Genomic DNA, 144,179 nt, shown 5'->3' on the forward strand with positions numbered 1-144,179 from the left:
GCCAACCCATGCTGCATGTTCAATGTGAGTGCGAAATGATCCTTCTTGGTTTTAAGTCACTGTGATGTGGGGCAGTCTGTTACCATAACATCAACAAGTCCATCCTGACTGATACGTATTCCCAGCATCTGGTATGATGCTGGCACCTATAGGTGCTTAATAAATATTTACTGAAAAAACTAAACTAGTCTAGGAGAATATTAAATAAAATAGTGTTTTTGAAAGTGTCAGGCATCTAGGAAGCACTCAGTAAATATTAATTGGATCAAAGGAAGACATCTATATTATGTTTCTTTTTATTTTTTATTTTTATTTTTAGAGACAGGAGCTTGCTCTGTTCCCCAGGCTGGAGTGCAGTGGCACTGATTAATCATAGCTCACTGTAATCACTAACTCCCAGGCTCAAGTGATCCTCCAACCTCAGCCTCCTGAGCAGCTAGGACTACAGGTGTGCACCACTGTTATGCCCAGGTAATTTTTAAATATTTTTGTAGAGACAGGGGTCTCACTATGTTTCCCAGGTTGGTCTTGAAATCCAGGCTTTAAGCGATCCTCTTGCCTTGGCCTCCCAAAGTTCTGGAATTACAGGTATGAGTCAACCTGCTCAGCCTTAGGTTTCTTTTTAAATGCATACTTCAATTGTGTGTGGGAACGCATGTCTGGTGGAATGAAAATTAAATTACTAAATTAGATATCATTTTCAAGAAGAACAGGAATATCATTTATAGTCAAAGATAAAAAGTGATTACAGAACACATTTCTCAAGCAGAATGTTTAATATCTCAAATTAAACAAGCATCCAATTAAAAAAGAGTCAGCATTTAAAATCCTGTGGTAGGTCTCTTGTACTCCAGGTAGGCTGTGTAATTTGTTTCAGAATTACTCATTTAGCTCTTCACTGCCCTCTCCAGGTTCCATAGGTTTTCCTGAGATGGGGAAAGACTCATTCGTTACCAGCAGTGGGGGGTTGCGAGGAGGAGGGACAATGGCTGCTAAAGCATAGGAAATATTTATTTTGAATAGCTTCCTTGGCTTCTGTAATTGTTGCTACTGCCTGCAATGGGCATGACAGCTGAAATAGGGCTTTTTAATAGCTAAACTCCAAGCAAACCTAATTAGTAAGTAAGCAGCCACTAATGTTTATTGAGTATGTAACAATGTCCTAAGAATTTATGAAGGGTGTAAAACATAAATAAAATTCCTCCCCACAAGGAACTTATAAAGTACCTGGATGAACTTTGCGTAAGAGGCAACTTGCAAATGTACAAGGAATGATCACTGATCTGTGTTGGGCAAAGCCCAGGTTGCATGTGTTGGCATGTGTTAACATGTATTTCCTTTCTGTATAGAGAATGAATTGCCTCTTGTGTAACTGTGCTAAATGAAGTGCTTGTGTATGTTAACTGCTTTTCTCCTCCAGCAATAAGAGTTGCCAGGTCCAAGGAGAACAAGAACAGTGCTTTCTCCAAATCTTAACAGGAGTACACGGTGGGGGGTGAGAGCTAGTATTCCTGTAGTAGAAGCTGAAGACAGAGTAAAAATGATTAATTCATGGGAAAAATAAATAAACAAACAATTGGACTTAGTCAGAGAAAAAAGATAGTTAAAACCCAAACATGTAATGCAACCTAGAACAGTCTGTGTAATCCAGCCTCTGCTGTCAACTTCATCTACCATCATGTGCCCCATCACTGAGCAAGTATTTCCCTTGCTCAGAAATCTCTTCCATAGATCTTCACAATGGCCGGCTTGTCTTAGGTCTTAGTTCAAATATTGCCCTCTCAGAGAGACTTTGCCTGACTTCCACTATATATGTGGAGGGTTTCCAGTACAAATGAAGGTATTGAACAAATTAGCTCAACAAAAATGGAAACAGGGTGCTCTGCTTGATTTTTTAGAGAAATGGAAATGGAGGCATCACCCATGGTGACATACCTGAGATTGATTATCCAGTAGATCTGGACTCTGGAGCTCTGAGTGTAAATGTGCTGCTCTCCAGACAGAGTCTGCAGGTAGACCTCCTGTCATTTACTACTGTGCACCTGTGCTTTGTTATCAATGAAATGTGTGTAGCTTTTATTTCATGGCCTTGGGAAGCATCCTTAAATCTTTTGTCCTTTAGTTTCTTCATCTGAGATTAACAATATATGTATTTTGAAAGCCTACAGAAACAGGGAAGAAACATTTTATAGCACGAAGAGTTGATAACCATAACATGTAAAGAGCTTCAAAGAACACAGAAGAAAAAGGCCAACACATCTATGAAAAATGGGTTGGAGATATGAGCAGAGAGTTCATAGAAAAAGAAAGGAAAATGGCTCCTACATATATGAAAAGACTCTCAACCATATTTTTAATGAATACACTTTAAAACTTCATTAAGATACAATATTCTCACACCAGTTAGAATGGTAATCATTAAAAAGTCAGGAAACAACAGGTGCTGGAGAGGATGTGGAGAAATAGGAACACTTTTACACTGTTGATGGGACTGTAAACTAGTTCAACCATTATGGAAAACAGTATGGCGATTCCTCAAGGATCTAGAACTAGATGTACCATATGACCCAGCCATCCCATTACTGGGTATATACCCAAAGGATTATAAATCATGCTGCTATAAAGACACATGCACATGTATGTTTATTGCGGCACTATTCACAATAGCAAAGACTTGGAATCAACCCAAATGTCCACCAGTGACAGACTGGATTAAGAAAATGTGGCACATATACACCATGGAATACTATGCAGCCATAAAAAAGGATGAGTTCGTGTCCTTTGTAGGGACATGGATGCAGCTGGAAACCACCATTCTTAGCAAACTATCACAAGAACAGAAAACCAAACACCGCATGTTCTCACTCATAGGTGGGAACTGAACAATGAGATCACTTGGACTCAGGAAGGGGAACATCACACACCGGGGCCTATCATGGGGAGAGGGGAGGGGGGAGGGGGGAGGGATTGCATTGGGAGTTATACTTGATGTAAATGACCAGTTGATGGGTGCAGCACACCAACATGGCACAAGTATACATATGTAACAAACCTGCACGTTATGCACATGTACCCTAGAACTTAAAGTATAATAATAATAAAAAATAAAAAAAATTAAAAAAATCTAAAAGATTGGCAACATATTTTGTTGGTGATGCTGCAGTGAAATAGATGCTTCCATACATTGCTAGTGTGAATGTAAAATCGTGTAAGCCTCATGAATGGGAATTTGATATATCTAGTAAAGTTACATATGCATTTTCCCTTTGATCCAGTAATCCAACTTCTAGGAATCTATCCTAAAATATGTTGTAAAAGTATGCAAATACTTTTATATGTGACTATACATTGTAGCATTGTTTATAATAGCAGAAGCTTGGAAACTGGTTGAATAAAGCAATGGAAGTTTCACTCAGTGGAATACTACACAGCTATAAACAACAAGAGGAAGACCTCTGTGTTAGTCTGTTTTCATGCTGCTGATAAAGACGTATTCGAGACTGGGCAATTTATAAAAGAGGTATATAATGGACTTCCAGGTCCACGTGGCCGGGGGAGCCTCACAATCATGGCGGAAGGTGAAAGGCACATCTCACATGGCAGCAGACAAGAGAAGAGAGCTTGTGCAGGGAAACTCCCTTTTTAAAACCATCAGATCTCATGAGACTCATTTGCTATCATGAGAACAGCACAGGAAACACCCGCCTCCATAATTCAATCACCTCCCATGACATGTGGGAATTATGGGAGTTTCAATTCAAGATGAGATTTGAGTGGGGACACAGCCAAACCATATCAGCCTCTATACATTGCCATGAAGTGGTGACCCAGATAACATGTTTAGTGAGGAGAATTCCTGGCCCTTGTGTATTTTTTTTTCTTTAAGTTATCTGCACTGAACAAGCCTTAAATTTACAATTAGAAAAATCAATAGTATATTTAGTTTTATTTTGAATTACCCAGAAACCCATGAACTTTCTGACTGAAATCCTTTCCCAGAAAGTTTCTCAGTTGAGAACCTGTGAAGTCCAATTCATTTATATGTTAAGATTTGTGCTATGGGATGTTGATAGCCTGGTGAAAATGACCCAGACTGGCATGATGCTTGCCTCTATTTGAAAGGTGTAGGTTCAGAAAGGAGAGTGCTTCAGAGGCTGCCACATTCCTCTGAAGATAATCTGCAGGTTGGACCTGCTGCCATTAGGCTGTTAGGCTGCCTAGGGGATGGTTGCTGGCTGGATTAACCAGATTTGCCATTGGCAGGTAGGAGATTTGCACCCCCAGAATTAGGCTTGCTAGTCCATTAAGCTTTTGACCTCCTAATTTAAACCATATTATTATTTTCTCAACAGGTAACACATTTACATTTTAAAATGCAAAGAGTACAAAAAGATGGGCCATGAAATGTCTCTTTCTGACCTGGTTCCCCAGGCATGAAGTTTCCCTCCCAAAGGCAACTAATCTGATAGTAGGATGAGGAAAGAAAGAGGAAGAAAGTCAGTAAGGCCAATATTCGGAGGGTTACACTTGAGGAGACCTGGGGCTCAAACCTTCTAGGGCACTGGGAGACAGTATAAAATTCATCCTGTCTTGTGGATTTTAGCTAACCTGTGTGTATAGGGGAGATATTTTTTACAGTAGCAGCAGGCTATCCACATTGTGCCATACCTCGCTTTTGTGTGACTTAATATCTCTTAGTAATTGTTCCATATCAGTACCCAAAAAGCTTCCTCATTCTTTTTTTTTTTTTTTTGCAACTGTTCAGTTGTCTATTTATGGTTACATCATATTATATTTAACCCATTCTTTGCTGGTATCTGTTCCCATTTGTTGTTCCATTTTGAGCACCAGATTTTAAAACTCATTCCTACAGGACACACAAAGGATTTTGTTTCCTATGAAGAGCTCCGTGGCTCCCTGACTTGCTCAACTGTTTTAAACCCTCACCCCACATGGAACAAGCACACTTCACCATTCTCTCACAACAACAATTAAGTCAACTTATCTTTGAATAAGTAGCTGGGGGTGGGGGGGGACACACCCCTGAAGTGTGGGTTTAGGTTTGTTTGATTGGGGCGTGTGCCGGGGTGGGTGGAGCAGGATGAAGAACTCTTCATTCGTGTTTCTCATGTTTGAAGTCAGATCTTCTTCCCTAGCTGAGGCCAGAGTCTTCAGTCTTCAGGCTTCTAACAGGAGTTTCTAGAGCCACTGAATCTTTGAGAGAACAGGTACAAAAGCTCTCAGTTGGTGTACGAGCAGAGGAAGCGCCTTTACAAGGGGCTGCTTGGAAACGGGGGCAAACTGCTAAATAAGCGTGCAAAAGCAGAAAAGGGCCCAGGGTATTTTTAAACCTCTTACAAATAGGAGCAAGCCCAAATTTAACACTGGCTGGCTTTTTAATGTGGCTTTCTTTTTCACCCACCTTCCCTTCAAAGGGATGCTTTTTTCTTCTTTCTGCTGAAATACAAGGGCTTAGGGAGCAACTACTCAGTTCCAACAAACAGGGCAAGTTAACACTTGTAAGAGCAACACCCAAGTAGCAAAGGAAGCAGAGTTAAAATAAAACCACATCTCCTTCCCCTCTGGGTGACAAAGATAACCAAACCCAGTCTGGCCTCTACACTCCAGCAACACGCAGGCTGAAGCGAAGGGCAACTGGGCAGGAAAGAGAAGGCGGAACTCGAGGTCATCCATACCTGCCCAATTCCCTTGCTCCCCTCTCTTCCTGCCTCTCCAATTCCCATCTTCACCCAGAGCTGGTCTAGTGCAGAAAAGTGAGGGGAACTCACTGTACCCATTTCTCTTTCTAAGATATCTCCTCAGGCACTTTAAACCTCTGTTCTTTCTTCCCCCAAAATAGTTCTCAGAAGGAGTTTGACACTATAGGATCATCTATATTAGAGGTAATTAATAAGCTTTAATGAACCGTTCCTTCTAGAAATATTCTTACCCTTAAGCCAAATGATTGTAAAGGTCTCAGGGCACTTCAGGCATCAGTGATTTCATGAATGGGAGGTAGTGTGGGTAGAACCCTAGCATGCGCTGGACCTTAAAATCATATCCTATGATTGGTTACCTCATATGCAAAACCTCAGCAGTCTATACCTCTAAACACACTTAAAACACTCTTTCACTGTTAAACAACCTGCATTCCTATACTCCTTTGCAGAACAGCTTGAGTGAAACCTGTGTTTCTACGCAATGATCGAGGCCAGTGGTATAGAGCATACGCTCACTCCATTCTGGGACAGCTCCGGTCTCCAAGCCCAGAGGGTTAGGCAGTAGGTGGTCAGGCCGTTGAGCTGAGAGCAAAAGCTTGGTGATACCTATCAACATAAACAAAAAGTCATCCATTACTTTCATTTATTTATTTATATTCACAATTTTATTTGGCTTGAAGCTTGGTGCTATTTGGGTTCGAATCTGTATCCAGATTCAGAGCCTGATCTGTGTCAGCCTCTATTCTGGAAGCCCCCAGTTTGGGAAAGAGACCATGCAAGGTGCACTCAGGTCCTGCCCTGGTGATTAGTTCATGAAAGAGAAACCTCCCTGACTTTAATCCCGGGGGCTAATTCACTTCAAGTGTTGGGATGAGAAGGCACTCAAACTATAAACGTATGCAAAGCAGCAGAAAGCAGATTAGAAGAACCCAGCAGATTAAAAGTAAGTAAGCCTGCAGAACCTCTCGTGCAGCCTCCTCTGCCTTTGTCTGGAAGCCACCTTTCTGCAGCCTGGCTTTCCGTAGCTGTCAAAACCCCAAACTTAAAGCTATTGGTTCAGTGATCAGATTCTGGGTTTTGGGGTCAGGAAGTTAGCATGGGGAGGTGGGGGGTAGATTTTCTGCGGCTGTCGGAGCAACCGTAGAAGAATTGTTTGATCTTTGCAGGATTTGAAAGTATCTTGCTGCACCGTCAGTGGCCTTTGGTAGGCTATAGGCCACGGTTGGGGAACGTTTTACTTGCCTTTTAAGAAGATGACACTGGGTCAGCTACTTAACATTCGGAGGGGCAGCACCAAAGGCCAGATAAATATCTGATGCAAAGAAGGGTAATGAAAGAAGTCTAGGCCTTCATCACGCTAGCTCCTCCCCGGGCTCTGGAAGATCCTGAAAGCTTCTTCTAGTGTTCAGGCTTTGAATCATCCAAGATCTTTTAAACTCTGACTGTGAAGAACTCCAGGGGAAATCCATGGACAGACGCTAGGGCGATGCCACTCAATCCCATGGTTGTCCAGTAGAAATATTTTACTGACCAGACATTCTAACAGGGGAAACTGTGGCCAGGAGAAACATCTTCCCAGAGATCACCCAAGAGAAGCAATAGATGAAGCCAAGTCTCTTCTGAAGAAATGAGAAAAAGTGCATCCTTTAACTAAAACCCAGTGGTGAGCTGATAGGCACTCTCCCCAATGCATCATCCTTCTTATGGCCCCTACAATAAATACAGAGATCTTTAGTAATTTCCTTGTTAAATGAAAACATAATGGAGATGTCTCAGAGTAATGGGTCAGCATGCAAATGCAAATGATGTAGAAGGAAGTTGGAGAAGGCCTGTCAGCAGGGCTGAGAAAGCTGGCTTCAGAGAGAACAGTGGCACAGTAGGATTCCCTAGGGGAGAGCTCCTCAGGACTTAGGGAAGCAGGGGAAACACTTCTTTCAACCTTCAATGAATTAGGGATTTCTAGGGCTAGAAAGGGAAAACTCAGGCTGGGCCTGGTGGCTCACACTTGTAATCCCAGCACTTTGGGAGGCTGAGGCTGGTGGATCACTTGAGGTCAGGAGTTTGAGACCAGCCTGGCCAACATGGCAAAACCCCGGCTCTACTAAAAATACAAAAATTAGGTGGGCATGGCAGTGTGTGCCTATAATCCCAGCTACTTGAGAGGCTGAGGCAGGAAAATCACTTGAACCCGGGAGGTGGAGGTTGCAGTGAGCTGAGATCACCCCATTGCACTCCAGCCTGGGTGACCGAATGAGATTCCACCTCAAGAAAAGAAAAAAAAAAGCAGGGGGAAAACTCACTCCTGTAAAAACTAAAGGGAGTTGACAGCATAGTTTTACATAGGACTGGAAAATAGAAAAGCAGGACTTGAATGAAGATTTACAACCCTAAGGATTAGGGTTCTAGACTGGTATCATTCAATAGAAATATTAAGGCCAGGTGTGGTGGCTCATGCCTGTAATCTCAGCACTCTGGGAGGTCGAGGCAGGTGGATCACCTGAGGACAGGAGTTCAAGACTAGCCTGGCCAACATGGTAATGCCCTGTCTCTACTAAAAATACAAAAATTAGCTGGGCGTGGTGGTGCATGCCTATAGTCCCAGCACTCAGGAGGCTGAGGCAGGAGAATTGCTTGAACTCGAGAGGCAGAGTTTGCAGTGAGCCGAGATCATGCCATTGCACTCCAGCCTGGGAAATGAGCGAAAGTCCATCTCAAAATATAAATTAATTAATTAATTAATTAAAAATTAAAAATTAGAAATATTAAGAGAACGGCAGGCACACATATGCCAGTTTACATTTTCTAGTAGCCACATTAAAAGGAGAAAGAAGAAATAGGTACAATTAATTTTATGAATATATTTCATTTAGCTCAACATAGCCAAAATATTTCCATCTCAACATGTAATCAAGTATTATTAATAGAATCTTTTACATTAATTTTAACCTTAAACTAATTAAAATTAGGTAGAATTAAACATTTGTTTCCTCGGTTGTACTAGCTACATTTCAAGTACTTCATAGCACATGTGACTGGTGACTACCATGTTGAACAGCACGGGTCTAGTACAAGGCCCTGAAATTACGGAATCTCAAATGATGGAACACTTCAGATTTGAATCCAGACAACTGAGCTGTGAGAATATATGTGTTTTAGCTGAACTTGAGAATCTATTTTCTCTTGAAAAATTTAGTTGTGTACACTCGAACAACCACGCGTGTGGGACTGCGCTGTCCAAGGTGGAGGGGCTGTATCTTTCAGATTACCAGAATGTAGGAAAGGGTCAGAGTCCATAGTAGTCATCTTCATCAGTTGGATAGACTAAGTTTTGCCTCAGTTACAATCTCCAAACGTTGGTAATTTTACCTTCAAAAAAGTTTGTTTTTCTCTCATGGTGTATGTGCACCCTGTGTTGGGGAAGGAGGGTCTTGGGGAGATGGGGAGACTCTGCTCTTTGTCCTCACTCCATGACCCGATCTATCAGAGTCGTCACTAGCTGATCTTTGTTGATCAGCAAGGGCAGAGGAGAAGGGTGCACCAGGATGGCCCTACAATTCAATACTAGACCCAGAGGTGACACCAGTCACTTCTCCTCATTGGCTACAACTAGTCTCATGGCCACATCCAATCCCAGAGTGACCAGGATGTGCAGTCCTACAATTTGCCCAAAAGGTAGGCAGAGAGAAAATTTGGTGAACAGGACTACTGACTGTATCCTCACCTTTCTGACTTTGGTTGGCTGTTGTGAAGTTAACTCAAAATATATCCAGGGACCGGAATGGAATGCCACATTGAGCTTCACTGAAGAACGCAGTCCGCATCTGTTTTGTTAAGGAAATGCTGCCTGAGAATTATACTTTTCTGGTGAAGGGAAGGTCCAGAAAGGTAAAATTTCAGGTAGAGGAGGTTCAAGCAGGAGAAAGACGTCTGGGAGCAGTACACTACAATATTTTATTTCTCACTCTGGCAAGAAATCAGAAATGTACCTTCTCAACTGGTCAGGGACAAAAGTAATAATTTCTACTCAAGTACTGGGAATTGTAAAGAAGAGAAAGTAAACACAAAGGGATTGTGTTTAGGGTGTGAATTCACATCAAGCATTAAACAATGTAAAAATAACCAAGATTAAATATGTTTTCAAAGACATCATGAAAACATTAATAAGGGGAAAGCACATTATTTAAGATGGAAAATATTACCTTATTTTTAAATCACAGAATCATTTTTGTAGCAGGAAATCTTAACCTCATTTTATAGAATAGAAAATGAAGAGAGGCTAGATGTGTTGCCTGAGATTAGTGCATAGTAAGTAAATGGCCTTGTTGGCATTAAACTCTAGACTCCTAATTCCCTGATCAGTAGTTTTTCTTCCCTAATGAAACAGTTTGCATGAGGGGGCTCCTCATTATTTCCTGCCTCTTTCTTCATTTCTAACCTTGTCTTCAAGTCTTGATAGATGAAGATAGATGTGAGTTTTACGAGATCAGGGACAACAAATCTCTCTCTCCCTTTAATTAACATTTCTTTTTGCAGATGAAAATAAAGGTAAGGACCTATTATGGACTGAACTGTCTCTCCCGAAATCATATGTTGAAGCCCTAACTCCCAGTGCTGCTGTATTAGAAGATAGGGCCTTTTAAAGAAGTAATTGAGGTTGGCCAGGCACGGAGGCTTACGTCTGTAATCCCAGCACTTTGGGAGGCTGAGGAGGACGGATCACCTGAGTTCAGGAGTTCGAGACCAGACTGATCAACATGGTAAAACCCCGTCTCTACTAAAAATACAAAAATTAGCCAGACGTGATGCACTTCTGTAATCCCAGCTACTCAGGAGGCTGAGGCAAGAGAATTGCTTGAACCCAGGAGGCAGAGGTTGCAGTGAGTCAAGATCACGCCATTGCACTCCAGCCTGGGCAACAAGAGCAAAACTCTGTCTGAAAAAAAGGAAAAGTAATTAGGGTTAAATGAGGTCATAAGAATGGGGCCCTACTCCAATAGAACTGAGATCCTTGTAAGAAATGGATGAGACACCAGAGAGCCTTCCCTCTCTCCTGTTTCCACGGAAAAAAGGTCATGGGAGGATACAGCAAGAAGGGGGCCATCTGCAAGCCAGGAAGACAGGCCTCACTAGAAACCACCTCTGACAGCACCCTGGTTTTGGGCTTCCCAGCCTCCAGAAATGAGAGAAAATAAAGTTCTGTTGTTTAAGCCACCTGGTCTGTGGCATTTTGTAATGGAGGCCCAAGGCGACTAATACAGGACCTATGCCATGATTCTTTCATCTAGTTGTATAAAATGTCTTGCTAGGACATGATTAGCTACCTGAATTCCACAAGGCTAATATTTGTGGTTGGTACAGTATTGGGTGCTGAAGGAGACATGAAACGTAAGACACTGCCTTCAAGAGTTGTAGCAATGAAGATATAGACATCACCGCAGTAAAAATCACTGTGGTCTAGAAATAATTCGTGGGTCCAGGAAAGGTGAATTCTGATCGGGAAGTTGAGAAGCTTCCATAGAGGAGGCAGCAGTGCTTGGGTAGGACCTCGTCCTTCAGCTCCCACATGGCACGTTATCTCTTCAACTTGATTTATTTGTATGTCACAAACACCACACACACACACACACGCACGCACCATTTCTCAGTGAAACCAACATGAGCATATTTATTAAAGGAAAACTAACACTCAGCACCAACTATGTGTGAACCACTTACATGTATTATTTCATACAAACCTACAACACCCCAATTTTGTATTTTTAGGCCTATTTTGCAGATGAGGAAGCAGGCTGCAGGTAACTTGCCTAAGAGGCTAAACTTAGTGACTGAGCTGGGATTTGAACCCAGATCTGTTTGACTCCAAAAATCAGGATATTACTCCTATAAAATAATAGATGTTGCCGAGTGTCTCAGATAAACCTTTCTTGTAGCTCAGTTAATTGGTGGACTTGGCATTTCATTTTACCTGTAGGTTTATTATTTCAAGCTTAGATGTTCTTGTTTTTCTTTATCGGGGATCATTGTGTGTTTTCCCCACTGATGTAGTCAGGATATCTTTATCAGTGCCTGGCACGTGGTAGATATTCAATAAATATTTGTTAAATAATAATAGCTTTTACCTCATGAAAAATGTATAAAAAGTAGCTTTAGGAACAAATAAACAGGCACTAGTCCAACAGATCCCTTTACATGGTTGTAATGCAAAGGGACAGGATGTCAGAGGATGGAGATTGTGAAGGGTGGTTCAGGCTGATGAAAGGTTTTGAACTTGTGGAATGTGAGGAGTCAGGGACATGTGAGGAGCTATCCAGCTGGCACCTGGAAAAGGCAACCTTGATATAAAGATATGTCTGGGCTCATCTCAGAGGGGATAGCGGAGGCTAGGGACAGACAGAATTGAGGGTGAGACCAGGAGATGATGAAAGCCTAGGAGACTTCTGGTTTTTAGGAGGCAAATGTGTCCCACAGTGAACTATTACGCCTTTGTTCCTCCCAGTGCCAGGTCCAGATTAGTCAGATCTGTCTCTAACCTTCTTTTCTTTGTGCCTTTGTTGACACTTTTTCTTTCATTTGAACTCACCATCTCTATGCATCTCAAATCCAAATTCTATGAAACGCTAGCACCGACTTCTACTGACTGATTGCCTTCTGAATTTCTGCTGCTTCACTATGAAACCAATAATCTCTGCTTTTCTGATGCCTTATCTCTGTCAGAGATATATGTGTTTCCAGCACATCTCCTAATATATGTGTTTATTCATTTTTTAAAATATATACCTACACCTGCTTTAAAACATCGTGTAGAAGTGAGATAAATTTTATTTTTATTTATTACTTTTATTTATTCTTCTTTTTTTTTTTTTTTTGATTTAGAGAAAGAGTCTCCCTCTGTTGCCCAGGCTAGAATGCAGTGGTGCGATCATAGCTCACTGCAGACTCAAACTCCTGGGCTCAAGCAATCCTCCTGCTTCAGCCTCCAGAGTAGCTGGGACTACAGGCATGTACCACCACACCTGGTTAACTTATTTTTTATCTCTATGTTTTGAGAGATGGAGTCTTGCTATGTTGCCCAGGCCTGTCTCAAACTCCTGACCTCAGGCAATCCTCATGCCTCAGCCTCCCAAAGTGCTGGGATTATATAGGTGCCTGGCTAAGAGAAATTGTAAAAGGTGAGATAAAAAATAAAATAAACAGTCTTTTAAAATATGCTAATTGTGATGTCTTAGTATTTTTACTAGCTCAGGTCTCGAGGAAAAGTATTCACTTAAGGACATGGTTCATTGTTAATAATATACATTTATATCTCAAATATTATTTCATTTTCAATAATTTCAAAAATGTGTTGACACCCTGTCATATTTGAAACGGTCATCCTTCTGCTTACCTCCTATTGAAGCTCATGAAGAGCTTGTACTACGAAAGAAGAAACGTCAGCCCTGCCATTTTTTTTTTTTTTTGAGACAGTGTCTTACTCTGCTGCCAAGGCTAGAATGCAGTGGTATGATCTTGGCTCACTGCAGGTGCAGTGGGGTTATTTCGGCTCACTGCAGCCTCAAACTCCTGGGCTCAAGTGATCCTCCCGTCTCAGTCTCTCTAATAGCTGGCAACATGCAACATGCATGGCACAGGCACGTGCAATGAGGATTGACTAATTTTTGTAATTTTTGTGGAGATGGGGTTTCACTGTGTTGCCCAGGCTGGTCTTGAACTGGGCTCAAGCGATCCTCTTTCCTTGACCTCCCAATGTGCTGGTATTACAGGTGTGAGCCACTGTGCCCAGCCCCTGCCATTTTCTTAATGCTGATGTGTACTTAAGTTGCTGATATTATTTTCAATCACTGGATAATTTATAAAAAATTTTTTGTGTCATTTGTCCATTTTGGGGGAGGTATATTATTTAGTTTTTACTAATCGATAAATCTGTTTGGGTAAAAACGAGCCAGTTTGTCACGATTACTGGGAAGTTAGTGCAGCCATTATCAACTTTTCCTCTGTGAAAATTCCACTCTTCTTTCAGGACACATGACTGTGTGACATGATCTAGGTGAAAATCCCAGTGTCACCCCTCCCTTTAGGGCATATCGAGAACTTTGGTCCTGTCTATAGCCCAAAGTACTTGCTTATGCATTGGTTTGAATTGTTCTGTTTCGTATGTGCTCCTCTTTGTTTTCCCAAATCTGTTAATAAACCTTTGAAAGTTGAGATGGCTATGACATTTGTCTCTGCTGATAAGTTGGTAACATACATTAGCTCTTCCCTCCTCTATTCATGTCACATTTTCCTTGAAGTTCAAGTAAAGGGGAATCTAGGGTCCAGAGTTTATTTGAGTGGCCAGCATTCCTACATGTGGTCAGTGTGAACAAGCCACATGGGTTGAGTAGAGTCCCTACACCAACATCTATTGTTGTTTCTCTCGAAATTTTCCAATTTGCATCTCTTTTCAAGAAAGTTTACTCCCCTCTAGCAGCTCCGCACCGTTCTCACTTTGTAGCTTTTAATTAGAATGGTCTGTTCTCATGCTGCCAGCCTCCCTTCCTCCTCCCTGCTCTTTCCATGGTACAGAACATCTCTCCTGCCCGAGTGGACAAAAACAAAACAAAACCCAGAACCTCGGAAATTACATTTCATTTGACATCCCCTACCTAAGATAGCAATTCAGAAATAGCACTTTCTGTTCAGTCTACTTGAAAGTAACATTTCTCAGCCAGAGTCTCACCATCAGCCCCAGCTAAGCCTGTCAGGTCAGTTTTGCTGACTGTGGGCAACTCACTTGAGCCTTTAGGGGTAGAGGAAAGTCACACAGGATGACTGACAGGAGTTCAGAATCTTCACCGTGGTGACAGGAAGCCCATCTTGTCCTGGTTCTTTCTATTCATAACGATGTGTAAGTGTGGACGAGTCACTTCACCCCTCCCCTCCCCTCCTTCCCTCTCTCCCTCCCTTTCCTTCCTTCCTTCCTTCCTTCCTTCCTTCCTTCCTTCCTTCCTTCCTTCCTTCCTTCCTTCCTTCCTTCCTTCCTTTTCTTTTCTTTTCCCTTTTCTTTTTCTTTTTTCTTTTCTTTCTTTTACAGTGTCTCACTCTGTCACCTGGACTGGAGTGATCTTGGCTCACTGCAACCTCCACCTCCTGGGTTCAGGTGATTCTTGTGCCTCAGCCTCCCAAGTAACTGGGACTACAGGTGCATGCCACCAGACCTGGCTAATTTTTGTATTTTTAGTAGAGACAGAGTTTCACCATGTTAGCCAGGCTGGTCTTGAACCCCTGACTTCAAGTGATCTGCCTGCCTCAGCTTCCCAAAGTGTTGGGATTACAGGCGTGAGCTGCCACACCTGGCTGGTTTGTATATTTCAATGTAGATTGAAAAATCATATTCACTTCATCAGCTTGTTTTGAGGACTGTTGGGAAATGGTACAGTGAACATACTTTGAAAAAGTAAAAGATAAAATACAAATGCAGGATGTCATACTGAAGTACCTGTCTTCTGAAAATCTTTCATTCTTTTGCTCTATAACCCTCACAATAGGTAGTAGTTAAGTTTTTCACCAGGAAGAGGTGTGATGCATAGGGAAATTATTTCTTTTCAAACCAGTGATCAGAGGGTGATTTGACACATAGGAGTATCAGTGGTAACCCAGAGGGGCATTTTAAATAGTTTGAGGATGGAATTCTCTTAATCTTTGTTTTCTTATTTATCCTCCATCTCTTAGCTCACTTTTCAATAGTTTCTGTGTGCCTACTCATGCTGCATATTGGCAGTTCTGGTTAAGGAAATGATTCTATATCAGACCATATATATCCATATATTTGTTTATTCATGTTAATTCAGGAATACTTATTAAAAACTTATATGTTAGGACTTATTTAAAGTGCTGGAAGAGAAAAATACTCACATATAAGAAATATTCCCGGCTGGGTGCAGTGGCCTATGCCTGTAATCCCAGCCCTCTGGGAGGCCAAGGCGGGTGAATGCCTTGAGGCCAGGAGTTAGAGACCAGCTCGACTTGGGCAACATTGTGAAACTCAGTCTCTACAAAAAAGATACAAAAATTAGCTGGGTGTGGTGGTACATGTCTGTAGTCCCAGCTACTTTGGAGGCTGAGGTGGGAGGATCGCTTGAGCCTGGAGGTCAAGGTTGCAGTGAACTGAGATTGCACCACTGCACTCCAGCTTGGGTGACAGAGCGAGACCCTGGCTAAAAAAGGAAAGAAAAGAAAAGAAAAATATTCCCTGTCCTCAAAAAGCTTATGACTTTTGTAGCCCTTTAATATTGAATACATATACCAAATTGTTTACCTCTAATTGCTGACCGCCTGTAAAAGTCAAGGGTTTGGGCTGGATGTCTCGGTTCAGCTCTGAGTTGTAGGATGTATGAAGGAGTTAACTGTGTTCAGACACCCTGAGAAATAAAACCTCTTGCATGTAAATTGCCCAGTTCTTACTCTTCTCCTTTCATTGTACTCATACCAGTCTAGCTGAGAACTTCCTTAAGAAATCCCCATTGCAACACTAAGATAGGAAGCAACCAGCCTGTAGACTACCTATGACAGGGAGTCTCTCTCCAAGTTGGGACTCTGACGTTCGTTCCAGTGTTGGGGGTGGGGTTGCTTTAGGGTCTCTGATTGGTATCTCTTACTAGGAGTTTATTTAAAACTCTTAGAGCTCTATTCTATAAAATATTTCACTTCCGTTTTCAAAGTACTTATTCTGGTCTTGAAACAGCCAACCCTATGACAGGGACAGGGCAGTTCTCATGCTTATTTTACCATAGAAAAATTGAAGCCTGGATGAAGGAAATGGTTACCCATTGTCTGAAACTCCTAAGTTGTTAGGTCTAAAATTTTCAGCACAGAAATTACTCTGTGATAATGTTTTGCTTCTCATTATTTGTTGTCTGCATTTCATGCTGTCACTCCGTGTCCTATCATATCATGCCAATTCATTTCTTTTTCCTTGGTTTATTCACCAATATTTACAGAACACCATTTGAGGCAAGGCAGTGTTGTAATGGTGGAGAGATGGACACGGCCTGTTCCTTGAGCTCAAGGAACTTATAATCTACTGCTTGTGTTTTCACGGATGGTCCCAATTCTAACTTGCACTTAGCAAACACATTACTTTTGATGGCACTGTGGGGGTTATTCACAGTGATGATGGAATTCAGAGTCCAGGGGCAGTAGTAATGGTGAGTGTCCAGTGGCATTGGGGCCAGCAGTGGTGACAGCAACTATCTAGAAGTGGTGATGTCAGCAAGGCATCATACATAACATGCCTTGCTTGTGTTTTCTGAGCCTGGCTTTTACCTGTCTGTCAATTCTCTAATGTACTGATGGGCTTTCCAAAAGTTTCTTTTTCTTTTTTTTTTGCAATGGAGTTTCACTCTTGTTGCCCAGGCTGGAGTGCAATGGCATGATCTCAGCTCACTGCAGCCTCCTCCTCCAGGATTCAAGCGGTTCTCTTGCCTCAGTCTCCTGAGTAGCCATGCTTGGCTAATTTTTTGTGTTTTTAGTAGGGACGGAGTTTTACCATGTTGGCCAGGCTGGTCTTGAACTCCTGTCCTCAGGTGATCCACCCACATCAGCCTCCCAAAGTGCTGGGATTACAGGCGTGAGCCACCACACCTGGCCTTTACTTTTCAAGCTAGACAGCATTAGTTTCTGTTGAGTGTTTTTCCTGGCATATATTCTCAACAAATTATATATATGTATATATAGAAAAAATATATGTCAAGAAATTAAATTCCAAAGAAAGATTCTAATACACACATTTAAAGTCCAGGTGTTCATGGTCACTCACACATAGAATGCCACCATGAGTTATCATTTCATGCTGCTGACCTTGATCCTCCACGCTGTCCTCCTGACCCTCTGCCCTCATCTAATCTTGGCGTTACCCATCCTGCACTCAGTGTAGACTCAGTTTTCAGAGTCAAGGTAGGGAAAGAAATGTCACTGAAGGCAGTGACTGACAGGACACGAGCTTATGCCCCTCTTCTTGATAGCAAACACTGCCAATCTAGTTCTCAATCTTAGACTCTGGTCAAGTATGCATTATATCTGTTACCAAATAGACCCAGCTAGAGCATACCTATTTTGTTGCAAAAGGAGTTCCAGGGCCATTGTGAGTGGGTGGAAGTTTTGGTCAGTCTCTGGGAAAAGATTTTGATGAGAGAAACTCTTGGAAAACTACATTGTGAGGCACAAATGTAATGCTTACCACAGACAATCCAGAATGCATTGTCTGTTTCAAAAAAAAAAAAAAAAAAAGGGTCCCATACTTGAAGTGACTAAATTCTGGAATTTTCTATAAACTCTCTAAAGTCATCCACTGGCATCTACAGGTCTTGAAATAGGTACAGTTGGTTTTATGTCCCACATGGGGCCTGTTCACACACTCAGAACTTTTGACTAAATAGGCAAAACTGATTTTCACTAAAGTTTCTACAGAATGATCTTGTTATACTGTCGATAGCAGGAGTTCTCACTCATGAGTGCCGTTTGGAAACATCTAGGGAGCTTTTCGAAATGCTGATGCTCAGACCGAAAGATTCTTGTATAATTAGTCTTGGGGGAAGGCATTAGTCTTTTTCCAGATCCCCAGGGGATTCTAATGTGAAACCATGTTGGGAACCATTTATGTACAAGAACAAAAACATTACCATTAAAAAAATAGCCAATTCAGTTAACGTTTAAGGTAAGGAAGAGAAAAATGAGAGATCTTAAAGTAGGAATTTAAAACTCAGAACAAATCTTAAAAATAGTATCTTTGTAAATCATGACTCTCTTATTATAGGCATGCCAAGAGCCAGTAGCTAAAACCATTGGTTTCCTCAATTCTATAAATAAGAAAAGTCTTTGATTTCTTGTGCTTTCAAAAACGCCCAGCATAGTGCTGTTCTGAGAGACAGCTACTTTGAAAACATCAATGCTTTACACCTTCTCCTACTTTGATCCCTTTGTTTCTAGCATTCTCTCCTATTCACTTTTGGAACACACTCAACTGCTTGTTCTGCACAGTGAGCTTCATCTGCAGGAGGACTGACAGCTTTTGGCAAATACATTCAAAACCAAACAGCTCCCGGCAGCCCTGGACATCTTCAGATGTGCTGAATTTAGAGCCACAGTTCTTCTTTCTCAAGAATTTCACCATAAAGGCAATACCTACATGTACATATGGAGCTATTGTTGTTGCTTTTGCCTTTTCTCAATTTATTTTAATTGTGGGGGAAAGGATAGCAAAATTCTGGGTGCTTTTAGCTCCATCGTTTGCCTAAATGTGCATGCACACACATGAACATCTCAAATGATCAAGAATTCCCATGAAGAACAGAACTATTTAAAAATTGTAATGCTCTCCATTGACACCCTGGCTGAAGAGCAATTTTATAGCATAATTATAACGCATTGCATAATTTGGATAAGCTTTTGTTCTCATTGTGATTATCCTCGGAGAGTTCCTTTTTCACCTCCCCCTTCCCACATTGACTGAATTAAGACTATCCAACTCTTAAAGACTGTTTTTCCTTCAAAGAATAAAAATGATGCTTTAAGACTAAGTGCCTAAGAAGTGATGGGTGGGAGAGAAATTTTGGTACATGACTCACGTCTTTATTGTGATAAAGTAATTTTTTCCTATTCTTAAGAAGTTTCTACCTAAGATTTCACTGGGAACAGGGAAAGTCAGTGGAAGAGAAGTACAGGAATCAAAAGTCCTGGCCAAGGTTGTTATTAAAACATATATCATAACATTTTAAAACAAGGGCCAGAGAGAGGACAGCTGGTAGGTTTATTAATTTGTTCATGCCCATGGGCAAGTCACCAAGCCCTAAAAGTCCTAGTTTGCTCAACTTTACAATGAGGAAACTGAACTAGATGAGCCCTAAAATAGACTCTTACATCCTAGGATTTTGTCATCTGGGAATGTAATACTATTGGAAGGTAAGAAAATGATGAGAAACCAAATATTAGATCAACTTTTTGTAGACCTTGGGACAATGAAAAACTCTGATTCACTTTAGACTTAGTGTTTTAACAATGAGAATAAAGGATTTTAGAACGACAATATTTCCAAGTCCCCTATAAGTGCTGATAATTTTTCTGTAACTGGAAGTGCCCAGTTTTAGTATCTGGCTACAACCAGTAGCCCTTGAAAATGAAATAAGAAGAGTGAAGGTATCAAAATATATTATCAGTCATTAGGCAACCTTATTGAGACTTGGTTAGCATGAAAAATTTACAAAGAACCCCTGAAGCTTCTTTTTTCTTACGAACCAGATGAAGATTTTGGAGGAGTTATATATTTTTTTCCAGCCATACCTAGCATATTTTGGAGGTTATCATAAATATGATAAAATATGCACTGATATTTTAAAAGCATTTGGAAGATCAGAGACTGCCACCATCCATTAAAAATTATCAAGGTAATGCATAAACATGGTAAAACGTCAGTCAGTACAGGAAAATTCAAAATGACAATTTTGAGTCTTCCCTTCCCCTACTTCCTTTCTTTAGTGATTGATAATTTTAGCCATTTCGATGGTCACCTCAATAAATAATTTGCTGATGGTTTTGTCTCTTGATTTCTTCACTTTCGATAACATTCATTGTCTACTTGCTGTGAAAGGTGAAAATTCAGATCATGCTATCTTCTTATACCCCCTGCCCTTTCCAATTTCTGATAGTAATGCTATTGATTTTTGTTTTCCTCTTCATTACTTTTGTAACTGCAAATCTCTATCTCTTTTTCTGTGAAGCCTTAGACCTCTTAACTGTCTGATTCCATCAGATTTTCTGGCCATCCCTGGACAGGATTTCCTTGCTCCACACCCTCTGCTGTTAATCTGACTCTACCACTTCCTCCAATACACTGTTTCAAAATGTCCTCATCCTTGAAGATGTTAGCTGACATTTAAAAGATGTCCATACTTCTGATCATTCTTATACCAGATGCATACAACACTAGCGTAATGTTAATTTTTACATGTTTATCAGTATCTTTTACAGAGTAATCTGTGTTGGTCTTAACATCTTACTTAACCTGATCAACTTCTTCAGGGCTGACGTGGTAGTTATTTCTTTATCTTCCCACAAACAAGATGTGCACCAAAGTGTGCTCAGTACATGCTGCTGATTAAAATAACTAAAGAGACACATTCTCATCCCTTAAGTTACTGTTGACAATTTTGAAGTGTCAGTCCGAAGTCACAGTTTTAGAAGAAAATGAGATTCTTTCCAGCCTAGGAGAGCACTTCTGTTCACCTGCTGGGAGTGTTAATTAACTGATATCTAGTGTGTCTCCATCCTCCCTGGAGAGTTTACACCTTTCTTGGCAGTAAACCAAGTGGGTTGGCATTAAGCCTTGCAAAGATTAGATAAAGGCCAGATGTTTTTTATACACTTTTTTATTTGTGGGGGAGGCAGTGTATTAATTTTGTTTTTGTGCTATGTACTCTAAGGTTTGATGGTTCTTGATATCTGATTCATTTTTGGGTACTAGTAGAAGAAAGCAAGGAGCACAGATTGGAGGGTATATTCTTGGGAGAGAGGGAAAATGATTTAACCTTGCTATGGTTCTGTCCTTGCTCAGTCAGATGGTAAAGAGGCAACTAAAGCCATTGGAAGATTAGGAACCTTCCAGGGTGCAGGGTAGGCATGGTGCACACAGGCTGGTAAAGTTTCTGATCTTTTGACCTCCTGATCTTTTGAGCTGTTAATTAGCTCCTATTCACTTTTTTCAAAAGATTTGTTATGAAGAATTGAGAACACCTAGAGTCTCAAATGTCTTTTTAAAATCATCAAATAAAGATTAGATTAAATTCAACATAGGTCTAAGTTTTTGAACTTAAGTGGCAATCTAGTTGGTTAACATTCCATTTCCTGGCAATGGCAGATCATAAATTTTAATTATAAGCTCAGAAAGGAAGTTGTTCTTCCTCCACCCTCACCATTTAATCTGCTGTTTTGGAGCCAGCTGTTTGATAAAGACCCACAACTGCTCTGTGGTGACCCCAAATCAGCACCCCTATAATGTGGCCCTGCTCTGGCTTAACCTTAGAACCTAGTCTCAGTTACAAAGTGGGGTAGGAGTGGGCTGGCTACTCTAAGGAGGAACTTAAATTTCATAGTAATCTGGGGTCCTCCCCTGTCTCTTCCCCATGATGACTGAAAGCAGTTCCTTTGCACTGAATGGAATTCTATTGGCCAAATAAATATTGGCTCTGTGTAGTATTTTAAAGTTTCTTGGGGCAGGGTACGGGGGCAGACAAAAAAAGCAGGGGCCTGCCGAGGGCTTAGCCAGTGAGGCTGCAACTAAAAGCTACATGAAAGGGATGGAGCTATCTCCAGCAGGCAGGGGCCTCTGAAAATACATGCAGCATTTTTCCAGAGTCCACAACTGCCCATTCAAAAACACTTTCCGGTAAGTGCCAGAGAAAGTGTTATGTGGGAGGTGGCATGGTACCAGCTTGCAATTGCCTCAGGGAAGCTGAGCACAATCTCTTTTAATATTGAAGAACTAGTCTCCAGCCTCTGACTGAGGGAGAAGAGGAGGGCTTCTAACACTTCTAACACTTCTAACGCTTCTAACATTCTAAAATGGAATGGCGGAGATGGAGAGTGATATTTATTGACTTCTAATTTGCCATCTGTCTGCCTTAATATTTGTCTGAAATACAAACTTGAGAAAGGAAGAGCAAGTCTTTATGAAGGCTATTTGACTTTCCACCCCAACCCTATAGGCCTCATGACAATGGAGAGGCCAGCTCTCTCACCACTGGCTGTCTGGTCCTCTGTCGGCCACTGTGAAAGGGGTCACAGGGAGGGCGTTAACAGATCAATGCCTTTGGCTGTGCGCTCCCTGTTCCCACAGCGATCGCCCAGGATGCCTTAAAAATAATCTGTCCTTTTCACGTGGAGTAGATTTGCAGGTCTGGAGTCCGTAAAGCCAATTTTCATTTTTAATCTGGTTTGAGCCCATCTCATTAATCAGTCAAGTCTTCCTTTTCACACTTGCCTTGGGAGACAAAAGGAGCCCATTTATGAGCTGTTAATTAGCTATTAGGGGACTGGGAAACTTCCAAGGGGTCATTATTCACACTGAGGCTAATACTTATTTAATTAGAACTATTCCTTTCCTGTCATAAATCCCTAGTTAAAATAAATTTAGCTCAAAATGTCAGCTCAGCTTAAACTAGTGGTTAATTCAAATTCTCCTGATTTTTTATGGGACAAATGTTTAAACAATAGCTGCAATCCTGCCAAGCCAAGCATAGTGAGACCCAAGTCTAATCAGAACTGGCACTTAAGGGTTGTATATGTGTGTGTGTTGACCGAGAATGTTCATGAGACCAAGAAAGTGGGCTCCCTCTGATCATCAATCACTCTCTCACATACATTTGTTTTTCCTTTTCTTTTCTTTTTTTTTTTTTTTTGAGACGGAGTCTCATTCTATTGTCTAGGTTGCAGTGCAGTGGTGTGATCTTGGCTCAGTGCAACCTCCACCTCCTGGGCTCAAACCATCTTCCCACCTCAGCCTCCTAAGTAGCTGGGACTATAGGCGTGCACCACCACACTGGCTAATTTTTTTTTTTTTTTTTTTTTTTTTTGTAGTGATGGGTTTCACCACATTGCCCAGGGTGGTCTTGACCTCCTGAGCTCAAGCGATATGCCTGTCTTGGCCTCCCAAAGTGCTGGGATTATAGGCATGAGCCAATGTGTTTGGCCTTTTAAAAACTTTGATAAGAACCTGAGATCTAATTGTGGTAAGGAAAAACAGAAAGGAATGGGATAAAGCAGCATCATCTTTATAGACACTCGAGTGCAGTGCATATGCAGCTTATAACACGGCCACACATCCTTAAAACTGGGATTAACTGAGGCACTTGAAGGAGAGTGTGCTGGATAATGAAGTTTGTATTTAGACAAACGTTCACAGAAAGCTTTTCCTTTTCTACTGCTATTGAAGCTTTTGAAAAAGAGGTTTCTATGTTTTCTTCCTTTCTTCCGGTTCCAGTTATCTATTGTTAGATAACAAACTACCACACAATTTAGTGGCTTAAAACAACCACCCTTTTATTTGCGCATCATGAATTTGGGGAGGGCTCTACTAAGCAGTCATTTAGTTCTACGTTGTTTCTGCTGGTTTCACTTGGCTACATTTCAAAAGGTGTTATCACATCTGGTACCTCAGTGCTATTCCGCAGGCCCCCCACCGCCACCCTCTTTCTGTCTCTCTCATCATGGCTAGCGTGGGCTCTTCACAGAATGGTGGCCATGGGGTAGGTAGATGTCTTACATGGTGGCTGTGTTTCAAGAAAGAGTGTTGCCAGTCACATAGGAAAGCTGAACGATCTCTTAAGGGTCAGCCTTGGAGATTACTAAGTGTCACTTCAACTGCATTCTACTGGTCAAAATAACCACAAGGCCAGCCCAGATTCAAGAGAAGGGGAAACTGATGTCAACTCTCAATGGCCTCCCAATGACAAAGAATGTGTGACCATCTTTATGGCACCACATGGAACTCACTGCATGCAAAGCCTGTATTTTGTTTGTTGATTAAGGAGTGTGTGCTACCTCCAGACCATGATTTAAGATGTGAATGATGATTGCATAGTTCTGCAGATGCAGGAAATGTGGTGAATCCCAGCATCAGTTAAAGATGCTTTCAGCTGTGAAAAACAGAAAACCTAGTTCAAATCAGTTAACGTCATATGACATTTATTTGCTTATAAGGCAGGAAGTCCAGAGGTGGGGGGTGGCCTTCAGGGTTGGTTGAGCCAATGTCTTAGTGATGTCATTAAGTGATGTCTCATTATTCTCATTAGACATTCCCAGGGTTGGCTGGTTGGCTTCATCCTGAGTCTGGTTCTTCTTACGGTGGGATGGCTATCTGTAGTCATTGTGGCTTCTTGCTTTCTTACTCACATTCAGTGAGAGAGAGACTACCATTTGTGGTCCTTTCTTAAAACTGAGAAAGAAGCTTCAGAAGACATTATCAAATCTATTCTCTAGGCTTATTGACCAGAATTGGCTCACATGCCCATTTCTGAACCAATCACTGCCAAGAGAAAAGTGATATTCATATGCCAGTCTCTCCCATTCTGGATCCAAAGGTGGGATCAGCATCTCTGAGACATGGGCTGTGTGGAACAAAAATCAAAGTGGGGATTATGTTGGTAAAAAAAAAAAAAAAAAAAAAAAGGCAATCGATTTTGTATATGCAACCAAGAATATCATTGTGTTGCTTTAAAAATAATTTTGGGGCATCGATTCATTTTCCTAAGAGAAAAAATAAAAATTCCTTTTGAGAATTCAATTTAGGGAGAAATTAATTGTAGAATGAGCAACACTATAGAGACACACCTGGTTAGAATTCTGTTTTTGTACTGAGAGAGTCATCTCCCTAAAGTCTCCGTCTTCCCTCCCTTGAACCAGGATAACAGTACATGCTTCTTAGGGTCAGGATTAAAAAGTGATAATGCGTGCAGGATACCATGACAAAGTAAATAGTCCTAATTTGGGAGTACATGAGCACACAAATGGGAGGTTCCTCTGATCAGACAGTGGGGTATTTCTGAAGGTCTATGGGTGGAGGGGATGTGGAACACAGTCGTATCTGAAAGCTCAGAATGCAAACTTTTGCAACTAGAACCATCTGGAGTGAGAGGGGTGGTGATACAGAGCTGGGACAGATTTCTCGGGGTGTTTCCTCCCCTACAGCATGTTTTTTAGAAGTGAAATCAGGTTACGAAGAGCACTAAGGCAGCTTTGAAGGGGAAGTCCTGAGAGAACAGGCTGCAGCTTCGGGGTGTGAGTATGTGTTGTGTGCTTGTTGGGGAGCGGGGGTGTGGAGAACAGCGGGCCCACTTACGTGGCTTTGCCTGATGGCAGATTAGGTCAATAGTGGATGGCCTCACCTCCTCCACAACTCCTGCCTCTCTAAGTCACCTCTCAGCCAGGGAACATATGGGGATGTCGTGAAGCCCAGGCTATGCTCTGGGCCCATTTCCCCAACCCAAAGCATGATTACTCTATGTCTCGCTGAGTCTCACTGTTCCCCACCTCCTACAAAGGAAGATTGCTCTCTCCCTCCCTGTCTGTTGTTCCCTCCCAGTGCTGGCAGGGCCTTTATCCTCTAGGAGTATGTTTGGAAACTAAAGTAAGAGATTCTCGGGGAGGTTTCCATCCAGGCATCATTCACTCAACTTTCTTTTTTTTTGCATGTGTGTTACCTTAGCCAATGTGCCAGTGTATTTGATGCTCTACAAGAGGTAAAAGTAAGAGGCACTGTCTTCTTCAAAGGTGAAAAATAAGCCCCAGATGTTTCAAACAGCAGCTGAGTCACAAAACACTTTCAAAAATGTCCTCTGACTTTGACTCTAGCCCAGACAATGCAGAAAGATAATGTGAAAAATATTCACTTTAAAGAGGAGGATTTTAATGTTGCCCATAAAGTTAATTATATTTCAAATGTTTGAGACAATGTTTGGTATGTTTTAGGGAGACACCAGACCTGAAATGAATGCTAGAGGCTGGCTGAGTTGCAATAAAAGAGCAGGGAATCTTTTAATGTCAATAGGCCGCAGGCCATCTCCATGCCCTTTGCCCTTTTCGTCTTTACAAACACCATAAGGTAGGTGTGACTATCCCACTTCACAGAATAGAAAACTGGGGTTTAGGGAGTCAATGTCACACAGTAGTGATTGACCAAGTCAATCCCAGTTTGTGTGTTACACGAGTTCCCACCGATACAATGACCTTTGTTCATCCATGTTAGCTCATCGTATAAGATGAGTTAATCACAAATAGGGAAATGTGAGTTCCTGCCCCAGCTCTGCCCCCTTACTAACAGGGAGGCATTGGGTGAATGCCATTTCCTCTCTCTGGGTGAATGGGCTGACTAGATGGTCTCTGAAAGCAGAATCAGCTCTGAAAAGTCAAGGTTGTGTTAGCTCTTTTGCATGCTCATCCGTGTGCTCTTTTAGCTCTGTCATACCCATCTGGTCTCCTGAAGTGGTGTGGCTGGGCAGAGCCTCATGTAAATATCTGGGTGGAAGAAAAGCCTCATGAGATCTTTCTTGAACGGGAGAGCCGCCTTGACCAAGCCTCCCAGGGGGCAGCTATTGGGAGTGGTTTCTCTCCATGAATCACTTGGGGCTGCAATGTGGGAGGCCTTTCTGCTTTCACCGTAAATATCACGTTGTTGAATGTATATAGATTAAAAAATAAATGAGATTTCTGTTGAGTTGAGGTGTTATGAAACATAACATTTATTCCTACAAACAACTTTGCTATGTGTATAAGGCAATGTGTAAATGAGGTCACACTGGCATGCCCTGGCTGTTTACAGACTGTGAGAGGTGGAGTCAGAGAGTGAAGCAAGCGGGTGAGGTTCATGGACCGGCTTTTCAGAGATGGTGGCTTTGAGAAAGGGAAGGGAAGTTCTAGGCATGATATAGGTGTTTGAAACATTTTTGTGATAGATTAAAGCTAAAAAGTAGGTGGAGGAGGAAAAATGCAAAGGACAAACTATGAAGACAATGAAGATACTTGTTAAAATTGGGATTAGGGCATGGCATGGTGGCTCATGCCTGTTATCCCAGCACTTTGAGAGGCCAGGGCGGGCAGATCACCTAGGTCAGAAGTTCGAGACCAGCCTGACCAACAGGGCAAAACCCTGTCTCTACTAAAAATACAAAAATTAGCTGGACATGGTGGCAGGTGCCTGTAATCTCAGCTACTTGGGAGGCTGAGGCAGGAGAATTGCCTGAACCTGGGAGACACAGATTGTGGTTAGCTGAGATCATACCGCTGCACTCCAGCCTGAGTGACAGAGTGAGACCCTGTTTCAAAAAATAATAACAATAATAATAATAATTGGGATTTGTAGGTGAAAGAAGTCAACTTGGGATCTGCTGAATAACCAACTTATTTCCTCTGCTTTCTTTTCTCCTGAGGACAGCTGCTTTGGGTGGGGTTTATACTGAGATATCTAATCCAGGCTCCATGACCATGGGCTGGAAATTGGAGAAGGAAAGGTGGGTGCAGATGTTGTAGATAGATTAGGGAGACCTTTCGGCTACCTGCAGGACAGCCGCTTCTCTTATAAACATTTCCTCTCTTCTCATTACTTTCTCTTCTGCATTTATCCAACTCACTGAGGATGACTTGCAAAAGATTTGGCGACCTCTGTATTTTAATTTCAATGGCAAACTGGATCTTGAAGGAGGGCAGAGCAAACCCTTCAGTAGCACCTGCCCTTGTGGGTGCCATGTTCATGTTTGTGGGGGATGATGACTTCCCGCTGCCTGTGGCTATCCAGCAGGATCACTGGGGAGCAAGACAGAGGAAGGACTCTTTCTTATAGTGAATGCTCTGAAAATGAGAACACAGGCTGGGCATGGTGGCTCACACCTGTAATCCTAGCACTTGGTGAGGGCGAGGCAAGCAGATCACGAGGTCAGGAGTTCGAGGCCAGACTGACCAACATGGTGAAACTTTGTCTCTACTAAAAATACAAAAATTAGCCAGGCGTGGTGGTGTGTGCCTGTAATCCCAGCTACTCAGGAGGCTGAGGCAGGAGAATCACTTGAACCCGGGAGGCAGAGGTTGCAGTGAGCTGAGATTGTGCCACTGCACTCCAGCTTGGGCAACAGAGCAAGACTCCATCTCAAAAAGAAAATGAAAACACAGAATTCATCCTGAGTTCTGAATACTTAGGCTTAATAAGTTTTCATGGCAGCAGCTGGTTCTAAGGTACATGGTGGGGGAAAATCATATGACCTTCTTGCCAATGTAAAATATACAAGATAAAAAACTCAGCACTGACCAACTAGTACAAAGTGGAGGTAAAGCCTACCTTTGTCTAAACGGAAAGCCACAAGACATAGGAAGATGTTCTCGCCTACCTAATGGGGGATTTCCTTTAACAGCATCTATGACAAATGGCTATTAGCCTCTTTGTGTACAATTCCTGTGTTGAGAAACTTAACTACCATTCAAGGGACCCCAGTGACCTGTTGTTGAAAGATGTTCCTCTTTATACAGAGCTGAAAACTGCCTCCCAGTAATTTCCAGCCACAAGTTCTAATTCTGGAACTAGACACAAAGTCTGTTTCCCCTTTCAGATGACAGACCTAATATTGTATGACCATTACTTGTCCCCCTTTTTCTTCTCCTAAACCTGTTTGCAGGCCTGAATTTTCTCAACTGTTTCTCAGTCTTAAATGTCTCCCAGACCCTTCTTCTGGAGATGCCCTAGATTTCAGTATCCCAGCTAAAGAAAGTCATCTGGGATGAACAGAAGATTACAGATGGGTTGGGTCTAGTGGCTCATGCCTGTAATCCCAGCATTTTGGGAGGCTGAGGCAGGAAGATTTCTTGAGCCCAGGAATTCAAGACTAGCCCCAGTAAAACAGTGAGAGCTGTCTCTACAGAAAAAAAAAAAAAAAAAAAATAGCCAGGTGTGGTGGCACGTGCCTATAGTCCCAGCTACTTGGGAGGCTGAGGTGGAAGGATCACTTGAGCCTGGGAGGTGGGGGCTGCAGTGAGCCATGATTGTGCCTCTGCACTCCAGCCTGGCTGGCAGAGAGAGACTCTGTCTCAAAACTAAAGTAAAATAAAAGTAAAAAAATATTACAGATGGGTCTGCTGGGCATAGAGGCCAGTGGAGCTGTGTCTCTTGAGCTGCGCATTGATGCTATTATGGCTAGTTAATCTCAATATCTTATATTAATTGAAAGAAACTAGACACAAAAGCTTACAGTCTGATTCAATTTCTATGAAATCAAGAATAAGCAAAACAAACCCTTGGTGATGAAAATCAGAAAGTTATTTCTCTGGGGAGGAGGAAGGGTAAATTCACTGGAAAGGGGAATAAGGGAATTTTCTGCAATGATAGAAATGTTCCTTATTTAGTTTGGGATAGAAGACACATGGGTTTACCGTTTGCAAAATTCATGAAATTGATATCTAATTTGTATATTTTACTGTATGTAAGTTGTACTTTAAAGAAAACTCATGTTTTTCATACAGCAAACTGTTTCCTCAAAATTTCTTTTCATTTATTTAGCTTGAGATATTTACAAGATAAAAAAGTGCCACAAATGTATATATCAAGAAGAGCAGCTGCCTGCTTTTCTATTGAAAGCCAATTAAGCGTGCACTGATTTTTCTTCTCTACCATGCACTTCCACTTTTGTGCTGAAAGAAAAATAAAACAAAATCTCAACCACAAGTGATGTTTGAATGCCAATTACCTTCATAAAAACTAATTGCTCCTCAGAATTTCATTAAAGCACAACGATTATGAAGTGATTAGAAAAATCTCTTTACTGAACTGAAATATGACCTGTATGCCCACGGAATACAGGGAAACAGTACTTTTTAAACAAATGTTAATTAAATAAAAGCACATGGTCATAGAGGTTTCTTTATAGGCTCTGCAGCACAAAGAGGAGGTCTTTTTAAAAAGCAAATTTTCGAAGACTTTCTTTTCTATTATTTTTGACTTGGAATTTGAATGTTAGTTCAGCCCACTAAAGTGGCAAGAGACAGGTTTTCCAGAGATCAGAAAGAACTCTCTCTTCAGTCAGGAATTGGGACCATTTTCAAAGTTTAGCCCCCAAGTGATCCAAATCCTTGATTAAAGAAAAAAGACAGCAGAGCCCCATAACCCCAGTCTTACCACAAGAAAACAATGGACAAATTCCATCATAGTCACATCCTTTGATACACCTGACCAGTAGTCAAAATGGTCAAGGTCGTCAAAAACAAGGTAAGTCTAAGAAACTGCCACAGTTAAGAGGAGCCTGAGCAGACATGAGGACTAAATGTCATATGTACCCTGGGTGGAATTCTGAAACACAAAAAGGACATTAGGGAAAAACTGAGGCAATTGGAATGAAAAACAAACAAACAAACAAACATGATCTTTCATGAATAATAATGTATTAACATTACTTCATTAATTATAACAAATATATTTAATATTCTAATGTAAGATGTTAATAACAGGTGAAACTGGGTGAGGGGGCATGAGAACCCTCTGTGCCACCTTCTCAATTTTTGTAGTCTAAAATTAGCTCTAAAAAATAGGCTACTAAACAATTTGTGTAGTATTAAAAAAAGTCCAGAAGGTTACCCACCAAAATTTTTTCGGAGGTTACATATTTCCAGAAAGAGATGCAAGTCTTTTTTTTTTTTAATATATGAAAAAAAGGCCACAGCAGCAGGTGCTTCTACCCTGAACCCTTTCTATACTTCTTCAGGTCTTGGGAAGGGCAGTGTTAGTTTCTGATGTATACTTTGACTCTGCAAGGACTCACACCTGATGAATATGAGTTTGAGTTTTGATCCGAAGTCAAGTGTTCCCCATTTTGGCTAACATTTGGTAATACTAGTCTTTTTGATATTAGCAACTTTAGTGGGAATGCTGTCTCATCTCAGGTTTAATTTGTATTTTCCTGATGACAACTGATGTTGACAGCTTTCTATGTTTTTATTGGCCATTGGTAGATTCTCTTTTGGAAAGTCCTTCCTTCTGGGAACTTGGCTTCACCTTCCCTCATTGGGTTCCAAGTCTAAAACCTGGGTTAGCTCCAGTAACTGGGCAAGAAATCATGGATTTTTTTGGATTTTTTATTGGGGCAACTGCCCTCTGGTGTCCTTCCTTCCTTCCTTCCTTCCTTCCTTCCTTCCTTCCTTCCTTCCTTCCTTCCTTCCTCCCTCCCTCCCTCCCTCCCTCCCTCCCTCCCTCCCTCCCTCCCTCCCTTCCTTCCTTCCTTCCTTCCTTCCTTCCTTCCTTCCTTCCTTCCTTCCTTCCTTCCTTCCTTCGTCTCTCTCTCTCTCTCTCCGCCCCCCGCCTCCACAGGGTCTCATTATTTCACCCAGGCTGCTCACACAGCTTACTGCAGCCTCAACCTACTGGGCTTAAGCAATCCTTCTGCCTCAGCCACCCGAGTAGCTGGGGCTACAGGTGTGCACCTCCATGCACAGCTAATGTTTGTATTTTTTTTTTTTTTTTGTAGAGACAGGGTCTTACTATGTTACCCATGCTCATCCTGAACTCCTGGCCTCAAGTCATCCACCCACCTCTGCCTCCCAAAATGTTGGGATTACTGGCATGGGTCACTGTGCCCAGCCCCTTCAGTGTCTTGATTATTCATTTTTGGTTTATTTTGATGGTAAATTGAAGAGTTCTTTGTTAACAGTCCATCTATTTTGCCCCTAGGAATGCTGTGTTTTCTTAACTGTTTCTATAACTGTCTTGGCCTGGCCCTGTGGACTGCTCCAACTTTGCTGCTCATCATGACGATTAGATCTATCTGATTTTTGACAGCTACACATCATCATCTGTCCTCTACTCCCCCTACCCTCACTGGGTAGCAGGGTGGTTGTGATCATCTCTATTGCTATCAGTTAGCTTAGTTCTGTGTTCTGCGATCCCCTTTTCTACAGTTACCAATGACCCGCGAAGAAGAGGCATCACTCTGCTTTTTAGTGATGCTGGTGTGCCTCTCACCAGCGTACTGCTTATGGCTTTCCTGTGCACTGTAATCATTTGGTGAGTATCCTGGCTTCATGTGGTAGATCTACTCCAGCATGCCCACTTCTGTGAATCTTTCAATCCCTTCTTCCGGCAGCTGCTAGAGTAATTCTGGCATTTCACCCTCCCTTAGTGGGAGCCATTGCTTTTTCCATGCATCTAAGAAATAGCCTAGAGACTAGAACATACCATTGCTTAGGGTCCTTGCTAGAAAGTTAAAATCTGCATTTCAGAAACATACTCCTAAACCAATAAACTTTTTACAAACCAAAAATAAAATTATAAGTCCCTCAATTGATTGAATGGATACCTTCTCTCTGCCAAGTGAATTCCCAAGTAAACCTGAAAAACTAGTTCAAACCATTATGGAAAGGGGGAGTTGGGCATGCCTCATTAGACACTCCTGTCCCTTTGGAGTTCAGGCACAACTGACCAGCATTAAGACTGAAACAGAGATCTTAAGACTGACAAAACAGACTCTTTGTAGCAATAAGATACTAAATTCCAACTTGACTCTAGGATAACATCACATGACAGATAGCAGGCCTTGGAAGCAGTCAAAATATTTTACTCCAAAATATATTTTCTTTGACATATTTTGAAATGGCCATGCAAAGCTGTCTCTTATGGGGAAAATCTACATTTTGTAGAGAATCCCTTTCCCTTCAAGGTCTTTTCCTGATCCAGGAGAGATTAAGAATCTAGCACCTTTTTAGGTCTGACAAGAGACATGTACCCTCTATTCTCTCTGAAACCTGTTTCCTAGAGGCTTCATCTACATAATAAGAACCTCGGTCTCCACAATGCTTTATCTTAACCCAGACACTCCTTTCTATTGATTCCAAGTCTTTAGATTAATAACTCTTGCAACCAACTGCCACTCAGAAAATCTTTGAATCCACCTATGACCCGAAAGCACCCCGCCTCCACTTTGAGTTGTCTCATCTTTCCAGACTGAGCCAATGTACACCTTACATGTATCGATGAACGTCTGCCTGTAACGTCTGTCCCCCTAAAATGTATAAAATCAAGCTGTAACCCAACCACCTTGGGCATATGTTCTCAGGACCTCGTGAGACTATGCCTTGAACCTTTGTCACTTGTATTTGGCTCAGAATGAATCCCTTCAAATATTTTACAAGGTTCGACTTATTTTTGTCAACTTTTTCCTTATTCAGTATTATGTTCTAGCCTCTTTGATCAAGTAACTCAGAATCCAGTCCCATGTGTGGATATGATAGGTGGGTCTCCTTGGGGTGCAGTCCCTTTTCTCCTTTGCCGGGCCCAGCACACCTGCAGCTGGGTTAAGCTGCAACTTATTCCTAGTTAGAAGACACAGTTAGAGGCCCAGTGGCCCAGAGGGGAGATAGAGGACTCTACATTGTCTTCAAGTAAGGGAGTGGTCCTAGCTCTTAACAGAGAGAGGTGGTTCACTTTCTTCTTCAGATGGAAAAGATCTAGAGGAATCTGAGAACTCAAGAGTGTGAGGAAAATCAACCTATGTATTCCATTCCACCTCACAGGTCGGGATTCATTTTTCCCCAACCACATTCCTAACTTTGACATAACAGATCTGCCTTGATTAAGAGTTTTAACCCTCCCTGGAGTTCTGGCAAAAATCACCATTAAGACATGGGACTGTACCTGGGCCTCAACTTTTCCTGCCCTCTCTCTTCAGGTGAGGAAAGCCTCTTTACCTTCCTAAAGACCCTCTGACTTTAACGCTGGCTTTCAGTAGCCCATTAATTGCTCTGAGCCTTTTCTTGAGCTAAATTATTTCTGTAAAACTTCAATGGAGTATAGCAACAGCATCCTATCTCACTTCCCGAAGATTACTTTTTCCCTATATTATTCTAACACTAAGTACATAGCACCAGCTATCGTATTCCCTTTTCACTATGCACCATTCTAATTTGCCATGAAGGAAGTTTTAGTGATTGGAACAGGAGCTGTCTGTGCTCCGCTGCCTCCGGTGATGGGGTTTTCGTTGCCAGCCAGATGGTGAGTGAGCCAGTTCCTAAGCATCATTTCATTGCCTGCTTTCTTGGACCACTCTTGGCACTGTTGGGATGCCTCAGAGGCTGAATTCTCCGGGAAGCAGAGTCTGAGATAAAGGTCGGTCTGCAGGATATTTATTAGGGAGTGTCCCTGAGACCATTTGTGGAATTACAGAGGAGGATTGGGTAGTAGAATTATTCATTTAAAATTTTATATTACAAGAATTGTATGATCATTGTGGAAAAGTTAGCAAATGAAGAGATGTAAAAGAAGCAAAATTCTCCTACAATCCCAACACTGTTAATCTTTTGAGGAAATTATGCATTCTTTTTTTTTTTTTTTTTTTTTTTTTTTTTTTTTTTTTTTTTTTTTGAGGTGGAGTCTCGCTCTGTCACCCAGGCTGGAGTGCAGAGGCATGATCTTGGCTCACTGCAACCTCTGCCTCCTGGGTTCAAGTGATTCTCCTGCCTCAGCCTCCTGAGTAGCTGGGATTACAGGCATGCACCACCATGCCTGACTACTTTTTGTATTTTTAGTAGAGATGGGGTTTTACCATGTTGGTCAGGCTGGTCTCGAACTCCTGAGCTCGTGATCCACCCACCTCAACCTCACAAAGTGCTGGGATGTCAGGCATGAGTCACCGTGCCTGGCCATTTTTTATATATTCTTATATGCATGTATATATAATTCCTTTTAAAATGATGGTTTCATACTGTACTTAATGTTTCATAATCGACTTTTCTCATGCATATCTTGTGAACATTTTTCATGACAGTGAATACAATCTATTTTGTCATTTTAGTAGCTGCAGAGAGAGGCCTACACATCCAATGAAAGGTTGTGTAATGTATGTCTAAGAGAGCTGACTCAGACCAGACCGCCTAGATGCAGATATTAGCTCTGCATTGACTAGCTTTATGACCTGGTTAGCGAACCTCTCTTTTCCTCAGTTTCATCATCTGTGAAATGCTGACAGTAATTGTCGTACCTATCTATTGGGAGGCCTAGATACGTTAATATATGCAAAGAATTAAGAACAGAGCCTGGCATTCTATAAGTGCTACGTAGGTGGTGTTAGTGCTTTGTACAAAACACCATCATTTAATTGACCAAAGTTTCTTCATTCTGTTTTTTTTTTTGTTTTTGTGTTTTTGTTTTTGTTTTTTTTGATAATGTTGTGATGGAGTCACGTCTTTTTTTTTTTTTTTTTTTTTTTTTTTTGAGACAGAGTCTCGCTCTGTCGTCCAGGCTGGAGTGCAGCAGTGCGATCTCGGCTCACTGCAAGCTCCACCTCCCAGGTTCACGCCATTCTCCTGCCTCAGCCTCCCAAGTAGCTGGGACTGCAGGCACCCACCACCATGCCTGGCTAATTTTTTGTATTTTTAGTGGAGAGAGGGTTTCACCGTGTTACCCAGGATGCTCTCGATTTCCTGACCTCGTGATCTGCCCACCTCGGCCTCGCAAAGTGCTGGGATTACAGGTGTGAGCCACCGCGCCTGGCCAATAGATACACTTCTTCTTGGGGTGGGTCAGGGACATTTGTTTGCCTGTTCCCTCAGATACCTTCCTAGAATTAAGATTGCTGTGCTAAAAGGCAAATGCATTAAAAAAAATTTTTTTTTGATATTTGTTGCCAGACAAGCCAATTACATCATTCGTTGCACCAGTTTCCAGAAACAGCACATATGTATGCAAGTGCCATTTTCTTATACTATCGCCAACACAAGTACAATCATACATATAAACCCTTGTTAGTCTGCTAGGTGGAAAATGAGGTTTTAATTTATATTTATTACTAGAGGGGTTGAATTTTTCATAATTTTGTCCATTCTGTTTCTTTTTTCAAATGGCTACTTATGGCCTTTGCCTATTTTTCTAATGAGGGTTACTTTTTTAAAAAAATATAAAATAACTATACATTAAGGGTACTTGTATTGGTCCTTTTTCACACTGCTAATAAAGACATATCTGATACTGGGAAGAAAAAGAGGTTTAATTGGACTTACAGTTCCTCATGGCTGGGGAGGCCTCAGAATCACGGCAGGAGGCGAAAGGTACTTCTTACATGGCGGTGGCAAGAGAAAATGAGGAAGAAGCAAGAGTGGAACCCCCTGATAAGTCCATCAGATCTCGTGAGACTTATTCACTGTCATGAGAGTATCACGGGAAAGATTCAATTACCCCATGATTCAATTACCTCCCCTAGGTCCCTCCCACAACATGTGGAAACTCTGGGAGATACAACTGAAGTTGAGATTTGGGTTGGGACACACCCAAACCATATCAGTTACTCTATCATATTTTGCAAATCTTATATATAAAGCTGACTCATGAAATTTTAATATTGAAGTTTGGGTTAGGCATTATAGCTAGGTTGGGTATGAAAGAGATTACTTGGTTTTTAATAACTTTTAAAGTGGACTAGTAAACCTTGATGAAGGGTATTGTATGTGGAAGTTCTTTCTACGATTCTTCCATTTTTTTCTCTTGTTTGAAATTATATCAAAATAAGAAGCTCCAGCAACCCCACTCCACACACACACACACAAGCAAATTGATTTATGGGGTAATTGGTGCCCCACTAACCCCACGGCTACCTACCTATTTTTTTTTCATTATGTTTGTGGCTGTTATAAGTAGAGAGGCCCCACGGCCATGTCTGCGGGCAGCCTGGGACAAGTCTACAAGCTACCCCTACTGAGATCAGCTACGTCAAGCTCTGCTCTCCCCTGGCCAGAACCTGGGTCTGCTGGAATAATCATACCCTTTTGGTCTGTTATCACGTGCTCAGTATGCGGCTTGAAATGCTTAATACCCTGTTGGCTTTCCTAGCTTCTTTGGTTAGGAAGTCCCCTCCTTCTCACTGGTCTCAGGAGGATAGGTGGTGGCAATGCAGCTTGCTTCTGTTTCCTCCATCCCTCATCTGTCTGTGCTGCTTATGCAAAGGCCCACTCACTTAGAGGAGAAAGACTCCACTCTTAGTCCCATCGCTGCAGCTAGAAAGTTAGTCCTTAGGCAGACTGACATACCTGCAGAAAGAACCGCCAACTCTTTATGGCTTAATTCAACAAAATTTATGCTATCTATCCAACATGAGCTGTGGAGGATTGGGGTCAAGTAGCATGGGGTTAGTGATGGCTCTGTGATGGCTGTCCTCCACATATTACTCAGGGATTCAGGCTAACAGAGGCTCTGCCCCCATCATGTTACCAGCCACCACAGCAAAGGAAGAGACAAGCGTAGAGAAATTATACTCACTTTTCTCTACCTTGGCTCTAAGGGATCACATATGATTTTCACTCACATCTCATTGGCCTCAGTGGTCACGAGGCCTCGCCTAACTGCAAGGTGGCTGGAGAATGTGAGGAGGGCCATAGAACATGTGTGACCTTTGCTGTCTCTGCTCGCTCCCAGGATTAGCCTCTGGGCACTTCCTCTCAGCATTGCCATTCAAATATTTATAATATTTTGTTTAATGTCTTCCTTCCTGCTTGACTCAGAGAGAGAGGTTGGGTTCCTGTCTTTTTGGTTCACTGCTGGATTCTTAATGCCTAGCAAGGTGCCTGGCACGTAGTATACCAATAGAGTTGTGACTTTTGGTGCCATCTGGTGGCAGCACACACATATTACAGGAGCAGACACTTTTAAATGATGTAGAGACTAAGGACCAGGATTTCAATTATTTCCGGAAGATGCAAGCGGGAGTGTGGGGAAGTGAAACAGAGTGTTACAAAATAAAAGATTTTCCAACATTTTGGTAGACAAGTGCTCCAGAGTGAGACTCTCTTGGGGTCATAGCATAGCTTTCCTATCAGTTCTGGCCCACCTCAGTTTCTCTCCTCTCGGGTGTGGCTGGTGAAAGAGCTACTGGAGTAGTCCGGGTTTTCAGAGTTGTCAGGACACAAAATGAGTTAAAATGACACACCAAAGAAAATTCAAGAATCTACCCATAGCTGCGAAATCAGTTGCAAAACAAATCAATTCACTGGTCTCCCTCCACTCTGGCCTGCGCACCTCCAGGGAACAGAACACAAATAAAGCCAGGGACTTTTTTGTTCTTTTTCTTCAAGTATATCACTTTTTTCAGACCCGTGTTCACGTGGCTTTTGTTAAAGCTGAAAACATTCAACGTAAAGAACCATGTTAAGGAGGCATCTAAAAATTTATCCGGCGCCAAACCTTGAGGTTTCCGAGAAGTGTCAGGGCCATCTCTGGCTGCCGACTGCTGGGCCAGATGAAAGATAATGACCCCGGGCAGACGAACGGTTTTAAAGAGAAAAGCTTAATCGAAGGTAATAGTGGGAGACAGGAAAAATTGCAGAATGGTAATGGAAAGAGTGCATTAGTGAGGTTTCCGCACTGTCACCCTTTACCCAGAGACTCCGGGCTCTTCCATGTAAGTGGCCCCTTGCTCTCTGGAATCCATTATCTCCACAGGATGTCCATGATGTGCTTAGCGAGATGGAAACAGTGGTGCCTGGCTGCTGGCTCTGGGGAAGAGGAACCTGAGGACAACAACATTTCCCAGAAAATAAGAAACAGAACACGACTGAGTTAAACAATGAAGAAAGCAAGCTTTGATGACAAACTTTTGGCTGAGAAGTTGTGCTTTGTTTATGAGGAACTGATGAACTGGATGAGGAAATGGTTTTGGTTTGTTTGGTGGTGAACAAAGATTTACAAATACACACATCTTGCAAATACCATTTCTAGGAATAAGAAAGAAAAAAGAAAAAACCTGTGAAAGTTCACTGAGACGACAGACTTTCTGGGATCAGGGAGGACAATCTTGAATTTTTAATTAATAATAACTAACACGTATTGGGCACTTGCTAGGTGGCAGACACCAGGTTAAGTGTTTCTATGAGGTTTCTCCTTCAATTCTTGTGGGTACTCTGTGTAGGGTCTTAGAAAACAGTGCCCCAAAATGAAGGCCTCAGAAGCAACCGTTTCTCTCTGACTTTCTCCTGCCCTCTTATCTCTGGCCTCTCATTCTCTCCCAAGGCTAACCATATAAACTAGAATCCCTTTTCCTCAAAGTGGGTAATAGAAGCCAGAATCCTTTTCCCCCAAGTCAGCCATAACCTAAAAATATTACTTTAACTTTCCTCCTGTCTTTCTGTGTAAAAACTGGCCATGAAGAAATGATCTGACCTACCTTGTTTGACTGTAGGTCAAAGGACCCCCTTGCCAGAGAGGGTCCTGTCCCACACCCGGTAGGAAGAAACGCTGCACAAGAGACCAAGAAGAATTGAGATGGACAGCGCTGGGCGTTCCCAGTGTCAGTGTTAGACCCTTTCTGTCCATACTTTGTTGAACATAAGTGTAAAATAGACAGTTCCCCCTGTATCTTTGGGTCTTCATGCTGAAAGTTCCTGTGTCATGTAAAACTATGATCAAATACATGTGTCTACCTTGTCTCCTATTAATCAGCTTTTGTCAGCAATTTCCAGTGAAACATCAGAAGGTGATGGGGAAGTTTCCCCTTGGCCCCAATATCTGTTGGGTAGATGTTCCTATGACCCCCATTTTACAGAGGAGAAACGGGCTTAGGGAAGTTCTATAACTTGCCCCAGGTCATGTAGCTGGGGGGCTGGGACCAGGACTCCTCCCTAGGCCACTGTCTCCAGGGTCCTGGCTGAGTCGCCTCTTCCTATTTTCTTCATTGCTAAGTCAGCAATATATTTGAACTATATTAAATTTTATTTATTGTGCCGTGCTGGGGGCTGGGGACATAGCCGTCTATGAAGAAGGGGCCCTGTGTCCTCAGAAGTCATATACTTGGCTAGCCAAGGTTTTATGTGACTGATTCTTCTGGCCCATGGTTGCCACTCCTCCCATCTTCCTCCCTCCCTGCAAACAACTTTTCTTGGCCCCACCTAACATCAATACTCTGAGCTCAAAGGAGCCCAGAGAACAGCTAGAGGCCCCTAAGCCACCCTTTCCTGTGATGAGGTTCTTAGAATTCTTCAAAAGATTTACCCAACATGATAGGGTAACAAAGTCTGCCGAGGATCTCAAACCAGACTGAGGTGTATTTTCTTCAATGAGATGCTTTAAACTTGTTGAAACGCAGTCACTCAGTTTGCTGAAGATTAATTATTTTTTGCTCTGACCTGGAGAGGGAAAGTACAACAGGCAGTGCAGAGGCTCATAGGATGGCAAAGTCAGCTGGGCTTTGAATTTTCTTTCTTGCTTTGTGAATAAATATTTGCACCTACAAACACAAAAGACGCTGAGAGTGGCGAGTATTTCTCTGCTAACCTGTGGAAGAGACAGCACATAAGTAATGCAGCTCAAGTAGGCCCTGAATGTGGCAAGCGTGGGGGTAACTGGGGCTTGGAGCTCTTCCTGTGTTTTAGCACAGGACTAAGTGTGCGCCGACTGGCAGCTTTCTTGGAGCCAAACGTTGTGTCGTTGTTAGGGACAGAGTTCAGGACCAGGATTTGGAAGACCCGGGCACAAGGTTTTTGCTTTGTGACTAATAATCCACAATCCTTCGCACATCATTTAACTGCTCTGCCTTGGTTTCCTTATTCACATAAGTGAGATGATAGTGCTGTTATCCTTCCTTATCGGTTTTGCTAATTAACTAAATCCATTAAATTATTTTGAAATATCCTGGTCAAAGGTCTTAGGGATATGTAGAACTAATCATATGAAAGCACTGCTTTAAAAAGCTCTGGCTGAAGGATAAAGAGCCATGCTTTGCCATGGCATGGTGGGGAACCACTCAAAATCCCTACAATTCGTATGGAGATTATTAGGTTGGTGCAAAAGTCATTGCGGTTTTTGCCATTACTTTTAATGCCAGAGCTTCTTTAGCTAAAGAAGAGGCAGAAGGAAATTATTATCAGAACTTCTCTAAAGGCTGTAAAGCAGAACCTCTCAGAAAATACAGCTGTCAGTAGCCCTCCCTTGAGGTCTTCCCTGTGAATTCAGCTGCCAGGGAGATAGACTGCCCATTCTATTCACATGAAAAAGCCTGATAGAACCTTCTATACCTTCTCATTGAAGCCCTGACACTCCTCCCCAGCCCCCTAGCTAAGTTTGGTATATAAACCCTTTATCTCTGTCTATTGGGGTGAGTTACTCCTCACTGAATCTCTCCGTTGCAGGTGTAAATAAACTCTTTTTTTCGTCTTGCTCATCTGTCTTTTGTCAGTTTAATTTGGAGACCCCACAGAGACTGAATAGGAGAGAGGAGAGGAAAAGATTTTTCCTCCCCTACAACATAAAAGTTCCTTTACTACCCAACTGCTACCCACCAAGTGCCCTGTACTCCACTGTACACATTCCTCTGGAGTTCTTAATCAAACACATTTGTTCATACTTCTGTCCGAGCTGTTTCCTTTGCCTGAGATGCCCTAATCTTCCTTGTTTGTTCTGGAGCCAGGCATTGGGTTTATATCTCCCTTTCCCCATCATGACTTGTTCCCTTGAAAGCTGAATGAACTCGTGCAAGTTACTTAGCTTATCTGAGTTTTCTTCCCTTGTTTCTAAGTTGGGGATAATAATTCCCAGTGGCACAGCTGGAGGCTCTGGGAGGGGAAGAACGGGGAGCACACCTGTTATCCCAGACCCATGGTTGTGAAGAATGAGAGGACATTCGAGGAAGCAGTGGGAAAACTGGTTCTGTTCAACCTGTGTTTGAAACATTAGCAGTCAGAGCAAGAGATAATAGAGCAGAAGGTCAAAAGATAGTGTCTTTTTAAGTGTGGTCACTCTCCTTGATAGCAGAGCCTGCCCGTGCTTCTGATGTAATCTCCACACCAGCCGACACGAGGATATAAGGAAACGGAGTTCACGCAGCACTTGGCACAGGGCTTGATACACAGAACTCAGTAAACGTGAGTTATGACTATTTTTTTTAAATTGACTTACTCTTTTACCAGTGTTCCATGTGCTTTACACATAACTTACCATGGCATTTATTTGCTTGGGAAGTTGTGTAGCCTCTTTGCACTGCAGTGTCCTCATCTGTGAGATGGGAATGCTAGCAGCACTGTCATCTGGGGGTATTGTGAAGATGACTTGAGACGATGCTTAAAGCCCTCTGAACAGAAAGAACCCAGAAGGCATCAACCATTATAGTTGCTTGGTGGGAGGGAGCTGAGCAACACCATAAGCATGGCTGGGCCTAACGCATGTTAGGTAACTCCAAGTACATTTGGGAAGGACAAATAGGTCAAGACCTACTCTAGTGAGGATCAGGAGAACTGCAGCTAGTGCTGTGGGCTGTCCAGTGTGGGGAGGTGGGCATAGCTGCGTGGGTGTTCTAAGCCGTAGGTCTTCTGTGCCTTACTTACCTTCTGGGTTTGACTGGAAGACTTTTGGAGAAAACAGTGAAACCACCTTTGCAAAAATGATAACAGAAAGAAAATGAAGACAGTGAAAGGGATCTGACCTACCTGACTCCACCTTGCATCTAACCTCCAAGCTGTCCTTGTTCCTTCCTGGACATAGGCTGAACTAACTTTGGGAGGAACCTAGTTTTAGTTTAACTTTGAAACAAAAATGATAGCAGCCTTTTGCTGAAATGAACCCTCTTCTTGCTGGGGGACCAGAATATCTTTGTAGGACTAACAAATTAGCCACAAGATTAGAAATGATGGCATAGGAGTCACGCAGCTAGCTAGAGGCCACAAGACTCTAAACCTTACCAATTGCTCCTATGGATAACATCACTATTATAAAACCTCAGATTGGTGCTTAAGATAGTTTTCAGACCCTGCACTCGATAGATCAGCTGGCACTACTCAGATCAATACACTGGCTCATCTGGTCTTGTGGCCCCCACCCAGGAAATGACTCAGCACAAGAGGACGGCATTGACTCCCTATGATTTCATCTCAGACCCAACCAGTCAGCTCTCCCTACTACATGGCCCCCTACCCACCAAATCATCCTTAAAAAAAACCCAGGCTCCAAATTTTGGGGGTGACTGTTTTGAGTAATAATAAAACTCTGGTCTCCCATTCAGCCGGCTCTACATGAATTAAACTGTTTCTCTATTGCAGAAACAATTTGTTGTCTTGATAATCGGCCTGTCTGGGCAGTGGGCAAAATGAACCCCATTGGGTGATTACAACAGCAGGATTCCAAATGCAAAGGTAAGGAAAACTATTACACGTCCCTGTGTTCTGGCAGCAGGTATGAGGCTATGCCAGCCCTCCCTCTTGCTGTGAAGTTGCCTGTGGATGGGGCACTGTGAGCCATTCCAAAGAAGAATAAAGATGTGATCATTGCATTCAATTGAACCCTTTCAATGACCTGTGGTTAGTCTGGGTAACATGTACTGGTCAGAAAGAAAGAGATATTGGAGGTTGTGTTTCCATCTGTCTAACTGAAAACATGCATGTGGATGAAGGGAACAAGCTCTGCCCTGAGGAGGGACAACACACTCCTCTACCAAAGTAATTTTGTTTTCTCAGGCCCCGTTGGTGGCTCATACCCTCAAGTCTGACTTTGGATTTTCCCCTTTTTGGCCTACTTCCTTCTGGAGGCAGTTCTGGGGGAAAGAAACCTCAAGAGGCAGGTGGTAGGAAGTCAGGCCAGGCTATTAGACTGGGGAAGGGAGAGTATATGGAGGCTAGGTCTTCCTGCTAATAGGAGATGAGGCTTTAGAAGCCACAAAAAACATGAGACTAACCAAGGCTACCTGGCAATCCATTTCTATCAGCTCCTATCCTGACTGCCTTTCAGCGTTCACAGTCCAGCCCGGAGGAGGGTCTTTGAAGGTATAGGGATCAGAAAGAATTTTCTCCTTAGGTAAGATAACCTTTAATTTCTTTCTCTCTTCTCAGTAGGATTTAACCTGATCTTCAAGGGAGCAAGCCAAGAACCGGGGCAACCTTAGGTCAGGGGCTGGGGCCTTCTAAATGCAAGGGGATGTGCCAGGGAGATGTTCATGCTGGTCCTAGCCCAAGGTGGGAAAGTACTGGAGCTCGGGGGGTGGTGGCGATATGGAATTGGGAGGTAGGAGGTCTGCTACTGCCAAGGCAATAAAAGAGAAAGTGTTAGCAGTTCCTATTCTAGGAGCAGCTTACTCTACGGGGAAGCAAGAGTGCATACTTTTATAGGACTTCAAAGCAAAGAATAGTCGGAGATGCGGGCTCAGGAAGTAGGACAGAAAATCCAAAGTCGGTGGCCTTACGGTATTGTCTAGATGAGCATGTTTTGCACTTTGCAGCTTCACAGACCCAGTGTTAGGGGAAGCCACTTCAAGGTGAGGATCTAAGCCTCTCCATCAGACAGCAACTTCAATACCCAGGAAAGTGTAAAAAGCAATATTTTACTCATGTGAATGTACATGTGAAACAAGAGGGGGGAAGTGTGCCTGAAAAAAATAGCAACCATCAAGTAGATGTGTTCCAAAGTAAAGAATAGGAGACCAGTAATTGCAGACCAAAAAGCTTTTTCCTCTCCAGAGCCCGCGCACTAATGCAGGCATTGTTCCTCCTTCACAAACCCCTCTTCACAGAGCATTAGTACTTCAGAACATTTATACCTATTAGGATATGCTCATCACAGCTCTTGACAAAGCCTCCAAATTATACCTTTTATAATTCCGTTATTCTTTTTGTGCTGCGAAGTCTTATGCTGTGCGTTAATGCAAGGCAATTAGCTTTATCAGGAGAAAAAGAAAAACTGGCTTGACTTCTTGCAAATGCTGAAATTGCCAGATCCGGAGCTCTGTTACTATCACCCTTGAGCGCCACCTTCAGGCAGTTCATTGGTACTGCTGTGGAAATTTCTAGCCTTCTCAAGGTTGCTTGTGAACTGAAAAGCACAGACAGACCCCTTTCCTTAAGCTGCCTGTTGGAATACGGTGGTACAGATAAGTATAAGAACCTTCCAAGAGGCAGTTTTATTTCTGGTGGCTGATTTTTCACTGACTTGATTATATTATAATGAGTAAATGTTAGAAAGCAGCCTTTCTAACATTTAATTTGGAGGCCCTGAATGAAAAATTACTGGACTGAAAAACTGGTTTGACTCATTAGTCACTGAGGTTATTGACTAAATGAATACATTTACTAGATGTTTTACTGAAACCCAAGACAATCCTGCTTCGTAAGTTTAGCTGTTAATTTCAACCACCTTCCAAATTTCAAACCTGGTCTTCTTCCCCAGTTTTGTATTTTTAAACCTGGCAATTAATTACTAGATGATGTTCTTCTTTTTCATGTAGGGATTCTGATGAATAGGAAAAAAAGAAGAAGAAAAAGTCAAGATACCGTTTCATAACCTTAACAAACTACCTTTAATAGTTGGAAACAATCTAGAAACTTGCTGATCTGATTCAAATAACTCCCACTTATCTGTTGGTCTCTCCTCACTCTTAGCTTCTATTGGCTGCCTCAGAGTTGAACTTGGTTTGACTTTCAGCTCCGCTGCTTTCTGTATGATTATATCACATAGAATGCTCTCAGCTTCAAGTACTAAAAAAATCCAACAAAAACGGGCCACATCAAACTATTAACTCACTTAACACAGGAAGTCCAGGGGAGAGCAGTTTCAGGGTTGGATAATTCATCTGTTCAATAATATCTTCTTTTTTTTTTTTTTTTTTTTCAGACAGTCTTGCTCTGTCCCCCAGGCTGGAGTGCAGTGGCACGATCTCAGCTCACTGCAACCTCTGCCTCCCGGGTTCAAGCGATTCTCCTGCCTCAGTCTCCTGGGTAGCTGGGATTACAGGCCCCCGCCACCACACACGGCTAATTTTTGTATCTTTTTAGTAGAGATGGGGTTTCACCATGTTGGCTAGGCTGGTCTTGAATTCCTGACCTCAGGTGATCTGCCCACCTCGGCCTTGGAAAGTGCTGGGATTACAGGCGTGAGGCACCGAGCGAGCTCAGTCCAATAATATCTTAAGTAGCTGGGCTTTCCCCTTCTTTTCCCCTGCCGACTTTAGTGTGCTGGCTTTTGTTCTCCAGATGGTGACCACAGTTCTAGGCATCACCTGGGGGTGCAGCACAGCCTGTTTCATCAACACTGTATGTTTGTGTTTCAAAGAAAGGAATTTTGCTTTCCCAGAACCCTGCAGAACCCTCTCCCTCCATGCTAATGAGAATGGAAATTGTCGTGAGTAGTTTAGGTTGGGCCATCTCAGTCCTGGCTGCACTTTTGAATCACTGGGGAGCTTTATAAAACTACTGAGGCCTAGACTCACTCCGGATAAGCTGATTTAACTAGACTGGGATGGTTCTAATGGGCAGCCAGCGCTGAGACCACTGGCGTAGTTTAATCTCGATTCCCTCACCTTGGCGGCGAGCGGCTCAGCCTTCCCTGAGCACGGCCCACCTGGTGCCTTTAAAAATTAGGGCTCTAATACTGGCAGGAGGTCCAGAGGGATGGTAATCCAGCAGTCAGACAAGCACGTTTCTATAACCAGTCAACTGTACTTTGAGTCTTTACTTTTTTGCCTGGAAAATAGGAATTATAATATGTGACTTGCAAGGTATGCCTGCGGGGGTTGCAGCTCAGAAAACTCTGGAATGGGTCAGGGAGAATTCAATCTTAGCTGTTTCTCAGATCTCCAAAGTTCATAGAGATACCATTTTGTCTTTCCCCCACCCTTTTTTTTTTTTCTCTTCCGGGGCTTCCCTCTTCCTGACTCAAGACACGGCCTTGGGGTTGGGTGGTGGCAGGGAGAAGGCTCCAGGTGACTTCTCACTGTGCTTCTAAAGCAGCATTATTCACAGTAGTTACGATATGAAAACAATGTAAGTGTCTATTGACAGATGACTGGATAAAGAAAATGTGGCGTGTGTGTGTGTGTGTGTGTGTGTGTGTGTGTGTGTGAAACACACAATGGAATATTATTTAGCCTTAAAAAGGAAGAAATCCTGCCATTTGTGATAACATGGATTAACCTGGAGGATATTACATTAAGTGAAATGTACCAGACATGGAACAACAAATATCATATGATCTCTCTTATATGAGGAATCCAAAAATAATCAAAACAGAGAGTAGGTTGGCAGTCACCAAAGGGACCAGGGGGAGATGTAGGTCAAAGGGTACAAAGTTGCAGTTACGTAGGATGAATAAGTGTTGAAATCTAATGCACGGCACAAGGACTATATAACATTTTATTATATACAGATGCTTCTCTGACATAACCTTTTTGAAGCATGCTGAATGTGTATCACTTTCACATTGTCATAATGCTGAAACATCTTAAGTCAAACCATCAAAAAGTCAAGGACCATCTGTACTGGAAATTTGCTTAGAGAGTAGATTTTAGGTGTTCTTACCACACACCCTAAAAAAGGTAACTCTGTGAGATGATGATATGTTAATTGGCTTGACTGTAGTAATTATTTCACTATGTGTATCAAAATATCATGTTGTACACTTTAAATATATACAATACAGCAAACATACCCTGACATGGCCAAATAACTAAGTAAATATATGTTTTATCCCCTTCATCTCCAACTGGCTTTATATCTCACTATCCAGCAAGCGGAGGAAAACCAGACAGCTTTTCTGGCCCTCTTGTCCTGGACTCCCTAATAGTTACTCTTGGGGCCGGAACCCAGTGTCTTGGTTGTCAGAGGTTTTCATGGAAGCTCTCTGAAAATAAGATTTCTCCAAAGGGTTTCTATCACAGGCTTGCAGGGCCCTAGTTATTTTACACATCAGTGCTCTTTTTCCCTAGGTGGGGAGGAAATGACATAACACAGTCATGTACATCGGAGACTCGAGCCTGGCTGCCTGGTCCTGCCCTCTCCATCAGAGCCCTTGACCCCTTGGGATTTTCCCCCAGAGTCCAGTTTTTTGTCTTTCTCCCTCCAATTTGACCTCCTCTGGGGATTCCCAGCCCATCAAACATGTATGTCTGAATATGTGTTTCCACACTCCATTTGCTGCCCACCGTGTGCCAGATACCACCTGAACCTTGAGAACACAGCAGTGAACAAGATTGGCAAGGGCCCTGCTCCCATGGAGCTCACACTTGTGTAGGGTGATACCAGACAGTAAACAATAAGCAAACCAGACCTAACATCAGGTCAGACAATGATAAGAAAATAAGAGGGGAAGGTGGGATAGTGAACCCTTGGGGTGGGTAGGCTACTTCAGAGGGGGCCTCAGGCATCATCACCTCTAAGGGGAGACATTTGAACTGAGGCCTGAACAGTGAGAGGGGCCTGGCCACAAAGAAGTTGGAGGAGGAATGTTTCAGACAGAGGCAACAGTGGGTAAGGCCTTCAAGGTAGAAACAAACTTGGGGTGTTGGAAGAACAACGAGAAGGTTGATGGGCTGGAGTAGAGTAGGGTCCAAATTCATTTTAAGAGCACACATGGAACTTAGGCCAATTCCAGGACGTGACTGGACACTTATGTTAAGGCTTCCTAAAAGATAGTGTAACAGTTGGAAAGTTACCAGATGTTCTATGCTGGAAGCCTTGTCTTCCTGGAACACATGAGACTCTCCCAGTGACGGCATTACCTGCTTGCCTGAAACCATCTCACCTTCAACTTTAAGGACAGAGACATCCAGTTTAATGTCACCCTGGTCTGATTCATTGTGATTCCATTATTTAAAAACTATGAATCTTTATTTCCATTACAGCCGTAGAAGTTTTTCCCTACATTCCAAGAGTTGTCTTCCACTCTAAATCAAGAAGAGCTAACAGAGCTACGTGTTCTCTGCATTCCTGGGCAGTGCATGATACTACAAACACTCTCAACCATTGAGCTCTCTCCTCAGTTGAGGATGTTCTACATTGTGGGACATTGTTTTTACTACTGATTTTGTGTGCTCAAAATTATCAGCCTAGGTCCCCAGTAAAGAGATTGGGTCTATGACCTGGGCTAGTCTCCATGAAAAGGAAGAGAGAATTCACTGCTATTTCCCAAAAGTTGGGTGGTTGAGATGATGTAGGCAGTTTTGAGGTGGAGCAGAATTGCGGGGGAGGGGTGCAGGCAGTCAAGGATTCTTCTACTCTGGGTTGGGAATCTGCAATTTAATGTAATAGCTTGCCAGATGTTTGAACTATTAAATTGTTTCTGGGGTTCAGACTGTAGAACCCACTGCGGCAGAAATGTGGGAACTTGGTAGGAAAACATAAAGATGACTGTGTGTTGGATACTTCAAGAAGGTACAAGGTCCTTTCCAGGGAACTTTTGCTAAAGCGGATCAGGAACAAGAGGCGAATTACATAACTTTGGTTCAGAAGCCACATCTACCTGTAATCAGCCATCGGAGGCTGAGGAAGGTCAAATTATCTCGTGTCTTCCTTATCATCATCATCACTATTAGCAGCAGCAGTAGCAATAGCAGCAGCAGCAGAGTTCTCTGTCACACTCTATTACTAAAGCTAAAGATTGCATGTGATTATAGATATTTATTATTCTGGTAATTGTCATGGTGATCTTTGCAGAAAGACCTGAGAGGAAAACTCCCTCCTAGTCATATCTGGAGGCCAATGTCCTTAAACAGAAAACTGGGGTCATACCCTGTAAAACCTACCAGACCAAGTAATCCAGAGCTGGGATGGGGGCAGGATCTCTTTAGAGTAAGACTGGTCTTCCAAGCCACCTAACTGTCATCTGGAGCTTGTCACTGCTAACAAGTTTCTTCCTTGCTGCCAGCTTGTTCCGTATCACTCAGGGCTATCATCAGTAACTTAGCCCTAAGAGAGGTACAGGAAAGATTTAAAAAAGGAATGCTATGTTGGTGGGGGAATCGTTCTCTAAAAGTCTGCCTTGCCAGGAAATTTTAAGCGGTAGGAGCAGAAGTGACAACCACAGCTGGCACTTTGGGTTTCGTGGTGTGAAGCAAAGGCTTTTTAACAGAGAGTGGACTGGTGCCCATTCCTAGTGGCAGCTTCTGCCACTGGAAGCCTGGTTGGCCAGAATGTGATGCTGTGATGGGGACTGTGTCTGGATCCCAGCTGTCACAACCTGGCTTCCAGATCTGAATTCTAGAGCAGAGGGAGGGAAGGCAGAACACCCCACCAGCACACTCATGTTTGGAGTCTGGCCCAGAGCAAAGAGCCTGAGTTGCTGTTGGCCAAACGTTGGTCTGTGCTTGTCAGACTGGGCTGAAGACTTCCTCCCTGGTCTATCCTTCACCTCTTATGCCATGGTTTTGGGAAGCACTGTGCTCAGCGGGCTGAACTGCTTCCTGGGTGTGCGACTAGGGTGCCAGCCAGGTCAGGAATGTCCAGGACTGGAAGAAACGCAGGGGCAGAACAACAGCACAGGCCGATGAGGAGGCTGCCCCACTGGGAGCTCTGCTGAAGGCTGCAGCCTCTCTGCTGAGAGTCAACCACTGTGCTGACTCACCATCTTGTGGTTGAGAACCCATCAGCAAATTGGCAGCTCTGCTGAACCCTGGAGCTACAAAATATAGGCCAGGGAACCTCAGCCGGAAGGGATTTCAGTTAGTGACAGGTTTTCTATTCTTATATGGAACTACAAGGGGCCCAAGAGGACCTGGGCATTTCCTTCTCTAGTCCCCGGAAGAACCATGAAACCAGGCCAGGAAGCAAGGCTAAGAGCAGGAGCAGTGTCTGTCTCCAGGGGTTTGTTTGGACTGCTGTTTGTTTTTTTCTGCTATAGCTGAACCTGGATCTAGCAGGGTCACCATCTGAGTCCCCTGGTGAACTTAGCTCCTGCCTCCCAGAGATCTGGAATGACCTTATTAGACACCTCCAGCAATTTCAGACTGGGGCTTCAGCCTGTATGAGTCAGGGGCAAGGACTGGGGAGGCAAGAGAGTTAAGGGAGTGAGAGGTGAGAGTTACAATCCACACTGTATTTTATGTCAACAGCATCCCCTGGAGTACTGCAAAGCTCTAAGTCAGATGTCCCAGTGGGGGGCACCACCCATCCTAGACTTTCTCCCCTGCCTGATGATCCTTCTAGCAACATCAAATCAGCACATAGCACTGTACTTGGCCATTAAGGTAGTAAATAAATGCCTGGTGAGTGTATAATAGTTTGGTAGATAGAAAGATGCCCCCCCGCAAAGATGTTCACATTCTCATTCCCAGAACCTGTGAATATGCTATCTTAATAGCAAACAGGATTTTGCAAGTGTGGTTAACATTAAGGATCTTGAGATAAAGAGATTATCCTGGATTATCCAAATGGGCCCAATCTAATCCTAAAAAGCAGACAGCCTTCCCTGGGTGCAGTCAGAGACAGAAATGCATCTAGGGGAAATGGGGTCAAAGAGAGGGCCATGAGAGAAGGATTCCATGCCCTGTGGCTGGTTCTGAGAGGTAGGGACTCTACATAAGGACAGAGCAAATGTCTTCTAGGAGTTCAGGGTGACCCCAGTTAGCAACCAGAAAGGACCTCAGTCTTACAATCCCACGGAACTGTCAAGACCAGAATGAGCCAAGATAAAGACTCACCCCGAGAGCTGCCTCTAAGGAATGCTGTCCTGCCGAGACATTGATTTCAGTCCTACGAGACCCACAGGACTTGTGGCCCATAGAACTAAATGATAGTAAGTGTGTGTTTTAAGCTGTTAAAGTTTTGGTAATTTATTAAAGTAGCAACTGATAATTAATACAAATGGCTGTAAAATGGAATGTATTTTGTAATCGAACATAATTTTCTTGGCTCTGGTGTCCCTAGTTTCTTTGGTGGTTGCCATTGGTAGAGAAGTCCTTCTCCATGGTTAGCTGTGTGCTAGTGATGGGGAGGGCGTCCTTTCTCTGGTCCCAAGTGCTTCTTGGCACGCTGGGTTTACTTTTCTGCTGACGTCCCCTGGTATAGGTGTTGCTAGAGCCTGGCGTTTTTAGGAAGCACATAGAACTCTCTGCTGCTTCAAAGTCAGTCAGTGGCTCCATCCCAGGCAGGTGCTCCAGACCCATCCCATTTATTAATCATCTATTCTGTACAAGAAACTTGATGAATTTTATTTCCTTTAATTCTAACAACTATATGAATTAGGTAATGTTATCCCCATTTTACAGGGAGGAAAGCTGACGCTCAGAGTAAGTGAACATCTCACCCAGGGTCACTAACAAGAGCTCAGGGATTGGAACCCAGGAGAAGATGCTTCCCTTCTCTTCTCCAAGAGTCCTTTTAGGGCTGGCAAGTTGATGCAAGCTGCAGCTCATGCCTTCAGACCATGCTGGGTCCAAGGAAATGCATGGATCTCCTCCATTACAAAGTTTGACTCCAAGAGAAGCCCAGATGTGGCTTCCAGCCCGTCCTACCTGACTGTGCCCCGCCCTTCACCACTTCCTGTCTTCCTGAGACCCAGTGGTAGAGGTGTCTGTGGGGGCTGCTACCTGGGAAAGTCCACCAGGGGGAGTGCATGGCAATCTCTCCTCTCAGATCCTCTGGGGGTTCCTTTCCCCACCCAAACTAGGCCTGGAGGTTGATGTCGGTGTGGTGTGGAAGATGTTGGGGAGAAGCTGCAGGTGCCTTCTTACTAGCTCTTCCTTAAAATTTGTCTCTCCCTCTCCTTGTTAGTCTGTTTTATAACTCACACTCCAGCAGGGGGGAAGTAAAGGAGCTTATCCCGTTCACGGATCCTATAACCCGTGGTGTTTATTACCTTGTAGCTGGTGCAGTGTCCTTTGAGCCTGGCAGTTTGGTTTAGATTCAAGTGTCTATTCTTTGCAGTCTTTCTGGGTTTGGTAGCAGAGAAAGAGAAAACAGGTAATTCGATTACTTAAGTTCTTCGTGTGGAAAAGTTAAAGCCCTACCACAAACGTGTGAGTGGGTGTTATATTGTAATAACCTGGACACCGCCAAGACAGCTTCCTTGGGGCTTTTGTGTCCTCAGGCCCACCCGAAGGTTCTCTTCTCAGTCATGTAGGATGGATTTACTTCATCCCTGGCTTGCTCTGGGCCTCAGTTTTCCTATTCTAGGGCAGAAGAAATCTGGGTCATTAAAAAAAAACAAAAAAACAAAAAAACCAAAACCAAAAACAAAAAAACACTGCTGATAGAAGTCGGTTGATGCTTTCGACCTGCAGCCTCCTTGAGGTTAATAGTCCAAGTAATTTCCTCAGGGGCCCTGGCTGGCCTGTTGAGAGTAGACCCATAAAGTGTCTGGATTTGCTGTGATAGGAGCCACGTTGGCTGTCTGTAGAGATAAGCCCTGCCCCTTGTTCCTACTTTGAGCTTGAAAAGTCCCTTATCCAACTGTGGAATGGGAACTATAAAGGAGTTCCTTCTGGGATTACTCAGAAGAGGAGAACCATGCAGTCTTGGCTGACAGACATCTGAGGATGGTCATCCCGCACATTACCAGAGACTCAGCAATGACCAGCCTGCAACCATCCTGCCTTTCCCCAGGGGGCTGGGCTCCAGCCGTGGAGGGCAGACTGGAGACTCCTTTGCCTTTCAATACTGTCTGGCCTGTCTTGGGTCCTGCACATCTTTTCTCTACTGATTTTGTGGCTGTGGTTAACTTGGCTAACCTTTCAGTGAAATAATGTCTAGTGGCATTCCTTTACATTTTCCATGTGCTGTTTTTTCCATAATTCAATTTTCTTCAGGGCTGAGTTTGGGTCTTCGTTTTTCCACCCACAGGCCTAGTTAAGCTTCACTTTGTGCTCCAACTTGCCTGCCCCAGACTTCTTGGATGGACATTGTCAATCTGGTCATATTGAGAGTGAAACTGCCACCTAGTGGTCACTGGAGATGTGCCTGCCTTTTCATGAGTTCTCTTGCTACTCGTTACTGGAAACATCAGTTGATGGTTTTCTTCTAAACTAACTCAGAAGCTGTGAAGTGAATCAGACCAAACAATTTATCTGCTTCAAATCCACATTGTAAAGAGGTTTAATATAAAGAAATATTTTCAAATCAAAATAAATAATGAAGCAACAATCAGATAGACATGTACTCCTTTGCCAAACTGGAACACATTTTTTTTCTTTGACTAAATTTCAATTCAAATGAAGTCCTAGAAAGACAAAACAAATCAACTAACAAACAGCCCAACAAAAACATCTGAACCAAACAGCCTAGCAAAATGTGGAATAGTCATTTTCATTTATGCAACACAAATGTACTTAGTGCTGGGCTGGTTCTGGTAGGCCAAGTGTTCAGTGGGTACCCGAGCAGCTCATTATGATACAACATGGCAAGTTAAAAGCAGGTGAAGGAATGCAGTGGGAGAAAACAAAGAGGACTTGCTAACTCTGCAGAGCAGTGACATTTGAACAGACTTGTCAAGGAAGACTAGATTTAGTCAGGCGGGAGGGATAGAGGGCAGGGAGGGAATTCTACCCCACTAAGGAAGAGCGTGTGCAAGGCCTAGGGGAATGGAAGAGAAGAATGAGTTTAGGTGTCTGGAAGAGGTTGTCTTAATAGGTTTCCTGTTGCTGTAACAGAATACTACAGAATGGGTCATTTATAATGAAGAGAAATTCATTTAGCGTATAGTTTTGGAGGCTGGGAAGTCCAAGAGCATGGTGCTGTCCTCCGGGGAGGGCCATCCTATGGCAGGGAGGCAGAAGGGCAAGAGAGGGAGTGTGAGAAAGAGAGACAGAGACAGAGAGGGAGGAAGGGAGGAAAAGGGGGCCAGGCTCCCAAGATCGCTCACTCACTTCTGTGATGACAGCATGCGTCTATTCACAAAGGCAGAGCCCTCAGGACCTCATCACCTCTTACAGGTCCCATCTCCCAAAACTGTAACAACAGCAATTAAATTTCAACAAGAGTTTTAGTGAGGACATTGGAACCATAGCAGATGTGTAGTATGACTAAAAAAAATCATTAAGTCTAAAGCCTTGTAATGCATTAATTAACCACCTATTTTATATATTTATTGGGTACCTATCTTATTCAAAGTAGATATAACGAAGGTATGAGACATGGAGAAAAATTTAAGATGACATGGAGGTATGTTGAAAAGATGTCAGTTCTTCCCAAATTAGTCTACAGATTCAAAACAAGCCCAATAAAAATCCCAGCAGGTTTTTTCTTTTGCGGAAATTGACAAGCTATTTCTAAAATGTATTTAGAAATGTGGAGCCAAAAATAGCCAAACTATCTTAAAAAAGATCAAAACTGGAAGATTCATATGACTACATACCAAGAACTTTAATAAAACTGAACGAATTAATTGTTGGGAAACTGGCAACAATTAAAACTGAATGTACATACACCCTCGGACCCAGCAATTCCATTCCTATGTACATGTACAACAAAAATGCATATATATATTTAATAGAGATTTATACTAGATTGTTCAACACAGTGGTATTAATAGCTGTAAATGGTGACTATCCAAATGCCCTTCAACCCTGTGGTGTCTTTGTACAACGGGATACTGTATAGCAATGAAAATGAATGATTTACAATTACACACAACACTCTGGATGCATTTCACAAATATAACGTTAAGAAAAAAGATGCCAGACTCAAGAGAACACACATTGTCCAATTCCATTTATATAAAATACAAAAATGGCTCCAAACCAGGTCTTACTCTGTCACCCAGGGTGGAGTACAGTGGCGTAATCACAGCTCACTGCACCCTCAAATTCCCAGGCTAAAGGATCTTCCTACCTCAGCCTTCTGAGTAGCTGGAACTATAGGAGCAGGCCACCACACCCACCTAATATTTTTAAAAAAACTTTTTGTACAGATGGGATCTCCCTATGTTGCCCAGGCTGGTCTCAAACTCCTGCACTCAAGTGATCCTCCTGCCTCAACCTCCCAAAGTGCTGGGATTACAGGCATCAGTCACTGCACCCAGCCTAAAAAATGGTGAAAATTAATTGTAGTAGATTGATTGTACTAGCAGCTCTAACTCTTTATCTCTTACAATCCATGCCCTTTGCCATATGACTGCAGCTCCTTTCACCAAAGATGTGGAGTGTATTTCCCCAGCAGGGTCAGGACTACGGTGAGACAATGAAGGCAATTTTCCCAGCCTTAAAATTAAGGAGGCACCAAAATCCTCAGTAATCAAGAAAAATAATATTTAATGCAATGTTTTTGAAAAATCAAAATTAATTCAAGAAAAATCTATTATGGACAAAATGTCAAAACTTCAATAAAGACAGGAGCTGACCCTGCACTTGCATGACTCAATTTACTAGCCTCACTCTACTAGCCTCACTCACTCTGCTAGCCTCACTCTAATCCTGGCTCTGTCAAAGTCTGTCTTGAATAAAGAGGATGTCTGCATATTTCTGTTTGTTCTCTTATTCTCTGCTATCACCATGGCCATGCCCTGGCTAGCCTGCTGGGGGCGAGCTGTTCCCAACCCCCTAGATGCAAGAGAAAGCCTGTGGGGGATCTGTCACGGTGGTGGGATAAACTATAGGGAAAGGACGTAAACCTTCTGAAAGGTTGGAAGATCCTGCAGAGCCCAGGGGTAGAATAGCTGAAAGCAGCTGTTCTATAACCCTGAGGCAGAAGGCAAGGAGTAGGTACAAGGGAGTGTAGGGGAATTTGTCTTAAACAGGCTTGTTTACTTATGTTGACCAGCAACTGACCTTTGATCATCCCCGCACCTGTCATTCCCTGGAAGGTGAACAATAAATGTTAATTGCCTACAGATTGTGTTGGCTCCAGGTTTTCGGCATTGTGCCTGCACTGAATAAAAGCAAGCAGCTCCAGCTTCACCAGGCTGCTGTCTGGCCACGAGAGCCAGGCAGTCACCTAGCTGCTCTTACACTGCATGCTTGTGTCTGAGTACTCATTTCATCCATCGGCCGGGGTATGCAGGTCAGACCCAACAAGAGCCCAGCTAAGATGAACTGACTTGCCTACACAACCACCCCAGGTGAGTGAGTGATAAAATACTGAAGTTTTGTGATTGTTATGCAGCAAGAGCTGAATGATGCACTGAACTATGTAGTTAAGGGTCAGGATAGAGGTTGCTTTTGGGAGAAGAGGCATGAAGTGGGCTTCTGAGGTGCTGCTGAGTTCTGTTTCTTAACCTGGGTGCTAATTACACAGTTGTGTTCAGTTTGTGAAAATTTTATGTTTATGACCTGTACACTTTTCCATATTTTTATTTGAAAAAAAAATTTTAAAGGGTGGGTGACGTGGCTCCTACTATTTTTTTCAGGGACAACTTACCGAGCTAAGATAAATAAAAGCAACAAGCACCAGAGACTGAAATCAAAATCCAGAATAAATTGAATTTGAACCAATATTCAGAAAATCTTTTAAAATATTTATTTTGGACTCTATCTGCAACTATTTATATGAAACCACTTAGAATTATTTAGGCCATTATTTTTAAATCCTGTTAGGCTTGACACAATCACAGCATAAGAATATTCTCTGAACCAGTATTTCATTTGGTTTGGGATTTTGTTGAATTCATCTTTACATGTGGCTTTACATTGGCATCATTTCAATACAAATGAGACTAATGTAAATTATTATGATGGTTATTTTTCAACCACATGATACTGCTAATGTCAGTAGGCTTGGCTTTTCTTTTCTTCTTCTTTTTTTTTTTTTAATGGAGTCTCCCTCTGTTGCCCAGGCTGGAGTGCAATGGCACAATCTTGGCTCACTGCAATCTCTGCCTCTTGGGTTCAAGTGATTCTCGTGCCTCAGCCTTCCAAGTAGTTGAGATTACAGGCGCCACCACCATGCCTGGCTAATTTTTGTGTTTTTAGTAGAGAGAGGATTTTACCATGTTGGCCAGGCTGGTTTCGCACTCCTGACCTCAGGTGATCCACCCGCCTTGGCCTCCCAAAGTGCTAGAATTACAGGTGTGAGCCACTATGCCTGGCTGGCTTGGCTTTTCTATGCACAGAGATATAACTATCATTCAGCATCAATCCAGGAGCAAGTTATTATCCATCCAGTCAGTCAATGACTATCTGATGCCTGATGGGAAGAAGCTGGCATCTAATCAGAACGGTGATTTTCTTGCTGTGGATTCCTTCTTTTTCCAGCTGTCTGGAATTGACTCTGAAGTGGGTGGGAAGAGCCTGTCATCAATTTGATGTCAGAGAAAGTTCTGTTTTAAGAATTGAGATAAAAGGGGGAAAATACATAGCTAAATTATAGCATTTGTGCTGTCTTCCTCCATCTCCCAAAGGAATAACTTCTAGTTGCTTTTCAGAAAGACATGCAAACATGTACGAGTTCTCTGGGGGAAAAAGACTTCTATCTAGTACCAGATTGGCTCCCTGCCTAGGTGTTTCCTATGCACCTGGGCCTGGCAGTGCCATGCCCCACTTTCCGTGGCAGGTGAGGGCCAGGAATGGTGCCAAGGACTTTAATTACAGGAACTCATCTAATCTTTGTAACCCCTCTATGGGGGAGGCACTGTCATTATCTCCTCTTTACAAACGAGGACCCTGAAACACAGAGATGTTGAATCACCTGTCTAAAGTCGCACAGCTAGAACCTAGCAGAGCTCATATTGAGCCTGGCTGTGTGGCTCGGGGGCTGTGCTCTTATCACCAAAACTTGCTTTCAATTCAAGTTGCCAATTCCAAGGGAGCTGTGAGAAATCCGCTTGTAGAAGAAAAAAATTATTTTTACAAGCAGAGCTACCTCTCCCTAATTTATAGCTGATATAAATCAAATTTTTAGATCCATCAGGCTTGTGGGATAGGGCATTCCTAAGTATGAACTTAGGAGATTATTTTGAAATGAATGACTTAAAATTATCTTTTAATGTAAGTACTTTAAACGTCTGCTTATACTGTCCTGTTTTGACTGCTTCACATAGTAAGTTAGTGGTGTTTTTTACTCACTGTTAATTTCATAAGTCTATGTCTCAGTTACAGGTAAAGGCCCTTTAGAATCGAATCGGTTTACTTGTTCTCTTTTTTAAGCTGTGGTACCCAGCATGAATGGTAATCAGTAGGTGCTCAGAGTAGGTGCGTATTGATTGATTCACAGGACTGAAGTAAAATGCTTCCAGTTTAGCAGAGATTCTGGAGTAAACGGAATAAAATGAAAATGATGTTTCGTTAAATTGACTGGCAGGACACATGTAAATTACAATGAAAACAATTTTATTGACAGGCAAACAAAAAAATCATGTATTTGGTTATAAAAATTCTCGTAACGAAAATTATTTGTTTTGCTCCCTTCTGTATTCCCTCTACGTAATGGTCCTCCTCCTCCTCTTGTCCTCCCCTAACAGCATGAGTAAAACTCACAGAAAGTTTCAATAGATCACCTATCACATGAGCTGCCTGGACTGTCAGGACATCTAACTTTCACGAGGCCATGGTTTCCATTTTCTTAGAATCGGTTTATTTACTTCTGGGACCGTCACAGAACTGCCGCCAATGCACATCGCTGCCTTTTGTTGCTGTCAGAAGGGGAAGTGGTGAAGATTTCAGGCAGATGGTGGGAAATCTAGAGGCAATTGTACGTCCTGTAATCCTTGATCAGGTGAGAAGTATTTCTGGGGAGACCAACCCTGGCTCACAGTCCTCCCTCAGTCATGGCTGAGGAATCACAGCCAAAAGGATTCTTGAAGGTACTGGCGACAACAGTTTTTTTCTAGCTCTGGATAATCTGTCATTAGGGACTGTACTTTCTATTAAAGTGCTGGTTTTAATCAAAGTGGCAACACATTCTTACTCCTTAACCAAACGTGTCAGCAGCTTCTTTCAAGAATTCAGCTAACATATATGAGCTTCCATTGTGGACAAAAAATCCAATTCTAGGTGTTTCAGGGCTTGGGAAATTGAGGGTGCAGACTTGTTCCCCGGTGCATGGAGGACACTAGGAGTCAGGATACGCATCACAGTCAGCTTTAACATTGTCATATATGGACTCTGGTGAGGGATGTGAGAGCAAGAAAAAGACAAAGGTTGGAGATGGACTAATTGTGACTAAGGGACTATATAGGGATCCTTCTCCTGGAAATGAGATTGAGTCACCCTCAAGAAAACATGCTTTCAAGTCCCGTCTTAGCTTTGGCATTGTTAATTCACATCCAAATTTGCTGCAAATGCATTTAATTAAGCTTCCAGCCTCCAGTCTTTCTCCACTAGAAACTTGCTAGCCCACTGCCACAATTTATGTTCCCAAGTCATCCAGACGGTTCTTGAGCCTGCAAGGGGCTCCTCCTTTGTGTAATGGTATGCACTCCCTTCCCCATTATCCAAGACAATTTTCTTCCTGGGTTCAGAGTTTAACATTAAAATGATGCTTTCATAGTTCATATAGAAAGGTTTTGGAAAGAAAGTAATCATGGATTATACAGTAATCTCTTTGTATTCTAGAGGGTGGGTTTCAGCATACCCACCCCAAGGTTACAAAAATTTGAGGATGTACAAGTCCCTGATAGAACGTATTTTCACATAAGCTATACAATCCTCCCATATATTTTAAATAATCTCTAGATTACTTACAATACCTAATACAATGTAAATACTGTGCGAACAGTTGTTGACACTATGTTGATTTTTTTGTTTTAATATTGGTATTCCCAATCTTTTTTTCGGAATATTTTTGATTTGCTGATGGCTGAATCCTCAGATGTGAAACCTGTGGATATGGAGGACTGACTATATAAATTGGTCTATTTCTTCATTTGGCAATGATGTACCCAGAAGAGAACATCTTAACTGTAACCAAACTTTTGTAGTAAAAAATGCTGACCTTTGATGACCTGGAACTGACGCCACACTTCTTGTAAGCAGTGCGAGACTGGCAAGGATTTAATTGTTTTCCTCTTTCAATAAGATACAGCTGTGATCTTCCAGCGGCTTCCAATTGTGAGTCCACAGACAGATTGCGATTAGAATCACCTGGGGGAGAATGTTGACCCTGAAGTTTTTTGGTTTCCAGGTGTAGTGATTCTGTGGCAGAACTAGAAGGGCCTGGAAACCTATTTTCAAAAAGCTCCCCCAAGGGATTCTGTGTGAACCAACTTGGGAAACAATTGTTGCTGGTACTATATGATTGACAGGTAAAGATCTGGTCATTAGTGGTACTGGATTAAGCTCTGACATGACCTCAGTTTCCAGGCTGTGCCCACTCAAGTGACTCACTGCTCATGTAGGGGAGAAAAAGGATAGATTGATGGGCAGAACAGAGTAGTGATCCCAAAGGCGATTGGGAACACTTGGTGTGTTCTACATGGGAGAATATTTTCTGTGCTTATGACCCATTGTTAAAGTGAGATTTGGGGAACTGGCATAAATCCTTTTTGCATATCCAGTACAACTTCCTGCAACAACAACTTATTGATTGCCTGCCTGTCCCCATTTATTGTTACCCAAAATATGTAATATTAAGTGATATTAGAGAAAAACCATCTTGGTTGCCATCTTTCTACATCCCTCTTTTCACTTTTCCATGTTCCCTTTTTGTTTTTTAAAATTGTTTTTCAACTTTTAGCGACAGGGGTCGCACGTGCAGATTTGTTACATGAGTATGTTGCACCCACGTTGTGAGTAGAGTACCCAGCAGGTAGTTTCAGCCCACGTGTCGTCTCTCCCTCCCCTCTCTAGTAATCCAGTGTTCACTGTTCTAATGTTTATGTCCATCTTCTTTTTATAGTCTATAACCATAATTTATACTTTTAGTATTCTACTAGAAGTATTTTGCATTTTTACAAAGGATTTTTTTCAATTTCCCTTTGAAACCTGCATGTTCTTGCTAGCTTTCAGCGTATCTGGGTTTATGCCACGCTGATGAAATCTAATACTTGGTACAAATCAACATCCTAGGGGTTGCTGGGAAGGCCAAATGCACACTTTGATGTTTTAGGTATAGTTGATTGACAATCGATGGCTTGGTGTACTTTAATGGCCTGAAAGTCACTCTTCAGAAGTGCTCCGCTTTTCTTTGACGCTCAGTGCAATACCCAAGAATGACCAGGAGATGGTGCTGTGGATCAACTTTTCTCCCACATTGAGCAGTGCAGGTGGTTTTCAGATAACCCAAGATGATGAGATAAAGCTTTCCTTCCTTTATTTTCCTAGGGAGGCTAATAAACTGCTCAAATTTGCAAACTAAGTAAAATATTTAAAACAAAAAATTTAACTTTAGGGATAAAGGTTGACGAACTGACTTTGAACATTGCTCTAAGGCCATCAGATCTGAACTTGACACAGAGCTTGAGCTTGGAGGAGGTGTAGTTTGTTGAATGTTTACTGGCAACTTTCTGCTCTTAATAAAGAGGTCAGAGAAAGCCCTTGAAGAAGATTGAAGACCAGTCTGAGACTTCCTGCTGCCCTCAGAGCAGCACAGAGAAGTGATTACAATATAAATGGAATTCTAAGAAATGCATATATTTTATGCTGTCCTTGGCTTAATCATGAAAATGTTAGGCAAAAGACGCTATCTGCAAAATTAGCATAAGGAGAATATCTGATGCCAGGGGTCACAGGATTTTGCCCAAGTCCTTTGTGATGGCTAAGCAGTTGGCTCCCTTTCCTAGGCCTTTGGAGATAATGCTAACAGACTGTTTGGTTTTCCTCTTGTGTATTTATAACCTCTTGTGTTTGTAGTTAGAATGTGGCCTGCTGGAATGGATTTTCTTTCCTATTTGCATGTAAATAACATGACCATGACCCTGTAAATTTCCCACAAGCAGTTTTAGAAATACGGTGGGTGTTATCCCAGAGGTGGGGGCCCCTGCGTCACTCCTAAGAGTGTCTAAGCCAATTAACTCAGTTGGTATGATTATGGGCCTAAGACATCCAAGGTCACAGTAACCATCTGTGGCAAGATCAGTAAAGTTAGAAAAGAGAGAGCCTGTGTATTCCAGGCACCAAGAGGAATGTGCTGTAACACAGGCAAAGTGTGGTACTGGTAACATGGAAAGTTATTGGTAACGTGGAAAAACATAATTTGTGTGGCTCAGCAGTATCTGTTTAACAGAGAAGGCACTCAATGATGTCATCCTCAGCAGTAGAACCATTTATGTTTATAGAGAGCTTCCTAAGAATAAAGTTGTGTGAACTCATGGTTCCTGACTCAGTTTTATTTATGTGACTCTTTACAACTTGTGTCTCTTAAGATTTTTCTCTTTTGTTTTGCTTTTTTCTTTTTCCCACAACAGACAATTATGAAGAAATGGAAAGATACCTTTGCTTATTGATGTAATCAGGGAAAGGTGTAAAATTCAGTGGTGATTCTCCCACTGCAGAGCCTCTACCAGCTGCAAAATTTTAGGAAGACTGGAAAACAGGTTTTTCACCATCCCTGCATGCTTTCCATTGGTATTCCCTGTTAGCCGCTGAAATCCAGATGTGTACTTGAGATTTATAGTTGTTTACTTGGAATGCAAAATCTCCCATGAAACAGGAAAAGGATCTTTCATATAAAGAATAAATATTTGTGTTATAGATGGAGAAACAAATGCCTTTCTGAGCCCAGTTTCTAGGGCTGGCTGGCTGAATCTCTGGTATATAATAATAAATCACATTCATTGACTCAGGGACAGGCTCTGTGCTAAGCATGTTGCAAGTATCACTACTTCTGATTCTCACAAAACCTTGTGAAATAGCTACTGTGATTATCTGCTGTGTGTGTGTGTGTGTGTGTGTGTTGGCAAAATCTCGCTCTGTTACCCAGGCCGGAGTCCAGTGGCATAATCTCAGCTCACTGTAACCTCCACCTCCTGGGTTCAAGCAATTCTCCTCCCTCAGCCTCTCGAGTAGCTGGGACTACAGGTATACGCCATGACACCTGGCTAATTTTTGTGTTTTCATTAGAGACAGTTTCACCATGTTGGCCAGGCTGGTCTCAAACTCCCAACCTTAGGTAATCCACACTCCTCAGCCTCCCAAAGTGTTGGGATTACAGGTGTGAGCCACTGTGCCTGGCCATTATCTGCATTTTTAAGGATGAGGAAACACTCACAAAGATGGAGTAACTTTGCTGAGATTCCCTGGCTGGCAAATGGCAGAGGCATGACTTTAAATCCAGTTCCAGCAACATGTTCTTAAATAGTGTGCTATTCTATTTGGCCTATAGCTTTTTGGAGACAACCTAATTTCAGTCTAATTCTTTTGTGTTTCAAACAAGATTACACATGTGTGATTCTGTAAGTGGGAAGTCGGTCCAAATTTCTGTGTTCACATGTGCCCCTGAGCTCTTCAATAGGCTGCAGGTACAAGGCAGGCTAAGAATCAAGGGGCTAGTGTTGTAGTTTTTTAGTCAGTCATGTGCATGTGTATTTAACATCTCCTGGGAATGTAAGGCTACCTTTCCTTGATTGCTCTCAGCTTAGCACAATGTCAAAAATTCTAGGCAGCAGCAAAGTCTCATTCAATATCCTATTACAGTAGAATACTTCATCTGAGTGGACAAATGAAAGTTCTATGGTTAATAGGAAGTACCCTCCTTAAAGGGCACTGATGGATCCATCTACTGTTGACCATATTCTCTGGGGTTTCATCCATTCAAAGTATCCTCTTTATTTTCTGTAGCAACACACTATTCTTGCAACGGAAACTTCTTCCATGTTAATTACCAAGAGGATAAATTTTTCTTCATATGATTTGTATATGTAAACTTAAAACATAGATAAGTAAAAATTGGTTTTATTAATGTTTAACTTGGGCAGGCAAATGATTTTTCTTTTTTTTTTTAAACGGGGTCTGGCTCTGTTGCCCAGGGTGATATGTGGTTGTGTGATCATGGCTCACTGCAACTTCTGCCTCCTGGGCTCAAATGATCCTCCCACCTTAGCCTTCTGAGTAGCTGGGACCACAGGTGCACACTACCACATCTGGTTAATTTTTTACGTCTTTGTTAGGGGGTTTCACCATGTTGCCCAGGCTCATCTCGAACTGCTGAGCTCAAGCGATCTGCCTGCCTTGGCCTCCCAAAGTGCTAGGAGGCATGAGCCACCGTGCCCAGCTCAGGCACACGATTTTAAAGATTGAGAACTGAGTACTACTCCCTTCCTTTGGAGGTTGATTGTTTCTTTCCCTGCAGAGACCTTCCTTTCTAAAAGTGTCTCTTTTGGGGGAGACCATGTAACACTTTGCTACAATGTCTCGGGTAAAGTAGATGCCATTATAGACAGGTGAATTAGGGACGAGTCATAGAAGCCAAAATTGAGTTAGATCTTGAAGGAAACACGGAATTTGGATGCATAAAGGGGCAGAGCTTGGTATATCACGTGGAGAAAAAAGTAGGATGAGCCAAGATTAATTGCAAAATTGAGCCTATTGAGTATAGAATAAGAGGCGTGACTGGAGTAGAAGGTAACTTGCCTGTATGGCATGGGAGTGAGTGCACGGTTTTGATGGATGAGGAATGGTGGAGCTGGCTGGTAGGATACTAATAGGGGTATCTTAGTATGGATGTACCTTTGGAAACCAAGTGTCCCAAGCCTCACATTGTACAGATGAGACAGCAGAGATTCAGGGTGGGGAGGCAACTTTCTCAGTATCAGTGGCAGGAGGGTTAGTCATCACTTGCTCCTTTGTACCCTGCAGTCTGTGCTTATCTGAGCACAAACATGAAATCTTTGTAGTCTAGGAAGTAAAGAGGCTCTGCTAGAACTCAGTAGAGTAGGTATAGTACCAGTTTGCTGGACGTATTAAATAAGGAGAGAAATAGAGAAACTATTAAAAGCTTGGGGTATGTACTGTGGCCTCGGCTATTGGCAGGGAGACAAAGGAGATAATCACTGAAGATACATTGAGGAAGAAGTTGGTAGGACCCAATATAGAGCCCAGAGAAGAGGAACATAGTTCAATGTAAGTTTCAAATTTTGTGTTCTTGCAGAATATTATTGGTGGGGATGGGGGGTGTGGGGGCAGGGAAGGAGGTCAAATTCTAAGCTTGAATTGAGAAATGTTTGAAAACTGACTTGGTGATAGACAACTGGAAATAGCCATTCATTTATTCAGTGAATATTTGTTGAATGCAAACTATGAACTACTATACGAGGTGCTGCAGATATACTGGTAAACAAGCCAGATGTGCTTGGACCATAACCTCCTAGAGCTTTCATTCTGGTGTGTACTGACGGGGAAATAAGGCCTTCCATGGGAGGCATACCTGGAGCGATGACTGTGCCATGCTTGGCAGTAACCTCTCATAGACAGCAAGTAGACAGTGCCCTGCAGAGGGCTGAAGGAAGAGGTCGTGGACCCCCAATCGTTACAGAAACCTGCTATCATTTATGAACAGGTGATATGTTTTAGACAAACTGTCCTGAGAATTTTTAAACCATTCTTCCATTTATTTATATTTAAATCCATTATTTGAGCTCATCCCTGCCAGAGAATTCTTACATTCAAGTGAATAGAGTAGATGATTAAACAGGCTATCAGTGGTACAAATACATCCACCGACCCAAGGTAAAAGATGACAGGCTCTAATGATATTTAAAAATTCCCCCTGGCTCACTGAGCTGGCACTGGTACCTTTTGTTTAATTTACTGGGATTCTTCAAGCTTGCCCCTAGCTCCACTGTGTGATATTAAGTGCCTAAATCCTTTCTCTCTTTTATTCACCTGAGCTTTAACCCAAACTTGGACTGGGCTTTGGGAAGATTAGGAAATTCTGATGAATGAGATGCCTAAAAGACATAAGACAAAGTCTCCTGATGATGATTGACTATTTATTTAGAGACAGGGTCTCACTTTGTGGATATGCAGTGGCCTAATCAAGTTTAATACAGCTTTGACCTCCTGGACTCAAGTGATCCTCCTACCTCAGCCTCCCTAGTAGCTGGGACTGTTGGCATGTGCCACCAAGCCCTGCTAATTTTTTAGTTTTTTTGTAGTGAGAGGGTCCCACTATTTTGCTCAGGTTGGTCGTGAACTCCTGGGCTCAAGTGATTCTCGCACCTCGGCCTCCCAACGTATGCCACCACACTTGGCCTATTCTCCTGATTAAATAGCACAAATAGTTGTCCAGGTTAAGGAAAAATCTTACTAAACGGCAATAATGCTAAAACTTTTTTTTAGCATTGATTTACATTTTCAAGCCTTGTTAAGCACTTCTTTATGATAATGATTTGCTAAATTGAAAAATTTTAAAACACAGAAACAATCACAATATAGATCTTCATAGATATGAGATAAATTACCAAAAGTGAATCTATATCAAAACAAAGAGAAATTGTATTAAAGACCAAAGTTCTAAAGTCTTTTCCAGAAATGTCTTCTAGGGTGGGATTGCATTGAAGACCCAAAGATGTTCACCCTTCAAAAGACTGACTCCACTTGTGAAGAAATTTTAACATTCCTTTGGGTCAGGAAGGAGCTATTTGTGATGCCTTGATTTGCTCTGCTAACTTTCCATTCTCCTTCCCTGTGATTGGATGTGTGTGCTATCTTTCCCTTGTCTGGGGCTATGCTTGGTTCCCTGGCATTTCCTCCTCCCTTTATTACCTGGACATTTGTCTATCCTGCCTCTCATTTTTCTTTCCGGGAACACAAGAGGTCCCAGAATTTTTATATTTGCTGTGATCCATTATGATTATATTTTAAAGCTTAACTCTCAGGATGGCATTACTTTATGGACGTTGTAGTTCATGTTGGAATAGGGGAAAGCGTCCTATGTCTTCCATGTCTAGACAACAATATTTTTGCCGGGAAGGTCTGATAAGGTCATCTCCAGGTTCAGCAGATCGTAAGTGGTGGCAGTGTGTGCTGATGTTTTCTGAGGTGCACTGCAAATAATTTCCTGTGATTAACATTATCTTAGTACCAACATGTGTGAATGTTAATTCTTGAAAAATCAGGGTTGCAAGTTATTCCCATCACCAATAATACTCATTCGTTAATATTCCAATGCTTTCTGAAGTAGAAGAGAAAGCTGTGATGTTGCATCATTAAATCAGAATGGACATGTACCACAGTCAATCTCCGTACCTGCGAGGCAGTGTATTTACATGTCTTTATTGTTTTTCAGAGGTGGGAGGTAGCAACTGCATCATGAAAAATATGGAAAAACTCAGATATTTTTGGAATAATAAAACCAGAAGCCAGGAGGTCCCTCAGCCCTTCTCCCTCATGAATATTGAGCTTACTTTGAATGACATAAAATTGGAAGGAAATTTCTTTCACAGTGTAGTTAAGGCAACTTGTATTGGCTCAACATGATTCATGATTACATGTACGGATCTAACTCCATCCAACACAGAGACCTGCCCAGCCATTTTGGCCCTGCCCACGAACAGGCAGCGCCTTCTCCTCTCTCTGCCATCTTTGCTTCTCTCTCCTTGCTTTCCTGCTTGCTCTCCTTTCCTCCCTGCCTGCTTCACTGACTTACTCACCACACTCCATCGCTCCTCTCTCAACAGAGAGTCTGTCTTCCTACAGTGTGGCTGCATGCCAGCAATAATGGAAATGGTGGAAAATTTTCTTGTGGTTGGAGATGAAGCCAACAGCAAAGGAAGCTTGTCCCTCGCTCTGCTCTCCTCCCCGGCAGACCCCCTCCTCAGCTCTGCATTCAGGCTGGGAACGGGGAGTACAGGACTTGTGGCCAGAAGATCTAAGAGATTTTTACTGGCTTTTGCTGCCTGAAGTGGCTCCGAAACAGCAATCAAAAAGGCTTTCTGGAGGCCTCAAAGGATGGGAGAGCACCAAGCAAACACAGTTCTCCTTCAGAGAAAGCTGCTGGACACCAAAGAAGGGCCCCCAAACTTCATGAGGTTACCGTGCCGACCCCCTACAAACACAGGAGCCCAGTGAAATAAATACCTCCGTGCCCTGGGGGCCTATCTGGCCCTGTTAAAACTGTGCCCCTGCATGTTTGGGTTAGTTCATTAGAGAATTTCCAAGACTCTTGAAATGCTTGTGGGTAACCTGGAATTTCCTCAGAGACCTGGCTGCTGAGATCACTAACCAGCATCAGGGACCCACGCTTTCTGTGAGTGACAAAGACAGCTGTGTAGAAGTGGGTCACAGGAAATTTTTGGAAGTTCTTCAGCCATAAATTCCTTTATAAAGCACAAATACACCAACTATAAAAGTTCTAGGATGTGGCAGAGAAGACCTGAATCTCAATCAAGGCTGAGAGATGTATGCAGCCATCCTTGTCTCTGCTAAAGGCCAGCTTTGTAATATTTATTGGTACCGGCTCACATGACTAATGGGATCGACATTGACTGCTGTTTTTAGTTCTCTTTTTTTTTTGACCAAATTTCTCTGTCACCCAGGCTGGAGTGTGGTGTCAGGATCTCGGCTCACTGCAGCCTCAACTTCCCGGACTCAGATTCTCCTGCCTGTTTCCTGAGTAGCTGGGACCACAGGCATGCACCACCACTCCTGGTTGTTACTGGTTTTGTGTGTGTGTGTGTAGTTTTTTTTTTTTTAAGAGCTTCACTCTTGTTGCCCAGGCTGGAGTGCAATGGTGCGATCTCAGCTCATCACAACCTCCGCCTCCCAGGTTCAAGTGATTGTCCTGCCTCAGCCTCCCGGGTAGCTGGGATTACAGGCATACACCACCATGCCCGGCTAACTCTGTAGTTTTAGTAGGGATGAGGTTTCTCCACGTTGGTCAGGCTGGTCTCGAATTCCTGACCTCAGGTGATTGGCCCATCTTGGTCTCCCAAAGTGCTGGGATTATAGGCATGAGCCACCAAGCCAGGCCTTTGGTTTCCTTTGATGATGAAAGGCAAAGACCTGATGGGATTCATGAAGATCCTCAAGATCTCATGGCACAGAACAATGGTTGAACAGTTGATTTTCTGAATACAGCTTTGACCTCCTGGGCTCAAGTGATCCTCCTACCTCAGCCTCCCTAGTAGCTGGGACTGTTGGCATGCACCACCAAGCCCTGCTAATTTTTTAGGTTTTTTGGAGTGAGAGGGTCCCACTATTTTGCTCAGGTTGGTCTTGAGCAACCTAGCAGATGTTAGATTTCCTAACATGATTACATGTACTTTCCTAGCAGATGTTAGATGTAAGTTCCACCAGAGGAACTCTCAGGAATGGAAACGTGTGATCTTTTTTGGGGATGAATCAAAGGTCACTCTCAGCCTCATCTCAAGCACACCCTTGAGACCTTGGAAATACTTCTGGGGGCTACCCCCATTCCTTAATTTTCTATAGTATCAATGAGAGATGAACCCAGCTGGACTTCCTGTGTTGCATGGGGGCTTGGAGAGCTTTTCTGTCTTACAAGAGGATTGTAAAATGCACCAATCAGCACTCTAGCTAGTAAGAGGATTGTAAAATGCACCAATTGGTGTGAGTCTAAAAATAGCCAATTACGGGGAGGATAGTAAAAGGGGCCCTCTGATAGGACAGAAATGGAATATGGGAGGGGACAAATAAGGGAGTAAAAGCTGGCCCTGCACATCCGGCAGCAGCAACCCACTGGGGGTCTCCTTCCATCGTGTAGAAGAAGCCTTGTTCTTTCGCCCTGGCTCTTACCAATAAATCTTGCTGCTGCTCACTCTTAGGGTCCATGCCACCTTAAAGAACTAACACTGTGAAGGTCTGTGGCTTCATTCTTGAAGTTAGCAAGACCACGAACTCGCTGGAAGGAACCAACTCTGGACACATCAGCAGGTTCCTTTCTTGTATAGAACATTACTTTGTCATTTTTGATCCACTTGACACATATTTACTACGCTTGTGCCTGATCCTTTATTAAGTAGTGAGGAAATACGGTGAGCAAGACAGACCCAGGTCCCTGCCCTTCACAATTATAAAGCCACCCTTAAGAGGGACAGGTGGTTCGTTTGATGCTGCATCTGCAGGCGTAGGCTCTGGAGCCTGGGCCATGTTGCTTTTCTTGCCCCTCCCTCTGCCATTGTGACTTCCGCAGTAGCTGAATGAAAGGTAGTGAACTAATAAAATATTGTTTCCATTTTTCTAATTGTTTTCCAAAAATGAGGAAGTACTCCAAGAATAAAGTGAGTTTGGTGTAGTGTGTGATGGTTGAGGCTTGGGAACCAAATAACCTAGGTTTCAATTCTCTTCCACCACTTTATTAGCTGTGTGACCCTGGGAAATGTTTTTAAGTCTCTCTCTGCTTGTAATTTCTTGTCTTTAAAATGACAATTCTCTACCTCATAGGGGTTTTGTGGGGATTACATGAGTTAATAATCAAAAAGTATATAGAACATTGTCTATCGAGCATTCAATAAAATTAGCTATTAATTATGCTAAAACCCAGTCTTCAATTCAGATAATACATACTTGATAAATGAAACCATGGCTAACATAGATAGGGAGAAGATGACAGAAATAAATGGGAAAGCTCACTCTCTTCAGATTCTGCCAGGGAATTATCTGCATCAGGGCATCTAGAGGTTGCCCCAGGGGATCAGGATGCATGAGACCTTAAGAGGCATTGGGTGGTATTGACCTGTTAGGGTCCTGCAGAAGGATAAGGAGGGGATCTTCTGCCAACCAGGTCATAAGCAGGGCTCTGGTCAACAATTCCTTGGGATATCTCTTTTTCTTTCATGGTGTTTGCCCATAATTGACAACTGGAAGAAGTTATTCTGGGTTTGGGGTATGAAGCTGTGGTGTAAGTTAGCTGCTATATAGTTTTCTCAGACAGTTTATACATATTATTTTTACATTGAGAGAACCTTCCGGGAATGAATCTCGATTGAGGACAGTCCTAACTCTTGGTTCTCTATACCACTTCTAATGTGTACAATTCTTTGCATCTATTTCTAATGAAGGTGGTGATGACATATACCCGAGGCGTGGTAGAAGAGTCCTGACTGCAGGTTATGAGTTCTGGGTTCCAGTTCTGGCTATTTGTGTGAAGTCACTTCATATCTTGGTGTCTTAGTTTCCTCATGTCAAATGTAGTGTAAGATTTGATACTTGCTAATGGTGTTTGAAGCTGCAATGTGTTCTGTTGTTTGTGCAACATGCCTTTGTATTCAGGGTGCTCAATCATGTATTGATTTACTCACCTATAGAATTATCTGTTTAGTTAATATTTGATAGTTTTTTTCAGAAATAAGTTTTGCTTAAGCTACAAAAATGTTAATTGCACACAAAAACAAAAATTATAAGTATTTATGCATCTACTATCCAAGTTTAACAGATATTAATATTTCATTATATTTGATCTTTCTTTAAAAAATATTATAGATAATTCATTTCCTCCCTCCCTAGCAATAACCACTATGTTTAAATTAGTATTCTTTTTACATGGATTTTTATACTTAGACATGGATGTGTTCTCTCTATAGCATTGAGTTTTTTAGTTTTTTTTATTTTTAGACAGAGTCTTGCTCTGTCACCCAGGCTAGAGTGCAGTGGTGTGATCTCTGCTCACTGCAACCTCTGCCTCCCGGGTTCCAGCAGTTTTCTTGCCTCAGCCTCCGAGTAGCTGGGATTATAGGTGTGCGTCACCACTCCCAGCTAATTTTTGTATTTAGTAGAGATGGGGTTTCACCAGGTTGGCCAGGCTGGTCTCAGACTCCCGACCTCAAGTGATCTGCCCGCTTCAGCCTCCCAAAGTGCTGGGGTTACAGGTGTGAGCCACCGTGCCTGGCCAGTATTGAGTTTTAAAAAGGAACATGCTAGAAGTTTTCTTATTTTGCTCAACTTTATATTTTTCAGTTTCATCCACATTACTGCCTATGTAATTATTCATTTATTCACTTTAACAGTGACCTAGTATTCCGTTACATGAACTTATGCCAGTTTATCCATTCTCTATTGATGGCATTTGGATAACGTACAATTTACTATTGTAAATAACATTGCCACAACCAACTGTGCCGAAGTCTACTTGGGCACGTGTGTGAGTGTTTCTCTAGGGTAATTTACCTGGAAGCAAAACTACTTAGTGGAAGGATATATTTATTTTCAACTTTTCCAGATAATGTGAAATTGCTTTCCAAACTGCTGGTAGGTATTTATACTGTCATCATTACCATATGACATCTTGTTTTCCTACATCCTTGCCAGCTTGTATGTTGGAAGACTTTTAATTTTTTTCCGATTTGATGTGTATGAAATAATTTTCTTGATGTTTTCATGTATTTATTGGCTTTTTAAGTTTGAATCTTACCAGTTATTCACGGTGGAGGATGCGTTCTAATTAGGCATTTATTTGATTAAGTTGTGGGGTTATTTGCTAGCTAAGCACTATGTTGATGTGGTTCTTATGTTTGTGGTGTGCGATACCGAAGAGCCACGATGAGGCCCACACTGTGAATTTCCTGGATGATGTAACTGTGGAGGGACATAGGTCACGGGCCACAGTGCTCTGTTTTGTTCTGCAGGTCTGGCTAATCCTCTAGATGGAAGATTGAAGCTGGCCCTTGTGTGGAGAGCTCTGCCGGTAGATGACTTGGCCTACTTGGGCCCACCCAAGTCTCTAGGCTGCAGTTATTTTGGGGAGAAATTTTCAGGGAGTGCTAGAGGATACTAATTTTTATAATAGAATGTTGAGTGATAAGGCAAAGGAATAAACTCCAGTGAGAGATTCAGCATCTTGAGCAATAGAGTGTGGGGAGCACCCTGATTACAAATATATATTTAGCCAATAGGTTTTCTTTTTTTCTTAAATTCCTGAACCTGACTTCAGAAAAGCCTTGGACTGGGGCTAATGGTGCAGAAAAACATTTTTTTTTTTTTCACTGAAAATTTATACAATTACGAGAGGGTATTGAATTCAGTGTAATGTTGGAGCTACCGTGGAAGATCTAGAAAAAGGGATAATTAACACCCATAATCCAGGCTCCTGGGATTAACTCCATGGGCAGTGTTTCACAGTGAAGTGCACTGAAGATAACAGAAGAGAGCCCAAACCAACAGATCCCTAGGAGCAGAAGCCTCATAAGGGACCAAGCAAGTTATTGCCTCATAGAATAGACACCTGGAAATCTGGTGCTTTTGTTATGTTAGGACTCTACTGATGACTACCTCTACTGGGGAGCTATTTGTAAAGAAAGAGAGAAAGAAACAGATAAGTAGCATGGCTTATCAAAAAATCATCACCAGTCATTTGAAAAAGGAATGCAAACTGCTGCTACTTCTGTGTCAGGCATCCCTTCATTCTCTGGTATTAGGTCTTCCCTGAGTAATGTGTGGCTTAGTCTCAATGGGGACGTAAGGAGGCCTAATAAATTTTCTCTTTAGCAAGGATGACCATATATGCTGGTTTGCCTATGATGGACTTGGCTTACGCATTTTTTATGGGCACATTGGTTAATATTGTACCTGTTGACTCTAAAAATGTCCTGCTTTGTACTATATAAATCATGTGGTCATCCCATTTTGAACTTGTACAAGCCACTCTTGTAAATATGTTGACTTGTCTGTTCACTTGTCTGACTCCCCCTGTGAAACTGCAAACTCTTTGAGGGTAGAAACTATGTCCCTTTGACTTTGTTTACCCTGTTTTTATCAATGTGCATTTAGTAGGTGCTCAGTATTTTAAGAAGGAATGGATAACGTTTTACCTTAGAGGAGTCCTTCTCTGAGTCATCGGATTAATGAAAGTACCTTTGGGAATGACATTTTGTGTCACTTACTAGCACCTGAATTGAAGTGTTTAAAACAGGTGATAGGATAGAACCCCGAGGAGGAGAAGTGTTGGAACAAGGTGAGCAAGCCCTTTTAAAAGCTGGTGTACAAAGAACAGAGACAGACTGTAGACTTCACAGTTTTTTGGGGGGGCTGATTTTTGAGCCTATCTTCACAATGCTATTTAAAAAGCCATGGCCGGGTATGGTGGCTCATGCCTGTAATCCCAGCGCTTTGGGAGGCCGAGGTGGGCGGATCATGAGGTCAAGAGATGGAGCCCATCCTGGCTAACATGGTGAAACCCCGTCTCTACTAAAAATACAAGTTAGCCAGGCATGGTGGCGGGCACCTGTAGTCCCAGCTACTCGGGAGGCTGAGGCAGGAGAATGATGTGAACCCGGGAGGTGTAGCTTGCAGTGAGCCGAGCTTGCACCACTGCACTCCAGCCTGGGCGACAGAGCGAGACTCTGTACTAAAAAAAAAAGCTGTAGTAAAAATGAATCAAACAGCTCTTGGAGATGTTAAAGAGAGCTCTTCAATTCTGACAGGGCCCCAGGTCTCAGCCCTATGGTCATTTCCTCTGCAGTGAGAATATCTGTTGGGAGGGAAACACTCTTTTCCGTACTCTGTGTCATTCTTCAGATAGAATCATACATCTATAGCTGGAAGTGGCCTTAGATACTGTCTAGTTCAAATCTTTCTCATGACTGAGAAAATTGGCTCAGGGACGTTAAACAATTGGCCAAACCCACAGAGATAGTGTCAGAAGCCAGAGGAACCCTTCTAGTATTTCCCTTAGACTCAAATAGAATTTAAAAATCTAATTTGCCACTGAGACCCTGAATTCTCATTGCAGACCCATTTCCAATCATGTTGGAAGGATTTGGCTTTGGTTCCCTGGGGAGTATCTTGAAGGGAAGATTGTTTGTCCTGTACTACAGTGGAAAGGATAGAGCTTTCTGAATAATTTGGGGGCATAGAAGGGAATGCAGTAGCTCACACAATGGGGAGAGGAGGATTGTATGTCCATGTTACACATATTAAGTTGACAAAAATATCCTGTACAGCCCTTGACACAAAAGCAAACCGTTTTGTTTGTAATGCCAACGTAAAAACAGACGGGAACAAATGTTCCATCCATGAATTCTGAAGTTTGGCAGTTAACAAAGTGTCCTGAAACATGGCATAAATGAAGGCAGATCATCTTGGCTGCCCGTTTCATCATGTGGATGGAAAAATGTTCTGGGTGAAAGTAAACAGACTTCAGGACACTGGGCTGGTTCAGGAGGGTGGTCTCAGGGTGGGTAGGGAAGCTGGCCTGTTGTAGCAACTCAGACCTGTCTTAATTAAAGACCTTAGAAAGTGAGAAAGGGCTTGAAGATGAAATTCACAGATGATTCTGAATGGGGAAATGTGGCAAACACCAGCAGAAGCAAAAAGAGTAACCTAAAGGAATTAGAAAAATGGGAAAGGCAGGGACAAAATGCGAATCATCATGGAAAAATGCAAATGGATATGTCTGGGGCAAAATAATCCACAAACCAGATATTCATTGGGCAGAAAAAATTTGAAGTGCGTTAAGAATAGAAAAGTGCTGTAAAATGGTTGCTGCATTCTGACAGTTTAGGTGGGTGGGCGGGCAGGGAGGGAGTGGGCGTGGAAGATGGGTGGTCCTTATGGAGGCTTACTCGTAGGTGTGAAGTGACCTCATTATGGGGCCTGCTCCATCTTTCTCTGCACCTAATGCTTGCATGGCCCATTCTGATATCCCAGGGGGTTGGCTGGGATGAGGTGCATGTCTTGCTGGCACTGTGAGATGCCTGTTGGGATAAACAGGTAACAATCCAACCACCAGGCATCTGCTTTGGAGTGTGCCTTCCAGACCGTATTCTTTTCTTTTCTTTAAAAAACAAAATAAATTTATCAAAGAGCATCCAGACTTTTCTTTGGAAGAAGAGCATGAAAAAGAATTTCTGTCAAAGAACAAACATTTCCTATTTGTCATACACAGTAACAAATTTGGAATAATTTTGTCATTGTTTTGATTTGTGAAATTTGTTACCAAAAACCTTCCTTTAAACCTCACTCGTAAAATTTTAACAATTACAAACTGATGATGACCAGAGATCCTCATTTTCCAAAACAACTCACATGTTTCTCACTCTGGAAATTGCTCTGTTTTGGAAAGTTCTGCATGAGACCCCATGAAGCACTTTGTGTTGATGAGGCCTTCAACTTAAGGAATTGTGAAGAAAAACAGAGCCCTCTACTCCTTTCCTTATTATAGTTGAGTCAAAGGTCCCTGTCACAGGCCTAGTTTCCCTAAACATTCACCATCTTGTTTTGAGTAGCTTTTCAAATTGAAAAGGCCTGAAATCAAGGTCTTATAACTCTGACCAAAATCACTTAAGGTACAAGCATAGCAGTGTGGATTCCCGGGAACTTCTTTTATCCTCAAAATGGATTATTGAGAGGAATCATTCAAAAAATATAAGCTGAAACAGGATATGTAAGCCTATATAAGTGATGGACAGCTTCTCATTGTAACAGAAAACCATGTAATTTTTGGGGGTTGCTTTCAGATCTTTCTATATTCCTTTAATCACAGTAGTTCTCTACAGGGTAGTAGATCACGACCACCTGAGGAGCTTGTTCACGACTCAGGACTTGACATGCAGAATGGGGTTGTGGGGAATGGGCTGGGGCCTGGGTGGTCTGCGATATGGCCATGGAGAGCAAGAGGAAGCAGAGCTGCTGTGCAGAGTTTGGAGTTTACCTAGGCTATTTGATTTCCCCATGGGTGACCTCACTTGGACCAATGGGGCAAAAGAGCTCCTAGATCTAATTACTGATGAGGATCTTGAGGATGCAGCTGGAGATGCTATTTCTGGGAAGCCTGGCTTTACGGCCCACACCTTGAAGTCACAATCTAGGTAGGCCTGGCCCTTGACTTGAGTGTCAGAGGAAGACAACTGGAGTAGAATCTCTCAGCTTCCTGCCTCCCATCCCCACTCTCTTGTGATAACCTGGAAAGCCCATCCTGGATCATGGCTGGGGGCTAGGCCATCCTAGAATGAGCTCCCCAGGGCTGGAGCTGTGTTGTGTTGAGTCTGAAGGAGGAAGAGAAAGAGACAAAGTTAATCTCCGGGATGCCAAAACCTTATGTCAATTTCAAAGGCCCGGAAATAAGAAGTAATCCAATGGGGTCTGAATAAGGGTAGACAATACAGTTACATGTGAAAGTGAAGTAAGAGGTAAAGAGAATTGTGCTGAATAGTGAAAGAAAGCCTCAAGCTCAGTTTTGTGCTTGCTAGTGAGTGTGTGCATAACCAACTCTTGGCTCTGGTTATTTGGGTGGGCATGTCTGAAGTTCAAGGTCAAGGCAACCCCTGCTGATGGTTGAAAGCCCAGTTCTGCTCCTATAGGTCCCAATTAGTATAGTCTACCTGGTAGAAACCTTTGGGTCTCCATGGGGCAAAAAGTGAGCTATCCAACTGGGTTAGTCCCATGTGGCCCATCGCCCATGAAATCACCCCTGTACCGTCAGAGTCCACACCCAGGAACGGTCCAAAGAGGAATGAGTAGAGCTAAGCTATCTGGGCTCCTGGATGGGTGGTTGGCTGGGAAGAGTATGGGAGCCAAGAAGCCTCCATGGTTTCACTCTGGGGACTGGCAGCAATTTGAACTAAGGTATGGTCAGGAGCAAGATGAGAATGGGTGGAAGCTGGGATTGTGAGGGGCAGAAAGGTGCACAAGGGCCTGGTTGAATTCAGCTCCACCTGCAAGCTGTTCCACCTGCCATTTAATTTTTCCTTAATTTACTTCTCAGTTTTTCTACTCCCATGATTAAAGGCTCTATGGCCCTTGACAGAGTTACATGTGTTTATTTTTTCTTCAACAAAGATGTAACTTTGGTTGCCAGTCTTCACCGCCTTGACTAACTCTTGACATAATACCTGTGATGTTTGAGACAGACACCCAGAGTTCCCTGTGATATTTATCTTTGTTTCTGCATTGTCTTCCCTCACTGAAATGTTACCGACATTGTGATGCTTTTTACCACTACATAGCACAGAGCCTGACACATAATTGGCGTTTAATAATATAGCAGAGGAATGGTTTGATGCCTTGTGTACTAGTATGTTCAGAACAGGAGCTGCTTTGGTGCAGTTTGAGTCTTGGGACTCTCTGACAAAAGGCAGCTTATGATATGGATATGTAAGATGTTAGTGTTTTAAACTGCTTTATTCTCTTTGGTTATGTATTTTTTTTTAACTTTAAGTTCAGGGGTACATGTGCAGGTTTGTTACTAGGTAAACTTGTGTCACGGGGGTTTGTTGTACAGATTATTTCATCACCTAGGTGTTAAGCCTGGTAACCCTACTTATTTTCCCTGATCATCTTTTCCCTCCTCCCACCCTCCATTCTCCAGTAGGCCCCAGTGTGTCTTGTTCCCCTTTATGTGTCCATGTCTTCTTGTCATTTAGCTCCCACTTATAAATGAGAACATACAGTGTTAGTTTTCTGTTCCTTTGTTAGTGTCCCAAAGATAACAGCCTCCAGCTCCATCCATGTTCCTGCGAAGGACATGATCTTGTGCTTTTTTATGGTTCCATAGTATTCCATGGTATTATACGTACTACATTTTCTTTATCTGGTCTACCATTGAAGGGCATTTAGGTTCATTCCATATCTTTGCTATTGTGAATAGTGCTGCAGTGAACATATGCATGCATGAATGGTTAACATATTTATTAATGATCAGTCTTTGTAATGACCTGAGATACCCTCTGCTGATGACCTGTTTTCATAGATGTTTTTGTGCTAGTGAAATATCCTTGCCTGAGGTTCTGCGTGAAAGAAGAAGTTCAGATTCTCCCTCCAGAGCGGTGGGCAGGGGTGCAGTCTTCCTGGTTTTGCTGACTAGTTTCTATATGACCCAGCAATTCCATTTCTAATGTATACCCAAGAGAATTTAGAACATATGTACCCCAAAACTTATACCTGAATTTTCATAGGACCATTATTCATAATAGCCAAAAAGTGACACAATCTGAATGTCCAAATGGCAAATGGATAAACAAAAGGTGGTCTATTCATACAATGGAATATTATTCATCCACAAAAGGAAATGTCACTAGGTAGATGCACCTTAGAACATGATGCTAGGTGAAAAGCAGACACAAAAGGTCACATATTATATGATTTCATTTAAATGGAATTTCCAGATCAGGCAAATCAGCAGAGACAAAGTAGATTAGTGATTTTCAGGAATTGGGGGAAGGGGATGATAGGTTATGGCTACTTAGGGATCTGGCATTTCTTTTTGGGGTGATGAAAATGTTCTGGAAATGGTGGTAATGGTCCCACAACTTCATGGATACACTAAAAGCTACCAACTTCTACCTTTTGAAAAGGATGAATTTCATGCTGTGTGAATTATATCTCAATATAAAAAGTAATTTCAAGTTGCTACCATGTAAAGACCAAACAAGGAAGGGATCAGATTGATTGTAGATATCATGAGTGAACAGCAAGAGTTACCTAGAGGAGGTTTAGCAGAGGCTGCAAGAAAAGAAGTTGAGATTGAAGCAGATGACAGCGCCTCTCTTCCTCACGATGACCAAAGACTTTGCAGTGGTGTGAGGCTAGACCTGGACAGAAGCTGGATCAACGTCCAGACCGGCCACTCCCACAGTCGCCTGTGATGTCCTCATCCCTCACCCCAACTGGGAATATGCTTCCTTCTCCTCTTTCCCAGCGTGCATCTACTACCACGTCAGCCATGGGCAGAATCCTTCTAGGCTTCAGGGGTTCTGTGCACTGGCTCTGAATCACAAACTAAACATACCTTGTAAGAAATAGAAAAATATTGCATGCATAAAGTTTAGTTTTCTTGCTGTCTGGGGCAGTCTTATTGTCATTATACCTTATTTCATTAACAAATCAAACACCAAATAACTTGCCCCTTAAATTGTATCTACATTGACTGGGAGACCCAATAGGTATGTATCTAAAGATGAAACACAAATTTGGATTTTAGGGTTTAAAAAGTGAATTAAAAATGATCCATGCTCTCTAGAAGCTTTGGGTTAATTAGGGAGTTGACTCAGATTCATGACCGCACAAGGCGACATGTCACACACGGTGTGAAAAGGTACAACTTAATGCTGCTCAATGAAGCTATGGCAGCTAAGGGACGGGAACCTTTCGATTAGACTGCAGTGATTGGGCAGGCTTCTCTGGAAGAGCTATTTTGAGATAAATTTGATTTAGATTACCAAAGGGAATAGGAAAGGAAACTCCAGGGCAGAGAGAATGCTAGGAATAAAGGTACAGAAGCCAGAATGCTCTAGCACATCTTGGGAAGTGTGATTTGACTAGTTTGCCGAGGAGGATGTGCTTTGGGAAGTAGTGTCATAGAGGTTTAGAGAGAGATAAAAGGGAATGTTTGTATTTTTGAGACAGAGGAACAGTGAGAGGCATATACTGTTCCTTCTTTTGTAGGGTGGGGCTAGATTGGAAGAGCCCCTGGAGATTTGCCCCTTTTGTTTGCTCGTCTTTCTTTCTTCATGAAGGAAAAATGAATCTAAGAAAAAAAAAATTCGAGAACCTTGGAAGTCACTATATTTAACCATAGAAGACTTCTCTGTACCTATGGGGAAGAGAAAACTTCAGGCTGCACAAATAGAGACTGCCTCATGCTCATGATAATGTATGTTGAGAACTTTCTTTGGAACAGTCTTGGACGGAGGTGGTATTGGAGCTCAGTCTTCTATATGCAGTTGTCCTCGCACAGGATGCTCTTGATTACCAGCTTTGTCCACAATGATGCCATGCATACATGTTGGCATGAACATATATATAGAATGGGTTTTCAGCATTGCTGGCTTATAATTAGCTGCCAGTCAAATTCACAATCCAACTCGTGCACAAGCAGCTTCACAAATCTCAGACAGAACGGCTTTGTACATACTGCATCACCTTGAAAGAGAAATGCACCATTTATGGTCTTTCTTGGCTTAAGTTCTTGGCAGTTTAGGGCCGTTTTCACTGGAGACAGGTAACATGCGGCTGTGGCCGTTAGAAGAACTCTGCTTTTCCATTCTGATCCATGAAGGATGCCACAGAACACTGTGGAATTGGATATGACCTCTTTAAGTGCATGACTGTGATTATTTCCTTCAACTTAGAGGCCTTTTGTTTATTAACAAAACTTGCCTACCCCTTAACGCAGGAAAATTCTTAATTTACAAAATTGCCCTTGGAAAACTCGTGCTTTCTGCAAAGGATAAGGAAATGAGCTGTTTTCTCCTAGTTTCTGTCTTTGATTGCTGTATGATGATGGCAGTGATGGGCAGAGGGCCACATGAGTTATTTTCTCCACAAGGAAAGTTCTCTGTGAGGCACAGAGATCCTTGAGTGGGGTTTCCAGACATACTACCTGGGTTTCCATCAAAGCAAAACTCAGGGATCTAGGGAGGTCAGTCTCCTTACCCCCGCACATGCCACGAATACTTCCCTACCTGTATGTGTAAGATTTTTTTTCTGATGAAAATAACCTCATTCAGCCATATTTTACCTTTCATGCTCTAAATCCCATATTATCCCCACTATGAAGCACCCACTGGTTATTTCAGTCCACATGGATGACCTTCACATTGGGCTCCTATGGCCTTACACGCACTCCCCTAAAATGGTTTTATTCCTATTGGGTTATCTCCTTGACCAGATAGCAAACTTTTAGGCACAGGGTTCTTGACGGATTGAATTGACAACAATTGAGAAGGAAAGTGAAAAATTGTAGCTTTGTAAGAGCACAGCAATAGCATTTACACACTTGTTTTATTCCTAGGAAGAAACATCAGTAGAGAAGGCTTTGCAAAAACTCTTGCCATTAGGTGAACATGATCAAATGGTTTATTAGAAGAGGGTGACCTACAGCACTGTATTCTGGCTTTGGAAGTGGGTAATTTGCCTTTCCCAAACACCTCTTAGAAAAACCAAACATGGAGTGGCTGGAGCCACAGTTGGCTGAGGCCAAGTTTCTGAGGGATTGGACTGGTGTGGAGATGGGGCCAGGCTTGCACATGGTGGGTCTTAGAACTGGGCCAGAGCCAGGGTAGGAGTGGAGGAGGTTGCTGTCATGTAATTTTCTTTGCCTGTAAGTCTGGAATTCTGCAAATTTTCATAGCCAGTTTTGAGGTCTTTTTACTTTAAGTCAGATCAAAGCATAAAGGAACTTAGGTTAGAGTCAACTTACTGATGAACTAATGTAAGTTGCAGAGGCACAGATACTGTGTATCTCTGTCTTTCTTCCCCACCATCCCTATAAAGTCCCCTTAGTCACATATGTACAAGGAAATCCAGTTAAGGAGGGAAAACATCTGGAGATGCACGTCTAATCAAGCTTCCCATATTCCCCTCTTCCTTTTATCTCTCATATACATAGTCTACTTTTTTTCTGCCCATTTTTTTCTTTAAACCCAAAACGTAGGGCTACCAGGGCATTAGAGGTTAACATTTCCTTCAAGAACTCAAAATTACCACCTTATTAAAGGGGTCTTCCTGGCCATAAAAAATTGCATTACCCACTTTGCAACCCATACCTCAATCATTCCCTCCCCCACTTACCCTGCTACCTCTTTTCTACAAATATCTTATGCTGCCTGCCATATCATATATTTGTCTGTCCCCCGCTGCTCTGGAATGTGGGCACTATAAAAATGGGCCTTTGTTCTGTTTGCTGATGTATCTTTAGTGTCTACAATAAGGTCAGAAAGTAAATGTGGCTCTGTATTTAAGTGATATTTCAAAACTTAAATACCAGAACATAGAGTTTCCCTTTTTTTTCTTTTAAGCCTTGTGGTCCTCACTGTTTTACAGCTCTTTGGTGCTGTATTAGAGTACTCCAAAGAAACAGAACCAATAAGAAGTGTGTGTGTATATATGTATCTTCACACATGGAAATATTTTATATACATATATATTTATATAGTTATATTTTACAGATGTATTATATATAAAATATTTTATACATGTTACACACTATTGTATATATTATATATTTATTTATATATATTTTTAATACATGTATATAAGATACATATATGTGTATATTCTGTCTCTAGAAAAAAATATACATACATAAAGAGAGATTTATTATGGAAATGGACTCACCCAATTATGGAGGCCCCAAGAAGTCCTATGATGTGTCAACTTCAAGCTGGAAAAGCAGAGGCGCTGACTGTGTAATTCCCAGTCTGAGTCTGAAGGCCTGAGATCAAAGGGGAGAGGAGAGAGCAGGGTGGTGGCCACTGGTGTAGGTCCCAGAGTGAGTCCGAAGACCTGAGACCCAGGTCTGAGAGCAGGAGAAAATGGATATCTTAGATCAAGAAGAGAGAGTTAATTCATCCTTCCTTTGCCTTTTTGTTCTGTTAGGTCCCTCAACAGATTGGATGACTCCTGCCCACATTGGTGAGGGGGAATCCTTTCCACTCAATCTACTGATTCAAATGCTAATCTCTTCTAGAAACACTTTTATAGACACACTCAGAAATAACATTTTGCTAGCTATCTGGGCATCCTTTAGCACAGTCAAATTGCACATAAAATTAACCATCACAGGTGCCTTGTAATATAAGATTTTTTTGTAGTAAATCAAATTTTTCTGGTTATTATCAATGGAAATTTTGGTTTTATGCAAACCATTTCATTTTACCTGAAGGCAAGTCTCTGTGCTTCTCCCTGTACCCACCCAGGGCCAGTTCCTTAGGTTTGATGCAGTCCTCATGTTTTTTTCCCAGTCTCAGCGGGTCACAGAGGATCAGGGCGGCATTCTCCGCTGTTTGATCTGCTGCTATGATGCTCCCAGGGCCTGGAAATAACATTTTGCTCCTGTCTTTGTCCATTCTCCATGGCCAATTGAGCTCATTGGCTGAAGGTTCCTAACCTTTTATTTCTTTAAGGGACACCTGATTGGGATGTTATGTTTAGATGTAATATGTTCCTGTGTAAATTGCAGGTTTGTTTATTCATTCCTCTTCAATAATAAATGGAGGATATCGCTTATTTTCTAATACATGAACTCACCTGCTGCATGGGTACAATATGGCAGTGACTGGTAAGTTCATGATTTGGATGCTAGCTGAAGCAAAGCACCATAAGTTAACTTTCTTATCTATAAATTACGGATATGCTACATAACCGTGTTTGTGTTGTATATTGGAGTTAAACATTTTTCAAGATTCCAACAAGCTATGGTGATGGACTGAAACTGTAGAATAAAATAGAGTAGAGATACATATGAAATCCTATATTTAGGAAAAAAAAACTTGGCTGTGAACAAGGTAGAAAAATGTAGCTTAAGAGCAGGCTTTGGTGTTTATTTACCACAAACCATAAATAAACTCCCAGTGTGATGAGGCTGCTAAAAATAACGTAATAACATTTTGGGCTCTGCTAACACTGGTGTGGTATCCAGGTTAGTTCTACTTTTACTTGGTCATACCACATCTAAATTATTCCAGTTTGGGCTTTACTTTTTAAAAAGAACATAGATAAATAAGAATTCATATAAGCACAGTGAAGACTTTGATGAAAATGTTAGACTGGCGAAGAAACTTACTCTTTAGTGGCTGAATTTAAATATTGAGAGCATGGCCATGTACTTTGTGCATGTCTGGAAGACAAATGACCCAACTCACATCCCTCTATAACTGCAGGCATTTTAGTTATTAAATGCCTGAATGAGGTGGGCTGCTCTCGAGAGAGAGAGAGAGAACTCCTTGTTCTTGTTGGTGTTCAGAGGATGATTGTCCTTCTCTCAGGAATATAGTAACAAAATGGAAAGTTGCAGGAGATGATGACCAGCGTTGCTTCAACATTAAGATGCTCAGCTTCAGAGTAACTTTTCAGCTTCATAACAATGTTCTGAGAGCCCTAAAATAGGAAGAAAAAGAATAATAAGATCATTCTCAGTCCTTAGGAATCTGCAATCCGTAAGGAGGCTGACTGCATCAAAGGGAAGAGGAAAGAGCAGTGGTTTTCATTTCTTTCTTTTTTTAAAAAAAGTAATGCCTTCTTACCTTTAAAAAATGAATTGCAATGTAGAACCCAACTTGGAAAATGAATAAAGGGCTAACTTGAGTGGACAGCCCCACCTGCTCAGCCTTCCCCTCACCCACAAAGAGGCCCCTGTGCTTCTGTGGAACCCAGGGCACCCTGGAGTTCAGCATGAAAGCCACTGCAGGTTTGAGAGATGACACTTGGATTAGTAAGAGGGAAGAAATGGGAAAATACTGGGAAAACATCATCCAGCCTCTTTGGTCCCATTAAACACACTATGTCCACATAAACCCAGAAACAGTTTAAAAAAAAATGCTGCGGAACTTTTCCAGCCCACTTCCCCTCTACCTATTCTGAAGTGCTGCTTTTCTTGAGTTCCCTTAATTCTGTGTTTCAGGTCTGTGTCTCTTCACTCTGCTTCTTCAGAATTAGTGACCTTGTTTTTTGTTTGCCTCGTTGAGATGGGCCTAGTCTTCATTCAGTCCTCAAACATCAGGGGAGAGAAATGGTAACATCTGTAGAGTCCACATGGGCAGAAGGCCTAAACACTGGGGTCTGTTACCTAAGATGGGAGGTCTGGCTGCCCCAGGGTAAGCTGCCCATGTAATCTCCAAGAAGGGCATGCTGGAAGACTCATGCCTGAAACTGTGGTAGGAAATGGCGCCTATCTCCCCGTCCTGTCCCTTCTCACCACACATTTAGAAAATATATCTGGCATGGGGACGTGGGTGGTAGGGACGGAATGGCACTGCAGCATAAACCATCTGTAGCAGAGTCCAGCACACTCAGAATGGGTTATTTGAAGAGTTTAATGACGACATAGGCAAGATTTAGTGGGGAGTAACAAGGGATGGAGGTAGGTCCCTACCTAATAGGGATCTAAATAGGAAGAAAAAGAATAATAAGATCATTCTCAGTCCTCAGGAATCTGCAATCCATAAGGAGGCTAACTGGATCAAAGGGAAGAGGGAAGTCCCTAGGTCTAAAGGGACAAGGGAAGGACTGGTTTCTAAAGCCTACACACAACAAAGAGTATATGGATAGGGTTGCCCAACAGGAGCTGTGCTCTTCAGTGGAGAAAGGCAGCCAAATGGTAGCAACCAACAAGAGTGGAGCTAGAGTAACAATACCCTGATTCTGCTGTCCTCCTGCCTTCTGACCTCCCGTTAGAGACTTCCATTGTCTGAACACAATGGGAAGTCAGATATCAAAGGAACCCCTTGATTGTGCTCATATGTGTCAGTCTGTGCATTCCAGGTAGGGTGGAAAGTGGATCTGACTGAGAAAATAAAATATATTCAGCACACCCAATCCCCAAATCCAGGCCAGCCTTTGTGTTTCAGTTATGTGGGGAACATCACATTCATACCACCTCACTTTCGTTCAAAGCTCAGTGAAAATCATGTGTTTTACTGACGTGGCATAAGTGGATAAAAGACTCCTCTCTAAACCATTTGCCTTTTTTGGGTGGACAAGGTCATTCTTACTAAAGGTAATACTGAGCATTTTCCCAATTCTTAGGAAAGTGAGAAGCTGAATAAACAGTCATTTAAGAATATCTGATTTTACTTCCAATCTGACATTCCCCTTCTGTGGACTTCTCAGCAGACACTTGGCCTGAGATATATCTGGCTGATCAGAACTCCAACATGAAACATCATTTCTGCTTTAGATTGACCCCCAAAGAGTGAAGGTAAATAAAAACTGGCCTCAACTTTACAACGTCATTCTCTTCAAATCTCTTTGGGTGGTCAAGTCCATCTAATTCTCCAACTTGGAAAGCATATATATATGATTTTTATGTGGTTTCTAGAATAACATCCTCAAGGAGTGTGATGCAGGTAGCAAGTAATTGAAAAATAAATTGTTCATTTATCTAGCAAACATGCTTAGCTGGGTGTTTTATTCAGATGGTATCTTAGTCCATTCAGGCTGCTATAATAAAGACTGGGTGGCTTATACACAACATAAACTTATTTCTCATGGTTCTGGAGGCTGGGAAGTCCAAGACTAAGGCACTGGCAGATTTGGTGTCTGGTGAGGACCCACTTCCTGGTCATTGATAGCCATCTTCTCACGGTGTCTTCATGTGGTAGACGGAGCGAGGGAGCTCTCTGGGGTCTTTATAAGGGCATTAATCCCACTTGTGAGAGTTCTATCTGTATGATCTAATCATGTTGTAATTGTCCCACTTCCAAATATTATCACATTGGTGATTAAGGTTCAACATATGAATTTTGAGGGGACATAAACATTCAATCTACAGCACATGGACTTTGTGAATGAATTTTCCTAGAGGTACACTGTATTTCTAATCTACAGGAAACTCGAATATAAGCTACCCCCACGGAAACTTATGAAGTGTCAGTTTCCTTTTTAGTTGTACAACTAATTATTGAGTATTCATTATACGATAGTATTTTGGTTATCAACTCCTGCATAAGAAACTACCTTAGTCCATTTGGCTGCTATAACAGTATCTTAGACTGGGTAATTTATAAATAACTGAAGTTTATTGCTAATACTTGTGGAGGCTGGGAAGGCCAAGATCAAGGCACCAGCCGATCTGATTTGGTGAGGTGAGGACCCGTTTCTCATACATGACACCTTCTTTCCGTGTCCTCACATGGCAGAAGGGGCAAACAAGCTCCCTTGGGCATCTTTATAAGGATACCAATATTATTCATGAGGGGTCTCCCTCATGACTCAATTATCTCCCAAAGTCCTCATCTTTTTAATACCATCACTATGGAGATTAGGTTTCAATGTAAGAATTTTGGAGGGGACACAAGCATTTAGACCATAGTGCCACCCTAAAACTCACTGGCTTAATACGACAATTCATCGTTACCTTTTATGGCTCAATGTGTTGACTGGGGTACCTTGAGACAGGAAAGCCTGCTAAGAGAATCCTACATTCCAGGTAAGAGAGGCTGAGGGTCTAAACAAAGACAGTGGTTGAGAGGATGGACTGCAGGGAATAGAATTAGAAATCTCTAAGGGCAAAATTGGAAGCACTGGGCAACTGTTTGAAAGCTGAGTACAAGGAAACTGTATGTTTAATTCTTAGATTTTTGTCTAGAGCCTTTAGTGCCTCAATTTCTCAATGTAGTTGGTAAGACTATCAGATATCTAACAATTTTTATAAATTTATGAAAGGCTTAATCTTCAGATAGTAGAATCACATAGAGTACTGAGCAGGAGAAAGAATGAGTGTGTGTGTATGTGTATGTCTGCAATTCCCAAAAGTAATCAAGATGAAAAAACAAAACTTGATTAGTCTGATGTAAGTTGGGAAAAGAATATAAAGAAGTTAAAAAAAGATGGTAATACAAACATAAAATACAATGAAAGAAAAACTAAACAAGAAACAAATAAAAATATCAGTTCTTACCAATGTAAACAGCTTGAAGACATCTATTAAAATACAGATTTTCAGAGTCGGTGAAAATATATTCCAACTGTATTAATATATGTGAATATGCATGTACATATGTGTATATGTTTATAATGAAAAAATGTTGCATAAAAATTAAAATGCAGGTAACCATATTAATCAGCATATTAATGTTACAGAATATATTTAAGATAAAAATTACTAGTGATACAGTATCATTGTATAATGATACAAAAAAACTTATTAGGAAGATTTTATATTGCATCTTTTTTTTTTTTTTTTTTTTTTTTTTGAGACGGAGTCTGGCTCTGTCGCCCAGGCTACAGTGTAGTGGCCGGATCTCAGCTCACTGCAAGCTCTGCGTCCTGGGTTTACGCCATTCTCCTGCCTCAGCCTCCCGAGTCGCTGGGATTACAGGCGCCCGCCACCTCGCCCGGCTAGTTTTTTGTATTTTTTAGTAGAGACCGGGTTTCACCGTGTTAGCCAGGATGGTCTCGATCTCCTGACCTCGTGATCCGCCCGTTTCGGCCTCCCAAAGTGCTGGGATTACAGGCTTGAGCCACCGCGCCCGGCCTATATTGCATCTTATATGCATCAAACATACGTCACTCCTAGAATGACAAAAATTAGGGTACAGAGAGAAATTGATAAATACAGTCATGTGCTATATAACAATGTTTCTGTCAATGACTGTCATGTGGTGGTCCTATACCACCATAGTGGGTCCTATAAGATTAAAGCTGATAAACGTCTTTTACCTAGTGACATTGTAGTTGTCATAATGTTGCAGCACAACACATTACTCATGTCTTTGTGGTGATGCTGGTATAAACAAAACTATTGCACTGACAGTCATAAAAGTCTAGGACACAAAATTATGTATAGTACATAGTACTTGATAATGATAAATGACTATATTTACTATACCTTCTATCATTATTTTAGAGTATATTCCTTTTACTTACATAAAAGAGTTAACTATAAAACATCCTCAGGAATACCTCCCGAAGGGAGGTATTTTTATCATAGACGACAGCTCTATGCCTTCTTCTGAAAGGTCTTTAGGGGAACAAGACATGGAAGTAGAAGACAATTATACTGATGATTCTGACCCCATGTAGACCTAGGCTAATATATGTAATTGTTTGTGTTTTAGTTTTTAACAAAAAGTTTAAAAAGTTAAAAAATTTAAAAAAACAAAACTTAAAAGGACATAAAATACTTTATACAGTGTGTTTTAAGCTAAAGGTTATAAGAGTCAAGTTAAAAAATTCAGAGGTTTATAAAGTAAAAGTTACAGTAAGCTAAAGCTAATTTATTATTAAAGTGTACAGTGTTGATAAAGTCTACATTGGCAGACAGTAATGTCCTAGGCCTTCACATTCACTCACTCACTCACTGGCCCAGAGCACCTTCCAGTCCTACAAGCTTCATTAATGGTAAGTGCTCTACACAGAAGTACATTTTAATCTTTTATACCATATTTTTATGGTACCTTTTCTATGTTTAGATATGGTTTAGATACACAAATACTTACTGTTACTATTGCCTACAGCATTCTATAGAATAATGTGCTATACAGTTTTGTAGCCTAGGATCTATAGGTTGTACCATATAGCCTAGGTGTGTAGTAGACAGCACCATCTAGGATTGTATAAGTCTACTCTGTGATGTCTGCACAATGGCAAAATTGCCAAATGATGCGTTTCCCAGAGCATAACCCTGTTGTTAATCAATGCATGACTGTATAATAATTCTAACATGCCTTTCTCCAAAAATAGTATATGAAGTGGTAAATTGGTAAGAAAAAGGAAAACTTGAATAACATAGTTAATAAGCCATATTTATGAGGTTAGGAGAGGTGATGGTGCAGACACATCTTAACTCTAAAATGTCAATGACTTAATAGTCATGATTTTATTTCTCACTCATAGTTTGTCCAAAAGGGTCTGGGGCTATGGCTTTACAGAGGCTAATGGAGGTTTCTTACCTTTGCTCCATCATCTGGGACAAGTGGCCGCCTTCATTCACGGCAGAAGAGGAAAAGGGAGTGGAGACTTAAGCATGGCTTTTCAACTGCTTTAGCCTGGGAGGGACATGACCCTTCCACTCACATTACGTTGACTAGAAATAGTCAGAAAGCCCTGACTGACAGAAAGGACCTGGGGAGAGGGGATGCTGCGTTCTTAAGAACAGATGTCTGCCACAAAAGGATCTAATGGAAACAAAGAGAATCCTGCACCCATAGTGCATATGTTGGAATTTTGTTTTTCAAAACTGACCACATACTAGACCACGAAAAAGATAAATATTGTAGAATCAATATCCTTCTCAATGATATTCCTCTGATTGTCAAATTTGAAAGTTAAATAGCACACAAATGTTTCATGTGTCATAGAAGAAGCCATAATGGAAATCATAAAATATTTAGAACAAATTATAAAAAATTACAATTTATAACAATATTTGTGTCATTCAGCTAAAGTGGTACATTGGAGAACATTGAAAGCTTTAAATACATATACTAGGAAGAATAATTGAAAAATAATGAGTTCACTGTTTCATTCAAAAACTTTAGGAGAAAACAGCTAAAAGTAACCTCCCTGAAGTGGTAGGAGCAGAAACTGATGAAAAGTAATCTAAGAAACAGCAAAGAAGATAAACAAGTACCAAAGCAGGTTCTTAAAAAGAATGACAAAATAGACAACCTTCTGGAAACATTGAGAAAAACAACATAAAATGAAAAAATGAATATACTGTAGATAGCATGTAGATGAAAAACAAAATTGCCCTTTATGTCAATTTGAAAATGTAGACAGTATGTACAATGTCATAGTAAAATATAACATTAATCTTGACTCAAGGCATAGACAAGCTATATCTTAACCTATATCTTTTAAAAAATTTGAATCAGTAACCAAAATCCTCCAGCAAAGATCATATTTAATGACTGAACCATAGACACATTCTCTTTAAAGTTAGGAGTGTAACAATTTCTTGTTACCAGTGCTTGTATTTAAAACTTCACTAGCCGGGTGCAGTGGCTCATGCTTGTAGTCCCAGCAATTTGGGAGGCCAAGGTGGGTGGATTACCTGAGGTTAGGAATTCGAGACCAGCCTGGTCAACATGGTGAAACCCCGTCTCTACCAAAAATATAAAAATTAGCCTGGTGTGGTGGTACGTGCCGGTGGTCCCAGCTACTCGGGAGGCTGAGACAGGAGAATCGCTTGAAACCGTGAGTGCAGTGAGCCGAGTTGTGCCACTGCATTCCAGCCTGGGCACCAGAGCGAGCTTCCGTCTCAAAACAAAAAAACTTTACTAAAGGTTCAAGACAGTGCAGTAAAATGAGAAAAATAATAGGTATAAAGATTGGTTATGGAAGAACCAATTTCATTGTTTGAAGACATCATTTATATACAAAATCCAAGGGAGCTTTTAAGGTAAAAGCACGGAGAAGTTAATGTCATTCCTACACATTTATGGCTGTCAATAAACTATAATAGTACATACATATACACATATATATTCAAATTGCTATATATATAGAGAGAGATTCCATTCAAAATAGCAATTTGCAAATCTACAAAGTTTCAAAATGGCTATAGCAAGCCTACAAAATTGGTAATAGAGAAATTAGGGAAGACAATTAAGGATCAACAATAGACCAATGATTAAATATTTGTATTATCATACTCAAATATAGCGAAACAGTTAACGTGAAATAATCAACTCTACTTCTATTAATCTTGAAAAAGCAATTACTAGGAAAGAATTGAGTAAAAAATATCAAGCCGAAGAGTATCTGTAGCATGATACTACTTATGTAAATTGAAAAATGTGCAAGACGCTACTTCCTGCAAGTGGATATATACATATGCTGTGAAAGTATAAAACATGGACAGGAAAGATACCATACCAGCCTCAGGATGGAAGTTATTTCTGGGAAGAGAGGGAGAAGAATAGATTGGGAATTCAAGGATTCAACAGTAATGTCTTATTTCTTTAAAAATTATCTGAAGCAAATGATACAAAATAGTAAAATTTGCTCACTCTGGATGATAGGTAGCTAGATATTTTATTAAGTTTATCTCACAGTTAAATAAGTTGTAAACAATTTAAAAAGTAAATAGAAGGTAAAGAAACGTACACAAAGTTCATTGCTGGTAGTTTGAAGAAGTTTGATCATGAATAAGAGAGAAATGCTACACTTTCTTAATGGAGAGGCACTGGAAGATGAAGCCAGTGCATGGCTCCCCACTTAGCGGGAATTTACCAGCCTTCTTGTGACTGCTTTATTCTAGGTACAGTGACGACCTGTCTGCAGCATCACCCAGCTGCTTTTAATCATTGGGGGGATAGATTCTGTTCGTTTACCCAAAATACACACAATAAGGAAATACAAGCAGCTCGATTTTCCTTTGAGGAATTGTAAAAATTATCCTCTGAATCATTGAAGAAATATTAAAGATTGGTAGCACTGAAGTGCTGATTATTATACTCTAATTTTTCAAAAGTTATCACCGAAGAGTGTAGTCATTCCTAGAACCAATCTGTTTTCTCAGTCCTTGAGTTCTGTTTCAAGAAACTTGACATCAATGGTAATGGTCGGGTAATAATGTCAGATAATGCATTTGATGGTTTCTGAGTTTGCTTTGGTTTTGTCATCTTGATGATCTCCAGATCAGACTAATCAGGAGGACATGGGGAGAAAGTCTTCATTTTAAATCTGGCAAGAACATTTTTTGTAAGATAATGTGCTTATGGTATTAATTGGAAAGTTAATCTTTTTGGTAGGACAATTCAGTAGCGCCAATCTAAAATTAAAATGTATGTGATATTTAAGGCTTTTTATTTCTGAAACCTTCAGAAATACTTTCATATGTACACGAAGCTATAAAAGGTTCGCTATAAAAGACATTAATAGTGATATAGTGAACATCCATGAACACAATTTGTATGCTCACGAATGCAGCGGTAGAAACTCGGAACTCTTAGTGACTTGCACTGGTAAGGGAACGTATAAACGCATAATGGCACATCTAAGCTATGCAATAATATGGCGGCTAAAAGTAAATGAGGCACATCTCTATAGAGAGACAAGTTCAATTTCTAAGATATGTTAAGTGATGTTGAAAAGAAAGTTACACAAGAATACATATGAATATAATCCCATTAAAGTTTTAAAAATCAAAAACTCATTTGTGTACCCACATGTAAATTTGTGAAAAAAGGTCACAACCCAAACTGTTAATAGTTTGGGAGGGTTTCAGGTGGCAAAAGAATGTTTTCCTTAAAAAAAAACCCTGAATTTATTATGATTTTTTTCTTGTATTTTTTAAAGATGGTTTAAATACTCACTACTCAAGGTATATTAGAGTCAAATTCTTTGACTCCTTGTTGTCATACTCCCTTAAAAAATTAATGATAAAAAGTAATGCTTGTATTTTTCTATTTTTATATATATATATATATATATATTTTTTTTTTTTTGGTGACTGAGTCTTGCTCTGTCACCCGGGCTGGAGTGCAGTGGCGCGATCTCGGCTCACTGCAAGCTCCGCCTCCCGGGTTCGCGCCATTCTCCTGCTTCAGCCTGAGTAGCTGGGACTACAGGCGCCCGCCTCCACGCCCAGCTAATTTTTTTGTATTTTTAGTAGAGACGGGGTTTCACCATGTTAGCCAGGATGGTGTCGATCTTCTGACCTTGTAGTTAACCCACCTCAGCCTCCCAAAGTGCTGGGATTATAGGCGTGAGCCACTGTGCCAGGCCTGTATAATCCATTTTTAAAATAGTCATGCATGCTCACTATGGAAAATTTAAAAATGCAAAACAGTGCACAGAAGAGAATGAATCATAATCTCATAATGTATTAATGCTTTCCTTTCTTTTACAAGTATCGTTAAGGTTATACCATATGTACAGGTTTTATCCTGATTTGTTTTTACTTCCCACATAAATATTTGTTATTAAAAACTCTACGAACCAGAAGATTCTGCATCATTTACTTAATCAGACTTCTCTAGCCTTAGATTTGGCTAAAATAACCATCATAAAATCCAACTCTCAGAGCACATTTGTAAAATTAGAAGCCACCACGTGTCTAACACAGACAAAGCGGAAAGAAAGGAGTCTAGAACTTCAAGGCTTATCAATGTGAACCAAAGCGCTTGTTGGGAAGCAATGGCCAGGAGCTCAGATTAAAATGCTTCCTCGTTCCTACCTCATGTGATGATGTTGGCAAAAGTTATCCGTGATTGACATGAATGAAGTGTACTTTTGGAAAAAACCTTCTATTTCCCATGTACTGGGGAGAGCAATGATCCAGCAAAGAGGTCCCATCCTTAGTTCTATCAGAAAAGCAGAACTTTTCTGATGGAACAGTCCCTTAGTCCCTAAGATCCACACAAGGGAGTCCCCAGTGGAGTTTATTTGCTATTAGAAGGAATGTGGGGAGTCCTGAGGCATAAGAAGAACCCCAAAGGACCACTTGCAGGTGTGAGAAGTGATTACCTTTCCAAGAGTTCATTAAATCACACCACTTCCCTTGGAGAGGGTCTGCATGGCAAACCTCACTTCCCTTTTTCCAGGCTAATAAGCAGAGGCAGGAGCAGTGAAGGCCCCGGCCGAGGCCACCCAGGCTGCAATGGAAGCATGAAGTTTACAGCAGAGGCTCCTGTCCCCCAAGCCCATGGGCTCAGGCACAGGAATTCCTTTCTCAGTTTCAGCTGGTGAGGGTTTGAGGTTTCTCTTTTTGTTGGACTCACTAGATATTGAAACAACTAAGGCAATGGAAGCCGGCAATCCTTTACGAACAGTCTGAGTGGAAACCACAAGGGATGGAAGTCCAAGGGCTTTAGCAAGAATGCTGGTTTGTTTTTCATGTCCCCACATTGAGCTGGCCAATGCCTGGGGCAGAAAACAAGGAACAGCACTGGGTATGGTGTGTGCTGTAAGGAGGTTGGTGGGATGGATTGGGGCTTTTGTGGAACTAAATCCACCCCATCTGCTATTCTTGCAGTTATTTTGTGGCTTCATCTCACAAGCTGGGGGCTCCCCAGATGCCCTGGCTAGGCTGATTTTTATTAAAAAAACAAAAATTTCTTCTCTACTTCTCAGTAGCACATGTTTGGGCATTTTCTGATCAACTACATTTGCCAAGCCACACATTCTGTGATAAACAGAGCCTACCGAAGTCTCTGCTGGCTAGAGTTTTCCTGGATCAGCCCTCATACATCTGTAACTAAAATGCCAGGGGGAAGCTTGTTTGACCAATCACTCATTCTTTTGTTCATTTTTTTCATTGATTCAATGCATATTAAACACCTGTTATGAGTATGCTCTTCCTGCTGCACTGTGCTTAGGAAGACCACGGAGAAGCAGATCTGGCTCTCCTCTGGTAGAACTGTTTAAAAAGTAGGATAGATGAGGCTCTGATGGAAGCAAGTCATCACACGAGAACATGTGGCATGATGGCTGGCATCCTAACAGCTCCCTGGCAGATCAGACACATGGGCATCACGGAGCTTACCTGCAGATAGACAGACCTGGAGTAGTGGGGACTACTACTGTGTAGTGGGGACTCACTTCCAGTAGTCCTCAGAGGTGGGTGGTGATAGTTTTGTCAGTTTATAGTCCCAGTTGATCAGGTAAGGTATACATATTATATGGATGTCACCTTTAGTTAATGTTATGGAGGTAGCAACTATCAGCATCGTGATTATAAGCATTACCAAATACAAACTGCTTATCTGTGCCAGAAGGTGGTGGCTCAGATTTTCTTTGTTAAACTAGATTGCGATATCTATTGAAAAATATTCCCTGGGGAACCAAAGGACAGGACAAGGGATGGAATTCTGGGTCTTTATATATATTACAACTGAGCCTTTGAGCTACCGGGATGCTGCATGCTCATATTGTTAATAGTAAGAAGGCTGAAGTTGGCCGGGCACGGTGGCTCATGCCTGTCATCCCAGCACTTTAGGAGGCTGAGACCATCCTGGCTAACAAGGTGAAACCCTGTCTCTACTAAAAATACAAAAATTTAGCTGGGCGTGGTGGCGGATGCCTGTAGTCCCAGCTACTCGGGAGGCTGAGGCAGGAGAATGGAATGAACCCAGGAAGTGGAGCTTGCAGTGAGCCAAGATCATGCCACCACACTCCAGCCTGGACGACAGAGCAAGACTCCACCTCAAAAAAAAAAAAAAAAAGAAAAAAAAAGAAGGCTGAGCTTTACAGCAGCTTCGAAGCCCTTGGTGGGATGGAGGGCTAGAGAGGGTCTAGAGCTGACCATACTGTCTGTCCCTTGGGTACCCTCTTTTCTCAACTTCACTTTTCCTCCAGCCTAGTAAGTTGTAAGGTCTTATAGCCTTGGACCAGAGAAGCCCTGGGTCAGAGGATTTGATGGCTAATGCCATGAAAAGCAGGAATTGTCTTTCCACCTCCACATCCCTACCACAGCATAGGGCCTGGCAGACGTGTACACACACAGTGTGGAGCAAATGAGGGAGGCACATGTCTGTGGGTTGTGTGTGAAGTAAAATGGCCTTATTTCAATTAGCCTATGTGAGGAAGGACTGGCAAACAGGTTTTTCTTCCAGAAAACCTTCTTTTCTGGGTCAGGGGCAGGATACCAGAGAACCCTAGCCTCTTCTTAGTTATAAATGTTTAAAAGTGAGCTTGGGAAAAGTAGCCTGCAAGCTGAAAGATCTGACAGAGCCATGGATATTCAGAACCGCAGTATTTCCTACTTTGGATCAAGTTTCCCGGGAGCCCACGGAGCCAGGCAGTCTGTGTCTGAGGTGGGTCCGATTCGTTATTTTTGTCCTGTGGTGTTTGACATTACCACCTTCAGAGTGAATCTATGTGACTGCTCATCTTGTCATCACTCTCAAATTCTTTCTGTGAGGATTTCTTGATTTTCCGCAGTGTTAGACAGAAAACTCCTGAAGAGAGGGATATACATTGTTCAATTCTTTGAGTTCTAATTTCTGATTTTCTCAGTTCAGTTCATAGTACAAGGTTCTGTGACTTTAATAACAAGGAAGCTCTAAACAATGTTTAATTCATGTATTGAGTACAGCCTGCCCTCGCAGGGAAGCCCCTCTCCCATTCCTGACCAGCCATGGACTCTCTGCTTCCTCTTCCCCAGAAGCCCTCTAGAAGTTTCTAGGCCTTGTGCACACATGTTTTTGCTGGGCCCTGAGTGCTAGAAGCTGCCACCTTCTCCTGGAAGTGAATTCCAGAGGTAGAAAACCTCTGCTTAACCTCTGTGGAAGTACACTGTGCCCTCTGCAGCATAATTTTCTTGAAAATATGGATAAAGGGAGGATAATGTGCCAGTAGAAAATTGAGGCAAAATTGTTGATGGGCCAACACATGGTTCTGAGGAAAACCATCCAAGCAGCTCACTCCTCCACACAGCTTGACTGGTGTGGTCTGCGGCTTGGACCCCAGTGTGGTGTCCCATGGGGAAGCCATCTCTGGCTTGCAGGGATGAAGGAACACTAGATTCTGGCTCTGCGGCTCTGGTGTATCCAGGGTTTGGACTCAAGGTGGGTGCGGAAGAGGATAAACTTGCGCATGGCACCAAGGTGGGCATCTATCTACCAGGTGGTCCTTTTCCAGAGGCCTCTGCTCCTGTAACACCACCCACAGCTGGAAGGCCTCAGGCTGAGGACAGGAGGTGGCCAGCTGGTATAGTGTGTCAATGTATGACTTCAAACTCGAGCGAGAACCTGTTTTAGGTACACAGGATGGGGTACATGTGCTTCTCTCATTGTCAACCTCCTCTCATTGACCAACTTTTTAGATTTGCACAGGACTATGGTGATTCTGGAAAGCGGGACTTTCAGCGGTAAAACCAGGACAGTCCTGGGCAAATCACAAAGGTTGGTTATCCTACTAGTAACCCAGGAGAAATAAGGCAGAGAGCAGAATGCTCTTACTTCTGCTACCAAATCTCAGCTTACTCAAGGAGCTGTGTTTTGGGAGCTAAAGAAAGGAAGATATATAAGCTAAACTTTTGATTCTCCATTTCTCAACTCCAATTTGAGTAGAAATTTCCCTGTCCATTCGCTTTCCAGTAAATTAGCTTCATGGAGATATGATTAGGGTTCTTTATGAAAGACCTTCATCACTCACTGGGACTTGCATGCCCTGAACAGAATTAAACACCCTTTTTTTCTTATTCTTTTTTTTTCCCCTTTTTTTTTTCAACACTCTGGCTCTGTCACCCAGATTGGAGTGCAGTGGCATGATCTTGGCTCACTGCACCCTCTGCCTCCTGGGTTCAAGCAATTCTCCTGCCTCAGCCTCCTGAGTAGCTGGGAATACAGGTGCATGCCACCATGCTTGGCTAATTTTTGTAATTTTAGTAGAGATGGAGTTTCACCATATTGGCCAGGCTGGTCTCAAACTCCTGACCTCCTGAATCCACCTACCTCAGCCTCCTAAAGTGCCAGGATTATAGGCATGAGCCACGGTACATGGCTGACACCCTTTATTTCTATTATTCCTGTAATAAAGATTTGTTCCTCCTTCTAGTGTCTTGCCCTCTCACTACACTATTATTTGCACTATCATTTTAATGGTCTGAGGGCACAGCATGTCTATGAGCTCATCCAAATTCCATATACACTGGCCACCAAACATAAAGACGTGAAAGAAGCAAGGCTGATATCAGCCCTAGCAGTGTAGCCAAAATTGGTGAAAGCTACAGCTTCTATCGATTGTCGATCAAAGATACGAATAAGCAGAGACTTAAGAGGCTTAGACTTGATACAAATGGATTTCCTCTACCCCTTGGCGATTGACAAACTTTTAAAAAGCATTAAGAGGTGCCAAGGTCAGGGAGAAGCAGAAATGAAGGAATAAGTTTGGAAGAGCTTAAGTTTGCCTAGTGGTAAATATTCAGTAGTTCATTCTTTCATGAAATACTGCTCTGTCCTTTCTTGGGTATGTCTCCTTCATAGGAGACTGGGTGAGGTACTAGAATAAGATGGTGAACATAACTTATTTAGCAACTCCAAATTGGTAATCAGTATATGTAAACTTACACGTTTAGCATTAAGCAAAAATAGATTGAAATGTAGAGGCTTTTAAATAAAACCTGCCCCCAAACCTTGGCTAATCTTTTGAGACTGCATAGCCAATAGTTGAAAGCCATGATACTTGTATTTCCAGATGACATAGTTGATAGCCTTCAACTATCAACGATGACAGACAATCCATTGGGAACTCGATAACAGACACCACGTTGATGGTGTTTTGTTCTTTCATAGTTGTTTTTGCATGGAATGGATGTCTCTCTTTTTCATATCTTATGAGTGGACACTCAATCCATCTTCTTCCAGCTGAGAGGAAAATGAGCAACAGCCACTGGAAACAACACGAGCTTCCTGAATACAGGAATATAAACCATGAGAGGGTAGCTTAGAAAAGTATTTCCTGAAATAAAAGGATAAAACCACAGAGAACTTTTGCAGTCACCAAAACCCACAGACTTAACACAATCCGCATAAGAACTTAATTAGGACACATGCTTGTATATTTACAGAAAAAGAAAGTATGACAGCAAAACAAAGTTTTGGCCAGGTCATTAATGCATTTAGAGATTATTTCAAAGGGGAGTTAGAAAGCATGCTTGTTGCCTCGGAAGACTTCTTGGTATAGTTAAAAATTTTGAAATCCCAGAGATGATGATAACTTATGGATCAACTGGAGTCAAGTGGGGGCTGGGCAGGAGGTGTGACTAATGGAAATTGCTGACTAATTTATGTCACATGCCACCTATAACACGGGCAAGTGGGTTAGTGTGGGGATTTGAGACCTTACGGCTTTCAGCCAGGTTAAATGACCCACAGCTTTCTCTGAACTACCCCCTCATCCCCCTTAGTTTTTCACAGTGCTCAAAGAATTAATGGTAAGAATTGCTCTGCTGAACTGAGGAGCCAGGGGGAGATGACTAAGTGGCTAGGATGTCACTCAGAGTCATTGGGAGACTCCAGAAGTCAGGGACTGCAGTTGGGTTTTACAAGTAGGTCCCCTAATCCACACATTGTATTGCTGTCTTGAGTGTGTAGGTGTCGCAGGTAACACATCTGCAGTAGGCCATCATCAGAAAAACCCTTTGCAGTGACCTTGACATAGTGAAATTGCTCCCTGGTAATTAGCTCGAGGGTTCCGAGGAACAAATCTATTCTTAGAGTCAACCTCTTTGTCTTCTGGAAACCACGAAACAGGGTTCTAGTTTCCATCCTGATTACATCTAGCTGTGTGACTTTCTGAATTTCAATTTTCTTTCTGTAGTATGTGGAGTTGAATCATATTCATAATCTGTTAGATTCCTGCCAGACCTAATATTCTATGAACTTGGGGTATTTACAATCCTATCTGGAAATATATAAACCTCTTTTTGAGTCTATTGTTGGACAAAGGCAAAGAAAAATGATGGAGCCCTGGTTCAGCATCTCTTAGCAGAATTGTTTCTGAGGTTGTTCCTTTAATTTTGCATGAGGTGTCCAGTTATCTTTCCCAGGGATCCAGCCAAATGCCAGCTGGAGGCAGTTTCAGGAAAAAAGAAGATGCAGATTTTAACAATGCAATGAAAGCCACCATGTTTTGACAGCCCTATTCTAAGGGCAAAGACAAAGAGGGATGGGAGGTAAGTGAGCTGATTTTGATTCTTATGACAGAATGGTCATATTCTGTTTTCTCCTAAAAAATCAAACTAGAAGATTTAGTCAATTGTACTCTCCATTTGGAGGTAGACTTTTAGTTGCTACAAGCCTTTAACCTCTTAGAAAGTTTACTCACATGTTAGAGGAAAATATTTGCTTATCATTCTCAATGTTACTGGGCATCATAGGCCTACTGGCAACACATTTCAATACTAGACTTGACCTTGGCTGTATGTCACATTATTCAGTATGGCTTTTTTTCTTTTTTCTTCCCAAAATGAAGGTGAGACCTGGCCCTCCACTTGTCTTTCTTTCCCTAGTGAAAACTTTACTGACCAGGGTTGGCTCCTTGGAAAATTGTGATGTACACAAAGGTCAACTTGACCGACTTTTCCCTGTAGTCTCTTAGCTCTCCTGATAGGATTACATTCCTGTGATGCCATTTTTCAAAAAGAAGCTTTTAATTTTAGAATAGTTTAGATTTGCAGAAAAGTTGTGAAGATAGTACAGAGAGCTTCCATCTACCTCATATCCAACCTCTCTACCCTGCTGTTAAGATCCTTCATTAGTATGGCATAAATTTGTCACAATTTTAATGAGCAGATATTGATACGTCATTAACTAAAGCCCATACTCCATTCAGATATTCTCAGCTTTTACCTAATGCCCTTTTTCTGTTCCAGGTCCCATCTAGGATACCGCACTACATCTAGTTGTCATGTGTCTCTTCAGACTTCTCTTGCTGTGATGGTTTCTCAGACTTTTCTTGTTTTTGATGACCTTAACAGTTTTGAGGAGTGCTGGTTAGGCATATCGTAGTGTACTTTTAAAATTGGATTTGTCTGATGATTTCCTCATGATTAGATGGGGATTATAGGTTTTTGGAGAAAGACCACAGAGGTGAAGTGCCATTTTCCTCACATCATATCAAGGGTATCTGCCCTTGTTGTTCTTCTTTCTTCATCCACTCCTTACTTGTTGCCTTTTGAGGCACAGGCTTTGAGCCTTCTAGACAGTGTCCATTCTGAGTACCAAATGTGATATCAGGTAACCTCCACTGCCTCCAGAATCTGTATTTCCATGACTTACCTTGTTGATAAGTCCATTAACCCTGGTTACCTAGTGGAGGTAGTATTTGCAAAATTTTTTTCCACTGTAAAGTTATTGTTTTCACCCCTCTTTTATACTGTACTCTTTGGAAGGAAGTCACCAAACACAGCTACACCCAAGAAGTGGGGGGACCTATGCTTCCACAGGGCAAAGTAGCAACATAAGTCATTTGCCTGATGCCGCTTGACAGCTTAGATTTGCTTTCTACAGACTGGGCCTCTTCAGTTCGTATCCCAAATGTAAACCTCTTCTCAATGGCTCTTCTCACATGGAAAATTGAGTATCTAGTGTTCTACTCTGTATTTGATTTGATAACTTCTAATTATTCTGATGAACTCACCCAAGTTTGCATATACACAGGGATCAGTGTATCATCCTTCCCAGACTGCAGAGGGATACTAACAAACTCTCTTTGCAGAAAATATTTAAGCCAAGGAATTATGTCTAGAAATAACCTTGTTAAACAAAAGCTACTTCAGCAGTGAAGTTTGTGTTTAAGAAGGTACTTTAACTCCTTCTCCCTTGGCTTCAGTCACTGTTCTGTCTTCTGTTTTTCCTTCTAACCCACAGGCTGTTTCTCAAATGCCCTTCTTCTTTCTTCATCCACTCCTTACTTGTTGCCTTTCGAGGCATAGGCTTTGACTTTTCTAGGCAGTGCTCATTCTGAGTACCCCATATGGTGGTATCAGGTAACCTCCACTACCTCCAGAATCTATATTTCCAGCCTGGCTTTCTCCCCTAATTTTCTGATCTACATGTGAAAGCATTTACTAATCCTTTCATGCAAATGTTATACAGACACTTCAAACTCAATATCCAGAAAATGGTTTTGTGATTGTGCTTCTCTGGACTGCCTCTCCTCTTACATTCTTACATTTCTAGTTCTTTTTTTGATGACCCCATTTACCTTCAAATTATTTGAAGAGAGGGCCCTGTTATTATGTATGACCTCTTCTCCCCCGACCACCCACGTCTATGGTTCATTAATATCTGTCAGTTATGAATCTTTCAAATTTGTTTCCTACAATTTTACCTTAGGTCCCGGTCGTATCTCCGATGTATCCCTTCTCATGATCTCTCCTTACTCAGTCCATCTCACCTTAAATCTTTCTCCACACTGCAGGATATCTTTCTAAAATGACAATTATGTTCTTTATATTGCCAAGAGCTTCATTCTAAAGATCAAGCCTGGCCTGCTGGCCACTGTTCTAAGCCAGTTGAACAAGTAAGGGCCTGTTCTGTGGGCAGTGCTAGGCATCATGCTGTGAGACCTGTTGAAAAATCATGCTTGCCCATGGAGAAGCAGAGTAGGGAATACTTGAGCCGGGCCTGCTTAATTGAGAGGAGAGTTGAACAATGTTGAAATTCCACCTGGTGAAATTGAAGACCACAATAAATGTCTGACAAACTGAATACCCCAAGTCACTTTAAAGATACTGGAAAAGTAGAGAATGAGCTGCTGATTTATCCAAATAATTTTATTTTGTTCCTGAATCATCAAATTTTAATATTGGCTGAATTGCCAGAATTATAAAACTCTAATTGCTTTGTTCTCCAAAGCATTTTTTTCACTCTATGCTGAAAAGACTATAATAGATGTATATTTTGGGTTGTATGTTCCAATTGAATAGTATAACTTGTTTGATGCAAAGACCACCATCATAGCATGAATATGTGAATATCCAATAAATAGAATAGCTGCTCAAAGAATATTGGTGGAGAAATTATTCACTTGGATAAAGTGATTTTAAGCCTTTTATAGAAAGTCTTACAAAGGGCCAAGTGGTGGTAATCTTTATATTTTGCATTGCCTCTGAGCTGATGAGGCTGGTAAGCATGGATTACTAATAATATTAACCACCAATAATACTTCTACAGTCTTGTGCTGGTTAATGTGCAAATCCCTTTACATATATTGACTTATTAAATTATCACACATCTATATGAGGTTGATCCTATTACCTCCTTTTTATAGTTGAGAAACTTAAGCTTCGAGTTTAAGCAATTTACCTGAGGTTCCATAGTGAGTAAGTTGTAAAGTAGGGAAACCAGCCTGGGCAGGTTGAGTACAGAGGGCACACTCTTAGTTGCTGTGCTGGGTAATAAAAATGGTGATTTAAAAATCCCTTAATTTTATAGTTCTTTACAGAGCCCTTCCATACGTACTAGAATCACATCCTAATGACCTTGGTGATCAGGGTGACGGTGGCAAGTACTCTAATTCCTGGATGTCTAACACCTTGTGGTTTTTCCTGAGGCTCACTTACAGTCAAGCCAGAGTTACCATTACTTATGTGGGTATCTGCTCTAACTGTAGGCCTTTCATACTCTGGAATATCTCATTTATTGTGTAAATAATAAACATTTCTTACGTATAATCCCATTATGTCTACAATCCTGTGTTTGTTTCCCATGGTAATCTCTTAATACTTATTGAATTGGATTTCTTTTATAGATGATGGTACTGAATGCTAGAGTTAATGAGAGCCAGCAATATTAATTTTCCATGTAAATTATGGGGCTTTGTTTTTTTTAATCCCTTCTTGTATAGGGATTGACCTTATCAACTGCCTATGTACTTATCAAAAGGCTCCAAATTGAGCTGATGAGAGAAGCAAGATCAGGGATTGATAAAATTCAGATAACTTTAAAACTGAGTTTTTTTAATAGATACAATTTCCTTCCTGGTGAGAGTAGTGGTGTTTTCTTTTTTTTTTTTTTTTTGAGACGGAGTCTCGCTCTGTCGCCGGGGCTGGAGCGCAGTGGCCGGATCTCAGCTCACTGCAAGCTCCGCCTCTCGGGTTTACGTCATTCTCCTGCCTCAGCCTCCTGTGTAGCTGGGACTACAGGCGCCCGCCACCTCGCCCGGCTAGTTTTTTGTATTTTTTTAGTAGAGACGGGGTTTCACCGTGTTCGCCAGGATGGTCTCGATCTCCTGACCTCGTGATCCGCCCGTCTCGGCCTCCCAAAGTGCTGGGATTACAGGCTTGAGCCACCGCGCCCGGCCGTGGTGTTTTCTTTATTGTCATTTCTTACTGGCCAAGTCCTATCAGACATTGTTACGGAAGTACAGGATTTCAGTTTTCTCTCTAGCCTTAAGGTGTATGTTGCTGGAAGAGATATAGCAACATACAAGATGCTAATGTAAGTAGGAAAATGGTTAAAAGTAAAGAGAAGAAATAAGGAGCAGAACAAATGGGTGAATGGAAAACTGGCAACGTCTGCATCCACTCTCCTCTAGTAATAAAGAGGCTTACCGTGTACTTCCTTCATGCATAAAGAGGTATCTGTGGCACTCTGGATGAGTGCCCAGAACCAACAGCCATTTAAGAGACTGGCTGTCTTCCTGCAGAGTAGCCTGGATAAATCCTCATGTCAGGAGCGATGGCCATTGTTACTCTTTCCCATGGGATGGAACACAGAGGCTCAGTAGGCAGAGCATGAACTGAACTTGCTTAGTGGAGAAATGATACCTGTGTCCAACTACCGGCCGTGCAACTTACTGTGTGAATTTGGCAGTGTAACTTACTGTGTGAATTATGCAACCTCTCACATGTCAATCTCCTCATCTTTAAAATGTGCCTAAAATAAATGGGATCCAGAGCTGTTGTGAGAATTGGAAATAATGTATTCAAAGGTCAAGGATGGCAAATGGCTTATGATCAATATGTGTAGCTGTTTTCTGCATGTTTTCTAGTTTAAGAACCAATACTGATGATGGCCTCAGTTCTAGCCACTGACTCCATCCATACTCATCTCTCACTTAATATTCCCTAGATAAAAATTGAAGTTGTAAAAAGATCATTCTCCTGAGACTTGGGAAAGCTGGTTTCTCGATTTAGTTCTATCTGAAGAGCACATCAGTTTTAAACATGGTTCCCAGAGAGTGTGACTCCATCTACTCCAAGAATCTCCCAGGCCAGGGCACATCAGGGCAAATTCAGGAGCATGGAATCTGCCAAACCTTCTCTGTCCCCTAATCCCGGTCTATGATTCTTGCCCCACCCTGCCCTCTGGGCTAGTCTGACCTCTGTTTTTCACTCCACATTATGTTTGGCATTTTTATCACCAGGGCTTGAGCAATTGGGCAAAACCTTTTGGCTAGAACTGGGCATTATTTCCGAGGAGTTTTCCTCAGTGAACTGACACCTCACTGGGTACGAGTGGGTGGTTTTGACAGCTGCAGGGAGAGGTGCCGTGTCCTGGGGTGGGATGGGTGATGAATACGCCATAAATTCCCCGTCTGCCTAGAGCATAAATCTGAGGGCTGCACAAGTTCCGAGGCAAGGAAATTGGAAATACGGCGCCAGGTAAACAGACCTGAGTCAACAGGAGCAAAGAAACAAGTGTTGTAGCCCTGCTGTCCACAGCCTGGGGTTGGGTGTTCAGAGAGCTGGATGGCAGGCTGCTTAGGAGTCGTCTTTGGTTTTTATGGTTTTGTGAGGTTAGGGAAAGAAAATAAATGCAAGGCAAGGGTGGGACTCCTCCTTGCAGTGGCCGGGCAAACACTCACAGCTCCATGGCACCCGGCAAAGTTTCCAGGATAGCTCAATGCTGTTGGCTCCTCCTTCCTCCAGAGAAGTGATGAAAGGGCTGCTCGGCTGCCCCACAGGTTACTGGTGGGCAGGTACCTGGTGAAAACACAGGCTGCAAGTCAGAATGCCTTGGTTCCAGGCCGTGTGTTGCTACTAATCAGTAACATGATTTCAGGCCTCCTGACTCCTCTGAATTTCAGTTCCCTCCTTTATAAAATGAACAAATACCCATATCATACCTACCGAGAAGCTCAAATGAGATTATAGATGTCAGATAATTTTATAAATGTCTTATTGTGTGAAATCGTCAGACTTTGTGTCAACATTTATTAATATGATATCAATGAGCACTTTTTAGGTGCTTGACACATGCTAGGTGACATACAGGATTGACTAATTTGCGGGACTCAGTGCAAAATAAAAACGTGAAGTCCCTCTTTCAAACAGAAGGAAAATCGTGCAGTTAAAGGCACTAAAATAGCTTTCACTTTCCTCCTTGATCCCTTTCTACCTGTCAATGTGGTTTTCATTTGTTATTTGGTGTGGCACTCTTGGGTGAGGGGATACCTGTGGATGAGTGCAGACCCTCACCCGCTCCTTTGATGTTGTGGTCCGTTGACTGCTGGACCAATGTGCCATGTCCTGGCTGCGGTTGGGGAGGTTGAAACGGGCATCTCCCCTTCTCCAACCCATGGTGGACTGGTGATGTGGTTATTTGTTCCCTCCAAATCTTATGTTGAAATGTGATCCCCAGTGTTGGAGGTAAGGTTTGGTGAGAGGCATTTAGGTCATGGGGGCAGATCTCAAGAATGTCGTGCTGCTCTTCCTGTGGTAATGAGTTCATGTGAGATCTGGTTGTTTTAAAGAGAGTCTAGGCCCTGCTCTTTCTCTCTCTTGCTCCCCTGCTCTTGCCCCCACTCTTGCCGTGTGGCTAGCTCCCTTTCACCTTCTGCCATGATTGCAAGCTTCTGAAGGCCCTTACCAGTAGCAGATGCTGGCTCTGTTCTTTGTGTACAGCCTACAGAACTGTGAGCTCAGTAAACTGTTTTGTTTGTTTTAATTAGATTACCCAGTCTCAGGTATTCCTTTATAACAATGCACACAGACTAATATGACTGGTGACCCCTGTGCTGGGACCCACTATGTAACTGGATGGGGTGGGTGAGAGGCTTGCCCCTGAGTTGGTAAATAAACACACTCTGGTTCTGCTGGCCCTGGAAAGGTGGCAGGCATAGGCCTACACTGATCCTCTCTGTATCGGTGTGTGGGACCCGATTAGTCAGGGGTGGGTGACAATGAGACAAAGACCAGGGCACCAGATAGTGGGTAAGTGAGTGGCCAAGAAGTTGCTCTGGCAGGTGGTAGGAAGCAGAACTATGGCTGAGCCAGGCTCTAAGGCTCCCGGGTCATGCTCCATTGTCCTATTGGACTTCACTCACAGAACACAAATTCAAAGGTATAAACATTTTCAGGACTGCGACTGCAGAGCATCGAACCTCCTGTGTGGGGGCCCCTTTTGAGCAGCATTACTGTGAGACAACATAGGGTCCATGTCTTGAAGCTAGCCCAGGTGATTATTTTTCGAGACTGAGGATAATACTGTAAGAGAGCTTCTCTTAACTCCTATTCAGCAGAAGAAGAAACTTAGGGTTTAAGTAGCTTGCATCAAGAATGTAGAGGCAGAGGTAACATTTGCACCCAGGTATAATTGGATATCTCTGGTATCAATAAATAGGTAAGTTGGGCTGTTAAACCATACTCTCCTCGGCTAGATTAGTAAACTAATACTTGGGTGTCACTAAACCCTTCAATGAGAAAAGTCATGGTGCATCCTCTGTCCAAGAAAAGACAATTTTCCAGCAACACTGTGAAGAGTCTGCACTGCTTGATGAGGAATCTAACATCCAAGGTGGTTCCTGAAACTTGTCTCAGTCATTAGTTATATTCGTGCATTCAACCATTCAGAAAACAATTACTGAGTTCCTGTCATAGGCAAGAATTTTGCTTGGTATTTCTGGGGAATATACAAGTGATTAAGGTCTCCTCTCAAGGAGTTTAATTCTGCCAGGAAACTTGAAAACACCATTCTTAATGTAAGTTAAGGAAGTGTCCTAAGGGAGGAAACAACTATTGCAGTGGGGTGGGGGATTCAAAGAACAGAGGCCCCTTGGAGGTGATGGAATAAGCCTCCTGGCTGGTGCTATTTAAGATGGCCTTGTATGAAGGTTGTGAGGAGAGATCATGAGGTGTGTATGAAGGAGGGAACAGCAAGGGCAAATCCATAGAGGTTGGAAAAGCAACAGCCTGTTCTGGGAACTGTCCCTCCTCCAATTCCGAGCGTGTGTTTCCATGTCCTTACCTGACCCTGCTCCTTTGCCATGTTTGGTTGATCTAGAGGTGTGCTTCTACTGCGAGTCTGTTCCAAAGAGATTCTGAGAATGAGGGTGTTCAGAGAGAGAGGAGAGACCCCCTTTTAGGGCCCTGTAGTCCCACAAGCATAGAAACCAAGGTAAATCCCCAGGCACCTAGCTAGCCCTGGGACGTAAATATGAACTTGATAAACAAGGTGATAGTAACCTAAAACAATAACAAGGAATTTAGAATCAGGGGATGCTTTGGTTTCACTAGAAACTAAAGATAATGTAACCAAACACAGGTTCAGTCACATGCCGTTTGCAGGGTCCAATTAACACGAGTGAGGTGTGGTATAAAGAAAATAACTTTTTATTCCAAAGCTAGCTTAGGAGGAGAAGAAAAGCCTTCCTGCCTTAAGGCTCTGATTTGCTTTTGGAGCAGAAAGTAAGTGCTTTTGAAGGTGGGGACCTACACAGGAGCAGAAGTGAGCAGGTGTGGGGGGTCCATGTACTTGCTTTGGTGCCTTATGTATTGGGCAGTCAAGTTGGCATCTTCATGGGCAGGAATACATTGTAAAGATGGCCAAAAACTCTAGTGGGCATAGTTTGGGTTGTAAATCATCTTTTATCTCTTGAGGCAACCTTCTGGTGGGTGAGAGTTCTGCCCCAGAGCTTCTAAGCACACAGTTAGATGAACTTGCCCTGTAGAGAGTATCTGGTGAGGAGGAGGTAAAAGGCTATAAACTGCATTTCTAAAGCGATAAGTAGAAAGTGGAGAAAAGGAAGGAAGAAAAGAAAAAGAAAAAAAAGAACTGTTAGAAAAATGGGGGTAATTGGTTGTGATAACATATTAACATAAGTCACCAAGTTGTTTTTCAGAAACCCACACCCCCACCAATTGGATCCACTGGCGCGTAGACCTCAGATAAGAGGGACCTGAAGACTAAACTCTGACCACTATTCTTGTTGTAAATTTTTTCCCAAGGGGCCTGGAGGCAGCCACACCCACGAGCCAGAGGTAACATTATTTTCTGCTGACTCCAAATTATTAAAGCTTCTCTTCCTTAACCAATTGAAAATAAAATCATTGAATCTACCTAAGACATGTAAGCCCACGTTTCAAAATATCTCACCCTTTTAGGCCAACACTAATGTATAACCTCCATGTATTGATTTATGATTTTGCCTGTAACTTCTGCATTCTTGAAATTTACACTTGCCTTTCAAAACTGTTACTTGCAAGTCATTGAGGTCAGGATATAAGCATTAGCTGCCTGTTCCTCCTTGCTTGGTGCCCTGCAAATAAACAACTTCCTTTCTATGGCTGCAAATCTCAGTGTGCACATCTGGTCTTACTGGACTGAGTGAGTGAACTCAGGTTTGGTTCTATAGCTGTATCTCTTGCTGTTGTAGAAGCTGTGGGCTGGCACTCCTGAGAGCCCTTGGTAGTGGTGTTTCCTGACATGTAAGGTATGCCATAAGCTCAGAGAGAATGAATGAAAGTGACGGGACAAGCAGAGAAGCGGAGGCAAGAGGTAGGAAGGCAGGAGAGCCTTATTTCCAGTTCTTCCCAAGGCCCAGAGGTTGCATCAGCCTTCTGTTCTGCAGCCCTTCCTCCCAGTGTCCATTTGGTCACACTATTTTACCCAGACCACTTTGAGAGGACTTTGTGTCCCTTGAATCCAGAGACTTTTTCAAATACAGAGGCTATTGCAATGGTCTAGAGGAGGATTCAGGAGAGCCTGCTACAGGGCAAGGGAGAAGATGGAGGGGAGTGGGCTGCATGGAGAAGCTTTTATGGAGGCTCACATGATGGACTGAGCTCTCAGGATGTGGCACCTGTGGATGCACAGAGACGGGCAGGGATGATGGCCAACACCAGATTTAAGGGATCACTGACATTGGGAGGAGTGACTAAACATAGCGCTGTTATAAGAAACATTAGATTAGTTTAGTTTTATGCTCTAAGGAAAAAAAGCTGTTCAGGCATCCATAGTCTTAACCTTAAAGCAGCTGGAAATGTAAATCCATGTGGCAGGTGTAGGGGATTACATGCTGAGGCCTTGGAGTCAGGCTCCTCTGCGTGTGGCTCCTGCTCAGACATCCACTAGCTGTGCAGCTCTGGATATGTCTCTCTACACCCCATTTTATTGTCTATAAAATGTCATAATATCTAACTCAAGATTGTAATATGAATTAAATGAGAAAGGCACTAGTGCTTAGAACATAGTAAATTCTGTGAATCTTAGCAAAAATCAAAACCAAGCCAAAACAAAAACTTATGGATTACTGGGATAAAAATTTCTCTTCTTCTGGGAAATCCTATTCTTTATATCCTGTTAACACAAAGAAATTGAGGAAAGTTATCCTAATACGTACTTAGACTTCTTAAAATGTTGAGATTATATTTTTATCAGACAGACATTACGAGCCATTTGTACACAATGTAAGTTACAAGAAGTCATAATATCATATACCCCATATCCTACCTATTCAAATTTCAGGTTTTTCTCAGGACATTAACAAAGTTATTAGGAAAAATGGACTACCATGGCCAAAGAATCACAGAGAGCCCACCTGGGCCAACATCAGGAAGCAGTTTTCTTTAGAAAATAATTCTTCAAAAAATCAACGTAAGAATAGAGGTAGTTTAAAATGCTTAAAACAGAAGACATAAGTTGAATGTATAACTGTGACTCTAAATTTCCATTTATTCCATTTAGTATGCTTTGTATTATAGAATATAAAAACTGCCCCCACACCAACCTATGGAATGTTGACACCTGAGATAATTGAAACTTCCCATAATTCAGTATTCCGCTATTTTCCGATTGTGCTGAGAGAGAAACAACCAACAACCAGTACAAGATTTCATGTCTTCAAAGAAAGAAAAAAAAAAAAAAGCATTTGCACTTATTGAAATATGTTTTTAAAAAGGGGATGGAGTGGAATTCTTTCCATTTGGAAAATGTGTTTCTAGAGTTGCTAAAATACGTGCATTTATAAAATGTCGATAAAAGTTTCCCTCTGCATTTTACCAGAAGGGAGATAAGGACTGGTAAGATGTGATGTCACACAGATTTGGCTTCTTTCTGTTTTACACCATCAGAGAGGAGGTTCTCTTCTTTTTAGCTTCTGCATTTTCTATGGGTATTTTTTAGTTTAATTATTTACTTCAGCCTCTTTGGTCTCTGCTTCTTTTTGTTGTTCTTTTGTCTAAAGATTTTTTTTTTTTTTTTTTTTTTTTTGCTTTCCTGCTGCATTTTTTTCTGGCTTAGTTTCCATTCATGTAAGAGCTAAGTTAGCTGGCCATCTTGCCCCTCTCCTTAGAATCTTCCTTTTCTGCTCTTTCAGCTGAATTACCCTTCTGTTGAATTGCCCTGTCAGATGTAAATTTCCAGAAAGATGATGCTCTAGAAATTCACACTTAAGGATTCATAAGAAAAAGAGGGCAAATAATGACTTCAAAATATTTTGATAAGCCTGTACATTTGTTTGTATAGTTAGCCATAGATTTCCAAGAATGTGGAGGAGGAGGAAAGGGAGGCAAAATTTCATGGGCCAATGGTAGGAAATTGACTTACAAAGCTCAGAAATATGATCTAGAGGCTTTAACAAAACACACACTAGGGTGATGCTATAAATAACTGGCAGCATGTGGAGTTCATTAAGAGGAGTGGTTCAGGCACCTTGGAAGGTAGCTGCAAGAGCAGGCACACTGCGAGATGTGCCCTTTGACTCACAGACTTCACAGATGTCAAGAGTTTCCAGGGGCTCTGGTCTCTCTGCGTCTGACCTTAGAAGTGTGGCCACGCCTCGCCCTTTGCGAGGCCTGGCCCAGAGTAACCAGAACTTGAAGAACAAATGACTGTTGTGTTAATAGATTTAGCAGAGGGATTTGGACTCGGGATTGGTGATTCTACCATCCTAATTTTTTGTTCTCTGCTCTTTGTCATAACTGCTTAACATCATGCTAAAGTTTGTAGCTGTCTATCAAAAGAGCAATTGAATATAATCTCTGATGTTAAAGGGATATTTCTGGGATTAGACCAGCCCCCAAAGTGAAGAACATGAAAGTCTTACTTACCTAAATTCTTTTTTTGATGCTTAGCTGACTTCTTACCTCTTCAGCTTCGGAGTATTCCCTGAATTTCTCAATGTACCTCATCATGTTTTCCTTTGAATTGTTTTGGTCTCCAATGTCTTGTGTTGTAGAAAGGGAATGGAGTTTCACAGACCTGAGTTTATTGCTTGGCTGTGACCCTTGTTATGCTATCTTGCATAAATTCTAGTTACTATAACCTTTTAGACAGGGATTATTTAATGAGTTTTTATTGCTACACTACATTTATATTTTTACTTAATTTTCACTTCAACTGAATAGGAGATCTTACCACCTTTACATTTTACAGGTAGGGAAACAGAAACTCAGAAAAAAAACTTATCCAAGATCACATGGCTCATAGGTGGTAAGGCTGTCAGGATTTGAATGTGGGTTTTCTACCCAAGTGCTTATTGATGTAGGCTAACTTTTTTGAGCCTTAGTTCCTCCATCTTTGAAATGGAAATAGTTGTGTAAGTGTAATGATTCAATGAGAAAGACAGCCTGAAGTGTTGGGATCAAAATTTGTCTATATGTAATTCCTTCCTTTCTCTCCTCCATTAATTAGGGTTTTATAATATGCTGTCACAGATCTTCTCATATTTATAAGTGGAATTTTCATTTAGATCCTGAAGTTTCTTTATGTGGTGGCTCTAGCTCATGCAGACTCTATGGATCCCATCACACAGCACAGTGACTATCGGACCGCACATACATACAAGGATGGTGACTTGATCTGGATGATTGTGATGTCTCTTTCTCTGCTTTTGGATACTCCCAGGAGCCTGGCATTATGGCCCTCTGAGAGGCTCAGGCAATCTGGCATTGTCACATTCCTCCCTAAATGAAAGTTCACAACTACCCTATTGTCTCTGCAGGAAATTAAGTCTATGGAACAAGCAAGCAAGTCTCCAAACTATTTGGATATTTCCTTCAAGGATTCTTGGGAGCTTAATCTTCCCATTAGCTATCTCAAAGTATTATAGTATAAATATAGGCAAAAGTGGGAATATATGCGGGGCAGGTAAGTAGGGTATTTCTTTCCTGTCTGAACTACTTGCCCATGAGAATTTTTGAGTGCAGTTTTTGAGTGAAGCATTTTAGCAAAAGAAAGAGATGTGGGAAGTAAAAGAGGAGAAAAGGAGAATGTTCAAGAAGAGGGGGTTATTGGCCCATCATCAATCTCTAGCGTTTTCCAGCAGTTTGGGATATTAGATGATGGGAGTATGTATGCCAGTGGCAGGGGTGGGGCAGGGTGCGACAGCCAGTGATTCTCAATCCTGGCTGCACATGGAAACAACCTGGACAGAATGAAAAAATGCCAGTGGCCAAAACCCACCTCAGGTCAACTGGATCAGAACCTCTGGGAATGAGGCCCAGGAAATGAGTATTTAAAACAATTATTCAGGTCATTCTCATGTGTTTCTGGGGTTGAAAACAACTAACCTATATGGGTTGGCCAGGCCAGGCCCAGAAACAAGCTGTTTTCTGGCAATGTCTCTGGGAGAAGTTGTTAAAAGACTCTTGTTAGTCTTGAAATATAGGAAGGTGGATAATACCAGGGACCTCAAGAATGTGCATTATGTGTATCTTTTTGGAGGAAGTAACTACCATTAATTATATTTGTTGACAATAAATTGATTTCTTGTAAGAACCATGGATGCGAGGTCTAGGGTAAACATCTTGATGTTCAGAGGTACGATAAAAGTGTAGAGAGGATGGAATAAGTAATACTGGAAGTAAGCTTGCTTTCTTTGTTGCACATCCATACCTCCAGAATATTGCTCATTCTCAGTCTTTCTTCTCTGGTCTTGAAAATAAGGGTACTCATTCGTTTCAGGCTCTCCATTCTGCTGTCACTAACACTACTGTTCTGTTGTGAAGAAGAGCTTACGTTTTCAGGTTTTCCTTTGAAGGTTATTTCAACCTGTTGGTGGTGGCTACAACAAGCACCATTTTTATTTTCTTTAAAAGTCAGTTAAAAGGTAATGTGATGGGCATGGGTAGGAATCAAAGAGAATTGTTTGAATCCCTCATCTGTTAGTGAATTCTGTGACATTTGGTAAGTTTCTTAATCTCTGAGCCTCACTTTCTTAGTCTATAAAATGGGGAAAATATTACTTACTTGAAAAGACTGTTGAGAAGTTGTGTAAGTGAATGAATGTTAAACATATAGGTCAATGTCAGGAATATGATAGTTGTCTGGTAAGCTTTGGTATTGCATTTTTTTAAAAAAAAAGTACATTTGTTCACTTCAGAGAGGAATAACTGTTAGATAGCTATAGAAAGAAATTAGAATAAAAACACCACAGTTACAGAAATTCTGTTCACATTGGAAGACAGAGCACACATTATACCAACTTCACTGGCATAGCAGGGCTACTTTCTATTCTTCAATTCTCCCATCCCTCATATCTACTAGACCTGTTTGGTCACACAGTTTCCAGATGTGGTACACAGTCGTTGAAATAAATACATAATGAAATTGTCAGTAGCCATATTAAGCCAGATAAATCAAGTTCTAATGCCAAGTTTTGAGGACCTAAGGTAAGAATTCAACAATTTGTATATACACAAATAATAGTTGTGTATATATAACTATGGAATGAGTATCCATTATTTGTATATACACAAATGCTATTGAGCTATGGAGTATATTAGGTGGGTTCATACAATGCTACAACAGCCAACTCTAGAGACATTCACTGCCTTCCACTTGTATTGATTATAATTGGGCATCGTGTTCAACTTTGTCCCATCTATGATTTGATCTGAACCAAATAAACTTAGGTAACTTTTTGATATTGGGGTTAAACTAAACTGAGTTTGGGAAAATAGATCAGATAAACAATTAGTAGAATTATTTCTCAGTCATTTCTATTTCTGAGCACCTGCTATGTGTCAGGCACTGTGCTCAGTTCTGGGCGGGGACGCTAAGGATGATGAAGAGCTGGCAAGTAAGCAAGACAGTAAGGCAGACTCAGATGACTGTCCAAAAAGGTATTCCTAGCTGCTCCTTGGATCAGTTTTACAAAGATATTCATGCGTGTAGTTATAGCAGCTGCGGTTGTGATGGGCATAAGGGTTGCCAATTGAGAATATTTTCTGCCACCTTTTATATGAGGAGAGCAAAGACGTCTGGAGACGTCCTAATGAGTTTTCAATTTGTGAGATGCTTGGCATTGAGTTATAGTAGGTGGCAGATGGAGTTGCATGCCAGGTCAATAACTCAGATTTACAGGCCCACATATATTTGGAATTTCCTTAAGGCCCATTTCTGGAAAGGAGGTCTATCCTGGGAGAATTGTGATGCAAATGGGGCTAAGTCATCAGATGTCCTATTATCGCCATGTCATTAGCCATTTCTGATATTCGAAAGGAAAGGAATGTAGATATATGAAATTCTGGTGTCTGCCTCTTCAATAACAAAAGAGATTTGGGGGAAGAAGGAGGCAGTTTTGAGTCCCCAGAAGTGGGAAGGACAGTATTCAAATCCACTTGATTTCTCCAACTCTTGGAGTTCATGCAAAGGACATTTTCCCAAGGGTCCTTGGAAACAGAATTCATTCTATTCCAAGTTGTTTCTAAAGAAGAGGTCATTATGGAGTCTTCCATCCTTTAACCTTTTTTGTATTCACCAAATCTTTAGTGAGAACCAAGAATGTACTCCTTGGATGCTCTTCGTTGTGGATAAAAGAGTTATCACATCCCGGCTAACACAGTGAAACCCCGTCTCTACTAAAAAATACAAAAAACTAGCGGGGGGTGGTAGTGGGCACCTGTAGTCCCAGCTACTCGGGAGGCTGAGGCAGGAGAATGGCATAAACCCGGGAGGCGGAGCTTACAGTGAGCTGAGATCCGGCCACTGCACTCCAGCCTGAGCGACAGAGCGAGACCCCGTTTCAAAAAAAAAAAAAAAAAAAAAAAAAAGTTATCACAGATCACGTCTAAAGGAAAACCTTCCTGCCAAGAATAGGTCTGGCGATCTCTTCCCTAGAGTTTCTTGTCAATGTATTGACTTATAGAACTACAGATAGGATACTTCAGACCCCCAAAATGCTGACCAGATATGTTTTGGTGAATGAGTTACTGTCACACAATAAGAAATTGCATCAGATCAGTTTATAATTAATACTCTGTAAGTAGCATTTGCTGCCCTGCCCCAGTTTGGGTTTGGATACCTGGTGACATAGTCATCTCTAGAAGGTTCAGTCTATAGGAAGGTTCTAGCTTCAATTGTTCTACTTTCCTCAACATTTTGATGGCTGTTTGTTTAGAACTAATGGTTTATTTTGTCCACATGCCTGTGGATTTCTTGTTTAGACTTATTTTCTGTCTTGTATTGTAGTTATGTACATTCTTGTCTCAACTAATAAATGATAAGCTCTCTGAGAGTTGACTTCTACATCTTTCTATAGCCTTGATGTATTGAATGCTAATTTTGTTTGTGTCTGAAAGCATCAAGGTACCTTTAAGCAGTAGGAGGGAGGAAATTAAGAGGACATGCATATTATTATGTGGTGGTAATGGTAGTGGAGAAAGAGCAGGTGTCCTACCCTTTTATTTTGGTAATAGACATAGGGGGAGGTTTGTGGGTTGACTGTGTATAGAAGTTCAAATCTTTAAGGTGTTTGCTGCTGAGTCACATCTCACATCCTTCTTTTTCTCTTTTAAAATCTTTCTTTCTTTCTCTTCCTTCTTTTCTCTTCTCTTCTCTTCTCTTCTCTTCTCTTCTCTTCTCTTCTCTTCTCTTCTCTTCTCTTCTCTTCTCTTCTCTTCTCTTCCTATGGGGTCTCACTTTGTTGACCAGGCTGGTCTTGAACTCCTGGACTCAAGCAATCATCCTGCCTCAGCCTCCCAAAGTGCTAGGATTCACATCTTTCTTTTTGACCAGCTTTCTTGTTTGAGTTATAGCATCTCAAACTCCAAAATAAATGAAGTGTTCAGCATGGCATTGCAATCTGTGAGAAATTCTATGTTGTATGTTGGTCCCTGAACTTCACTGGCTTATAATTCGGTAGAGAATTTGAGTCTTACTGTGTTGAAATCACTAGATAACTAGATGAGAATGTCCTTCAGGTTTCCAGGAAAGAGAGTTATGAACCAGGATTGGATACGTTTAAAACATTTTAAAATTAGGGCTCAGATGTCCTGTTAAAAAAGGAATGGCATTTGGATGAGTAAAGAACCCAGGGGAGGGAGATATTCTGTGAGAAGAGAGGGGATGTGACTCAAGGTGTGCTGATGGTCTGTCCTGTTCAAGGCTCTTTATTCTCATAAACTTTAGTCCCTTTCAGCAAAAGGTACATCTGAAGACACCAGACATGCCCGGAATATGTTACAAAGAGGCTGCATATACAAGAAAGGAAACTACCCACTCTCCTAAAACTTCTTCCTTAAAAATGACAGCTATGACCATTTTTTGGACTGGGAAAGAACTAGAAATAGGGTAATCCATTCTGGAACTAAAGTCAGAAACTGTTAAAAACAATCTACATATGTTTAAGTTTTATTCATTAACTTTTGTCATTGCTTTTATGAAAGGCAGCTATGCCTTTGAATGTACTGCTCTCTGTAAACTTACATTGCTTTTTAAGCTTTAAACTCCAGTGTCACCTACTCTGTAATGCCTTCTTTGGCCCCAAATTTAGCACACTTATTTGTTACTGCATCTGGTCTCTCTTAGAGCCTTTTGGGTCTTGCCATCATCAAAATGATGACCCTGATTGCACAAGTTTGGCATGAGTCTTTTTTCTCATTGTACTTGTAGCTCCTTTAAGGTCTCTAGATAAGGTCTCTCTCCATAGTACATAGTAGATGCTCAATAAATTTATGAGAAAATAAATATTTGGAGCTATTTTTAGATCTATTAATTAGGTCATGGGACTGACCCAGTATGGCATTTCTTAATGTTATTAAGTAGAGGAATATTATAAAGGTAGGTACATAATATTTTATAATATTGTAAATTATTTTATAAATGTATATTTAAATATAAAATTACTATAGCATTTGTTTAAATTCATCCATTCACATACCACCTTCACGATTTTATTGTATCTTTTACCATGTCATATTATTTAATCTTTTTCTTTTTGCTCAGCTCATTTAAGTTAAAGACAAATTTTAAAATGAGGAACATGTGCATAACTTGCCATAAACAGAGAAAAAATATTCAAATACATTAAAATATGAAGTGCTAATTAAATGTATTTCCTAAAATCGTTTCTGTATAACTAGTGGTAAGTGGAGCACTCTTGAGGAAACATGGCTCCAGGGCTTTCATGAAGCAACCATTTTCCTTACTCTAAAATATTCTTACTGTAAAAATGATGTCAGTATTTCTCAGATTTCTCCATTAGAGTACTATACATGGCAGAAGAGAGGAGACATGTCCCCCTTCCCTGCGTGGTCTGTCTCCCACAGACAACAGTGAGCATGCAACCCATGGTGGTCTGGTACATAGCTTCAAATTGGCCAATCAAAAATTTCTTTGTAATCTTCATTTTTGTCTTGACACTCATAGATATTTTGCTTCTCTTCTATACCATACTCTGTATATTTGTAATTATTTTCATACAAAGGTATATTTTCCTCCAAATGCTTGACTAAAATGGATTATCTCAGGTACTATTTATTTGGTGATTTTGAGAACAACCAATTCCACCATCATGCACTACGCTTTGAGAAGCCAGTCTTGAGTAAAGTACAATATTGTATTAGATGGTCTCCATCTTAGTACTAAGTTGTAGTTAGGTATAAAGTTTCCTCACTGAGATATATTGAAACTGAAATCCAAGAAGACTGAGATTTGCAGAACATTTCAGGAAGAATTGATCTACTGAGACAGAAGTGAAAGACAAATGTTGTTATCCAGATAATCTTGGACCATACTTAAAAATTATATTTTGAAAATTCTAGAGGAAGTTGAGAATGAGATTTTAGTTGAATGACAAAGGCCAAGGAGCTCCTCTTCATTTTATAAGAAAGTGATATTCTTTGTTCTCATTAGCTTTGGCCACTCTCACCCAGTCCTCAGTGACGTAGTTCAACTGAAGGGGTGGGAATCAGTCAGTGCCATTGAATTACACATTTGTTCTCATTGAAAATACCTGTAGATTTTGTGGGTAATGTGTCACAGAAGTTAGTGACTAGGAAAAGGTTTTCCATTCATCGCTTCACTTCAGTATCCCAGTTGGGAGCCCTGATCTAGACTTTTTCTATATTACTGAATTTACTAGATACTTGCAGTGTAATATAAGGAAACCCTAAGTTGGGGCAGAGCTGAAACTAGAACATTTGACTGGTAGTTGTTTATTTTTTTGGCTGATCTGGTCTCATTTCTAAATTTAAAAGAGGAGAGGAGAAGCTCTTGGCTTTAATGTAGTATTCTGTTTATGCACTTACTGTTAGTGGAGATGGCTGGCAGGTAGATGAAACCATCTTCTTCATTTAGCTGGCAGAAGCCTTGTAAAACTGCCCAGAAGTCGATAGAATAAGTCCCCAAAGGAAAAGAAAAAACTGCACTGGAGTAGTTTTAAAGTCTAAGATTTGGTTCCAATAAAAATGTCTACATGGTCATTCTAATTTAACAGAAATGATAAAGTTTTTAGTAGTTCAAGATTACTGGATCAAGAAAGGCTTCAATTATTTCAATGTAGCATGCACAGTCTTTCCTCATTTTGTGTGTGTGTGTGTGTGTGTGTGCACGCGCGCTAGGAGGGAATTGATAGCCACTTAGAGTAGTTTTTGCCGACTATGGCAGCATTTCAGGCCAAGTCCCTGAGAGTAATATTTGGTGGTGACTGGCCTTCGGGCTGAAGAAAAGTAGCCCATACACTATTTCCTAGTCTACTTGGCTTCAAGAACCATCAGTAGCTTTCTCTCCAACAGAAACTGCATCCCCACTCTCCTAGGGTGAGGGCTGATTTGTTGACTCTCTATTCAATGACCAAAGACACCAATAATGAAGACAGGATCTCTGTACTGACCTTCCAACTGACCTTTGAGCTACTTCTTAGGATCCGTGTTTAGAAGCTGGAAACTCAAGAACGCAGCCACCATTTACCCATGGTCAATTTGCCCTCAGTAAACCTACCTATGACGAGCCTTATTTCTTGACAATATTTTGTTTGCAATCTTTAGATTGCAATCTTTAGACAAATGCTTGCAGTTGCTAGGGATCCATCTACTTGGCTCTTCTCCCAGTGGCCTGAGATGGGTGTGAGGGTGAAGAGCTGTGAGTCTCTGGCCCACTCTGTTTTTCAGTGAATCCTTTGGCTCAGGGTAGAGAAGAGCCACATGAGCAAAAGGCATGCTCTGCCATCCTGAACTACACTCTTTCAAAAGCCAAAGATAGCAGGGATTCGTTAGGATTTGAGATTGGCAGACACTCCTGTGTCTCTGTCAAGGGGTGATGCAGACAACTGACAGGAAGCCGAATGCCTTCTACAAGCGTCCAAAGCCAACACCCATCACCGCCCGTCCTCCTCACCCAGTCACTCACAGGGCTGGCTCATACATACAGAGCATGGATGAAGGCTGGAATCTGAGCGCTGCCCTTTGCTGACTGCATGACCCTTGGCACACACACAGGCTCATCTCTCTGAGCTCTCCTGTTTTCTTGCCAGTCAAAGGAGGGGTTTGGACATTTTTTTTTTTTTTTTAAAGATACGGGGTCTTGCTGTATTCCCCAGGCTACAGTGCAGTGGCATGATCATAGCTCACTGAAGCCTTGGCCTAATGGGCTCAAGTGATTCTCCCATCTCAGCCTCCCAAGTAGCAGAGGCTACAGGTGTGCATCACCATGCCTGCTAATTTTAAAAATTTTTTGTAGAGATGGGGTTTTACTGTGTTTCCCAGGCTGGTCTCCAACTTCTGGCCCCAAGTCATCTGCCTGTCTTGGCCTCCTAAACTGCTGGGGTTTACAAGTATGAGCTGCTACGCCTGGCACTTCTCTAAGGACACCTTTAGCTCTGAAATACTATGATGTCGTGTAATTGTGGGTCCAGGAAAGAAAAGCTCTCATAGGGGAAAGCTGGAGGACATTGGAATAACACAGACCTCTAAGGAATGTCCAGGCCTGTCTGCATTTTTGCCTTTGGTCACACTCAACACCTCCACGGCTTCCTAGTATTTCTACTTACTTGCTCTGTGACCACAAGCAAAGTGCTTAACTTCTCTAGATCTGTTTCCTCTTCTGTAAATTGAGAACAATAACCTATGTAGGGCTATTGATTTTGGTATTTTTATTTTAAGGACTAAATGGTTATACATTTAAAATGTCTAGCATATGGCGAGCTTAAGGAGGTGGTCAATAAGTGTAAATTTTCTTCACTTTCCTCTTTATCCCCCAGTTTGCTTCATGGTGAGTCTTCCCCTGAATAACTTGATATAGGCTGGATGTTCCCATGCTCCTTGGAAAAGGAAAATGCAGAGCAAAAACTTCCTGTGTGTTCTTCATGTTTGCTCAGTCCTCCAGACGGGTGCAAGCCGTGCCCCTCTTCCCCACCTCCTCCCTAGGTGCTCTCCCTACCTCCTGATGCTCATTCTCTTCTTTAAAATCTGGCTCCTTGGCCCCCAGCTTTATGGATTCTTCTCCAGTTACTTTAGCCAGAAGAATGAATGCTCTTCTATGTCTGGAGCCCCCTCATGTTAGTCTCTGAGCCTACCTTTCACTCAGTTATGAAATATCTTCTGTATTTGGCATTGGGACTTACACACGTTTTGCTGTTTAACACTCGCCTTTCTTTTGTCTGTTCATGTAGATGGCAGATCTCATAATGGCAGGGAGCTTGTGTTTTCTACAGCTCCCGGAACATAGCAAGATTTCCTCAGTAAAAACAATAATTTTACACTTTCCATCTGTTCCCATGGTAGCTCTGAGTCTCCTTGCCCACCGCTCTTACCTTCCTTTATCGATAATTTCTTCGACAGTCAACCTTGCTGCTGCTTTCCATCACAGAGCAGATGAGACATCTAGGTTTGAATTTATGTACTTTTGGAAAGATTATTTTATTTTTCTCTTCTTTTTATACATAAAACCGAGACTGTTTTTCTTTTTGTTGCTGTATGGATACCTTTCTGAGGTCTCAAAGATCCAGCCCTCAACCCTCTTCAAAGGCTTTTAAAAGTGAGTCATACGTTAGCCTCCTAATAATGAGAACTTTTCTTTAAAAATAAATGTCACAAACCCTTGATGCCTTTCCATACTTCAGGACCTCATCATCGTATGTCAAGAATTCCTGAAAACTGAAAATATCAATCACACAAATTCATCTCCATTTGACCTGTTCTCCATAGTCAAATCCAAGCTCCTGCCTTTAAAGTTCTGCATTCCTCTGAAGCTAAATGATACAATAAATGACAAAAACATCCTTGTATTGGAGTCACCCCATCTCTTTCTGCTAATATGGGCTTATTCAGCAGATTGGCTCCCAGCAGAGGGCACTGGTTCCTGGGCTCGTTTGTGGCCTATTTAAAACAGACAGAGGCATCTCCAAGGCGGCTTTGTCAAAGGCCAAGAACATTTTTTCGGCATAGACTCTGAGTTCACTGCCACATAAACAAATAGAAGGAGTTCACTTTAGCCTTCCCCAGGTTTTTGGATTGACAACAAGTGCTAAAGGGAGGCAGAGGCCAGCAAGGCAGCCGGGAGTAGCTAGAAGCCCAGAAGGAAGCTGAGAATTGTTGGCTCTGGCTCCATGTTTAGGGCGAGGCTGTGAGCAAGCATCAGCCATGAACAAACGTCTGGAAAACCTCTCGGGTGGCCATTTTGCCTGTAGATCCAGAGGCTGGATGATGTAGGAGTGAAGATAATCTACCTTGGATTCCCTTGGTTCAGTTCAGTGCAGTTCTCACCTCTGGCAGAACAGTGAAATCACCTGTAGGGCTTCTGCTCATGTCCAAGCCCCACCCTAGGCCTGGTGAAACAGAATCTCTTGGGGTGAGTCCGAGCATAGGCGTTTTTGAGAAGATCTCCAGGGGATTCTTATGTGCAGCCACAACGGAGAACCGCTGACTGCTGATAGCAAGAAGCTAGGGTTTCTTTTGAATACCCTGACTGTTGTTTTCTTTCACTCTTGCAGAAGACTTTCTTTTGCATCTTTTAGCTGTTTATAATTATACTCTTGTTACTTCTCTAGCTCCTATGCCTCTCAGCCCCTTCAGGAGTTAGAAAACACACACACACACACACACACACACACAAATATATGAAACTTACAATATGTATACTTTTATAAGCTTTCAATAGTAAAGGGTTTATCTTGACTTCAGTAAGCACCTTTCCTATCTTGTGCATTCTGAGGGCTAGTCACTGCAATATATTGGGTTCCATACTTGAAACTAGGTATCAGCTGACTTAGGTGTAGTTCTAACTCGATTATGTGATTTTTTGGCCGGATGCGATAACCTCTCTGAGGTTTCTTTACCTCTAAAACAAGGGAGGCAGAGCAGGTGTCCTCTAAGGTTATTTTAAGCTCTAGCATCCACTGGTAATATTAAAAGTCACTGCTGAACTTCATAGAGCAAGTCCCATAGAAGAAGGAGAGAATCACTTTCACATATGTGTTGGAATTAACCTTTTGCCTAGTTTTAGGCACAGTGTTGAGCTCTGGCATTAAAATAGGAGCAACTCTCTTTTGAACTACCTGGATTCTTGTCCCAGTTCTGTCAATAAACTGCCTGGGGGAGACTAATACTTCATCCGTTAAATGAGGAAGCTGCTAGGGCTTTGTTTCCCAGTGTGTTCTGTGAAACCCTAGTCTCATAAAATGGGTCTTGATAGGCTGGGCACAGTGGCTTACACCTGTAATCCCTGTGCTTTCGGAGGCTGAGGCAGGTGGATCACTTGAACCCAAGAGTTCAACTCCAGCCTGGGCAACATGACAAAACAGGTTTTTACTTAAAATACAAAAAGTTAGCCAGGCCTGGTGGCTTGTGCCCCTGTAGTCCCAGCTACTGGGGAGGCTGAGGTGGGAGAATCACCTGAGCCTGGGAAGTCGAGGCTGGAGTGAGCTGTGACTGTGCCACTGCACTCTAGCCTGGACAGTAAGAGTGAGACCTTGCCTCAAAAAAATATAAATAAATAAATAAGCCTCTTGACACAAAGATTCAAAGGCTCTGGGGTTAAACGAGTAAATGAGTTTAAGAAATGCCATACAATCTAGCCTTCCTCTTTGTAATTCATAATCTGAATTAGTGTTAAAGTTTAAAATGTTGAACAATCACTTAGTAAAGAACTCTGCATAATATTTGAAAGTTTGCCAAGTAAGTGACGGTACATGTCTGACTGAAGAACTGTATTCCCAGATTCAAGGAATACATGTAGGGAAGCGTTGCTTTCTATTGTGGTTTACAAGAAGGCTTGGGCTTTCCCAGGGTTGTGGTATTTTTGATATGGTGACCCCCACCCCATGCTTGGGATGCTGCTGCTACTGAAGTCTATACCACCCCTTCTGTGTGTGCTGCATTTATTTGCTTCACACTTTCAAACTCGAAGTTTAGCAGACTCTCTGGATGGTTGGGAGCAGATTCAGGGAGACCATAGATCACCTGTAAAAAAGAATGGAAGAGAATAATTCGAACCGTATGAAGAATTCATTAGGTAATGCAAAGCTGAAGACAAGAAAGAACTTCCATGGTGCACCATAACAAGAAAGGCAGGTAGACCAGGCACAGTAAGACTGCAGGGAAGGCAACATTAGGTCCTTTTCTCTGTTAATGATGACCTGTGATTAAACATTGATAGAGACACTTTTTATCTCTAGGATATTGTTTTTCCTCTTCTTGATGGTTTATTCTTACAGAATACCAGTAGGCTAGATCTAGGAGGGACCTTGGAGATGAGTCCAGGTATGGCAAGTAAGTTTAACATACGGTGCCAGCTCTGCCTAACAGTGGCTGCTTGGAGCATTGGATTGGGAAGGACATAGGCTATATTTGACTGAACAGATTAAAGTTCTGTGTGACTCCTACTGATGACTGCCATCTGTAAGATGATGACAGTGTCATGCGGGCCAGGTATTTATCATTACTTACGTAGATGAGGAAATTACTTGCACTCAGAAGAATATATTTGCCCTAATGCATACCACGTGACTGGTTCTTTTTTCCTTTCTCATTTATTGTGCATTCAATATCAACATTTGTCGTATTTAAAGAATAAAGAAATGAACTATATACCTTGAAGTTGTTCGAACCCGGTTGAAGTATGGACTCATTTGCTGAATTTGGATAAATGGTGAGAGTTAATACGGATCATTTATGTTCCAATTCAAGCCAATAGCTTTTACTTTGTCTTCTATTTGTGAAAATAGAAGAATGAAAAGATGGCCAGTGTTTACAACCAAAGCTGGACTCCTAACTCAGTGGTTCAAAACCTTTCAGATTTGTTTTCACAATTTTTTTTTTTTCCACGTAGGAAAAGACCTCATGTAATGACATTATGGAGCTGTAGCTCTAGCCTCCCAGAGGGCTCTTTGGTCTTTCCAGGTGCTTTTCAGCTCTGCTTTTAGAGAGTTCGTAGATGATAATGAACTTCCAGAAACTAAAGGTGTTCTCGTTCACTAAGGCTGTGCCTCAAACACAGCCATAGGTGTCGGGCTTGCTGATGGGGGGATATTACCCCATTTCAAAACCCTGGTTTCTTTCCTTGGACTTCTGGCTCTCCCCAGAACATGACTTGACTGACCCCTTTCAGTTCTGTTTCAAATATCTAGCTGATTTCTTGACTCTGGACACTACCAGCTTTTTATCTTCTTTTTTTTTTAGGCAGCCATTCTGGGGATCTTATGCACAGCACATAGGAATGAATTGCCTAGTGAGATCAGGAAAACTTGCAAACTCAAGCCTCATGCCCAACTACAATGAGTGTAAGACAAGGAGATGCTTGCCTCAACTGAGTTCCCAAATTATTTTCCCTAAATGTTATGACATTCAATTCAGTTGACCATTACAACGTATTTAGCTCTCTACTTTGAAAACTGATAGGCACTTTAGATTAAGTTCTATTTCTTTAAAAACAAAGCTATGAACCAGTATATGTATGTCTATATTTTCATGGAAAATAGCCTAAAGGTGTGTACCTCAATTTAATTGTGGTAAACTTGGACGAGTGGGAGTGGAGAGGGAGTTGCGGTAGGTATTTACTTCCTACTTCATACATATCAGTCTTGTTTGGATTTTTTTTTTAACAGGTACGTATTTTTTTTAGTTGGAAAATCAAAACATTAAGGAAATTAAAAAAATTAAAAATTTTTACAAAATCTTAGATATGGAGAGACTCGAGTTCATTTAGTCCTCTGATTCAAAATCTGTGAATCTTTGTTAAATTTATTATACAATATTGCATGCATCTGTGTGTGTGTATGTGCATACACCCGTGTAAATTTGTCAGTTTTTTTTTCTGAGGAAGGACTGTTTTTATTGTGAATTATCTTTTAGTGTGTTAAAATTGACTTATTTAAAAAATAGTGACAATGGATGATGGTTTTCAAAATGGTTACTTGGTATAAGGAAGAATTGGAGACTCAATATCAGTTCTCAAAACTGTAGGCACTCATAGGCTTATTGTAAATCATAATCTTAGAACTACTAGTATTATGAGCTCTCCCATTTTATTGATGACGGGACTGAGACTCAGCAGACTTGTGAAGTGTTCACAATTGATTTAATTGTTTTCAACATACCGCTCTGTCTCTTAACTTTAAAACATGCATTATTCATACGGTAGTAACCCAAGCATGTAACATTTACTAGACTACCGCTTCAAGATGAATAAGAATAAACAGACACAGCCTCCTGGAACTCAGTGTGATACAATGGCTGGCAGCATTAGCTTACATAATATATGCAAAATCATTAAAATACTTTTCCCCTTTGGTAAATAAATGAGCCATATATAATCTTATTTATTATATATCTTTTTTTAAAATTATATTTTAAGTTCTAAGGTGCATGTGCACAACGTGCAGGTTTGTTACATAGATATATATGTGCCATGTTGGTTTGCTGCATCCATCGATTCACCATTTACATGAGGTATTTCTCCTAATGCTATCCCTCCCCTAGCCCTCCACCCCCTGACAGGCCCCGGTGTGTGATGTCCCCTGCCCTGTGTCCAAGTGTACTCACTGTTCAATTCCTACCTATGAGTGAAAACACGTGGTGTTTGGTTTTCTGTCTTTGTGGTAGTTTGCTGAAAATGGTTTTCAGCTTCATCCATTTCCCTGCAAAGGATGTGAAATCATGCTTTTTTATGGCTGCATAGTATTCCATGGTGTATATGTGCCACATTTTCTTAATCCAGTCTATCACTGATAGACATTTGGGTTGGTTCCAAGTCTTTGCTATTGTGAATAGTGCTGCAGTAAACATACATGTGCAAATGTCTTTACAGTATCGTGATTTATAATCCTTTGGATATATACCCAGTAAGGGGATTGCTGGGCCAAATGGTATTTCTAGTTCTAGATCTTTGAGGAATCACCACACTGTCTTCCACAATGGTTGAACTAATTTACACTCCCATCAACAGTGTAAAAGAGTTCCTATTTCTCCACATCCTCTCCAGCATCTGTTGTTTCCTGACTTTTTAATGATTGCCATTCTAACTGGTGTGAGATAGTATCTCATTGTGGTTTTGATTTGCATTTCTCTGATAGCCAGTGATAGGGAGCATTTTTCATGTGTCTCTTGGCTGCATAAATATCTTCTTTTGAAAAGTGTCTGTTCATATCCTTTGCCCACTTTTTGATAGGGTTGATTTTTTCTTGTAAATTTGTTTAAGCTCTTTGTAGATTCTGGATATTAGCCCTTTGTCAGATGGGTAGATTGCAAAAATTTTCTTCCATTCTGTAGGTTTCTTGTTCACTCTGATGATAGTTTCTTTTGCTGTGCAGAAGTTCTTTAGTTTAATTAGATCTCATTTCTCTGTTTTGGTTTTTGTTACCATTGCTTTTGGTATTTTAGTCATGTCTTTGTCCATGCCTATGTCCTAAATGGTATTGCATAAGTTTTCTCCTATGGTTTTTATGGCTTTAGGTCTAACATTTAAGTCTTTAATCCATCTTGAATTAATTTTTGCATATGGTGTAAGGAAGGGATCCAGTTTCAGCTTTCTACACGTGGCTAGCCAGTTTTCCCAGCACCATTTATTAAATAGGGACTCCTTTCCCAGTTTCTTGTTTTTGTCAGGTTTGTCAAAGATCAGATGGTTGTAGATGTGTGGTGTTATTTCTGAGGCCTCTGTTCTGTTCCATTGTTCTATTATCTCTGTTTTGGTACCAGTACCATGCTGTTTTGGTTACTGTAGCCTTGTAGTATAGTTTGAAGTCAGGGAGCACAATGCCTCCAGCTTTGTTCTTTTTGCTTAGGATTGTCTTGGCTATGTGGGCTGTTTTTTGGTTCCATATGCACTTTAATGTAGTTTTTTCCAATTCTGTGGAGAAAGCCGTTGGTAGATTGATGGGGATGGCATTGAATCTATAAATTACCTTGGGCAGTATGGCCATTTTCACAATATTGATTCTTCCTGTTCATGAGCACGGAATGTTCTTCCATTTTGTTTGTGTCCTCTTTTATTTCATTGAGCAATGGTTTGTAGTTCTCCTAGAGGAGGTCCTTCACATCCCTTGTTTTATTCCTAAGTATTTTGTTCACTTTGTAGCAATTGTGAATGGGAGTTCACTCATGATTTGACTGTTTGTCTGTTATTGGTGTATAGGAATGCTTATGATTTTTGCACATTGATCTTGTATCCTGAGAGTTTGCTGAAGTTGCTTATCAGCTTAAGGAGATTTTGGGCTGAGACGATGGGTTTTTCTAAATATACAATCATGTCATCTGCAAACAGGGACAATTTGACTTCTTTTCCTAATTGAATACCCTTTATTTCTTTCTCTTGCCTGACTGCCCTGGCAAGAATTTCCAACACTATGTTGAATAGGAGTGGTGAGAGAGGGCATCCTTGTCTTGTGCCTATTTTCAAAGAAAATGCTTCCAGATTTTGTCCATTCATTGTGATGTTGGCTGTGGGTTTGTCATAAATAGCTCTTATTATTTTGAGATACGTTCCATCAATACCTAGTTTATTGAGAGTTTTTAGCATGAATGCTATTGGATTATGTTAAAGGCCTTTTCTGCATCTATTGAGATAATCATGTGGTTTTTGTCGTTGGTTCTGTTTATGTGATGGATTACGTTTATTGATTCGCATATGTTGAACCAGCCTTGCATCCGGGGGATGAAGCCAACTTGATCGTGATGGATAAGTTTTTTGATGTGCCGCGGATTTGGTTTGCCACTATTTTATTGAGGATTTTTGCATGATGTTCATCAGGGATACTGGTCTAAAATTCTCTTGTTTTGTTGTGTCTCTGCCAGGCTTTGGTATAAGGATGATACTGGCCTCATAAAATGAGTTAGGGAGGATTCCCTCTTTTTCTATTGATTGGAATAGTTTCAGAAGGAATGGTACCAGCTCCTTTTTGTACCTCTGGTAGAATTCGGCCGTGAATCTGTCTGGTCCTGGACTTTTTTTCGTTGGTAGGCTATTATTGCCTCAATTTCAGAGCCTGTTATTGTTCTATTCAGAGATCTAACTTCTTCCTGGTTTAGTCTTGGGAGAGTGTATGTGTCCAGAAATTTATCCATTTCTTCTAGATTTTCTAGTTTATTTGCATTCTAGTTTATAGTATTCTCTGATGGTAGTTTGTATTTCTGTGGGATCAGTGGTGATAGCCCCTTTATCATTTTTTATTGTGCCTATTTGATTCTTCTCTCTTTTCTTCTTTATTAGTCTTGTTAGCAGTCGATCAATTTTGTTCACCTGTTTAAAAAATCAGCTCCTGGATTCATTGATTTTTTTGAAGGGATTTTGTGTCTCTATCTCCTTCAGTTCTGCTCTGATCTTAGTTATTTCTTGCCTACTGCTAGCTTTTGAGTTTGTTTGCTCTTGCTTCTCTAGTTCTTTTAATTGTGATGTTAGGGTGTCTCCCAGTTAGGCTACATGGGGTTCAGGGACCCACTTAAGGAGACAGTCTGTCCATTCTCAGAGCTCAAATACCATGCTGGGAGAACCACTGCTCTCTTCAGAGCTGTCAGACAGGGACATTTAAGTCTGCAGAAATTTCTGCTGCCTTTTGTTCAGCTATGCCCTGCCCGCAGAGGCAGAGTCTGTAGAGGCACTAGACCTTGCTGATCTGCAGTGGGCTCCACCCAGTTTGAGCTTCCTGGCTGCTTTGTTTACCTACTCAAGCCTCAGCAATGGCGGATGTCCCTCCCCCTGCCAGTCTGCAGCCTCGCAGGTCGATCTCAGGCTGTTGTGCTAGCAGTGAGCAAGGCTCCATGGGCATGGGACTCATTGAGCCAGGCACGGGAGAGAATCTCCTGGTCTGCCAGTTGCTAAGACTGGAAAAAGTGCAGTATTTGGGCGAGAGTGTCCAATTTTTCCAGGTGCAGTCTGTCACGGCTTCCCTAGGCTAGGAAAGGGAAATCCTCCAACCCCTTGCCCTTCCCGGGTGAGGCGATGCCCCACCCTGCTTTGGCTTGCCCTCTGTGGACTGCACCCACTGCACCCACTGTCTAACCAGTCCCAGTGAGATGAACCAGGTACCTCAGTTGGAAATGCAGAAATCACCCATCTTCTGTGTCGATCACGCTGGGAGCTGCAGACCGGAGCTGTTTCTATTTGGCCATCTTGGAACTGGACCATATATCATCATTTCTTTATGTATAGTTTATTATGTTTCCTTATGGCAGTCATTTTGCTTAGTTTGTAAGTCTACCACATTGACATCTTGCCTTGCACTTGAACCACATGAAAAATTTAAATGTTTTAAAAAGTTAGGCGGAATGAGCATGCATATTTATTGTAAAATATTTAAACAACATTGAAAGATATAGAGAAATAAGTGAGTCTACTTTTCCTGCTCACAGCCTCCAATCCCACTCTAGTTTCTGAGATTAACCATGGTTAATAGTTTTGTGTATGTTCTCCCAGAGCATTGTCTTTACAGTATTTGTGTAGATTTGGAGTTACTTCTCTTTGTTATGTGGCTTTCTTAGTAATGTATTTATTTCTTGCAGAGTGAATTAATCTTATACCAGTTAGAGTGATCCTGTCATTTCTGAAAATATCATCAACTAGTCTTTAGGATCCAGTCTCCTTGACAGTGTCACCTAAATACAAACTCTTCTCAAAAGTTGAGTTAAAGAGATTGTTTTATAAGCTGCTTATTTGAAACTTGGAATGCATTGTTTCATAAAGTGAGTTACAAACGTACTTTAAGTGGTGGTTACAGCAACACAAGAAAAAGGTCTATGATGGAAAATGAATATTTAAAAGAGTGTTTACCATGTGTGAAAAACCCTGTTAAGAACTTTCCATTGTTTCCTTTATTTTTTGCAACATTTTTATTAGGGTGTTATTATTCCAAGTTATACAGACTCAGTAACGAATGTGCAAAGTGACTAATTTGCCAAGTATCATGTAGGTTGTAAATGCCAATGCTGAGATTCAGGTCCAGGTATGTTTGATTCCTAAGCATATGTACCTTCCTAGCACCTGGAAGTTTGTTTAATAGGGAAAAGGTGCACACAGAGACACATGTTCAGCCTTAGTGAGTGGCATGGGGTTTGCCTCCTCTTCGGAGACTCATCGAAGGAAAGATCAGGAGATAAAGGGCAAGACGGTCTGGTTCCACCATGCTTGATTCACACCCCAATCAATGACTGTGTCAGAGGATTTTGACATATTGGTTATTCTTATATGAGTGTGTTCTTGACTTCCAAATCTGGTCGGTAAAATACCTTGCTGGACATTTTCTTTCCCCTCCTCCCCTTCCCTGCTGATCCATTGTCCAGTCTTCTGAGCCCTGCTCTGTGCCTTGTGAGGCTGACTTGCTTGGGTTCTATCAACTGACTGGCTCCCTTTTCCTTCAGCTTCTGATTGGGTTTGTCCAATGGGAGGCATCAGCAGGAGACTGGAAGGTGTGAGGGAAGAAATGTCAGGACATGTAGTCCCCTGGCTCCTTTCCTGTTTGCTGTTTTTCAGTGGCTGGATTCCCACACCACAAGCCCTAGCTCCTGCTGGATGGATTTCCACTATAGCCTCAGCTCTCCCAAAGTCCCAGCAAATACTTCCTCCTCTTGTACCTTCAAGACTTGAGGTGGAAACAGCATTCCACTCTTACTAGCTCAGGGGCTTTACCATTTCTTGTTGGTTTAACACAACCTTCCCCATACTTTTGCAAATGCCCCTTTATTAAACTGTCTTTAGTTATTTCTTTTGATTGTGGTATTTCTTTGCTGCTGGGAACTTGACCGATCCAGTAAATGAAACCAGGTTTTGTTCTAGAAAAGAGATCCTTAGAATGGGATTGTGCAATTATGTTGCTCATATATTTGATGAAGGCACAGGACACAGATAATCTCCTTGCCAGAGTGAAATACAGGACACAGTATGTGATAGAATAACAATTACTGAAACTATCAACAGTTATTACATGGGATGGAGTGCAGATTAAAGGCAGGGCATTGGGAGATCGTGTGACTGTGGCATTAGTTGTTTTATCAGGTGATTTAGATTATATAGACCATGCCATGAGCTGGCTACTTATGAAATCCTAGAGAACATTAACAGAGATAAAGGACAAATTATTAGCCTTGAATGCCCAACTCAGGTCATTAGTAGAAAATCAAATAGTTCTTCAGAAGTATTTAAAAAATTTTTTTTCTTATATACAAGCAGGTTAAATATCTCAAGCTCAGGGTAGCTTTAAAAACATCTGCCTCCTACAGGACGAACATGATTGAAGATCATCTGAGGCTAAACACATTTTCTATATCCATTCACCTTTCCCCTGTTACATAGATCTCTAGGGACTTTGCAACTTGGTGAAATAGAAGGTATATGTGCTGAGGATTCAAATCCACCTAGGATTGACAGCTCAACTCTGACACTTAACACCTCTATGGTACTGGGCAAATTAACCACCCTGAAAGGAGTCAGTGCATCATTAAATATGCAATACTACTTGGTCTCATGTAGTAAGATAAAGGCATGCATGGAAAACAAGTGGATCCCTGAGATATGGGATGGGGATGTTTGGGCAAACACAGAGAAGATTGAGGAGTGTGAACCTCAAAATTTTCCAGATCCTTTATTGTCTAGGGAAGAAGTCCTGCTCCTCTCAGTCACCTCTGAGGCAACTAGCCTTATCCTGTGTATCTTTTGCAAGCCCCAGTAGGAGAATCATAGTGTAGGCTTCTAGTGTTTTGGAGTATAATGAAGATCCTTTTTGTAGATAACTATTCTCCCTTTAAATAGCATCTGCTTTGCTTCTGGTCTTGAGTAGAAACGAAGTGCCTGCCCATATTAGTTGTTTTGTGGTTGTGGTAACAAGTTATCACAAACTTGGTGGCTTAAAATAGCAGAAGTTTCTTCTCTCACAATTCTGGTGGCTGGAAATCTGTAAGGTCTGTCAGTAGGGTCACATTCCCTCTGAAGGTTCTAGGAGACAATCCTTTGCTTTCCTCTTCCAGCTTCTGCTGTACTAAGAATTCCTGGGCTGGGGCTACATAATTCTAGTCTTTGCCTCAGTCTTCATGTTGCCCTTTCCTCCCTGTGTTTTCTGTCCCTTATCACTGGATTTTGGGGATATCCAGTAATCCAGGATGATGGCTTCTCAAAGTCTTTGATTTAAATCTGTCTGCAAAAATATTTTTTCCAAATGAGAGCACATTCACAGGTTTTGGGGAATGAACACACACATACAAACACACACACACACACACATTTTGCTTTAAGTTCTGGGATATGTGCGCTGAATGTGCAGATTAGTTACATAGGTATACATGTGCCATGGTGGTTTGCTGCACCCATCAACCCGTTATCTAGGTTTTAAGCCCCGCATGCATTAGGTATTTGTCCTAATGCTCTCCCTCCCCCTTCCCCCCCAACCTCCTGACAGGCCACGGCGTGTGATGTTCCCCTCCCTGTGTGCATGTGTTCTCACTGGGGGGAACATATATTTTTTCAAGTCACCATTCAATAATTCATTATACTGACTGTGAAAAATCAAGTGACCATGTGACTTGAGCTCCCCATAACAAACTGGGTGTCATCTGACCCACTACTCATAAAGGTGAGAACATGCAACAGCAATTTGTCAGTGGAAATGGTATGTAAAAACTGGGTCTAACAAGAGCAGGTGGCTCACTCTTTCAACACCTACTCCTAATACATTACCTCCTCTGAATTTACACCACTCTGGCCTTATGTAAGTTCTTTATAACCACATGACTGGGAGAGAACATGCCTGGGCCTGACTTATGTAAAGGTCTTATAATATGCAGGCCCAAAACAGACGTAGATAGCCACTGCATTGAGATCCCAATTAGGGTGGCCCTGAGAGACCATGGTGAAGGTAAATTATTCCAATTAGAAGAATTTTAAGCAAAATGTTTAGTCATTTATTTAGGCCACCAGAAGATGCTTAAGGTTTGTATCAACATCTACATGAGCAGTGATGAAAAATCTAATTGTTGAGGGACTTTAAAAGAGCATGATGTAAAGATTGGTGACAAGGAGAAATGTATGAGGACAGAGTTCCAGTAATGGGCAGATAATACTCTTTTACCATATAAATGCCCACCAGAGAGTGTTTCATTGTGGAGAGGCTCTTGATAATGAGGTGGACAAGATGAAATCATCCTGTGGCTGTCAGTCAAAATATTTCTTAGCTAGTCTGGTGCTTACTAAATAGGCCCCTTATGCAAAATTGCTATGGCAGCAGGAAGTGAGGCTCACCAATTTGATCTCCCCCTCATTAAGACTGATCTGGCTACTGCTACTGCTCAATATGTAACTTGTCAACAGCAAAGACCAAGGCTGAGCCTTTGATACAGGATTGTTCTCTAGGGGGACCAACCTACTACCGTATTATTGGACTTTTGCCATCTGGAGGCAGCAGCAATTTTTTCCAAAGGAATAGCTATGTAATTTAAATACACATTTTAGTTTTTGCTCCCATACTCTACCAGTGCCACCATTTCGTAGACTTACGGGATACATATTTTTCCAATTTATCCCATGATATTCATTGAAAGGCAAATAAAGGGTAGCAATGGGTTTACACTTACTAAAGTCATTGCCCCATTATTCATATCATTATGGAATAAACTAAAGTAGGATCAGTTGCAATTATGGGGAGGCAATGAGATATCTCTCAAATTGGAGGTCAAAATAGGGTGCTGTCTTCCTGATAGCCAGAATTCATGGGTTTAAAAATCAAGATGTGGAGGTTAAACAGGTCCTTCTCACCAGTATACCTCACAACTCAGTTAAAGAATTGTTTCTTCCTGCCTCTACAACCTTGGAATTGGTGGTTTTGGACACTCTAGTTTCCAAGGGAAGAAAACGTCTAAGAGGTGATGCCATGGTTCCATTAAATGGGAAATTGAGACCGGCTTCTCATGCTGCTGACTCAGTGGCAAAGATGAGACGCTACTGGCCTGAGTGATGGAGCTTGTGTATGATGGAGAACAGGAGTTGCCATTATCCAATGGGAGCAACCAGAACTGTGTCTGGAGCCCAGAGAATTCACTGGAGCTCCTCTTTGTATTTCTCTACCATACTGGCCCATGAAAAAATTGCAGCATCCCAGTAAATACTGGACAACCGTGGATTTGGATTTTGTGTAAAGAAAGTTTGAGTTATACTACCAGATAAAGACTTACCTAGCCAAAGTGCTTACAGAGAGGAAAAGGGAACAGGGAATGGGTAGTGGAAGGAGGAAACTATGATTATCAGCTTAGGTCTGTGACCAGGTACAAAAGCAGAGGCTGGAGGAACTGCTTGTGTTGCCTGCCCCCACCCCATCTCTTCTTCCTGTGTTTTGTTATTGGAGAACACTGAGTGTGGCCTGTGTTTTAGTTTCATTTGGGAGTGTGAGTGAATTGACAACACCTCATGAGGGTGCATCAGCTGATTGGACCTGTGTGTTTTCTGTATTGGAGGTATACATTTTTCATCCAAAGGCAAAAAGTAGATACTGAGAGACAAAACTGTGTTACAGATATGTTCTCTGTCTCTTTCGATCTGTTTCCTTTTTTAAAATTTTATTTATTATTATTATTTTTTAGACAGTTTGCTCTTGTCACCCAGGCTGCGATCTTGGCTCACTACAACCTGTGCCTCCTGGGTTCAAGTGGTTCTACCACCTCAGCCTCCCAAGTAGCTGGGATTACAGATGTGTGCCACCACGCCTGGCTAATTTTTGTATTTTTAGTAGAGATGGTTTATCACCATATTGGCCAGGCTGGTCATGAATTCCCAACCTCAGGTAATCCACCTGTCTCAGCCTCCCAAAGTGCTTGAGATTACAGGCGTGAACCACCGTACCTGGCCTCGATCTGTTTTCTGTTCTTCTCTACCCAGCTCTGCACTGAGAGGTTGACCTCTGTGAACCACTTTAACCAGGCTCCCCTGCTCAGTGACTTTTGGTTGCAATAGCAATGGCAGATGAGAGTGCTGGAGGAGAGAAAGACCAAGGTGTGCATTTCCTGGCTCCCTCCTGTCTGGGCCACAGTTTGGCACTGGCTGCTTTCCCTCTCTGGAGCAGTAGCCCCTGTTGGGCAGTTCTATTCTACAGCTGTAATTCTTGTCAGGTCTCAATGACTTTGTTAAAGGCCCCCAACACCATCCCTGGTTGGTTTCCCTTAACTCTGTCCTCTATTTACTAATAGTCCTTTCTTGAAACTCTCCTCAGGCACCCACTTGAATGAGTGATCTTTTTCTTGCCAGGCTTCTGACAAGTGCAACAGTCAAGGCCAGGCTCTTCAGCTCAGGATAGGGAATCTCCTGCCCATTAGCTCATATGCTCATATATCAACAGCCACTTATCCATGGTCTGTGTGCATATGTTGAGAGAACGACAGATCCAAAGATAGCTTCTCTGGGTTCTGGTCACTTCTAGAACAATCACTATAGGAGGAAATAGAGATTTCTTTCTCTATTAGGTTATGAAAATTTCATCCTCGCCTTGTCCATGTGACAAGTCCTTTGAACTTAGAACATTGTTCATTCTATTAGCATTATGGAAAGCAAAGCCCATTTGCCAGTCTTCTAGTGGCAGTAATATCGATGTCCATCACTAGGCTATAAGCTTGCTTTAGTCATCCATTCAGCAAGTATTTAGTGAATACTTACTGTGTGCCAGACACATTTTAAGTTCTGAGAATACAGAACTGAGCAAAGCAAAGACTGTGCCATTGCAGAGATTATAATCTCACTGAATTTATTTTTGTAGGTAGCGGTATTGGCTCTGCCTGTGTTCTCTTCTGTCTGGTATTGTGAGCACTGTGGTTAGAAGCTCATTGAATAAGTATTAAACGAATGAAGATGAGGACTGGAAGAATTATAAAAATATAGGCAACTTACAGTTACACAGCATTTCCCTACAGTTAGCTCAGTGCATTTTAATCCCTAAGTGTATATGTGGTCTTTGCAACACTGGCCTGTCTCACCCCAAACTAACACTGAGAGACCTGTGAACACTCAGTCAGGTTTCGCTAGGCTCCTCTCAGTTCTAGTTCAAGTATCTGAAACAATCAGGATACCAGTCTAACTGTCTCTGTTCCAAGAATCTGCCCCAGTACCTCTTCTGGAAAAAATCCCATGTCTCTTGTTCCACTTCTCCGGATGTCTCTGTTGGGGCAAATTCTGTTGAGATGCCTGGGCTCCTTAGACCTCCACATCTCAATCACTTCTGAACTCACTTCAGCCTCTGCCCAACAGGATTCCCTTCCTCTAAGCTTCCCTCTCTGTTCTCTCCATCCTTTGCTCTGACCCACATGTTTTCCTTTTTTAACCTTAGCTCTCTTCTCTTTCTTAGATTATTGGCCTTATGTCTGTTAATCGACCCTGGTCCATCATGCTGTTAGTAGTTACTGGGAGTCCTGTTGACAGATCCTTAATGTGTCAAAAGGCCAATTTTGTAAAATGAAAACTGAAGAAAAACTAAAACAACAGATTAGGGAATGAAAAGCGAATTCATTTATTCCAGATACAACACATTCCCAGTAGGTCTCTGCTATGGCATTTCCTCTTCATACTGTTTTTTTTTTTTTTTTTTTTTTTTTTTTGTCAGCTTAAGATACACTCACATTTGTACCTTCTCATTGTTGAATGGCTGATGTGTGGTCAGGGTTTTCCAGTTGTTAGTAATTTTGTGTGAAAACTCACTGTGACATGAAATGGAAAGAGCTATAGGGGAAAAAATCTTGCGCACAGTACAGCTGAACTCAAAGGAATGCTTCAGGCTGTGAAAAATGGCTTCCCGTTCCCTGGCTCCAGCCTGTGAGTGCTCACGCCTTGGAAAAGGTAATCTGGAAAAAGTGAGGTGTGGGAAGGACAGGGATTTTCACATTGCAGCAGAGGGGAGCCATAGTTTCTTCTCAGGTTTAATTGTATGTGGGTGGTGCATGAACATAAGTGCTCATAAATTGTGTACCTTGATATTGAATTCAGCCCCCTCCATATGTGTCAGTGTGAGCTGAGCGGAAGCCAGTAGAACAGGCCAAAATATACTAGAACTGCAGCCAAACTGATGACAGAGGGTTTGAAAAGTCAGCTACAGAGACCTGTGAACCCAGTTTTTAAAGTAATAGATTTCTTGTCCTGAGCCTCTACACAGATGCTATTTTCCCCCCTTTTGGGGTAGAATATAAAATGAGAAGTTACTGATGGAGAAATTGACTACAGTCTTTAGTTGAAAAAGTAGCATTTGGTAACTTGGAGAACTATTTCAGAAATTTTAAAGTTGTCGTGTGGCATTCCATTGGATGTTCACACTGTATTGCAAGATGCTAGAGACAGTGTTTTTTTTCCTTTACTGGAAACATTCGTTTTCAGTAGATTGAAGAAAAAACCTTGATTCCCACCTCTGTGGACTAGAAGTGGAGGAAAAAAAGCACATTAAACCCTCAAAAGGGAAGTAGTAAGGTGCTAGGCAAATACTTCCCGCTACTGCCTACTACTTACTTTTTAGAGATGGCAACTTTGATTAGAGTTCAGTAGAGAATGTGTGTTCTTGTGCGTTTTGTTTAAATGTGAGGCATTTTCGAGACTGGGAAGTGTAAAGGGAATTAGAGAATACTTGAATTTGAAGGTTGGGCAAATAAAATTTAGATAGCTTGGTCATAGCTCAGATTTTCTCTGTATGCCTGATATAAAATTTATCAAGTGATGCAAAATGTATTGAGGGACATTTGCCTAGAAAGACTCTTGTAAGGATATAAGCAGACCGTTTGGAGGTGCTGGATAGTACTGGGACAGAGATTTTTAAATGACACCTTCTTAACCTTCTGAGCAATGGTCAAATTGGGCAGGTAGCTAAGTCCCATGGAGGTGACAGAGTTTCCCTGCTTGGATTCAGTTCAAGCGTTCATGTATGCGTTTGGTATGAGGACTCTTTTGAATACAAAATTATTTGGTGCCACTTAAAATGTTTCCTAGCTAGGTACTCAGGGAAATTATCATAAGCAGTGCTGTTGTTTTATTTCTAATGGGAAAAGAGTAAGATGCTTTAGGAAACAATAGAACAGTTGACACACTTGTGTCACTCAACAGAACTGAGAATGAGACCCTTCTTTTTGGAAGTTAAGAAGTGTGTGTAATCTTATCAGTGAGAGAGTCCTTGCTTATCTAGATCAATGGAACCAGGAGACAAGGCATGGCCAGGCATGATGGCAACAATAGTGAAGGCCGCAGGATTGGGAAACTGAGATCTGCAACTAGAAAGGAAGCTGTCAGAAGGAAGAAAAGAGAGAGGTGGAAGGTTTCAGATACACCATCAGTGCTGCAGCTAGAACATAGTAGGTACACAGTAAATAGTTGTTGAGAGAATGAAAACGAGTAAAACTAAAAGGTGGGTGGGAGCGGAGCAGTATCAAATTACCTAAAGGGCTCTTCAGATGGTTATTCGGGAAAGCAAATTGATTTTCTTTCTTTCTCTCTCTCTTTCTCTCTCTTTTCCTCTTTCCCTCTCTTTTCCTCTTTCCCTCTTTCTCTTTCTTTCTCTATCTTTGAGGCTAACAAAGATGATACAGAATCAAATTCTTGGTCTTAGATTGGGTACTAGGGATGCCAGTAAGAAAATTGCTTAGTGTTCAGGATCTAGGTAGGACCATAGACCTTAGGCAATAAAGTAGTGTGCTGTACTAGTGAGGATGGCAGGGACCTGTGGATGAGGAAGCAGAGCCAGCTCAGCACTGAGGGGGGGCTGCTTGCTGTTCTGTGGAAGCTCTGTTGCCTTAAGAGGACTCCTAAGGAATTGTTCTTCCATTAATCGGTGGTGCAGAGTGGCTGGTCTGCCTGCCCCAGGCTGAAAATACGCTTGGCTTCATAGCATTTTAATGAAAAAAGACAACTTGAATTTCCAAAGCGTGAAGCGTTTTTATTCTTGTGAAAGTGATGCTTTTGCAGAATAAACTGCTGTAGGGCAGTGGTTCTGAATTACTAAAAATAATTCTCCTAAATTCCTAGCATTGCCATAAATTGTATTTACGATAATGTTACTTAAATGTGTACGTACAAATATAAAACTAGGAATAAATTCTTTATGCTTATAAATTTTATACACTTACACAATCGAATTTAATGTCAAATTAATTCAGACTCAATGAATTTGGCATGTCTGTACTTTATTACTATGTGCTTATGTGATGACTCAATTTTGCCATTACTTGCCACTATTTTAACTTCCAACAAACTTTGTGCCGTGTGCTGTGAAGTCCCTGGCTCTTCAGCTGGCTTTAGTGCATCATTTATGAGTTATATTCACCTCTCCTTTTCTCATTCATCTGTGGTAATTAATTTAGCAAATAATGTCAGATAAAACTTTAATAAATAAGAAATTAAAGTCTTATTTGATTAAAATGTCTCAATTATGAATGGTCAAACAAAATAACAAAATAATTCAGCATAAGTAAAAATGGTGGCTGTGGGATAATTATTGACATTTTGACATTAGAACATCACTTTATCAGTAATCAGATATGCTTATCAGTACATTGAGGGTTAAATGCTACAACTCTGGCTCTGATGTCATAAATACAGTTTTGTCAAAGATAACGAATAAGTGGCAGTACACAGTTTTCAGGTGATTGAGAATATACTAATATTTTCAATTTTAAAGTTTTTACTCATATTTCAAATATAGGATAGTATAGAAAATAATCTAACATATATATACACCAAATAAATTATAAGATGATAATATTTTAGGCCGGGTGCGGTGGCTCAAGCCTGTAATCCCAGCACTTTGGGAGGCCGAGACGGGCGGATCACGAGGTCGGGAGATCGAGACCATCCTGGCTAACATGGTGAAACCCCGTCTCTACTAAAAAATACAAAAAAAAAAACTAGCCGGGTGAGGTGGCGGGCGCCTGTAGTCCCAGCTATTCAGGAGGCTGAGGCAGGAGAATGGTGTAAACCCGGGAGGCGGAGCTTGCAGTGAGCTGAGATCCGGCCACTGCACTCCAGCCTGGGTGACAGCGCGAGACTCTGTCTCAAAAAAAAAAAAAAAAAAAAAAAAAAAAAAAAAAAAAAAGGATGATAATATTTTGCAATTATTTGCTTCAGATGTCTTTTTAGTTGTCATCCTCATTGTTTTATTTTTAAAGTTTGTATAGAGTAAAATACTTTTTTTTTTTTGTTGCGCAACTCTGAGTTTTAACACGTGTATAGATTTGTGTAGCCACCAGTAGAGAGACAGTTTCATCACCCCCTCCAGATTCCTTTGTGCTGCCCTTTTGTAGTCAAACCTCCCTCTGCCTCAACATCTGTCTACTGCGGATCTATTCTTTGGCCCCATAGCTCTGCCTTTTCCAGAATGTTATGTAAATGGAATCTTAGGATAGGTAACTTTTGGAGGCTGACTTCTTCCATTCTGTGTAATGCGTATTGCGTCTATCAATGTGTCCTTTCTTTTTATTGAGAGATGCATTCCATTGTACGGATGTACCATTCCTTTTACTCACTGAAGAACGTTTGATTTATTTTTGGAAAATATGAATAATGTTGCTATAAATATTTTTGTGCAGGTTTTGTGTACAAATACGTTTTAATTTCTGTAGCATAAATGATTAGAAGTAAGATTGCTGGGGGCCGGGCGCGGTGGCTCAAGCCTGTAATCCCAGCACTTTGGGAGGCCGAGGCGGGCGGATCACGAGGTCAGGAGATCGAGACCATCCTGGCTAACCCGGTGAAACCCCGTCTCTACTAAAAAATACAAAAAAACTAGCCAGGCGAGGTGGCGGCCGCCTGTAGTCCCAGCTGCTCGGGAGGCTGAGGCAGGAGAATGG

At 41.7% G+C, this 144,179-nt stretch overlaps 1 protein-coding gene and 2 long non-coding RNA genes across 4 annotated transcripts; all 3 read left to right on the top strand.

Moving 5' to 3' along the window:
- Positions 1-333: 333 nt before the first annotated feature.
- Positions 334-54,369, top strand: LOC107130146 (uncharacterized). Of its 2 annotated transcripts, none has more exons than XR_010588022.1 (5): positions 334-471; positions 41,998-42,107; positions 43,278-43,370; positions 43,940-44,028; positions 53,775-54,369. It is a non-coding gene; the product is annotated as an uncharacterized lncRNA (long non-coding RNA). The 2 variants fall into 2 exon arrangements; XR_001491843.3 differs by lacking the exon at positions 334-471 and adding an exon at positions 25,435-25,523.
- LINC02694 (long intergenic non-protein coding RNA 2694) lies at positions 48,856-53,778 on the top strand. Its single transcript, XM_005559143.4, is given in 2 exon segments — positions 48,856-50,814; positions 52,202-53,778. Coding segments are annotated over 2 exon segments (546 nt in total). The 5' UTR covers positions 48,856-50,682; the 3' UTR covers positions 52,616-53,778.
- A 2,457-nt stretch (positions 54,370-56,826) lies between the features above and the next one.
- Positions 56,827-63,543, top strand: LOC102127532 (uncharacterized). The gene is made up of 3 exons (XR_006699280.2): positions 56,827-56,985; positions 59,428-59,576; positions 63,205-63,543. It is a non-coding gene; the product is annotated as an uncharacterized lncRNA (long non-coding RNA).
- The last annotated feature ends 80,636 nt before the right edge of the window (positions 63,544-144,179 follow it).

The sequence above is a fragment of the Macaca fascicularis genome, chromosome 7 (genome assembly GCF_037993035.2).
Source record: "Macaca fascicularis isolate 582-1 chromosome 7, T2T-MFA8v1.1".
NCBI classification, from domain to species: Eukaryota; Metazoa; Chordata; class Mammalia; order Primates; family Cercopithecidae; genus Macaca; species Macaca fascicularis.